Here is a 137,466-nt window from a genome sequence, read left to right on the forward strand (position 1 = left end):
AGCGGGATAGAGCCAGAGAGCCCAAGGGGGGGGAACGGCAGAGGGAGAGGGCAGCAGGGAGCCCGATGCGGGGCTGGATCCCAGGACCTGGGACTGTGACCCGGGCCAGAGGCAGACACCTACCTGACTGAGGCACCCAGGTGTCCCATCTTTCACAGTTTCCAAAGAAGACAAAGTAAGAGGAAGGGCCTGGGAATAGTGTTTAGACAGCAGTTCTAAGTGTCTGCCTTCCCCGGGCTTGGGCGATACACCAATTATCACTAACTTGGACCATTGGTGAGAAAGGGGGAAGAGGACACACAAGATGGTTTCGAGACTCGCGGCCTAAGTTCCACACACAGTTTGTCCCTTTCATACCTTCTAGTGATTCATCGTCCTGTGTCAAGCTCGTGCCCAAGCCCAAGTAGCTTTCTTGTGGGGTTTACAGTTTTCCAGGTTCACCCTGGGAGGCTACAGAACTGTACGAAGAAGAACGAGTGTTCCTAACATGACCTAGTGTGGACTCTGGGGCACTGAGGAAACGGACCAGCTGGTTAGACTGAGAGATTGGAAGAAAGATAAGAACAGTGACCTCTGCCTTGGAAAGTCCTAAATTATTGGCAATGGCCCAGTCTTTCATCCCTCTCGCGGCACTCCTACATCGGGCTAGTAGGTTCTCCTAAGAGTTATACAACCTATGACTTAGTTAATAGGGGCACTATGTGCCTGGGAGGACTCCTAATGGAAAATTCATCCGTATGGAAATGCAATCCCAAAGCATCAAGGAGCACAGACCACGCATTTGGATAACCTTACTTCATTCAGTGAATCAGCAAAAGCGTGTGTCACAGTAAATTAAAAATGACTAAACACTAGCCTTTTCCTGCCCATTTTAAGTAATATTCCTTAATGACCTTAAATGAAACAGAAAATTAAAAATCTGTGAGATGAAGAAAAGGGCAAATTGAAATACTCAGATATGGTATGAAGGCAGCAAGAAGTTAATAATCATTTCTATGTGTAGTGCACTGATGGAAAAAATGAGTCGTTATACCTTTACACTGTCAGAATGGGAATGCTATTTTTAAGGTTATTTTTCATTCAAAGGCAGAACCCAATAAGAAAGGTCATATATAGAAAAGAAATGACTCAGTTTGTGGGCCGGGTCAGAACTTGATACATCAGCAGGGTACGTAAGTTCTCCCAAATTCGACAACTCCAATGATGCCTCACGCATGTACGGTCGCCTTAAATGCCGGCGCATAAGTGAATGGGAAGCTGTAAGCTGCCCACCGTCAACAAAAGAGATCGTATTTAGATCTCAGAATAAATTTACCCTTATCAAAACTGACCTACTAAAATGAAAACACTGCAACACCAGAACGCTGTTCTTTAGGCGTCTTTAGGCTAGGACACCACTTTTGTAGCGTAAATGAAAGCAGCATGACTCTGGGGTGAGAAAATGTGGTTCGGTGCTCGCCTCCACCACTTCTTAGGACACACTGGGCAGGCTTTTAGAGCTCTCTGAGCCTCAGTTTCCTCCAAAATCCATATAAGTTAGCTGTTGCTTCAGAGCAACTTACCCCGAACCTTAGTAGCTTGAAACCGCAACAAATGTGAATTATCTCAACAGTTAATGCGGGTCGGGATTGAGGAGCAGCTGACTTGGTGGTTCTGGCTCCAAGGCTTCTGCGAGCCCCTGGATGTTGGCCGTGGCAGCGTTCATTGCTAGGCCTCATAGGCCCTGGAGAAATCCATTCCAATATGCTCTATGTACCTGGCTTGCAAATTAGTTACTGGCCATGGACCACCCACCACGGGGACTCTCCACAAGACTGCTGACACTTTCTCACAACAGAAGCTGGCTTCCTCCAGAGCAATACACCTGAGATGGCCTTTTAAATAACATTCTAAAATTATTAAGAACGGGTCAGTCAAGTTTCATTATACGACTAGGAATGTAGACTTGGCGACGGGCTGATTAACCAATCCGTAAGTGTAGGTGTCTGTACTTACATGTTTTTAAATTAACTTTCATTTTTTTTCAAGAGTATACATGTCCATGGTCTCAAATACCAGATAGGACCGTCGGATTTGTAGGAAAAAGTGTCAGTAACATAGCCTGATCCCGTACTTCTCAGAAACAACCACAATCAACTCTTTTAGCATTTCAACTGGACTTTTTATATAAATAACATACGTGAACTTCTATCTCTTTTTTTAAAGGGTTTCTTTGTTTGAGAGAGAGAGAGACAAAGAGAGAGCACAAGCAGCGGGAGCAGCAGAGGGAGAGGGAGAAGCAGACTTCCCGCTGAGTTGGGAGCCCAGTGCAGGGGCTCCATCCCAGGACCCGAGATCATTACCCGAGCCGAAGGCAGACACTTAATCAACACTTCTATTTCTTAAATTTACAATCTTGGACGTAATTTATTGGCTCCCTAAAATTAACGGTCAAGTTTTAGTTCTGTTATACCATATCTACCCCTTCCCCAATTCCCAAAAGAATATATTATAATTTAAGGTAAAATCAATATTTAATAGGCATATAATAATAGTAATGTAAGTCTGGGTCTCAGTTAAGCTATTATGTAATTTTTAATGACATTAGGCGTATTATCTGAGAAGCAGACTAAAAGCTACAAAGATTTCTCAATATTATGTGATTATAGAGAAATTAATCAGTTTGTCCAATGATCTGTATGAAATCAGGTTGAAATGTCTCCTTATTCTACACTCGGCAAAGTAGTTTGCTTATTTTTAACTGCAGTAAAATATACGTAACAAAATTTATCATCTTAACCGTTTTTAAGTGAATAATTCAAGGACATCAAGTACATTTACACTGATGTGCAGCCATCACCACCATCCATCTCTGAATTTTTTTCATCTTTCCCAACTGAAACTCTGTACCCATTAAACAGTAACGTCCATTATGTCTTCCCTCCAGCCCCTAGAAATCACCGTTCTACTTTCCGTCTCTAAGAAATTTGACTATTTTAGGTACTTCATACAAATAGAATCATAGTATTTGTCTTTTTGTGACTAGCTTATGTCATCTAACATGTCTTCAGGGTTCACCCATGGTATAGGATGTATCTGCATCTTCTTCCTTTTTAAGGATGAATGACATTAAGTTGTATATATAGATACACACACAAACACACACACACACACAACATTATATAAACGTGTATGTGTATGTATAACAACAATGGATATTGCGTACCCGTTCATCTGTAGCAAACACTTGGGTTGCTTCCACCATTGGGCTCTTGTGGATATGCTACTATAAATATAAGTGGACAAATATCTCTTTTGAGTTCCTGCTCTCCATTCTTTTGGGCATATATGCAAAAGCATAACTGATGGATCTTATGGTCAGTCGTCGTTTACTTTTTTGAGGAACTGCCATATTGTTTTCCAACATGGTCATACTATTTTACATTTCCACCAACGATATACAAGGGTTCCAATTTCTCCATATTGTCACCAACACTTGTTCCTTTGTTTTGTTTTCTTTTGTCTTTCATAATAGCCATCCTAACACATGTGAACGGATAGCTCTTTGTAGTTTTGATTTGCATTTTCCTAATGATTTGTGATGCTGCGCATCTTTTCATGTGCTTATTGGCCATTTACATATCTTCTTTTGGAGAAATGTCTATTCAAGCCTTTTGCTTATTTTTTTTTTTAAGATTTTATTCATTTATTCGTGAGAGAACAGAGAGAGAAGCAGGCTACCTGGGGGGAGTCTGATGTGGGACTCGATCCCAGGACCCCGGGATCACGCCCTGAGCCAAAGGAAGACATTCAACCACTGAGCCACCCAGGTGCCCTCTTTTGCCTATTTTTTAATCAGGTTGCTTTTTGTTTCTTGTTGAGTTGTAGCAGTTCTTTAGATATTCTGAATATTAATCCCTTTCCAGATCTAGTATTTTCAAATATTTCCTCCCACTCTGTAGGTTGCCTTTCACTCTATTGGTGGTGTCTTTTTTTGCACAAAAGCTTCTCATTTTGATGTAGTTCCATCTATCTATTTTTGTTGTGTTTTTAGGATGTGATCAAATTGAAGAAATCATTACCAAATTTAATGTCATGAAGTTTTTTCCCAATGTTTTCATCTAAGACTTTAATAATTTTAGGTCTTTATTTAGATCATCAATCCATTTTGAATTAATATTTTTTATGGTCCAAGGTAAGAGTCTAACTTCATTTTTTTGGATGTGAATATACAGTTTTTCCACCACCATTTGTTGGAAAGACTGTCCTCTTTCCATTGAATAGTCTTGACATCCTTATCAAAAATCATATGGTCACATATATATAAAGTTTATTTCTGAGCATGTATTATGTAATTTTTGTACAATTTCTTCCCTTGGATTTAATAATGACCTCACTCTCATTTGCTTTATTATCTCTGTAATTATCATTAATTCACACCCAATTGTCCCAAGACATAAAATTACTCTCCTTATAGTTTTTAAAAATCTGGCAATATATCAGTTTCATACACTTTCTTGATTGTTTTTTGGGAGTCATTGCTTTTAGAGCCCTCTACCTTCCTTCTCCTCTCTGTGGGCTGGAAATTTCCCCTTACTATCATTCTAGAAATCCTCATTGCTCCTTCTTGTGATAGGTTCCTCATTCCCATGATTCCACAGACTCCTCTTTAGTTTACTTGCTTGCAGTAGCAAAACACATCATTCATTAGCTTTCTGAAAAATATGTATTTTGTCTTCATGCTATAGTTTTAATATAACTAAGTAAATATATTACCTTGGAATTTTGAAAGCTTGGCTCCATTGTCTTCTAGCCTTCAATGTAACTGTTGCAAAGTCTCCTTTTAAGAAAATAGGACACACTGGGATCCCTGGGTGGCACAGCGGTTTGGCGCCTGCCTTTGGCCCGGGGCACGATCCTGGAGACCCAGGATCGAATCCCACGTCAGGCTCTCTGCATGGAGCCTGCTTCTCCCTCTGTCTGTGTCTCTGCCTCTCTGTCTCTCTCTCTGTGACTATCATGAATAAATAAATAAAATCTTTAAAAAAAAAAAAAAAAGAAAGAAAATAGGACACCACTAAGGAATTTTAGATGGGGAATTTCATGGCCATATCTTTTTTTTTTTTTTTTTCAAAGAGAGAGAGCATTCATGAGAGTGGGATGGAGGGGTGGATGGGGGAGAGGGAGAGGGAGAATCTTAAACATGCTCCACAGCCAGTGTGGAGCCCAACATGGGGCTTGAACTCACAACCCTGAGATAATGACCTGAGCTGAAGCCAAGAGTCAGACGCTTAATTGACTGAGCCACCCAGGTATCCTACATTCCCATATCTGTTTAAAAGAGATCATGTTGACTGCTGTGCAAAGAATGAATTTTTGGTACAGAAATCAGTAGGGAAACTAGGAGAAGTCCAAAGAAGAGATAACAAAATCTGAACTAAGGCAGAAACCATAGAAATGAGAAAAAAAAGAGAATCCAAGAAATATTTAGGAGGCAATATGAGCAGGATTCTTGGTAGGGTCTAGGATGATTCTCAATGTCTTGGCAAAAACAAATAAAGCTCCTAAATTTTGAATATTTATATATATATATATATATGAAACTTGTATATATATTTGAATTTGTTTATTGAATACATACATAATATAAACTATTAATATATTTGAATGTATATATGTTGAAGATATATATACTGAATTTATATATATTCAAAAATAGTCTTAGCTCCCTGTGAGATGATAAATGCCTCATCTCTGGAAATATTCAAGTAAAGATCACAGGAGAATTTTTTATCTCTTTAGATTATGAATTGTTTGAGAATTAGGTGGAAGCAAAGCTACACGCATGTATACACATGCACAAGCACATACTTTCATGTATATTTTAACCTTTAAGTCAACCAGGTCAAGGGACACCCGGGTGGCTCAGCCATACAGCCCATACAGCGTCTGCCTTTGCCCCAGGGCATGATTCCGGAGTCCCTTGATAGAGTCTCACATTGGGTTCCCTGCAGGGAGCCTGTTTCTCCTTCTGCCTGTGTCTCTGCCTCTCTCTCTCTCTCTCTCTCTCTCTCTCTGTGTTTCTCATGAATAAATAAATACATCTTTAAAAAGAAAAAAAAAAATGTCAACCCATTCAAGACAAGATGAATTCATTGATCTTTTGCAGGGTGTAAAGAGGATTCCTACATGGACTACGAGGTAAGATCAATGACCTCTAATTATCTTCTAACTTTTTTCCCATCATCCTAATTCTATAAATAATAGAGTACTATCTATCTATTAGCTGTGTTGTGTCCCAGCACCAAAAAAATGCATTGCCAATCTCATCTCACCATGTTGCCATTAATTACTTACATAGATTGACCTGCTTGAGGTTAAGGTGTGCTTTCACTCATCTTGAAACCCCTGCCACAGAGCATAGGTTTACTACAAATATTGTGAAATCGTGGCATAGGGAAACCACAGTAGTATAACCTATGTGCCTCCAGCAACACCGTTTGTTCTTTCTCTTCCCTTCACTGACCACCACCACAGCTGTTACTCACTAGGATTGTTATGTACCCAAGCTCTAAAACTGAATCTGTGTCCTAAATGATTCAGTGTGCCTAGGGACTCCAGGACAGACCACTGAGGAGTCATGTGGAATCCGTTTTAGATTTTGAAAGAACTTTTGACGCCTCCAGTATATTTTCCCCAACAATAGCAACCAAAAAGAAAGAGAGAGAGATATTTTAATTCTCTGCATGCTGCTGAGAACGAGACATTGTGGTGAATAGAAAGGCACTAGACTGGAATTTGGGGATTAACATCCAGCTATTAACCTATTCTGAGTCCTATGATTAACTCCCTTTCTCTCCCTGGGCTTCAGTTTTTTTCATCTGTAAATAAAAAGATTTGACTGAACTCTAGTAGTGAATAGGCTTTATTTGGGGTCAGATCTGATTGGTTGGTCATAACCGTGTGACACACTGTTGGCAGAGGATTATACATCTGGGTCTGCACTCAGGGCTGAACAGCACCCTGTCTGAGCAGCAATGTCTGCTATGGAAGGGGAAGCACATGTGCTAGTAAGATGCCAGCCCTAGATGGATGATCACTAAAGGTCCCGTCAGCTTTCAGGCACAGTGACTAACATGCCCTATTTTTCAGACCATTTGCCTTTTTTGTTGCTCTAAAATGTCTCTAAATTGTCCATCTAAATGTCCATGTCCCCCTTTTAATAGAAGAGACTAAAGTTGGATAAAGATCTCTTGAAAAATTATCAGATTATCCTAAATTCTACTTACACACCATAATACTTGCTTCTTTAATTATGAAGATGAAGTGCCAACACATGATACAGGGAATAAATGATACTGGTAACAGCAAATTTCCAGTGATAAGGAAATATGCAAAATAAAATAACTCAACATATTGTATTAGTTTCTTAGGACTGCTGTGACAAATTACCACAAACTGGGTGGCAAAACAACAGAAATTTATTCTCCCTCAGTTCTGGAGGCTAGAAGTCTGAAATCCAGAATCATGTTCTGAGGGCTATAGGGAAGGGAGGATCCCTCCTTACCTCGCTGGCAATCCTTGACGTTCATTGGCTTACAGGTGTTATCACTCCAACCTCTGCTTCCCGAATCACATGGCCTTCATCTCTGTGTCCCCAATCTCTCTTACAAGAAAACCAGTCATCGGATTTAGGGCCCATCTTGATCCAATGTGACAACTTCAAAGACCCTATTTCCAAATAAGATCACCTTTACGTGTGCCAAGCGTTAGGACTTCAACCTACCTTTTTGAAGGACACAATTCAATCCACAACTATAGCAACATCTACTCTTGCCAAAAATAATAAAGTTACTAAATCGTGACAAACATTCACCTATTTTGCATATTTTTTAAATTTTATTTACTTATTCATGAGAGACAGACAGAGAGAGAGAGAGAGAGGCAGAGACTCAGGCAGAGGGAGAAGCAGGCTCCATGCAGGGAACCTGATGTGGGATTCAATCCCGGGACTCCGGGATCATGCCCTGGGCCAAAGGCAGATGCTCAGCCACTGAGCCCCCCTGGCATCCCAGTATGTTGCATATCTTAATGATGAAGATTTACCATTATGTACTTGCAATAGTATTCATAATTCATTATTGAATAAAAATATCAAACTATAGTATAGTAGGATCATATTTATAGGCTATACATAAAAGGTCTTTATACATATATTCTTTGAAAGACATTTGGATATAGCCAATGTCATTTTTACAAGAAAAATAAAGCTTTAAATGTATAAGCTGGCCATAACTAATAATAACACCAACAATAAAAATCTTACATTGTGTACAATGCTTTTACACTTTTCCAAATAATAAAAACTAAAGTAAAATTAAGAACACCATCTTAAAAGACATGTCTTTTTAAATATTGGTAACAAATAAAGGTGTTCTTTTTATATATAGTTTTTACCCTTCTAAAATGTTTGGCTTATCAATGATCAAAGATGAAAAGAGTATTACCTTCTTCCTCACAAAGGAAGAAATTCCTTCAGTGAAATCAAAAGTAACATTATTCAATAGGTCCCTTTGTGTCTCTTAATATTATGTGAAAGACTGTCCCTATTATGTTATTGCTAACTAGATTGTGATGAGAACAGAGATGACTTCAGGTATTCAGCCTTAAATGAACCTACCATAGTGAAATCAGAAAAGCAGTGCAAAGAAAAAAGCTAAGCCAAACATGAGCCTGGGGGCTGAACAGAGACCCAAGCATGCCCTATTGGGCAAATCTGCAGGGACATCCTTGGCTGAGAACTGAAACCCGTGGCCAGTGGGGCATGCAGCTTCACTACTTCCACCTGTCTTTCAGTGTGTCATTATTGCAAATTAAATAATTCAGGAAAGCTAAAACATTTGCTGCACTGACTGCAGGACCTCTTGACTCCAACATGTGACATACTTAATTGAGTTCTCTTCCACTAAAAGTCAGAATGTCGTGGAGTTCAAACCTAACTTTCTCAGACTTTCTCTGCCCCATTTAAGAAGGATGAGTGTATAGAATCTGACATAGTTGACTTTTTAACTGCAAAGGAAGGAAGTTCCTTTAAGCCTAAGAAAGCAAAACCACCTAACCATCTGGTATTGCACAGCTGTGGAAATACCGCACGTCTAATTATTTATGGAGGTACCTATGATTTGATCCTGGCATATCCCAAAAGACTTTGAAAAAGCAGAGTTTCATGAGGGCTTCAGATCAATAGCTTCTAAACTGTTATTTTGGTCCAAGATTTTTCTCATCAGAATGAAGAACGGGAAAATCCTGTTTTCATTAAAGAAACACAGAAATGTCATCCCAGTTAATGTAGAGGCATGAGGGAGGGCATGCCGAGACAGTGCCGTACAAAAAGTAATTGTCAGTCAAATCTTGGCCTTTCAATTCCACCAATCGGAACAAATGAGAGAAATATATTTAACAACAAACGGAGCATCAAACACCCAGCTATTTATCACCTTATGCTCTCTACAGGTTGACTACTAAGAAATAATCCAGCCTTTTAAATAAAATCATAAAAATACACAATTCTAGAGTTTAATACTTGGAAGAGATTTCTCGCCTCCTGAAAGGGCAGATTAGAGTTTTCTTTTTGTTTATCCTTGTTTTTCTTTTTTTTTTTGCCAGAAAAAAATCTTCCTTCAGAAAACAAATGGAAAGCTAGAAAGATATATTTTAAATATAATGTTTAAAGCATCAGAGGGTCTCAAAAACAGTGGTATTTTGAAAAGCTGATTCCATAGAGAAAAGGAATACGGAGAAAATAAGCTCCACAGTGGATATGTTGCTTTTGACCTGAAAGCTTTTGTCAACTTAACAGTGGCAGCTTAACGGCTAAAAGGCTGAGCAGAAGCCTGTGTCTGAGAGGATGAGAAGGTGAATAGGACTTTCCACCACCTTAAGTGGCCAAGGAAGACATAAACTGGAGTTCTGAATATACTAAGGAAAAGGAGTCTTGATAATTCATGAAGACTTTCAGTTAGGACCCTGAAACGCTGGTGTGAATCTGAAGACACAGGGGCCAGTCAGACAGACAGTGAACAGTCAGCCCTCACTAATACTGCAGTCCAGCTTTGAACCAGCAGGTCCTGGCTAGATTAAGGCGGCATTCCCCTACCCTAACTGTTTTGAAACATGCGTGACTCTTCTCTAAAAAAACAATAGTAAAAATAATAAAAAGATCAAAATCATTCAGAACCAAATCTTTCATATCTGACATCTGGCATTAAATCCAAATTTACTGCGAAACAAAATCTTGACCAAAATCAAGGGAATAACAGACAATATAAACAGAACCTCAGAAAATTTACTGGGGTTATTAGACATGAATTTCTTAAAACTATGATTAATACCGTCAAGAGATTAGATGGCAAGTTGGATAATTTCAGCAGAGAAATGGAAATTATATTTTAAAAAAACACCAAATGACACTTTTAGGACTATCATATAGTAAGTAAAATTAAAAGCACAATCGATGGGCCTAACAGCAGATTAAATAAAGCTGATGAAATATTCGTGAACTGTAAGGTAGGTCAGGAAAAAATACAGACTAATGCATAAAGAAATAAATGGATAGAAAATACAGAAATGAGTATAAGAGACATATGGTACACATATGTGTATTTGGATCCCCAGAAGGAAAAGGAGAAGAAAAATGGAGCAGAAGCAGGACTTGGTGAAATGATTTTCCAAAACTGATGAAAGAAACCAACCCACAGATCTGAGATGCTCCACAAACTCTAACAGAATAAATGTAAATAAAAGAATACATTGACACATCATCCTAAAACTACTAAAATATCAAAGACAAAAAATAATTATAAGCAGCTAGCGAGTAAAAAATGATGCTCTATTCAAAACAAGCAAACAGATTGACAGATGACTCCACAAAAGAAACAATGTAATCCAAACAAGTTGGAATTACACATTCAAAGTGTAGAAATACCCCTACTACATATTTAGTCCCACTCTGCCTCACTCATACCTAGTAAGAAAAATCACATACAGGGATACCTGGGGGGCTCAGTGGTTGAGCATCTGCCTTTGGCCCAGGGCGTGATCCCCGGAGCCCCAGGATCGAGTCCTCCATTGGGCTCCCCGTGGGAGCCTCCTTCTCCCTCTGCCTACATCTGTGTGTGTGTGTGTGTGTGTGTGTGTGTATGTGTCATGCATAAATAAATTAAAATCTTTAAAAAAATTTTAAAAAGAAAAAATCATATCCAGAGGGGTTAAGTATCTAGACCAAGGTAACAAGGCACAGCCAGCCTAGAATTTCAGGTTGCCCACCAGACTCCTAATTCACTTGCATCCTTCCCCATTGTTCTACTCAAAGAAAATAAAACATCCTACAAACATTCAACAAAGAAATTACTGCTTCTTGTATATAATTATTTTCAAATACGTACTCATGGATCCCTCTGAAGAAGTTGCCCTTTACAATACTCAACTGCTAAATTTGGACCAAGCAATATTAACTCATGTGAAAACATACAGATTCCATTCTTGCTCTTATCAAAGAATTCTTACTGGTAAAAAAAGATACATCCTAGACTCTAAGTTTCATTAGTTTATTTCAATTACTACATTCCCAACTTGTCTGGAAATTAGGTGGGGGGGAGCATCATTATTTTGTGCATGTGACCCTTCATTCAACTGAATACCTTTCATTCCAATATTTCAAACAGGACACAGCTGCATTTTTAGATAGTCTCAATAGACCGTTTTGTTTTGTTTTTTAAGAAAAAGTTTTGAATATATAACAAAGATCTTTTGGTGCATAAGAACCTTCACTTCTAAGTCACCTATTCCACAGCTCCAGCAGAAGAATGTCAGTCTTGGGCAGCCCAGGTGGCTGAGTGGTTTAGCGCTGCCTTCAGCCCAGGGTGTGATTCTGGAGTCCCGGGATCGAGTCCCACATTGGGCCACTGCATGGAGCCTGCTTCTCCCTCTGCCTGTGTCTCTGCCTCTCTCTCTCTCTCTCTCTCTTTCATGAATAAATAAATAAAATCTTTTAAAAAAAAAAAAACTTCTTTAGAAATGTCATTCTTTCTAAATGCCACATCAGAAAACATGGCCTTTCAACCCGTACATGTGTGCAATTCAGAACAATGGGGGGTCTCCTTAAATGCCTTTCCTCCCGAATATCTTCAGAGATACAAATGGCTTTGTGTGATGAGAGAGATCAGTAATATTTCTCATTTTTCTGAAACATTATTTCCCTTTTTTACATAATTGGAACACTTAAAGAGGCTCCAGCAAATAAAATGGAGGTGGCTCATGTTTGGAAATATAAAGGCAATCACACCTACTAGGAATTTTCTGTCGGTTTATGGGAAAGAATCAAGAGATTGTAAAGCCTAAGGATTTAATTCAGGGAATGTGAGACCATTTTCTGTGTCACTGATTTAGCAGTGCCCTCTGATTTTCTCATGAAATGCTGCAGAGCATTCGGGGCACCAAATGAGTAGGAAAAAAGTGTATTCATTCTACTGCTACTAAATATAGAACTTTATATCTCTGACTAAGGTTTTAAAACTAGTCATTACCTAAAAATAGTCTCATTATTTTTATTAATTGCAGCTCAAAGTCTGCCCTTTAAGTAAGGTCCATGAGCGGGCAAAGTCTATTTTTGCCACTGTAAGTCCTGTACCTTTGCAGTAGCATCTGCTTTACCATGATCTTCCTGCGCTAAATTTACCCGTGTGTGTGCCAGATGGAGGTGACTCTCTAACTCTACGTGGTACCTGTCAGCATTCCAACAATCTAAAGGAGCTAAATTACTCCATCTGTTCTTCCAAATTGCCCGGAGACTGCCCCTCAAATGTTCATGTTTTTGTTTGTTAATAAATAATAAAAGGACACTTTGTCAATTATGTGACTTGATGGATTCATAATTTGTGCTAACAAATTTCTGTCAATAATGAGTGAATCAGCCAAGAATCATTTATTAAGTATCTACTATATTTTTTATTGTACTAGATACCAGAAGATGCTTGGAGAAAATAACTACACCATTTAGAGGAACATGCCTAGAGAATAATTCCTGGCTCAAGCATCATTAGGCATCATAGCTAATAAAATATTATAAATTATAGGATACTGACAAGGGAAAGACCAACATATAAGGAAAATGAAATTTTTAAAAACAGGAAAATGAAGAGCTCAAAATAAGGAGTGAACATGATATATGTTTGCTTGGAAGTATGGGTGCCTGGGGCAGTCCACATTTATTTAATCAACAAATACTAAATGTGGGCTGCAGGCATGGGGTGCTTGGGTGGTGCAGTCTGTTTAGCACCCGACTGTTGGCTTTGGCTCAGGTAATGATCCCAGGATTCTGGGACCAAGCCCTGTATCAGGCTCTGTGCTCAGCGCAGAGACTACTTGAGATTCTCTCTGCCCCTCCTGCTCGTGCTCTCTCTCTCTCTATCTCCCTAAAACAAATAAATAAATCTTTTTAATTAATAAATAAATAAATAAATAAATAAATAAATATGGACTGCACACTTCAAATTATGCTGAAGGCAGTAGTGTAAAAAAGAGAAATAGGACACAGATCCTGCCTTCCAAGAGCTTTCACGCTAGTAGATATAGTAAGGCATAATAATAAAGATCGCTGGGGATCCCTGGGTGGCGCAGCGGTTTGGCGCCTGCCTTTGGCCCAGGGCGCGATCCTGGAGACCCGGGATCGAATCCCACGTCAGGCTCCGGGTGCATGGAGCCTGCTTCTCTCCTTCTGCCTATGTCTCTGCCTCTCTCTCTCTCTGTGACTATAATAAATAAATAAATAAATAATTAAAAAAAAAAAAAGATCGCTAATAAAACAAGGGCTAAAAATTTCCTCATTATGTGTTTGTGTTAAAAACTACCTTAAAAAGTTCAAGGTATAGATGCTCGGGTGGCTCAGCAGTTGAGCATTACATCAGGTCTGGGGATCGAGTCCCGCATAGGGCTCCCCGCAGGGCGCCTGCTTCTCCTTCTGCCTGTGTCTCTGCCTCTCTCTGCGTCTCTCATGAATAAACGAATAAAATCTTAAAAAAAGAAAAAGTTCAAGGTAAGCTATGAAATAACGTGGCCATAGCCAGACTGGTTCCTTTTGCTTAACGTGATAGGACATGCTGAGTAAAAATAATTTAGTGGCCTTGACGTCTCCTCCAACATCTTACTTTAAGGCACTTCATATTCTCTACATTTCTTTTCCATTTTCTTAATGATGATTAAATGCCACAAAGACAAAGACAGCTCAGAAATTGTTCTGGTGAAGGTACCTTTAATGTGCTAGAAACAAAAGCCTTTTTTAGACATGGTGTCTGATAATCCACTGATGGCCAATAACTGAAGGTGTATCCCTGCAACAGAAGACGGAGGCAGAGGAAGCGCCCACTGAAGCCATTGTTAAGAAAAGTGAACACAAACCAGATGTCTACTGGAGTCTACATGTCTTTTGAGACCTAAATACAAGCAGTCAAACGCTTAATTTATGCCCTGTGAAGATACAAAGCCCTCTCGAAATCTTTAGAGAATGTCTTAGGAATGCACATTCTCTTGGTTGTCACCTCCAGTTTAAACTCCTAAAATTTTTGAATTAGTTCTATTAGGGAACATCTCACCATCCTGTTCATGCATCCTGTTTAATTTCACACTACATTTGATCTAATTACAAAACTGTTTTCCTTAATTTCCCACAAACCAATCATTCCTGTGTGTATCTATCTACGGAAAAGCTTGACTGCAATTTTGGGAGGTCAGGGAATTTGTTAAGGCCACAACACAAGCAAACCAAATACACAAGTTTAGTTATTGTTGCAAAAGTCACTCAGGCATTCACACAGCTAGGATTTCAACCCCCTGCCATGTTATATTCAACTCTCACCTCCCTCCCTCTTCCCTTCCTTCTTGTACAACATTTCCACGTTGTAGTATTTAGTAACATATGACAAGACGATAATAAAGTTCATGCCTTTCACCCTGAAATTCCACTCCACCAAACTGTGCCTAGTTCACAGTAAAAGCCCAGTACGTGATAGCTATTTCATCACTTATTATTCTAAGGAAATTAAATTTATAATCATTGAGTGCACAAAATGCATTTTTAGCGTCATATATAATGGAACAATTTGGAAACAGTGGGTCTAATAACTAGTAGAGAGCTAAATATAATACTAATATTCGATACAATATAATGAACCCATTAAACACTTCCATGTTGTTACCAGGCTCTATCTCTATCATATTAGGATTTTTTTGTGTGAAAAACATCAGAAAACAAGGTAATATTTAAACTGATTGAAATGATGCAACTAATATGTACCTGGATAAAAACGGGAAGAAAACATGAACCAAAGAAGAATCAAATATTCTACAATAGTGTCTATAGATGTTTTAAAATTCCTCTTTGTCATTTCCCTTGTTTCAAAGCCTTCTGTGCAATAAATAAAAATCATAATAGCTTACTATAACTAGCAAGGTCTTCCTCCAAAATTATCCTGCAAGTCAATATAAAGTTTTGGTGAAAATTTTGGTTAACTTTCCACGGAGTCTTTTTCCTTGAAAGACAGTTGACAAATCTTGTCCATACAGAGATGGGTATACCATAGTCCTTAGGTAGCCCAGCAGAATAGAAAGGTGGGCTTCAGAAATAGATGAGAATTAGAATCACTGGGAACCTGCTTTTATTATTTATAGAATGAGGATAGTGATATCTCCTCCACAGTGTTGGATTTGGATTGAATACACATTGTCCTTTTAATGCCAATCACAATGAGCAATACTAGGCACTCAATTAGCAAACCTATATAGTTTGCTTCATAATTTAGAAGTTCCTAGAAATGTTCTCAGATGATCTGCTTCATTTCAATGCTACTATAATCTTTATCTTAAATGCTGAGTGGAGAAGTCAGCTATAAGGCCTAGGAGAGGGTCTGAAAGGCTTCTTCCTGGATTCCGGTGAAATGAAAGGCTTGCCTCTCTTCAGCCCTTCCTCCCAGGCTTTCGTCTCTAAGGTAGAGTGTGCACACGCCAGGTGGTACACAAATATTAAGATTTCTACTTCCATTTATTTACATCTTATCCTTTTGAAATCTATTTCATGCTTTACAATTTACATATTATCTAATACTTAATCCCTCAAAATAACATAATAAATATGTATAATGAGGACACTCACTCAAAACCCTTTATTGACAGGAGTTTGAACAAAATAGTTTAGAGAACACGACTCTGGGGGTAAATTAGAAAAATCATCACTAAACTTAGTTTCAACAAAAACATATCCTTTTTTTTTTTTAATTTTATCTATTTATTCATGAGAGACACACAGAGAGAGGGGCAGAGCACAGGCAGAGGGAGAAGCAGGCTCCATGCAGGGAGCCTGATGTGGGACTCGATCCTAGGACTCCAGGATCATGCCCAAGGCTGAAGGCAGGCGTTAAACCACTGAACCACCCAGGGATCACCTCAACAAAAACATATCCTATCACCTGTATGATAAGGTGTCCTAACCATCATCTCAACTCGACCATCTGTACTTGTTCAGTCCTGCCCTCTTAGAACCTCTCAACATGTGTACATGCTGAGACTTGCTTCTCCACCATCGCCCTGCCAAGTCCCCAGGCCTTCTCCCCATCCCTACACTTGGGCCTATGCACCCCCAGGAGTCCTGTGAAATGTATCCACAGAAGAGAGCTAGAGGAGGTAGGGAGCTCACCCAGAGTTCTGTGGTATGAATGCGTGGCTTTCCTATCAAGCAAATACCGAGGAGAAATGAAACAACATGCTCTCTGCTTCTGGAGGTAGCATTTCCTGGCAGAAACTGCAGAAGTCGGTGAGAGGATCTCACCTCAGTGAAGGCTGTGTGACAGGCCAGCGGAGGAAACATATCTTTCCTGAATGTATGATCCAGGTCCCCTCACCTAACAGCTCAGGGCCTTCCCCTTTTTCCCAACATCAGCTTCCAGGCTTCTTCCCGCCTCTCACACTTGCTCTTCTTCTTTCACTGCCCATTTTGAAACTAGCAGTTCCCAGCTGCTATGGCTTCTACCACCGTCCCTGCTAGATCTGCAGTAAATAAGAACAATAAAAACAATAATGATAACAGATCCATGGAGCACTTACCAAATGCCAGACATTATGCTAACTACTTATTGAATGAAAGATGCTAATAGATTTTTTTTTAAGATTTTATTTATTTATTCAGGAGAGAGAGAGAGAGAAAGAGGCAGAGACACAGGCAGAGGGAGAAGCAGGCTCCATGCAGGGAGCCCGAGACGGGATTCCATCCCAGGACCTCAGGATCACGACCTGAGCTGAAGACAGACACTCAACCACTGAGCCACCTAGGTCCCCCAGATCAGATACTAATAGATTTAAAGATACTCTTAAGAAAACTGTAATTTATGGAACCAATCCAGGAACAATTTAGTATCTTTCTCTACCTGACGTGAGCTCTGTATTGTGAGCTCTTCACAGGAGTTGTTACTGGCAACAAACAGACTAAATAAGGTTTGCATAAGTTTTTTATCTGACCTGGTTTTGTCGTGTTGTGCTTTAAGTGTAAATGCCTTTGGCCATAATGACACTCTCAAGGTTGCCAAAGTTCCTACTTCTCCATTTTGTATATATTGTCCTATAGTCAGCATCATATGGTTATATTACCTCTTCAGCTCTTTAAAACAATTGTATCCTGCTATCCTATTATATGTGAGTGAAAATACCTTTATAATGGATGTTTGAAACTTTTGGCCAATTGAACATTTATATCTATGATTAGACTGATGAGCCCAAGGGATTGAGAAAAATGAATGGAACAAGAACCTTTTGTGATTTAGTGGTCATTTTTCACTATTAGAGAATCTGTGAAATTCAGCCTGAGTAGCTTTAGAGACAATTTTCCTCTTGGCAGGGCCACTTACACATTTTGTAAATCCTAATACAAATGACGAGGTGGGGCTCTATGTTTCAGGAGAATGGAAAAAACAGGAGATGGGAAAAAAACATTTGAACAAAAAATGGTCAAGATTTTTTTTTATTTTGATAAAAACTGTAAGCTCACATATGTTTAAGATCAATGAACATCAAAGAAAAATAATGAAAAGTATAACATGGCACATTATAATTAAATTACTTAAAACTGAGATAAAGACAAAATCTTAAAATCGGCCAGAGGAGGGGTGCCTGAGTGGCTCAATCAGTTAAGCATTCAACTCTTAATTTTGGCTCAGGTCATATCTTAGGGTCGTGGGATGGAGCCCCGCAAGAGGCTCCATGCTCAGCTCTGAGTCGGCTTATCCCTCTCCCTCTGCTCCACTTCCATCCACTTGCTCTCTCTCTCTCTCTCTCTCTCTCTCTTAAATAAATTTTTTTAAAAATTTAAAAATAAAAATTGTTTTAAAAAATCAGCCAGAGAAAATAAATACGTTGCACACAGAGGAAAAAATAGAAGAATGGTAGCAGATTTCTCATCAAAACACAAAAGCAAAGACAGTGAAGCAACATTTTAAAGTAATTAAAGATATTAACTGTCAACCTAGAATTCTATATCCAGTGAAAATATATTTTCAAGAATGATATCAAAAAGACAGGCAGCCTGGGTGGCTCAGCAGTTTAGCACTGCCTTCAGCCCAGGGCCTGATCCTAGAGACCCAGGATTGAGTCCCACATCAGGTTCCCTGCATGGAGCCTGCTTCTCCCTCTGCCTATGTCCCTGCCTCTGTGTGTGTGTGTGTGTGTGTGTGTGTGTGTGTGTGTGATGAATAAATAAATAAAATCTTTTAAAAAAAAAGAATAAGAAGACAAAATAGAGGGACAAATACAAAACAAGTAACAGATGACAGATTAAAATCAACCAACTCAACAATCATATTAGATGTTAATGGTCTAAACACTGCTTTTAAAGGCAGAGATCATCAAATTGAATTAAAAAATAAAGATCCAACCACATGCTATCTATAAGAAATGCACTTCAATAGGTTAAAAGTAAAATGATGAATAAAGACCGACCATACTAACACTAATCAAAATAATGTCAAAACAACTATATTAATATCAAACAAAAAAGCTCCAGAGAATATTACCAAGGATAAGAGGATCATTTTATAATGATAAAAAGGCCAATTCACCACAAAGGGAAAGGATTTCAAAGGTTTAAGCACCAAATAATATATCTTCAAATGCATGAAGCAAAAACTAATAAAACTGCAAAAAAATAGTTTAATCCACAACTTTATTAGGGACGTTACCATCCCCTCAATTACTTTCTAGGGTACACAGATTATGTACCAAAATAGACTACTTTCTGGGCCATGAAACAAATTCTCAATAAATTTAAGAGGTTTCAAAATTTACAAAGTATGTTCTCTAACCACAATGGAATTCAATAAGAAATAAGTAAAAGAATATATATGGACAATCTCCACATATTTGGAAATTCAAACACAGACATATATAAACCACAGGTCAAAGAAAAAATCGAAATGGAATTTAGTATTTGGAACTAAATGTAAGATGCAGCTAAAGCAATATTTGGAAGGATGTCCATAGTTCAAAATGCCTATATTAGCAAAGAAAAATATCCTCAAATCAATGACCTCTAGTTCTACCTTAGAAACTAGAAAATAAATTAAACCCAGATTAGGTAGGAAAAAAAGGAAGTAATAGGAGATAAAAATCAATAATATCAAAATGGAAAAATAATAGAGAAAATCTATGAGACCAAAAGCTTATTATTTGAGAAGATCAATAAAACTGATAAAACCAAAAGCTAGACTAATTAGAAAAAAAGAAGAGGAGACACATTACTAATATTAAGAGTGAGAGTGGGATGGGACACCTGGGTGGCTCAGTGGTTGAGCATCTGCCTTTGGCTCAGGGCCTGATCCTGGGGTTCTGAGATCGAGTCCCACATAGGGCTCCCTGCATGGAGCCTGCTTCTCCCTCTGCCTTTGTCTCTACCTCTTTCTGTGTGTCTCTCATGAATAAATAAATACAATCTTTTTTTAAAGAGGGTGAGAATGGGGGTATCACTACAAATTCTATATATAATAAAAGGGAAATAAGAGGAAAAATATTTAAGGAAAATAAAGGAATATTATGAGAACCCTTAGGCCAATAACTTTGACAAACTTAGGTGAAATGGACAAATTTCTTGAAAGTCTCAAACAATCAAAGCTTACTCAAGTAGAAGCTAGATAGTCCTTTATCTATGGAAGAAATTAAATTCACACTTGAAACCTTTTTCACAAAAAAATCCTGGCCCAGATAGCTTCAACAAAGAATTGTATCAAACATTAAAGGAAGAAATAATACCAATTCTATACAATCTCTTCCAGAAAATTTTGCAAAGTTGGTTTAATGTTCAAAAATTAATCAATATAGTAAACCATATCAATCAACTAAAAAAGGAAAACCATATGACCATCTCAGTAGATACATAAAAAAGCACCGACAAAATCCAATAACCATTTCTGATTAAAACTCTCAGCAAACTGGGAATAGAAGGGAACTTCCTCAAACTAACAAAAGGTGTCTGAAAAATCTGCCACTAAAATGCTAGTTAACATTAGGAACCAGAATATCCATTTCAAGACACTTGCATTTAGCATTGTAGTGAAGTTTCCAGCAAGTGTTGCAAGGAAAAAATACATACATACGTACATATATACAATAAATGGCACCTATAAATGGCATCCATATTGGAAAAAAGCAGTATGTATTTGTAGATAATGTGACTGATGATGTAGAAAATCCTACAAAATTCACCAAACGTCTACTAAAAGTAATAAGTGAGTTTAGCAAAGCTGAAGATAGAAGATGTATATAAAAATGAATTGCATATCTACATCCTCTCAGGAAAGAGAAATTAAAATTTTTAAATACCTCATACAGTAGCACAAAAATGGAAGTTATTTAAGGATAATTTTGAAAAGAGATTTTTAAGATCAGTCAACTAAAAACTACAAAACAATACTTTTTTTTTTTTTTTTTTTGGCTAGGTATCTCTCGTCCATGCACTACTTCTTGCCCACACTTCATGTTTGTATCTGCAGTCACATGGGAAATGGAAACAGGAAAGGTTGTCACCTGGTCCCCAATAGAACATTCTGACCTGCCTGGTTAGCACTCTCTGTGATGGATGGAACTAACCTGCTCCAGAAATGGTCTCACTTAGCATGAAGTAATAATACTGTTGAACACCAGAGGCAAACACATACCCCCAATTTTTTTAAAACTCTCCTCTCTGGGTTTGCAGATTTCCTATTTCTTAAAAAAAAAAAAAAAAAAAAAAAAAAAATCATAGAGTAGGTGGGAGCATCAGTCCTGCCCCAAGACAAGCACAGGAATATTGTATTTATTTTCCAAACATAGGGTTAAAGAAGGAATATTTGAACTATACAGCTTTTTTCTTTTTTTTAATTCCACTGGCCAACATAAAGAACATCATTAGTTTAAGACGTAAAGTTCAGTAATTCATCAGCTGCATATAACACCCAGTGCTCGTCACATCACATGCCCTCCTTAATGCCCGTCATCCAGTGACCCCGTCCTCCACTCCCCTCCCCTCCAGCAACTCTCAGTTTGTTTCCTAGAGTTAAGAGTCTCTCATGGTTTGTCTCCCTCTCTACACAGCTCTTTTCAAATTCTGTTTTGTTTATTTAAAAGATCTATTGGGAAGAAAACATTTATATAATTTTGGAATTCCAGACTCCAGGGCTTTTCTCATAACTGGGCCATAGTCCCGATGCCTTCAGGCTGTAGACCTGGAGCCTTGTTAACTGTTCCCTTAAGACTGGCCTCATGCAAGCTTTTCTCAGATGTATTCTCATCTCCTGCATTCACTTTAACAGACATAAAGTAGGAAAATACTCAAGGAAAACATTTCAAATGCATTATTAATAAGTAATGACCACAGGTTTTTCTCTTAATAAATTATCATAAAGCTTTCTAAGGCAAATTGAAAAGCCACATGTGAACAACTTTACATTTTTCTACCTATGGATATTTTATAATCAATTATAATAGCATTATATACCTCATTTCTGCCATAGTATATTCAATTATATATTTAACATTTCCTGCTAACCTTTTCAAATACAGGAAAGCAAATCCCACCTACCTGATTGCTATGTTTGTCTAATGCATGTGCTATTCTCATTATCTTTAACTCAAGTGGACATTTGCTTTCTTTGGTTACATTGCTGGGTAACCAGTTATGTACCTGATTTGTAGATGCATTTAAACTCCTATGCCTCAGGGGTTTCATTCATACATATTGTTGTCATTATACTTTATCTTAACAATTTATCTCTCCCAATGGTCTCATAAAGAAGGTTGGTATAACTAGCCCCTTTTATAGGAACCCAGAGACATTACCACATTTCTGGGTGAATTTGTGCCAGTCAGTCAAAAATGTCATAGCCCATGTGGTCCTAACCTATTGCATATCCCAGATCTACCCCATCTCCCAGGAGAGCTACAATTTTGCGGGCTGTTATAGCAAAGAATTAAAAAAGATAGATGCCATTTTGAAAAGTACTTATTTATAATACAGGTCGTTAAATAATTAGCAGTACTAAGTAATTAGAAACCACCAAGCATAAGATACCTTCTCCAAATATATGGTTCCTTCATGATTCGCTTGTGTGATCGTAGAATTGGAGAGACTTAAAGAACATAGACTATTTAGTATAAGGTTTGTAGTTTCAAGGGTGTTTTGTTTGGCGTAAGCAATGGACTTGAAGAGTGAATCATAACTTGAAGTGAAAATGTGCATCTGTGTCTAATTAAGAACATTTTGAAGAATGCATATTAAACAATGTGATTTTAAGGCTCAGTCATTGTAATACAACCAAGAGCTGAGTGAAGAGTGACTTGGTCAGCTTATTGTTTTGTCTACAGACCCCAACTTTTGTTTTCACTAATTTTTTTTTAAATCTGAACAGGCTGGTAGCATTAGTTTTAATGAATCCTTATCCTCAGAAACAAGAAAATTTTCTACAACTACAGATGCCCTGAAATCCACATTGGTTTTGTTTACTGAAACTAGAAAAATTGACCAACTCTGTGTAAAAGGTATCTTAAATGTTTTCAGACATAGTCAATTCTCTCTGTCCTATTAATTCTGCCTCTATTCTTTTTATTTTTCCTGGAGTTAAAAAAAAAAGTTGATGACCTTTTTATAGGACTGTTCCATTTTAAACAAAATCCTAAAAGTATTACAAAGACAGCACAGAGGCCCAGAGGCACCAAGTTTGGTCTTTTGTGGCCCTAACACAAGCATAGGAGCATAATCAACCCAGGAGCCCAGGCCAGATTCTCCACTGTCCAATGGTAGAAATTTTGGTCCAACACCTGGAGCTAAATATTGTCTCACAAAGTACTTCAAGATCTTTAATATTCATCTACAACAGGTGTGGCTGCAACCAAGGCTAATGTTTAAGCTGTAGCCTAGGACACACCCACACAAACCAGCCTTGTACAACCAACATTGAGCCCAAGGAGTTTCAGTTAGTTCAAAGAGCAGTCAATCCTCCTTTTGACAAGTAGGTCAAAATATATCTACAAAATGTAAAATACTTTATATAAATATATCTACAAAATTTACCAATTAAAATAATTTCAGCCTTGCCATTTGTTTACCTGATGAAGAGTAAGAAATTCTACTGAAGGAGAACGAGAGAGATACTATGACAGAAATTCCCTGGCCCTAAGGGTGAGAATTTTCTCATCAATTTTTATTGAAATACATATAGTAAGAAAAGTACACATAGTGCCCACTTTGATGAATTTTCACAAGCTGAATATGCCTGCTTCATCAGCTCTCAAACTAAGAAAATGTCCACTACCTCCAAAGTCCCTCTCATGTTCATTGCCAATGTGTCTTAATTAAAAAACAAAAAACCAAAAAGCACCCTATGAGGTAGACATTATCACCATTCCCATTTTACAGATAAGGAAACTGAAATATAAGAGAATATGCTACTTGCTTAAGGCCGCATTACTGGAGTTTTGGCATTTGAAACCAGGCCATAGAACCCCAGAGCCCAGGCTTTTCACCTCTACACCACGATTTTCCATTCATGAATCCATTAAAAACCAATACAAAATCTTAACTTTTTTTTTAAACCAGGATAGAAGTTTCTGTTAAAATGAACCAATTTCTCCCCATTGTCCCCTTTTGCTCCCCCAGTGTCTATGCCACCTCCAAACAGAACAATAAGAAGTCGACCCTTGCCGGCCGTTGGGCGTTGGAACTTGAGAGTCTCAGCACATTTGTTTGCGAGTTTTACCACTAGACAGTCAACTAGCCACTGGGAAAAATTAGGCTCCCTAACAATTCCCGGATCTACCAACCACTGCGGCCTCAGGGTGGGAGTGAGATGAGTAGAAGGGGCACTGCAGGCTCCAGACTCCATGTCATCCAGTCACAGCGGCAGTACCTGGTAGCACTTGCCGTGTAAACACACCAGCCCTACCGAGGGATTACCTGCCGAGGGACAAGTGGGCCTCATAAAGGGCGCTGAGCAGCTGCAACGTCATTGAATAACCAGGGTGAGGAATCTGAAGGTCACACCTCCTTTAAATGTACAGATGGCCCTTGTTTTAAAAGTACACCTCATTATTTCATGGACACATCATCTCGTGATGCTAAGGGTCCACACTGATGGAAACATAAATGAGAAAATACTTACCTCTCATTACTAGGAAGAGCACCTAAGGCTAAGCGTCACCTGGAAGACTTGGCTCTGAGCTCCAGAAGACCTACCACTCTTTCCCACAGCAAATATTCATTAAGCACCTACTGTGTGCCAAGTACTATTCTGGATGTTTGAGATGGAATGGTTTAAAAAAAAAAAAAAAGACAAGGTCTATTCCATCAAACTATTATCCTGCTAGTTGCATGGACAAGCCATCAGCACATCTACTCCCAAAACCAATTGTTAGCTTCTGCATATGAGGCTTCTAAATCTTCTTTGGCAAGAAATGATTTTGTGTCTCACCTAAAATTTGGCATTAACCAGTCGTTGGCAGAAACAAGGGTTGAGAGAAAGATACTGACCGTTTGTAAGTGGTAGGAATGGGTAAGAAATATCTGCACGGTAAGAGCTGAGCAGGGCTATATAACAAAAAGCACCAACACCCTAATTCCATGGCCTGAGTTCACTGTTGAAAATGCCACCACGCCTCTTGGAGGGGCAGAGTCGAGGCAGGATGGCCGGGACCCACGCAGTCAGACCTCTGAAAACAGGTCCCCACGTTCTAGCTTGACGTGGCTTCCTGGCATGAAACGTACAACTTAGAAAGTTCTCATTCATTTGTGGAATCAAACAGCACTTTGACCTACGAATGATCACATGATAGTAATGGCTATATTTAAGACCAAGTCCCTCAATCAAATGAACCCTTGGTTGGAGAGTCAGATACATAAATAAAACCAAGATGCACAAAATGTGCTAATATTTTTTCTTGCCAAAGGTATTATTCTAGCAATGCTTCTACACAGTTAGGTATCTGGATCAGTAACAAATCAAGTATAAATAGATTCATTTACGTGATACTTTTTTTCCTGCCATAATCACCTCACTTAACATTTTGCTTACATATGATTGGAAATGCTACGATAAAATGTCAAGTGTATTTTGGAAATTAGAATGTAAAATAAGCAGCTGGTGGTATTACAGTCTTCAGTGTGGCAAGAGGGTCTTTTTGTTTCCTTTCATTCCCTTTTTGCCTTACCTTTTCACTCCTTCCTGGGTGGGAGGTGAAGGTGACTTAGGTAAAAAGAAAAAACGGATGGAAATGATTTTAGCATAATAATCGTATAGACAAGATCATGCTGTGGTGATAAATGCCCCCAAGATCTGAGAGTCTCTGAACTACAAAGGTTGACTCTTTGCTCATGCTATGTGTCCATGGGCATTTGGAGGAGGCTCTGCTCCTTGTCATCTTCACTCTGGCACCCAGGCTTCTGGAATGATGTTGCAGAGAAAAAAAAAGAAAATAGCTGAAGCGCAAACTGGCTCCTAAAGCTTTTGCCAAAGTGAAACATGTTAACTCCACATTGTATTGCGTGAAGCAGGTCGCATGGCCAATCCATGAGGTGGGGGACATAATGCTTCCCTGGGGGGAGGGAAACTAGTAAAAAAAAGCATGATCCAGTTCAATGATACATCAACGTTTTCTATGAAAGGCAGCTTATTAAGTAAAATTAAGTTTTCTTATCTCTTAGGTGGTTCATCCTGATGAACCTAAAGGACCTGTGGCAGTGAACAATATAGAAGGATCTGGTAATCTACTTATGGAGCTGAGTCCTGGGGGAGAACAAAATAATTTAAAAATATATAGATCGAAGGCATTAGGGAAGGGAAAAGAGATAGGTATCTGGGAAAGAAAGCATTCTGGGATGCTCAACTCTTTCAAGCACCCAAGTTTGCCTCTGATATGCATGTTCCCTTTTATAAAACTGAATTTTCAGGGACGCCCAGGTGGCTCAGCAGTTTGGCGCCTGCCTTCGGCCCAGGGCATGATCCTGGGGTCTCGGGATTGAGTCTCACGTCGGGCTCCCTGCATGGAGCCTGCTTCTCCCTCTGCCTGTGTCTCTGCCTCTCTTTCTGTGTCTCTCATGAATAAATAAAATAATTTTTTTTTTAAATTTTGAATTTTCAGCAGGGCATATGATCTTTCATAATAAAGATCACTCCCAGCCTCCTTGCAGCTGGTGTGGCCACGTAACTAACTTCTGGCCAAGGGCATGTAAACGGAAATAAAATAGAGCAATTTCCAGGATATTCCTTTAAGAGAAAGTAGATTGTTATCCTTTGCCTGATTCTCTGCCCTATCCTTTGTCCTGCTACCTTTCAACAACGCTGCTACTTGAATTTTGAGCATGAGCAGCTCACCTGGGAGTCACGGGACAGAGGGATGGAACTAAGTAGGTAGTGTTCTTGCTTCTGTCATCAGCCCTCTGTGCTATTGAGTATTGCCTATTTCAATTCAATTTTTAAATATTTAAATGAAGACGATTTTATTTTTTTTTAAAGATTTATTTATTTATTTATTTATTTATTTATTTATTTATTTATGATAGACATAGAGAGAGAGAGAGAGAGAGGCAGAGACACAGGCAGAGGGAGAAGCAGGCTCCATGCAGGGAGCCTGATGTGGGACTAGATCCCGGGACTCTAGGATCACGCCCTGGGCCAAAGGCAGGCGCTAAACCGCTGAGCCACCCAGGGATCCCCAATGAAGAGGATTTTAAAAATTTGTCAAGTATCCATAAAGGAGACTAAATTTAAACTAGGTCTTGGAAAAATAAACTGGGTCTTGGACGCCTGGGTGGCTCAGTCAGTTAAGCATTCGACTCTTGATTTTGGTTCAGGTCAGGATCTCAGGGTCCTGAATAGACCCCAAGTGGCTCTGCGCTCAGCGGGGAGTCTGCTTCTCCCCCCACCCCTGCCCTTCCCCTAGCTCATAGGCATGCACACACTCTAAAATAAATATATAAGTATCTTTTATTTAAATTCAAGTTGCCAACATAGAGTATAACACCCAGTGCTCACCCATCAGGTGCCCTCCCCAGTGCCCGTCACCCAGTCACCCCATCCCCTCACCGACCTACCCTTCCTCAACCCTTTGTTTGTTCCCCAGAGTCAGGAGTCTCTCATGGTTTGTCTCCCTAATTTTTGCCTACTCGGTTTCCCCTCCTTCCCTTACAGTCCCTCTCACTATTTTTTTATATTCCACATATGAGTGAGACCATATGATAACTGCTTTTCTCCAATTGACTTATTTCAGTCAACATCATACCCTCCAGTTCCATTTACATCGAAGTAAATGGCAGGTATTTGTCCTTTCGGATGGCTGAGTAATATTCCATTGTGTATATATTTTAAAAAGATTATTTAGTCTTTTAAAAATCCAAATAATTTAGATAAGCAGTGTTAAAGAGAGGAAGGGAAGTAAGGACAGTAAACTGACACTTGTCAAGCATCTCTTAACAATAACTTGTGATTTCTGAGCACTGTCTCTGTACCACACATTTGTGCTAAGCACATTATTTTATTCAATTCTTGCAGCAACTCAGAAACGTCAGCATTATTATCACCATTTTCAGGTGAAGAAACTGGAATTGTGTAAATGCATTTAAGAACTTGCTCAGACTTGGGGCACCTGGGGGGGCTCAGTGGTTGAGCCTCTGCCTTGGGCTCAGGGCGTCACCCCAGGGTCCTGGGATCGAGTCTCGCATCGGGCTCCCTGCATGGAGCCTGCTTCTCCCTTTGCCTGTGTCTCTGCCTCTCTCTCTGTTTCTCATGAATAAATACATAAAACCTTAAAAAAAAAAGAACTTGCTCAGACTTATACTGCTAGTAATTGGTAGGGCTACCATTCAAACCCAGGTTTATCTGTTATATAAGCTCAGCTCTGTACATAAGGTAAAAATAAACACAGGCACTCGGAAGAAATATGCCTGATGTTTTCTGAAAAGGTGACCTACTGGAACCAAGTTCACTTTTGGGAAACACTAAAACATTCTCCTATTAACAGGCGAATGAATGCTCTTTGAATTAAATTTAATATTACTGATTTTTAAAGAACACAATTATGAGGATGTACCTGCAATGAAAATAAAAATTATATACCTTCCAAAGTCAAGTAAAAATATTTTAGATCATGTGTATTTAAAAATTATTTATGCTAATATTCCTCTCCATCTATGTAGAAAATTAAATCTGCTATATTCTAAGTGAAGCATGCCTTGAGATTTAGGAGAATTATACTATGCTTACCTTTCAAATACATACTTTATATCATACTCATTTAACCATCTCAGTTATCTTGTTGAACGCTGGACTAGTACCTATATTTGCAATATGCTTTGCAAACAACCTATTACTCCAGTCTACGTTCATTTAGCAACACAACATAAATAGAAAAACACTTGGGAAAACAATCTAGGTCTAATAGAATGTTTTGCTGTAGTTACTAACTTTTGTTTTCAATATTTTCATCAGTGGTAGGAATGACTGCTGAATTTTAGTGTTCAAACTTTCATTTGAATAAGCAAATGTAATTCTGTGTAATATTCCAAATACAATATACACTATATGCTTCTTTAGAGAGCTATAATTACAGTGTCTCTGCCTATAATAAGTAAACCTGCAATTGTCTGGCATTGAGATGCTTCAGTGAATAAAACAGCTGTTTGAAATTAGGAAATTTCCTCATTTTCCCACTTTAAAGCCATGCATTTTCAATAATAATAGGACTTCTCCAGATACATCAGGCTGCAAAGAACACTGGTGTTTTATCTGAATATGAACTTGGAACCTACAATTTTTAAAACTGGAAGAAAATACTGAAAATGATTCATGTTTGACAAAAGGTTTTAACACAAAACTAACACCAAGTTCTGTAGTGGGGGAAGTGATAGAGATTGAAAATGCAGTTTTTGTACTAATAGGTATTTACCCCAAGGATACAAAAATACTGATTCAAAGGGACACATGCACCCCGCTCTTTATAGCAGCATCATAAACAAACAACAGCCAAATTATGGAAAGAGCCCAAATGTCCATCGACTGATGAGTGGATAAAGAAGTTGTGTGTGTAGTGTGTTTGTGTGAGAGAGAATGAGAGAGAGAGAGAGGGAGAGATGGAATATTACTCAGCCATAAAAAAGAATAAAACCTTGCCATTTGCAACAACATGGATGAACCTAGAGTATGTTATGTTAAGCAAAAACACATCAGCCAGTGAAAGACAAAATAGGATAAAATTTCACTCATGTGCAATTTAAGGAACAAAACAAATGAACATTGGGGAAAATTAAAAAAAAGCATCAGCAAATCAGAAAATAGACTCTTAACTATAGAAAACAAACTGAAATGTGCAAAAGGGGAGGGGGTGGGGTAACTGGGTGATGGGTATTAAGGAGGGCACTTGTTGGGATGAGCGCTGGGTGCTATATGTAAGTGATGAATCACTAAATCCTACACCTGAAACTATATTATACTGGACGTTAACTAAATGGAATTTAATAAAAACTTGGAAGGAGGAAAAAAAAAGAAAATGCAATGCTTTTTCATTAAATTTCACAAAGGAAGTTTTCAGAGTCCTTTAATGTCTATGCCTAAACTGATAATGTTTCCATAAATACGAAGATTGGGGTGCCTGGGTGGCTCAGTCAGTTAAGTGTCTGCCTTCGTGTCAAGTCCTGGGCAGCCCCACATCAGGCCCTGCACTCAGCAAGAAATCTGCTTCTTCCTCTCCCTCTGCCCGTCCCCCCGACTTGTGCTTTCTCTCCCTCAAATAAATAAATAAAATCTTTAAAAATAAATACAAAGAGCTTTTCAATCTAGTTTCAATAGTGTTGATTCTCGGAATTTATCTTTTTCTTTATATAAATCCATGGAAGTACAAGTTTTGTTCAAACTCACTTCAACCACCATTATTGGAGACTCTTATTAGAAGACACATAAAAAGGTCAAGGTCACACTTGTATATTTCTCTTTTTTTAAGATTTTATTCACTTATTCATGAGAGACACAGAGAGAGAGGCAGAGACACAGGCCAAGGGAGAAGCAGGCTCCCTGCGGGGAGCCCGACGCAGGACTCGATCCCAGGATCCGGGGTCATGCCCTGAGACAAAGGCAGATGCTCAGCCATGAGCCACCAGGTGTTCCTGCATATTTCTTGATTTGGAAACAGCAAAGAGCCCTTTTCAATATATGTATTCTATTGACCAATTATTCTGAGAAAATAGATTTCTCCTTGTTGTATCTTTTGTCTTTCCTTACTCTGCCCAGCTCTCCCAGAGACACCTACCGAGTAGGCTAGCGTAAAATCAAGACTCTGCTTTTGGTTTCATGCAAACACATACATGTTCCTACTTTAGGGGCTTCCCCATTCCCCCGCTGCGAAGCCACGAACTAACCCTCATGAGAACACAGATAGAGCTGTGCTGGGTACTGCATGAACCCACCCTGTTAAGTAGGCATCATCCATGATTTCAAAAAGCTGTTTGAATTATTTTCACGCCATGTAAACCAATGACAAAATCCGACCCAAACTGCCTTTGAAAGGATGACAATTCTGTTACTAATGTACTTGTTTACTTCCTCTTCTCAAGTTGTGGCAATTTAGACATTAAGATTGTTGCCACGGACAATTCTTCATGGAGCCAAGTGTTTTCAGCCTGCACAGTGTATTCATGCCATCCTTCAAAGCTTGTAAGACATTCAGTTTGAGAGAAGGGTTAGATTCCCACAATCATCAAACTTTTATCTGCTTCTCTAAGCACAATGTGGATTGAGTCCCTCCATTTTTTTTTTTTATTTTTGCATTCTATTTGCCCCTGACCTGCTTTGTAATCTTTAAAATAAACAATTGGGAGAAAGAAGAGTAGAGAAATGTCATCAATAAAGAACCCAGGTCATGCTAGCTACAAGGTCCAAGTGATGCAGAAGGTCTGCAGCAGAGCTAAAGAACAGGTGTGCTGTGGAAAAAATAAGTCCAAGGCCACTAAGTCTAAAATGCAAAACTGATAGATAGGTGGGGGAGGGATGCCTGTGGGGCTCAGCGGTTGAGTGTCTGCCTTCAGCCCAGGGCATAATCCTGGGGACCCGGGATTGAGTCCAGTCAGGCTCCCTGCATGGAGCCTGCTTCTCCCTCTGCCTGGGTCTCAGCCTCTCTCTCTGTGTGTCTCTCGTGAATAAATAAATAAAATCTTTAAAAAAAAAAAAAAGATAGGTGGGAGCTGAGAGTGGGAAAGAGTCAGGAAAGCAAAATTCAAAACAAGGTGAACAAATATGGTGTCTTTGTTCCATCTTCTCCTCTGTCCCAAACCATGGGCAGATCTAAGTCCACCTTTCAGGGAATGCTCTCTCATATTGCTGATGAGAGCACAAATTGGTACAATATTTCTGGAAAATCATGGTCATCAAGAATCTTAGAAATGTCAAAAAAAAGTAATTAACTAAAAAAAAAAAAATTGATACCCACTGGGTCAGTTCTTTAAAAACTCTATTCATTCCCTAAAAATATATCTTAAGCAAATATCTTTAAATAAGGGAAACAAAATCATGTACAAAGATGTCACTTAAGGATTGATTGCTTACAATAAACAAATGAAAAGAATAGCACACTAATAGCGGAACCATTAAATAAATTACTTTTCCCAAAAGAATAGAGCCATTTTAAGTAAAAGTCTTGCCAAAAAAAAAGGGGGGAGGGGGGGCTAGGAGGGGAGGGGGGTTGTTTATGTTGAGTGAAAATGCAGTCAGGTCAACTATGTCAAATAAGCCAAAACTCAGCTTAGGCAAAATGTGAAATGTGGGCATGTTGGCTTTTCTTCCAGTGGTAGACTAACACTTCTCCTTTCCTGTATTTACTTAATTATCTAGAGATATATTACTATTTACAATGAAGAAAATCTGAGGGGCGCCCGGGTGGCTCAGTCCGTTAAGCATCTGACTTAGACTCAGGTGGTGACCCCAGGTCCTGGGAGGAGCCCCCCGTCGGGCTCCCGGCATGGAGCCTGCTGCAGCCTCTGCCTCCGTCCTTCCCCCACCTCATGCGTGCTCTCTCTTCATCTCTCTTTCAAATAAATAAGTAAAATCTTTTTATTTTATTTTTAAGATTTTATTAATTTACTCATGAGAGACACAGAGAGAGAGAGACAGGCAGGCTCCATGCAGGGAGCCTGACGTGGGACTCGATCCCAGGACCCAGGGTCATGCCCTGGGCCCTCAGGCAGCAGCCAAACCACTGAGCCACCTGGGGATGCTACAAACATCTTTTAAAGACCTATTTTGAAGTCTCTTTCTGGGAATTTGCTCCAAAACACACCCACTAGAAGTCAGAATTCCCCCAAGTGAACTTCAATGGCTTTCCTATCTTAATCGAGGTCACGAAGCCATCCCGGCAGGAGGCCAGACGGCCCAGGACACCATGCTTGGAAAGGAGGACCCCGATCACAGCCGTCGGAGGCAGTGAAGGGATGCCCGCCCACCCCCGGCAGGGGTGAAAGCAGGTAAAAGCACTGTGCACACCTGCACCTGCCTACCCGAGGACAATAGGCCTGATTACAGACCCAGCTGTGGCGAGGCCCATCCCCCTCCTCCTGGCTCCTCTCTCCAAAATACAGTCAATCCACAACTCCAGGAATAGCTAAAATCCTTTAAAAATAATGAGGACTTTTTGGATTAAAAAAACTTCTTGGAATGCTAAAATAGTCCCAAAGCAAATAAAAGTCAGTGCTGGGCTTTTTACATCTCTCTTTAGATGTCTGCAACCTTCAAAGTTCAAAAGACACTTGGTTCTAGATGAGAAATTGTGTCTGTCGTACAGCACGGCGATCACCGAAACCCTGTTGATGTGCTCTTTAAATTTATCTGGCCTTTCAAGTGTTTTTCAGGGTGTGGGGGAGGTTCTGGCCTCATGGTCCTCGAAAGACATATCTTCTAAAGCAGCTCGAAGAATATGCTGTGGCTCTCTCCTCTGTGAGGATCATCCACTGAATTTGATGGAAACATTAGAGTGTAATGATTTTACGCCGACCTCCCTCCCGTCCCTGGGCTGCTGTAACTCGCCAGTTCACTGAGGCCCAAGCTTGAGGAAAGATGGAACAGAGTCCTTGGGCTCATTTCACCCCAATTCCTTGGCTGAGCTATTACATCACAGATAACCAACATGAAATCTGCAAAAGGAAACTATCTAAAACTAGAGGTTTTAGAGACTGGTGACTAGGGGCGCCCGCATGCTTGTCCGGTAAGTGCCTGACACATGAGGTCAGCTCAGGTCATGGGTCATGAGCTCGAGTCCAACGCCAGTCTCCACAGTCGGTGCGGAGTGTGCTTGAGACTCTCTCCCTCTGCCTCTGCCCCTCTCCCCTTGCACAGTGTGCATGCACACGTTCTCACTCTCTCAAATAAATAAATAAATATTTTTGAAAAATTAATAGGAAATAAAGACTGGTGACTGGCAACAGTGTAATAAGTTTGGCTGTGTCTGTTGTCCACCTTACGGATTTATTATAAACAACTGCAGAAAAGTAATTTTATTTTTTTATTTTTATTTTTTTAAAGATTTTATTTATTTATTCATGAGAGACACACAGAGAGAGAGGCAGAGATACAGGCAGAGGAGTGGGAGAAGCAGGCCCCATGCAGGGAGCCCGACGTGGGACTCCATCCCGGGTCCCCAGGATCACGCCCTGGGCTGAAGGCGGCGCTAAACTGCTGAGCCCCTCAGGCTGCCCAGAAAAGTAATTTTAAATGCAAGACATTAGTTCAGTAAGAAGGCTTTTGCCACCACCTAACACCCGTTAGGATGCCCACTATCTAAGAAGCAAAAAACAGCAAGTGTTGGTGACACCATGAAGGAACAGGACTCCCTGCACGCTCCTGGTGAGAAGGCAAAATGATACAGCCGCTGTGGAACCAGGATGGTGCTTCTCCAAAAAACTAAGGCACAACTGCCACACAGTTGCTGGGTCCCATGTTATATGCCCAAAGGAAGGGAAAGCCTGGCCTTGAGTATCTGTCAGCACGTTCGTGGCAGCAGGGGTCACGAGAGCCCGGGGGCAGAAGCAACCCAAGGGCCTGCCAACAGTGGCGGGGTAAGCCAGCTGCAGTGCCTACATACACACACACACACACACACACACACACACACGAGCATTTCAACACCGCCCAACAGGGGTGCCCCCCAAAGACGCCATTCTCCGTGACACCCGCCAGTCACAGAGACGACCCCACACCAGACACTGCTGCATGACATCGCTCACAGACTTGCCTGGAGCGGCCAAGTTTGTAGAGACACAAAGTAGAATGTGCCGCCAGAAGCAGGGAGGAGGGGACAAGGGGAGCTGTTGCTCAGTGGGAGCAGAGTTCCAGGTTTACAAGGTGTAAGCGGTTTTAGAGATTAGTGCACAAAAATGCCAAATATTGACACTACTGAACTGTACGCTAAGTGACTAAGATGAGGGGCAGCGGGGTGGCTCAGTCGCTTAGGCCGCGGACTCTTGGTTTCAGCGCAGGTCACAACCTCAAGGTTCTGGGATTGGGCCCCAACTCGGGCTCTGTGCTGAGCACAGAATCTGCTCATACCTCACCCTCTGCTCGTCCCCCACTTGCACTTGCTCTCTATCTCTCTAATAAATAAATAAATGTAAAAAAATTAAAATTAAAAATAAAACGGCTAAAAGAACATTATTATACATTGTGTTGTATGTATTTTACCACAATTATTTAAAAAGTCAGGAAGGGGGATCCCTAGGTGGCTCAGCAGTTTAGTGCCTGCCTTTGGCCCAGGGTGCAATCCTGGAGTCCCAGGTTCAAGTCCCGCATTGGGATCCCAGCATAGAGCCTGCTTCTCCCTCCTCCCGTGTCTCTGCCTCTCTTTCTCTCTATATATCTATCATAAATAAATACATCTTAAAAAAAAAAAAAGAATGGTGAATCTTTTTAAAAAAATAATTAAAAAAATAAAAAGTCAGGAAGAAAAAGCTTTTGTCTGTCTGGTCAACAAAGTCTTTCCCCTTACATTCCCTGGAGTCTCTGGAAACCATTCCTGATGCTGGCGACACAGGTAGCCAAGCTCCTGACACGGCACCCCGATGAACTGCACCGCGGATCGGGGGTAAATCAATGGGAAGCAACTGAGCTCAGCTGCAGATAGCAGGGAAAACGGTGGCGGTGGAGCTTGATGAGGTGCCACTTCGAGGGATGGGGACTTGGGGTTTGACTGTGTCCAACACCACAGAAGGCAGCAAATTGAAAAAGTCTGAATCAGAGCTTTCAGCCAACTTGACAACTAACACATATTGCAGCAAGGTCCATCTCGTCGAATGTATCACCCGGGGCAGAAAAAGGTGCATGTAGAGACATGATTTTAAGTCAAACAAACGCATCGATAACTGTAATTGGACCACCCCTGCCTGCCGTTGCCCATCCCTCAAGCTCCTTACCCATAGATGTCCTAACAGCAACTGGAAGCCAACTATGAGATATAACTGTAGAAATCTGGAGCCAGAACTATGTCTGAGATCACCTGTCTCAAGGATAGAAAAGAACTTTTCACTTCCATGGCAGCCCTGACCATTTGGTATTAGCTGCCTTGACTTGAATGTGATGCTGAGAAACGTTCCGACGCTACATCTGGCCTCCGTGGGAAACCATGACCTGATCGATGGCCTGGCTATGCCTGTCCCAGATCTTCCAGAAAGACTGAGACAGAGGTAGGAATAAAACTACCAGTCCACACTCCACTCTGTTCACGAGCACACTTCCCAAAGATGAAGAAGCAAGTTCACAAGCTAACAAAATAGAATTTGCTTTACGTATCCCTGCCAAGTTCCAGCCCACAGAATAGGAAGTGACTTGAGGGTTGGGGAAAGAGAAGGGGGCACGTCTGGGACTATCTTCTTCAATATAGCTAGAATTTTCATCAGCGAGGTGGGCCTCTGGATGCAGGTGAGCTCAGAATCAAAGAGGCATGAAGCCTCCGCCAGGAAAACAAAAAAGCAAGCAAGTAAGAGGCAAAAAAAAACATCCATAACCACCTATGCTTCTTAAAAACCTAAGGAGACCTTGGAAAGCTCCAGTCCAACACACTGGTTTTGCTTTTTCATATGATTCTTCTTTAGGATTTGTCTATCTTGTCACCTCCATGCTTAATTAAGCACATAAATCATGTCATTTTAGAGCTTGTGTCTAATAGCTCTAAAATCAGGTCACCCATGGATGTGTTACCTGTTTTCCTTTGGTTTTGTCTTGTGGTTTTGTCGCTAGCATCCCATTTAACCCTTAATCACCACAGATTGCGTGTGAAAAATTATGGAGACAACGCTAGCTTCCTCCAGAGAGCATTTCATTTCCCTCCCACAAGCAGTTAGTCCACTGGCAGATCCAGTCAGGAGCAGAGATTTCAACCTTGAGAGGGCTGGTCTCTTTCTGGAATATCGCAGTGTCCATAGTCATTCAACAGTCTGAACTCAGGCATCCACCACGGCCACTCCTCCTTGATGGGTTCTGAACTCCAGTGGATTTTTTTTGTTGTTGTTTGGTTGGTTGGTTAGTTGGGTTTGTTTTTGCTTTGAGGTTGGGTGCTTTTGGTTTGGGTTTTCATGGGGGTTTTTTTGCCTCCCTAGCTCCAAAAGAAAGCCAAAAACCCAGAGCCTTCACGTTTTACCCAGCCTCTCATCCTTCCTCACAATCAGAAAAAAAACTAGAGGGGGAAGAGGCACAGAATTTCAGGGCCACCTCAGTGCGTTTCTCTTTTCTGTCTTGGCCTGTCAAGTCCTTGTTGCCTGGGCTGCTTGGTTGTTTTCTGATGACTTCAACAGCTGTATGTGTGTGTGTCTGTCTCTTCTTGGTGAGAGGATGGAGCTGATACTAACTTTCTATTATAACCAGAAGCAGAAGTATATTTTATTTTATTATTTTTTATGATTTTACTTATTTATTTTTTGACAGAGACAGAGAGCTTGAGCACAAGCAAGAGGAGTGGCAGAGGGAGAGGGAGAAGCAGGCTCCCCACTGAGCAGGGAGCCCGATGCTGGGCTCAATCCCAGGACCCTGGGATCATGACCTGAGCCAAAGGCAGACACTTAACCAACTGAGCCTCCCGGGTACCCCAGAAGTATATTGTATTTTTAGTAGATGAATTTTTCCACTACTGGATGATACAAAAAATCTAAAAATTGAAAAAGACCAAAGAAAAGGCCTCCCTGTAATTCTATAACCTTGATATGTTCAAATTAGTATTTTGGCATTTTCGTACATTTTTTTTCTCCTATGCATTTGTGTTAACCTTTCTACATCGCCATAGTAACAGTTTAAATATGTTCTTGCTGGCAAGAACTCTAAGGACAAGCGGACAAAATGCTAAGGTGTAAATCCCTTTAAAACTCTCCAGTAGGGTGGAATGAGGATTCAAACAGGCAAATGCAATCTGTAGCACCAAAGAGCTCATGATCTGGTTAAGGAGACCAAAACAATGCATAACATTAGTTTTCAACTCAATGATGAGGCCTGTTCTCTAACTGCTTGACTTAGAAACAAATCATGAAATTATTTTCAATTTTTTCATAAACAAATGGCCAAGGGGAACTTACTGAATAACTGGATCATTAGAATTAAAGGCAGGATTCCTTTTTAATTTTTTTTTATTTAATTATCTTAAAATAAGCTCTATGTAGGGTTTGAACACAAGACCCTGAGATCAAGAGTCACGTGCTCTACCCACTGAGTCAGCCAGGCACCCACTGAATAACTGGATCAAATTAACACTATAAAACAAAGCAAAAAAAGAAAAAAGAAAAAAGACTTTTTGGGACTTTTACTCAAGCTTCCTTTCTTTAAAATACACACACACATAAAAATTGCTTTCCTCTACCTTTCATTTCTTATATACTCCCAATAGTAAATACCCTACATGTGTCTTAGAGTCAGCCAGCCAGCTTTTTGCTGACCTACATATATCTAGTTAATTTAAGATCAAGCCACCAAGGTACTAAGCTGACCACAGTCCCTACTTCTGATGAGTTGTTATCCTGTTAAGTCAGTGTGATAAGAGTAGAATTTCATGGTAGTGATTTTCCACATCTATGCTGTAGAAGAAGTTTGTGGTGTAACAGACTTTTTGCTGGACCAACTGATTCAGCACTTCGTAGTGCCAATGCTTAACCCTCCTTCTCTCTTAGGTTTTAGATTTACACTTGTCCTGGCATCAAACCAGACCAGTACGATGTTCTAGAAATCATTCTTCGGGCCAGAGAGAGCCAGGAAAGGCTCACAACATTTCTCATTCTTTTGCAGCCAGAACTGACACGCAAGTGTCTTTAGAGAGGACTCCCCTCCAGGGTAGTTAAAATGCTTAACCAGCAAATCTGCGAAGCTCATCATGTACATTATAACCCAGCTCGTATGTATGAATCTAAGGATTTCTCAAAACCGAAGCGTAAGATTATGAAAAAGTATTATTCACTCTTCTGAATAAACCGACTCAGCCATTTCTATTTGCATACCCAAACTGAATATGAAGTTTATTTTTCAAAGAAAACATTAATAACATCTTGAGTTTTATAATATTTATTTTATCCAACATAAACAAAATGAACAAGCCTATTAAAATAATAAATAATTTAACATGAAGCTGGGAGATGTTTCAGGTAAGTCACACAGCACTAGGTTTGCAGAGAAGTAACACTTTTTATGCTTTTTTTTTGTACAATTCCTAGATTTCTTTAAGATGCATGTAAAGTTGGCGCAGCTGAGGCCACACAGGCTGCTTCCTGTGTTCTCCTCTAAGATTTTGAAGGATTCCTGTCTCACATTTAGGTCCTTCATCCATTTTGAGTCTATTTTTGTGTGTGGTGCAAGGAAATGGTCCAGTTTCATTCTGGATGTGGCTGTCACATTTTTCCCCAGCACCATTTGCTGAAGAGACATGTCTCCGAAAGCAAAGGAAACAAAGACAAAAATGAACCACTGGGACTTCATCAAGATAAAAAGCTTTTGCACAGCAAAGGAAACAGTTGACAAAACCAAAAGACAACTGGCAGACTGGGAAAAGGAATTAGCAAATGACCTATCAGATAAAGGGCTAGTATCCAAGAGCTATAAAGAACTTATCAGATTCAACACCCATAGAACAAAAAATCCAGTCAAGAAAGGGGCAGAAGACATGAACAGACATTTCTCCACAAAGAAGACAAACGACCAACAGACACATGAAAAAATGCTCCGCCTCACTTGCCATCAGGGAAATACAAATCAAAATGAGATCCCACCTCACACCAGTGAGAATGATGAAAATTAATAAGTCAGGAGACGATAGATGTTGCCGAGGATGCAGAGAACTGGAACCCCTATACGGTGCCGGTGGGAATGCAAAGTAGTGCAGCCACTCTGGAAAACAGTGTGGAGGTTCCTCAGAAAGTTCCTCTGGCCCCTATTGCCCAGCAATTAAACTACTGGGTATTTACTCCAAAAATACAAATGCAGCAATCTGAAGAGGCACCTGCACCCCAATGCTCACAGCAGCAATGTCCACGGTAGCCAAACTATGGAGAGATCCCAGATGTCCATTGACAGATGAATGGATAAAGAAGATGTGGTCTCTATATACACAGTGACATACTACTTGGCCGTCAAAAGAATGAAATCTTGCCATGTGCAACCACGTGGCTGGAACTAGAGGATATTATGCTATGTGAAATAAGTCAATCAGAGAAAGACGACTCTATGATCTCAGTCATGTGTGGAATTTAAGAAACAAGATAGAAGATCATAGAGAAAGGGAGGAAAAAATAAAACAAGATGAAATCAGAGAGGGAGACAAACCATAAGAGAGTCTCAATCATAGAAAATAAACTGGGTTGCTGGAGGGGAGGCGGGAGGCGGGGACGGGGTAACTGGGTGATGGGCATTGAGGGGGGCATGTGATGTAATGAGCACAGGGTGCTATATAAGGCTCATGAATCACTGACTTCTACCTCTGAAACCAATAATACATTATACATTACTTAAATAAATTTAAATTTCAAAATTTAAGAAATAAAATGCATGTAAAATAACCCTTTGATACAAGTACACATTTCCAGACATTAATAAATTCCCAAATTTTTATTTTATTTTTTTAATATTTTTAATTTAGTTATTCCTGAGAGACACAGAGAGAGAAAGGCAGAAACAAAGGCAGAGGAAGAAGCAGGCTCCATGCAGGGAGCCCCATGTGGGATTCGATCCCGGGACTCCAGGATCACGCCCTGGATCGAAGGCAGGCGCTAAACTGCTGAGCCACCCAGGCATCCCTAAATTCCCAAATTTTTAATCAGAATCATTTCTGATACCTCTGTTCTCTTCCAAATCATATTTTCATCAAGAGTCACATGTTTCCTGGGCACATCTTCATGTCACTCAGGTTTCACCCTCTCACTCAATAATCACTTTCAAACACACATACACGTACAGCCATTGTGTGTGAAAATGAGTGGAGAGTAAAGCATTCAAACTAGCCTAAAATACAGGTGCTAGGCCGCTATCTAAGCTCCCCGAGAAGCAAACACCGAGCTACCACCTACTATCCCTCACCCCACCTCAATCCACACCATTTCAAAATTGCAGCAGGTACATGTCGCGGACCTTGAGATCCAAGGGCAGTCACTGCAAACTGCAGATGTCAAGTCCTTGAAGGACAACGATCAATTCCCACTGACGAGCTGGTAATGATGCAAAGCTCACAGAGTGGTATATAAATATTCTTGGGAAGCTTTTAGACATCAAAAGACTCTGATGGCTTATAACGCAAAGATTTAACATTCAGAAAACAGCAGCGTGGAATCATCAAAAGGTCTGCTTTTTAGAAACGGCCGGTACAAGTACAGGATCGAGGAAACAAGCCTTAGGGAGCCAAATCTAACTGAGCCTTCCCTGCATGGCTTGCACCTTTGCAAGGCTGCGGGGAGGTGGTCAATTCAACATCATTATACTGACACACAAGAGCGGGTGTCCCTTTTACTCTACCCAGATTTATACCAAACTTATTCCCAGAAGTAAATACTTTTATAAATAATGACATCTTATGTGCCTTTAAGATCAGTCTACTGCTACCACACCCAAGAAAACATCTTCCAATTTCTTTTATAAGGTCATAAAGGAAATCCCGATAGAAAAGCACAGAAACGTGACAACAATTGTCATTTATTCCACTGATAAATAGACTTTGGTTTCCACGGCCAAAATCAGAGTTTAAGACCGGGGAAAGCTTGAGCACCAAAGAAGATGCTTTAAAAAAAAAAAAAATGATATTCTAAACATAATAATGACGATGATGATAATGATCATTTTCTATTTGTTTAAGATTGTCAAAGGGTCACTAAAGTAAGCCAGGTAAACCACAGAAAGAAATGGGTGGTGAATAACAGTGAGAGGACTGTAGACAGCGACGCCAGGACCGCGTGGGGCGCAGGGGACCCCTGGGTGCGCGGAAGCTGCTAACGGCGGCCCGGGCTTGGCTTGTGGCCCAAGGGCTTGGTCACCTGCCCGAGCCTGATGTTTCACACCCAGAACGTATTACACCTTTAAGACTCCAAAGACGCACAGAGGAGGACCAAAGGCCTCAGCGTGGAGTGAGAAAAGTCTGACGGGTGATAGTGCCGGGATGCTGCTCTCTGCTGCGCCGGCCACCCGGGGCACCCCGATGGGGCAGCCGCCCTGAGCTCCCGCCTCCACAGCCGTCGGAGCCGGGCCGCAGGCCAAGGACAAAGGGCAAGATGCTCGGGCCTCGCCTCCCGGGCCACATGGCCGGGCCTGGGTCACGGCCTCTTCCCGCTCGGCAGGCCCCGAGGACACGGTGGGCACGAGAGGGGTGGACCCTGTACTTACCAAGGAGACTTCTCAGGTTTTCCTAGGCCCGGGCCAGCTCTGTGATGGTCGTGCAGCAGCCACAGAGGAGGACTGTGATGGTGGCACCCGGGTCGCAGCTCGTCTCAGGCAGGCCATTGCGGACAGGCCATCGTGGGCACCCATCCTGTCATGGGCAGCCCGTCGTGGGCACCCAGCCCATCGTGGGCAGGCCATCGCGGGCAGGCCATTGTGGCCTCCCTAGGCTTCAGGCTCGGTCGGTGGCCCTGCGCTGACAGGTGGGGTCCCAGCGGGAGGCCACCCATCCGGGTGGGCAGATGGGCTTCACGGGGCATCTGCGGGAAGCCAGAGCCCCCCTGAGCCCCAGCCAAGGGGGCACGCCACCCCAGGGATTGATCCCGCCACCTGCCCTGCCGCGCCGGCCTCCACGACCACAGGCCGCTGGCCCCGCTCCCCCCAAGCACGGCCACTCAGGCTCCGGGGCCTGCACCCCCACGCCAGGAACCGCCCCAAACCCCCAAACGCTACGGCCACAGCTGCATAGCCCAGCAGCGTCCATTCTCTGTCTACATGGATGGCAGGGTCCCAGGCCCTCCAGCTCCATCCCCCGGCTGGCCCTCTGACAGGGTGCGACTGTGCGCCAGGGACGGGGTGCTGGGCGCTGGGGCAACGGGCGGGCCTCTCTTGGCTCCAGCCCCGAGGCCAGGTCCCAGCACGGAGCCCTGCTCATGGGGTTCCTGCTCATGGGGTTCCTGCTCAGCGGGGTCCCTGCCCATCAGGGGTCCCTGCTTATCAGGGTCCCTGCTCATCAAGGTACCTATTTATCAGAGTCCTTATTCACCGGAGTCCCTGCTCATCTAGGTACCGATTTGGGGTCCCTGTTCACCAGGGTCCCTGCTCATTTAGGTACTGCTCAGCAGGATCCCTGCTCAGCGGGGTCCCTGCTCATCAAGGTACCCGTTTATCGGGGTCCTTGTTCACCGGGGTCCCTGCTCATGGGGTCCCTGCTCATTGAGGTACCAGTTTATCGGGGTCTGTGTTCACCGGGGTCCCTGCTCATTTTGGTACTGCTCAGTGGGGGTCCCTGCCCATCAGGGTCCTGCTCATTGGGGTCCTGCTCACCAGGTTCCCTGCTCCTCCCTCCCCCTCTGCCCACCTGCCCCCCGCTCTTGCTCTCGTTCTCGCTCTGCTTTCTCTAATAAATAAAATCTTTTAAGAAAAGGACTCAGGCCCTGCACTGAACAGACAGCCATGAGCATCGTCCGCAAACGCACACCGGGGGCAACGAGGGGCCGCGCCAACGCCCAGCCCAACCTATTCCCAAGGGGTGCTGCCGCAGTGCAGACGCTTAACCGGCAAGGAGCCCCCCAAGCACCTGCCATGCCCAGGGCTTGTTTCGGGTCTTGGAGGATAATAAATAGATAAATAAAATATGGTGCAGCCCTCAAGGGAGTTATAGTTCTGGAATAAGAGAAATATTTGGGGATTAAATTTAATACGGCTCAAGAAACGCTGTGCAAAGCAAAAACAGGTGGAATGTGTCAGAGAAAGAGGGGCGAGGATTTCATTTGCCCTGGAATCAGAAACCTTGGGGATGGCGTGTAAGGACATTTGACCCCTGGCCTAAGAGTTTACTGAGGAGGAGAAAGGGCATCTCAGGCAGAGACACTGGTGAAACCTGAAGCTCCTCAGCACGTAGCAACCAGATGGCCCCCCAGGATTTTACTGCAGGTAACTCATTTACCCCACACGCAAGCCTGGGACTGAGCTCCTACTAGTATCCCCGTGACACCCAGGGCTGAACAGAACCCTACCCTCGGGGCTCCCACTCACCACCCCAGCACCCTGCTAGGTTCTCGCCCACCACCCCAGCACCACCCTGGGCCCTCACCCACCCACCCCCAGCACCACCCTGGGCCCTCACCCACCCCCCAGCACCACCCTGGGCCCTCACCCACCATCCCAGCACCACCCTGGGCTCTCACCCACCACCCCAGCACCACCCTGGGCTCTCACCCACCACCCCAGCACCACCCTGGGCTCTCACCCACCACCCCAGCACCACCCTGGGCCCTCACCCACCACCCCAGCACCACCCTGGGCCCTCACCCACCATCCCAGTACCACCCTGGGCTCTCACCCACCACCCCAGCACCACCCTGGGCTCTCACCCACCACCCCAGCACCACCCTGGGCTCTCACCCACCATCCCAGCACCACCTTGGGCTCTCACCCACGAGCTCAGGGCCCTGCAACAGTCCGAGTACAAGTGCGGGGAGGCCCAGCTAAGTACAGTAAACTCAGCGAAGAACAGTTTAAGTATCATCGCTCTACAGAATGGCTTGAGGTAAAGAAAAAGCTGAAAGATAAAATCATCTTTTAGTGCCTTAAACTTAAATAGCAATCTTCATCCGCAAGAGTTAAGACCGACATCTTATCTTTGCCAGGAAGACTGGTGAGGGGAAGGAGTAACTCTTATTATTTTCAAAATTGGCAACAGAAACAGTGGGAACTGCTTAAAGGCAGTGAGTCTAGCTCTGAGCTGCAGGGCTTCCCAGCTGAACCCTGGGGCCTGAGCGTGCCCCGTGGTGGGGGCCGCCCTCTGGCTCCGACAGTGTTTATGCCCAAGGTGGTGGGGGCAGCACCTCCATCCCCCCTCATCTGCTACCCCCCCACACACATCCTGGGACCATGATCACTTCAGAGGGAAGCACAGCAGGTATTCCATGGAAGGCAAGTTCAGAAACCTTGTCCCTTGAGGCACAGAGAGTTGAACCCAACTACTTTTTGAAAACCTCCTAAACTGAATATTCCCCACCAGAAAAGAAGGATCAGCTGGTTTACTTCTGAGACTCATCCGTCCCTGGTCTGTGATCCTGTGATAGGATTCCAGTGTGCCCCGGGGAGGGCCATCTGCTTTGTGCTGCCTCTTATGTTGATTTCATTACAATATTTACAAAAGGACTTGAGGAATAAGTCACTATGCAAATGGGAGGATGAATACACGATTCAGAGGAATATTAAAATTCATTAACCCTATTTACATTTAAACTATTATCATGTATATTGGAGCTTGGAGCACCTGCCAGGATGGATGGGAAGCCCCTTCAGCAGTGCACTGAATCATCTATTCACTGTCTTTATTTCCTTGTCAAGTAAAGTAAAAACTTCCTCATCTTGGACACATTCAAAATCACTACAGAGGTGATTTATTCATTAACAGTTCTTATTTCTAGAGAAGTCTAATAGAAATTTCAACTTGTCCTTTGGCATTGAGAGGATCTATTCCCTGAAAGAATTTTCCTATCTTTGTTAATTCTAAAGCACTGCGTTTCCCTTATCACCCACTTGGAAATGAAGTAGACCAGACTCATCACCTTGAAGACTGACAATCACAGGCTCTATCTGCATTGCACCATCCCTCACCCACCCCCAAAAACTCAGTTCTAGAGGAAAAAAATATGCCAGATTGGTGGCTTGGTATTAGGCAAAGCAATCAACGGATTGGAATTTTTATGTTTCGGTCATGTATTTGGGCACCATCCTGATTCTTTTCGGTGTAGAGGATCAAGTGACAAGTCACAACAGGAAGGAGAGCCACCATGATGGTATTTGATACGCTCTATGGCAGTGGGAACTGACAGTGGACGCTGGCCCACTTAGCTTCGGGTTATACAGCAGAAAATAAACAGGAAAAAACATGTGTGCCCTATAACTGCTGTCCGACAGGGTAAATCCAATTAAAGGGCAGAAGGGTTTTGTTCTCCCTCTGAAGAATTAGAACTAGGTCTATGCTCCTTATGGGCTTGTGAATGCACATTAACAAGTGGAAACTGAGAGAGAGCAACACAATAAGAAGATTATAGTTTGAAGACCCAAAGGAGCTAATGGGAAGGGAAGAAGCTAAGCTCTATATGGTGCAGGGGTCAAAAGAACAGCCCCAAGGACAGCACAGCTGGAAAGAAGCAACAGAAATTTCTCATAGGCCACTGTTACTCATTTCTTGTGGGGAATGTGAATATAAAGACCTCCTTGGTAACCTCCTACTTAACTTCAGTAAACTCTGCCTGTGACCTCGGGGTCCTGGGATCGAGTCCCACGTCGGGCTCCCTGCAGGGAGCCTGCTTCTCCCTCGGCCTGTGTCTCTGCCTCTCTCTGTGTGTCTCTCATGGGTAAATAAATAAAATCTTTAAAAAATATATGCCTTGAAAATAATCAGGCCATGAAAATGGTGGGTTCAAGCACTGGTTCTCTAACTTGCATCAGAATCACCCAGAGGCCTTGTTAAAACACTTTCCTGGATTCCACCCTCAAAGCCGTCATTCAGTAGGTCTGGGATGGGCCCAGGGAATTTGTATTTCTAACAAGTTGCCAGGTAGTGCCGGTACTGCTGGGATGGGAACCACACCTGGAGTACTATCGTGTCTATCCTGTGGAGCTCTAGAGACCTAGGGAGGCCTCAGCTGGCCCTATTTGGATGATCATCACCTGAAAGTCCTACTAACCATAGGGCTGTGACTCACAGTTCTGGATGAACATTAGAATCACATGGTAAGCTTCTTAAAAACACTAATGCCTGGGCCCACCCTCCTGTTTAAATCAGAATACCCAGGAGTGGAAAACTAGGCCTTGATTTTTTTTTAAAAAAACTCTCTAGACAGTTGCCCAGAACGTCAGGATCAAAAGGCACCACCGCAAAGTAACAATCAAAGACTAATTCCTAGACCACAGAAGTTATACTTTAAAAAAAAAAAAAAAAAAAAAAAAAAGATTTTATTTATTTAGAGACACACAGAGAGAGAGGCAGAGACACAGGCGGAGGGAGAAGTAGGCTCCGTGCAGGGATCCCGACGTGGGACTCGATCCTGGGTCTACAGGATCACGCCCTGAGCCGAAGGCAGTGCTAAACCACTGAGCTACCTGGGCTGCCCAAAGTTGTACTCTTTGGCACACAGAACTCTGATGTGGAGAAGGGACAACAGGACACCCTGGCTTAAGTGGACAAATGGCCCAAAGAAAGAGGCAGCATTTAAGAGCCACACGACAGCTGCCAACTACAGGGACACTTAGGGCCAAAGGCCTACACATGAACACGGGTGGAATAAGCCTACACAGCAATACAACGCTCTGGAAACGGCATCTACAATATCAACTATAAGCAGAGTGGTTTATAAGTCTTTGCATTACAGTGATGACAAAAAGAAGCTTACCAACCTCCTTAGCTAAATCTAGGCATGGAGAGACAATCAGCATCCTGACATCGTGCACACAAATTGGAAAGTGGAGCTGGAGAGAGAGAAACACAATAGGGAGAAGATATTTTGAAGTTTCAAGAGAGCTGATAATTTGTGTGTGTGTGTGTGTGTGTGTGTGTTCCAGAAGAATTAGAACTAGGTCTACGGCCATCTGACTTGAAGAATTTCATGACATTCTCCACCTTCCATCTAGTCACATCCTTTGATGTGCATGGAGCTCACAGACCTAGAAGGAACATAAAGTGGGCGCACACTCAGAGGTCCAAACTCACAGACTTGTGCGCCCACCTCAAAGAGAGGATCCAAGTTGCTAAATGATGTGCATCTTTACACAGAAGAGCCCTTAAGGAAAAAAAAAAAAAATAGTGGAGGGTGTTGAGAAGAGATGCGTGGCCACCAAAGAGACTCCACCAAATAATCCAAGCGTCTGGGAAAAGAAGTGGTTCCAGCTCCTTGATGATACGTGAGCCTTTACTGGAATCACTCTACTTGCAGTAGAAATCCTTTAGTAAATCGAATACTCACTGCGTCAAGATTCTCACACTTGAATTTTAGCACAGGAACAGTCATCAAACGAAGTCAAATGGGGAACCAAGTTGTCAGCCAGAAACCGACACAACGGCTCCAAAAGGAAGAGTAGTTAGCCCCCCGCCTCTCCAAACCGGGGTTCGCTTTACTCCCGATTGCAGTCCCCGATAGGGTAATTCTTCAGCACTGCGAATCTCAATTTTCCACTCAGAAAGTTGATCTTTCTCTACACATGTCAAAAACAGACCCGACATGTTTCCACTGAGTGCTGGCAAAGAAGAAGCTGGCCTGCCTTTTGGTTTCTTAGTTGTGGGAGCTGCTGGAGGAAGAGGGATCGGCAGAGGTCAACACAGCCCAGAGAGCAGGCTGGGGTTCATGTCTAGTAGAACTGCCTTGGTCAGCAAACCAATTAATGCCTTTTGGTTCTGTACACAAGCCTACAGAGGCTGAGTGAATCCCCAACCCAGACTTTTCTTCTCTGTGTATTTATTTTCTTAAGGTCAAAAGAAGGTAAACTCAGAAGTACCTTTATGACCAAGCGCCAAAGTCAGCCTGTCTGGAACTGGGTCCTATGGCATGAACACTTTTAACAGCTGGGTGGTTTGATTATTAGATTTAAAACCTTCTATCACCAACCAACAGAAGGTCTCTATAAAACATGAGACAAAGCAATAAAGACAGACGACTGAGAATAGGGATAGTGCAGGTGGCACATCTGGCCCAGCAGATGGGTAACTAGGAACTGGAGATGCCCACTTGGGAGTATCCTATTTCCCTTGACTCTGCCCTAGTATTTTCATATTCAATCTTTAGTCTACCTCTACCCACTTTCTTCACTTAATGATCTTCTCTCCTCCCTACTCGAAATATCGTTCTCTATTACCAGGACTTCTGGCATGGACTTAGAATGTTGTATCCTTATCTGGACACATCGAAGACAGAAAATATTTCCAGATCCCTGGACAAGCTAGAGCAATGTTTACTTAGCCATGCTGCCTCTACTCTGTGCTATTCAGGGTTGTGCTTTCTCAGAAGTGACACTCAACACATTTAATTATGGGGAGAGTACGGGCACCCGAGGCCTTACTGGTGCCTACCAACTGAACATCAGTCCATCCTTTATGACATACGCTACTACAGTCTTTGACATACACACTTTGAATCCTCAATAAAACAGGTAATAGCCTAAAGTGAAGGTGTATTAATACACTGGAAGCTATGCTCCGACTGGGACCAGATGGACTTGCACTCTTTTAAATACATTGTTATAGCAGATGCATAATAAGGATCCAGTGTATTTTTAGTTAGTCCTTACTGCTATGTTTAGCTGAGTTATATTATCTCCACATACCTTACCACATATAAAAAATGCCCATAAACATACACCAGAAAACATCCACATGATAAAATCAGAAATTCATTTTGTTCTTAAAAGTCAAACATCTTGGGGCCCCTGGGAGGCTCAGCAGCTGAGCATCTGCCTTCAGCTCAGGTCGTGACCCCGGGGTCCCGGGATCCAGTCCCCCGTCGGGTTCCCTGCATGGAGTCTGCTTCTCCCTCTGCCTGTGTCTCTGCCTCTCTCTTTATTTATTATGAATAATAAATAAAATCTCCTAAAAAAAAAAGATGACCAACTCCTACTGAACATGTGTCTCATTCATGCACTTGTTATTTTCGAACATAAGCTGTACTAGTATCGAATTCCTCTCCTGCATGTACCTGCTTTCATCTTCTGGGACGATGAATTATAATATAGCCATGAAATAAGAGAAGATTTAAGATATTAAATCAAAATCAAATAAATCCAGAATAAATCAAATCAAACTTAATTTAAAGCTAGGTACATTTCATTTTAAGGACTTTTATGAGGGAAGAAGTAAATCATTAACTCTAATAGCTTTTAGTATAAGCAAATATACAAACAAAGCTTCCCATACATTATTTACCTTCTTCGTGTCTGGTGAATTCAACTTACCTTTTATAAAATGTTTAAACCAGCAAATCCTCTTAGCTAGCCAGAAAGACCTATTTGCTGTTTTTCCTCTTGTCTACTTAGAGTCAATAGCCAACTAGCTAATGCTGGATTGTTGACATTCCAGATTATTGGTGGTAAATCCCATTTTTTAGCTTTCATACCTTTTAAATTTAAGAAAATAAACTCTAGTATGATTCAAGTGCTCTTAGTACAGATGAATAAAAAGAGGTGATTTGCTTCAGACTGATCTCCCATCAGTAAGATAGATTAATTCAGGTTTAGAACTGTGCTATTAGTGGTTCACCTAGGGTTCCGGGGATAAGAGGAGCACATTTTACATGACATTGATTTAGAAAGCAGAATGCCAACTTCTTAATTTACCATCACAGGATATTCCCTCTGGAGATGGTCACTAGGAGACGGAGTCACATCAGAAAGATGCTAATGACCCCAGAACCAGTGGGGGTAACAGTCCTGGTTAGCCTTATGCATGGAAATTAATCTAAGGTATGGAAAGTAATTTTAATTTCTCAGTCTGTAGCTTGCATCAGAATCACCTAGAGGGGGACGCCTGGGTGGCTCAGTAGTTGAGCATCTGCCTTCGGCTCAGTGCGTGACCCCGGAGTCCTGGAATCGAGTCCTACATCGGGCTTCCTGCATGGAGCCTGCTTCTCCCTCTGCCTGGGTCTCTGCCTCTCTCTCTCTCTCTCTCTCTCTCTCTCTCTCTCTTTCTCTGTGTCTTTCATGAATAAATAAACAAGATCTTAAAAAAAAAATCACCTAGAGGGCTTGTTACACCAGATTGCTGGACTCCACCCCTAGCATTTCCAAATCAGTGGGTCTGTAATAGGACCCAAGAATTTTCATTTTTACAACTTCCCAGGCCAATGCTGCTGGCCCCAAGCCCACAGTCAAGGGAACTGAGTGAATCACTGTTGTCTACTGACGGATACAGAAGTTTGATAACTAGTATTGGTGTTTAGAACCCAATCCTCTCCTCGACAATGGTGAATTCATGAATGTTTTACCCTCCAGGTTAAGAATTCTTCGTCAGTGAACTACGGGACAGCTATAGCTCGTGTAATAATTATCAAAAACTCAACGTATGCTACTTATACGTTAGAGTGAAGCCTTCCTGATGAAGTTATTTGGAAAAAATGTGTTATTCTCTCATCTAAAAAACATGTTTACAACATGCTCCTTCAGCAGGTCGTTGATTCCATGCGCTGGTCAATGCCTTCAGTCTTCAACATTGTACTGATTTCAAGGTCTGAAGATGCCACGTGGATCAAGCAGCATTACATTCCTCTAAAAGTAACTGGGGAGGGAAATACCTGATTTCTCAAACACTTGACCACAGGTTCATTTTTTTTTCACATAATTTGCATGGGGCAGCCTTTCAAGACGCCCCCCGACTGTGGCTTCCTGCTGTGCCACCCCTCACAGGCCACACTCGGTCTTCTTGCCCTGCTTCCTTGTAAAAGGACAGATGCTGCAGCCTTGGCCTCCTGTGGTTACTCCAGGTGGAAAGAATAACAGAGTAAGAGAAAAGAGAGAGCACCTGTCCCTGAAACCTAACACTTGCCATGAAGCCCAATTTAAATTTCATTGGCTGGCACCGTGAACAATGACCAGCTCTAATTGTTCAGGAAAGTGCTAATTTTTGGCTGGATCCCTAACTGTCCCTCCCCCCATGAAGGCGGCATTGCATTAGGAAAGATCAAGAGCTCATCTAGCGGAGCCTGCCCAGCGCTTTACTGGAATACAGCTCCACCTCCCAGAAGCCGGTGCTCCTACAAGGGACGGCAGGACAGTCCCGGGGGCTCCAGCTGGGCACAGGACCACCAGACCAGGCCCCGGAGCAATCAAGCAAGTACCTCCTTCCTTTGCAGGATCCGCAAATTCCACCAAACCGTTAACATGAAATACCAGTGTCACCAGTAACGCCCAAAATGCTGGAGAATTTGTGGACACATCTCTACGGATATGACTCCTCTCGTCACATATTCCGAGAGCAGCTCCAGCTAGGCCTGGCTCCAGGAAGGGAGTTCCAGGCACTTCCATGACATATGGCAGGCCAACGGACTGCTCTGGCTACTAAAGGGTTGCCAAGCTAAGGAAGACATCATCCCTGAGCTCGAGGAGCTCAGAGACTAACCTGAGAGTGACCAGAGTAGGAAGCAAAGGTCAATGACACCCTGGATCATGTTCCTTTTCCATCCGTCTCTTCAGCCACCACCTGGGCAGCCGATCTCTGTAATGGAACCAGAGGTGGTACAACCGGGTCATGACGGAACAGAAGTCTGGCCCACGGCAGCAGAGATCCACTGCCGCATACTTGGGTCTCCTCTATTCCCACGAAAAATGCTCCCCTGAGCCCGGCCTGGCCCAGGAGCTAAGGGTGTGAACACTGGATTCCTGCCCAGCTCTCGGGCTGACCCGCGTGACCTCTGCACCTGCGCTCAACGTCTCTGCACCTCAGTCCTTTCTGCACATGAGAGCGAGGGCAAGAGAACAGTGTCATGGAACCAGGCACGGTTTCCAAGTGCAGGGCCCGGCTAGACTGTGGTGGACAGAGAAGCACTGGAGGAGCATCTGCTCGAGCGCGTAAACCCCGTGGTGTGTAGGAAGCCAGGGCTTCCGTCCCGCACAGCACTCCCTACTCCTCCTTCTCCACCTCATGCAGTACCTGCACCTTTCCCATAGAAGCCCCCAAATACTTTAATGAAGATTTGTCACTGTTGAAGGATCCATTCCCATCCTGGACAGGATGTGTCTAGAATCACCGTCGATGGCATCACGTAGAAAGGCAGGGGGTGGACTTCCTCGTGTCACTACAAGAGTTGCCCGGGCCCAGGGCAAACGGCTCCTCTCTCTCTGGGAGAGTCTCGGACTGGACTTCACCAGAACTCCTGGATCACCCGCGCTCCTCTCGCCGTGTGCCCAAACAAGGCAAAAGAAGCCACGGGGCACGCAGGCCGGTGCGGCTGACACCGGCGGGTGTCATGTGAGCCTTGAACTGGCGACTACAGGCCCCGGGCAGAGGGGCATCGCCCCCGGGGCCTTGCCTGCCCACCACCCTGCGCTGGCAGCGCTTCCACGGTCCGGGGGGCCCCAGCGCAAGGGCCATCTGTCCGATGCCTCACTACAAGAGTCCTCTCCGGCTGCTCTGCTTCCCGAGGCCAGCGCCTGGCTCCCGGCCTGTGCGAACCCCACGGCCCCCCACAGGCCCTCTGGCTGCGGGAGCCCCCACCTTGGAAGCCCCACACAGGGCCCGGGCCCGAGGGGGCTGAGCCATGCTCCACGGAGGCCTCAGGGTATCAGGGGACCAAGCGCCGCTGGGCACAGCTGCTTGGCTCCCTTCAAACCATGCCCCCTCAGTTTGCCCGGTTGATCCCAGCTGCCCGAGTCCCACTAAAACTGGGAAACCACCGCCCCGCAGCACAGCTCCCTGACCCCGGTAGGGATGCATCCTCGTCCCGCTCCCTCTCCAGCAGGCACACGGGGGTCCTCAGTCATCGCGTGGGACGTGCCAGTGAAGGCCTGGACACCCACCTCAGTCCTCGTCAGCTCAAGAACGACGGCCAAACCGCATGTGCAAGCCATAGCCATCACCATCACCATCACCACCACCACCACCACCACCACCACCACCACCATCACCACCACCACCATCACCACCACCACCACCATCACCACCACCACCACCATCACCACCACCACCATCACCACCACCACCACCACCATCACCACCACCATCACCACCACCACCACCACCACCACCATCACCACCATCACCACCACCACCACCACCACCACCACCATCACCACTCCCTCCAGCTTCCCGGGCTCAGCGGCTTGCCTCCTCAAAGAACAACAGAAGTCCCTTTGACCCTCCTTCCTGGACACTTGCCACTCACTTAGGCCTGCATCTTTTGGGCCTCTCGCTCTAGATGGTGTCTCCAGCACAGCTCCTCTGTGCCCAGGTGGATGTGTGACCTTCACTTCCTCAGCTCAGAACCCAAGCTTTCTCTCTGTTGGATTCATTTGTATCTGAAGAGCTTGCTATGGACACTAAAAACACCAGGTACATGTTGCCTTTGTGTTATTTATGACTAGGCTCAAGCTAGTAACCAACCAAGAAGAAACCCATCCACACTGGACTGGACTCAGGATCTAGGGCTTAATAGGAAGAGACAGTCCTCGCTCACTCTCCCCAGCAGCCCCACTCTCTCCCATGCACGTGCGTGCGTGCACACCGACACGTGGCAGCAGGGAGCCGTGGCTGTGAGGGCGAGTCTTTGACGGCAGTGGTGTCAGCACTGGCTGTGGTTGATAGAAGCAATACCCTGGTTCAGAAGTCACAGACGTTTGCATCCATGTCTTGGTGGCAGCTGAAGACCTGTTCTGGTGCACAACTTCAGATGTTGATTTTGGTAGATTTGCCCATCTTGGCACTGCAGCCTTCCCAAGGATCCTGTATTTTGTCCCACATCCTTTTGTGATAAACTCTTTTTTGTGGCAGCCCAGGTGGCTCAGCAGTTTAGCGCCGCCTTCAGCCCAGGGCATGACCCCGGGTCCCCACCACCAGCACCATCCCCGGGTCACGTCAGGCTCCCCACATGAAGCCTGCTTCTCCCTCTGCCTGTGTGTCTCATGAACAAATAAATAATAATTTTTAAAAACCTGTTTTTCCATAAACTCTTTTTCTACTTTATCACTCAAGAGTCAATGTCTACTGTTAGTAAGGGAGAGCTCTGACCAAAGCGTCTTTATTCACGGGACAACTTTCAGATGTCCAGCTGAGCACACAGAGATGACCCAACTGCAGCCCATGCCGATCCAGCTATGAGTGACAGCTGAGACGTGGATATGGGTTTTCCAATTCCAAATCAGGAATCTTTATACTATTCTGTTTCTCTTGGCACAAATAAATCCCTCTTGAGCTGTCAAGCAAGCATAAGTGCCGTTTTTTATATTTTCTTGAAATTCCTTTAAAATTATATTAAAAGTATGAGCTACACATCTTCACTCAATAAAGACCTTGCATGCTGTTTCTTATCACCCAGTGTGGATAACTGCTAGTAACACAGTTTTGCAGGCCACTCAAATCTTGTGCTAAACCTACTAAACCTTTTTCCCACTAGCAGCTAACTGACTGCTTGGCAGAATGCATTTCTGCTACCACCCATGGAGTTGTAATTTTATCAGCAATCAGTTGAGTTTGTTCTGAAACTAGTTTGTGACAATTGTACTTGTTACTGCAATTCCATAATTTAATAAAATATTGAGAGACACCAGTGAAACACTAATATAAAATGAATTTGTTTTGAAAGGATTTAATAGAAGTATATTGGTGAGGAATTGGGAGCTTTATAAGCAAAACTGCAGAAAACCATAGAAGTATAGAAAGATTCTGTTCTCAGAATGCCTTCCAATTATATTTAAGTTCTCAATCTAAAGACACAGGAAATCATGGAAGATGCATTACAGACACGGTTTATTTAAGAAAGAAAAACGGTTATTTATCTCAGTCAGAACAGTACTTAGAGAATGCTCCAACTCCCCTATCAAAATATTGAAGAATGAATATGTGTATGCATGGTTTCTTGCGACTTTTTTTATTTATTTGAGAGAGAGAGAGTGTGCGGGGGGGAGGGTGCAGAGGGAGAAGCAGACCTCCTGCTGAGCAGGGAACCTGCCATGGGGCTCAATTCCAGGACCCTGAGATCATGACCTGAGCTGAAGGCAGACACTTAACTGCTGAGCCACCCCGGTGCCCCTTTGTACGCAGGTTTTAAAGTACGTTTAAATAAACTGTGTAAGTTATCATGCCTCTTTTTTTATGACTCTTTAGCTTATTTTCTTGATTAACCACCTCTTATTTGATTTTTAAGGTTTTGGGAGAAGCTTGGTTTTTGCAACCTGTCAGGTTACTATTGATCCAGAGTTTCTAGACCATTTTTGCTATATACTAGCTTCCATAAGGTGGACTCGTCTTCCTTTTCCTGAGACAAAGAACTGGGAATTCAGTGTTTGCAAAAGAATTCCCAGACACTTACCCATCTTAAAGAAATCACTAATTTATGCTTTGTCCCATACAGGAAGATGGCCTGAGACAACACTAGGTGATGTGAAGTTTACATCAGAATCAACACAAATATGCCAGGTTGTAATCTAGAATTTGAAAAGTATGGCACTGTTCGTGACCTTCTATAGATGACGATGAGGATCGGAAAGAAGTGCACCCAATTCTCCTACTGCTGACCATTTCTCATACAAGCACATAATAATCAGAATCTTCCTTCAACATAACCATGCATCCATTCTTTTATATTCAAAAGTTATTCATCAAGCACCTACTGTTAGGGATTGACTGCGTCCCCTCAAAATTCATACACTGAAGTCCTAACTTGGTATTTGGAGGTGGGGCCTTTGGAAGGAGATTGGGTTGAAATGATGTCATGAGGGTGGAGGCCCCATAAGAGCTCGCTTTCTCTCTTCAAGAGCACGCACCAAGGAAAGACCATGTGAGTACACAGAGAGAAGGCAGCTGTCTTCAAACCAGGAAGCGAGCCCTCACCAGACACTGAATCTGCTGGCATCTTGATCTTGGACTTTCCAGCCTCCAGAAATGTGAGAATCAATTTCTGTTGTTGAAGTGACCCAGTTTGTGCTATTTTTTTTATAGCAGCCTGAGCAGACTGATACCAACTATGTGCCAAAAGCTATTCTAGACACTAGGGATGCACAGATGAGTAGAACGAAATTCTGCTCTCGTAGAGGACAGATTCTAGTGGAAACACTTATCCTCCCACCAGTCTGTGAGCTACTGAAGGGTACAAATTGTACCTAAACCACTATCACTTAGCACAATGTCTGGTGCAAAGTTTAAAGCAATGTTTCATTAGTTGAATTAAATAAAATTGAATCAAACTGAATTTAATTTTCGGAGTGTCAGATCTCACCAAACTCGGGAGTTATTTTTCTATCACATTAGATGTTTGGACTGGTCTCTATTTCTCTAAATTTAATTTGATTGATATAACAACCTTGTCTGAATTATGCCTCAACTGTACATAGACAATCCTATTCTTTCTTTTTTGCCAAAAGCAGACTTCAGTTCAGAAAATTAAATTCTGAAAGATAATATCAAGGCTTCTAAAATAATTTTTAAATGGCATGTTTACATATAGGAAACTTAGATCCTGAGAGCCAGTTCCAAAGTAAACAATGGAAAGAGTCAAAGGTCAAAATATAGAACAAGGGAATTTTATCCAATCATAAAAGGATTAAATGTGAAATCTCCACAAACTATACAAAAACATTCCGAATGTAAGTGCATGCATTGACATTAATTATGTTGTCTTATTCCTACAATAACCATTATTGGGACCGAGTATCTCAAATGCTATTTTTCTTTTTCCAGATCACAGATATTTTTAACACAGAAATTTTAGTTCAGCAAATATTTGAATGCCAACTTTTTGCCACGCATTGTGCTAGGGATACCAAATGGCTTTAGGGTAGAGCATCATCCAATTTTCACACTGATTTCTTCCCTGAAGAAGCAAACAGTTTTTCTCTTTCAAATCTGCTCCCATAGACTGGACTTCTCAGAGCTGGTGAGAAGAAAGCTACCATATAGTCCTCAGCACCCATTGCCCTCTCACTGCTAAAAGGAAGTTATTTTCTTGAAACAGAAGAAAAGTACCTTGCCTCTATGAAATCTGATAGTCTGCTCTAGGGGTGTTGTTTTCTCCAGCTGGCCGCACTGTGTGATTCGCTTGTAGCACAGAGGCAGCAGAGTCCTGCAGGGCTGAGGAGGAGAAGGCCCAATCTACAGCCTCCCTGAGCTCGCGGGGAACTCCCCTGCAGGAATAAAAACAAACTCCTCCACATTCCCGAAGGCTTACATGGAAGCACTCATCGATGCTTTAGGAAGAAAAGCAGACTACAGTTCTAACAATATCATTAGTGCTATTATTCTTATTATTGGTCAAAAGAAAAAAAAAGCAGAACACCTGGGGCAGAGACAAAGATGGAAGATGCTGAAGCTTTCAAGAGGTGACACAACACCAACCAGCCAACTGAAAAACTATGATCTATAATAAGTCATCCAAATCTTCCAAATATGTACATAAATACGCAGGTCTTCAGCAACGTCTTCTTCAGCCAGGTAGCCGTAGAAGCATTAAGCCTAACGCTCTGAGGACACCCCACTCGGGTTTCCCTGAGCCATGAGGTGGCTCGGGCAGTTTGCACTCTTTCAGGAACACCGCAGAGAGCGAGTATCACTAATGTCCTGGGACAGCTGCTGGCTGCCTCTGAAGTCCCCCTCTACAGGAAGCGAAGCATACGGACAAAGAGAAAGCAAACGGTATAAATGGGATTTCGTTAAGTGATCTTTTTCTTTTTTCTTTTTTTTCAAGGTGGCTTTTCCCATTCTGTGGTTGCTTTTTTGTTTTGGGTTGTTTTTTTGTTTTTTGTTTTTTTTTGTTTTTTTGTTTTTTTGTTTTTCCCCTCTCTATATTCACAGCTCCTCCTGGATGGAGCTAAGTTATATAACTGTACTAGCAGAGAGAAGATAATTTGCTGGCCCCCAATGATTTCCCCAGGATACTGAGAGAATGCGTAACAAGACAGACCCTGAAAGAGGAGCATCTGGTTGCCCTAAAATATAATGCTTGTCGCAGAGAAATCACTGTAAATAGCTTTAACAGAGACCAAATGTGTCTGCTTTAATCCACTGTTTTATCACCCACCAAGGGAATTTACTGGGGGGGGGGGGGAATGGGGTCATTTTATCAGGGCATGATTCATAACTCTTTATTAGAACCAACAGGTCAAGGTCTTTAGCTATAAAATGGAAAGTTAGAGTCTTGTTATCCAACCATATGTAAAATATGAAAACAGAGAAAATTGACAGAGAAGAAAACTAGTCTTTCCATAGGTTGGGGGGAGAGAAGAGACTATATTCAAAACATGATTTAGAGAAAGGAAGTCTGCATGTTTTGTTTTGTTTTGCTTAATTGAAACATACTTTAGTTGGGGAAAAAAATCATAACTGAAATTTCTCAAGTTGTACAATATTCTGATCCTGATAAATTGGGGTTTTTTTTAGTTGTCTCCAGGGAAATGAGGGCTGTAGTCTTAGGAGAATTAGCATGTACTAAAAATGAAATAACAGGCCTATTCATAAGAGGAATATGACCATCAAACACACAATTTAAAAAAAAAAAACAACAAACAGTTGGTAATTCAAGTATGTGTTTGAAAAGTACATACATACTTAAGAAGTATTTATATCTTATTTAAAAAGTAATAAGCTGCCATGTGTTAAGGATAAAGGGTATTTCAGAACACGTAAAAGGAACAGCTCACTCCATTTCTGAGGACGATCAGAGGAACACCAAAAACCCCAACGGACTGACTTCTAGTGAAATCCAATCTCAAAGGGAAATTCAGGCATCGGTAGAGAGCCCATAGCATCAACACACCGCCAGCACTTTTCTTGTCAGGATGGCAAAAACACCAATGCGCCACTACTGCTGGGGACTCTGCACGATACGATACTCTGGCTTTCCTAGAATCCTCTAACTTTGGACAATTATTCTGAACTTGGACGCAAAATTCGGTCATAGCATCCACTGCACTCTCCTCCCCACTTTAACTGCTCTGAATCCACTCTCCAGAGAAGTCTTACTTGTTTGATGTCTTTGGACCAAGTTGCATGTCACTTCTATTTGAATAATGTTGCATAAATAGAAAAACAAATAAGGGCTGGCATTTGGGTAAAACTGAGACGTCTATCTTACTCCGTCTTCCAAGCTATTTTTTGTGACCCAATGGTATGCAGGCAGTTTAAATCCGAAATAGCTTTAGTGTTTCCCCCGCTGCAATCCCACCATTCTTACAGTGAAAGAACTCACTGCCGTCTTCACCAGCACACTGCAGCACGCAAACAACCTGAACCTTACTACAGATGATTGATTGAGTCACTAAAGGCATCAAAATCCTATAATTGAGCTGTCTGAACGGTATCAAACACCCACAGACATGTGGCGGGTGAAGAACTCAGACCTATCTCATCAAAGATAAGCTCTGTTTAATTGGGATCACCAGCCTCCTTGCCTTGGTCTCACCCCTCCCACCCACAATGTTAAACACTATGAAGTCCCTCCTTCGCCGTGCCCAGGCATAATTTTTTTGATTTAATAAAGAGCTAATCCTTTGGCCAGTGTACTCTATACATACCTTTAACATCTCTAGCCTCCCTGGCAGCTGCCTTTGGTCTCTGCACCAAACCTGCATTTGTTGAATAACAATTACCAATCTTGCACTTATTGAATAACAATTCAGCAAGGCTCTCTGACCTCTACTACATGTGACACTTTTCCTTTTAGATCATCTTGTCCTTCACTGCATCTTGTCCTTCCTTCTGCTAAAGCAGAAAGCCGAGGCCTGAGCATCCTTAGCTAACTGCAGTAGATACGCTGCGCCCTAACATCCACTCACTTCCACCCTTTCCTCCCCTCCTCTGAGCTGCCAGTCAAGAGAAGCAACTCCTTTAGTGCCTGCATGTTTCTACTTACAATAAAGTAATTATATTGAGTGTTGGTTTTGTTAAAGTCAGTCTTAGCCGCACAGTTACAACTGAGTTTTGATGATGTGTCTTCATTTAAGAATGACAGTCTGTGATGGGCTGTTCTTATCACCTTGAAAGGGGCATAAGGAAAAATCAGGCATAACAGAAATGTTCCATAACTTTGTTAGGGTGGTGGTTAAACCTGAATATATACATATGTCAATGAACTCTACCTGCCATTGATGCACTTCATTGTATAAAAAGTTATCACCTTCAAAAAAGTGATGGTAAAAAGACAGGTATAGACAGACACATAGATGATACATGGATGGATGGATAGAGAGATGATAGATAGATAGATAGATAGATAGATAGATAGATAGATAGATGATAGATAAATGATAGATAAATAGATGGATGATAGATGATAGATGATAGATAGGTGATAGATGATAGATGATTGATAGATGATAGATAGATGATAGATGATAGATAAAATGAAGCATCAGCTGACTGCAAAACTAAACTTATCCAACTAACAAACCATTCCCAATTTTCTAATTTTATGCCCAGGGTCAAGTTCCCGGGACTGAATATAATTTGCAGCCTTTATTTCATTCAGAAATTACCAATGCAAAATTCTAAAAGATTGGCCTGACAGCCAAGCCCTGCCAACTGTTTGATCAGACAACATGAATTATTACCTTGACACAACTGTATAAAAGGCAAGCAACCTAACGTCCCCCAAATATACCGCTGCTGGAGGCAAGACATCTGGCTTCAGCAGAGAATTTCCAAGAATCCACATTCTCCACAGCTCTCTCTTTCCATGGCGTGGGAGGGACCCAAAGCAAGGGGTAGGAAGTTCAAGAACATGCGAAGCAAATTCTCTATAGGCTGTTCATAGAGCAGAAAACATTCGTCTTCTTCCCTGTGCAAGGATATCCTGAAGGTGAGAGCCAAGCTAGACTGCCACTTATAAATCAAAATACCCCTTTTGTTTTTACCTAACAAAGAAGAGAAAGGAGAGAAAGCGAGGTTATAAGGTGTCATTCTTACCTAGTGGGACTATGAAAAGGAATGCCGCTGCTGACAAGTGCACAAGGTACATAAAGTGCATGGCTTAGAAGCAACAGGGCGCACAATTAAGTACAATACGGGGAGAGCATGATTCTCCTCTGACAAGGCTGAATTGTTCAAACGAAGTCCTGGGGAGCACTGATATGAACACAGGAAAAATAAAGGAGAGCTAGAAGGGGATTCGGTTTCTAAATATCAGGTGTTACAGAGCAGAGGAAAAATACCCTAAAATAACTGTGTCTGATCAGCCCTTGATCATCCAAAGTAGTGGGAGAGAGGAATGCACATTAATTCCGAAATAGCAGGTAATTAAGAAACAATTTATCTTTAATTTTAGAAGGCAGTTACACACAGGGACTCCCACACCCACCCACCCACCCCTTCATGTTCCCCCAGCCTTAACATTCCTCACACTTCATCGTATGGTTCACAGCGTGGGTTCCCGCTGAAGGCAGGGGTGGGAAGAGCTGGCAACAAAAGATGTGCATGCATGTTCTGTGAGAATGTTCGCTGTTTTCTGAGCATAGATGGTGACAAATGACTTTAAAGTAGCTTAAAGAGAGAAGCGTCATTCATTAAAAATTATGTTCCTTTGCTCCTGAGCTAATACACGATAACATTTATTTTGCTTTCACAAGGCAGCAGCTTCCTGGCTGCGCATGAGGAGGCATTTCTGTATCAGCTGCACCAAGTCTTCATCAAGGCACTTCTTGACCATCTAAGGGACCGTCGTTGCCTAACCCATCGAGTCAAGAGCATCAATCTCATCAGGGACACTACATCCTTTCAAAGGTCTAAAAAAAAGGAGGGGGAGGGTGCCTGGGTGGCTCAGTCAGTTAGGCATCCGACTCTTGATTTTGGTTCAGGTCTTCATTTCAGGGTGGTGAGATCGAGCCCCGCATCGAGCCCCACATGAAGCCGGTTTAAGATCCCCTCTGCCTCCTCCCAACTGCATGCACACGCTCCCTCTGTATTAAACACACGCACACTTCTGAATGTTAGCATGTAAATATTTAAATACTCCAGACATTTGGAAACATACACATGTCTTCCCAGGGATGTGAAGTGCCTGATATTACAGTGTGTACACACCCATGTGTGCCTGGCAGCACAAAGCACTCTACGTACGCCAACTCGCAACCACTTCTTGAGGTAGGTACTATTACACCATCACATTAATAGGCCAAATAACTCTCGTTCATAGAGGATACATAGGGGCACAAAGTCCAGAGATGGAGCCAGAATTCAAACTCCAGTCTGTCTGAAACCTAAATCAAGTCCATGCAACTGCAGAGAGCAAATCCAGATCTTCATGCCCAACAGGACACCCGTCTGAGACGTAAGAACACTGAAACCCAGGGATGCCCGGGTGGCTCAGGGGTTCGGCATCTGCCCTCGGCTCAGGGCATGACCCTGGGGTCCTGGGATTGAGTCCCTCATCAGGCTTCCCGCGGGGAGCCTGCTTCTCCCCCTGACTGTGTTTCTACCTCTCTTTCTGTGTCTCTCATGAATAAATAAATAAATAAAATTTAAAAAAAAAAAAAAAAAAAAAGGAAAACTTTGGCCAAAAGAGGTTAAGTAACTAAGACCTGTCATGTAAGACTGTGGTTGGTGCCATATTTTTCTTCCCCAAATATAACCGGCTCAAAAGTGAGGAGTTCCAAAGTCTTTACCAGGCTGACGAATAAATGACACATGCATCACCACTGCACCAGCCAGCTAACGCAGAGGCCAACATAGCCAGGCCTGCAGTCTGACTCCAGAGACTCACATTCGACCCTCTCACTACAGAAGACTGGGTTCAAGGCCTGACTCCACCTAAGCTTGTAATCTTGTATGCATCACCTAAAACACAGTCCTTCCTGAGGTATTTCCCATTGCACTGCCCATCCTGGGTCTTTCTGCCTGAACATAGAGACGGGACCCTTCTGCAGACATCAGCAGCTCTAGGTCTCCGCGGTCACCGTGGCAGGAAGACCTCCAGGAACACAGGCTCACCACATGGGGGATGTTAGATACCCCCACCGACTGCTCATCGACACAGGGCAGAAGCAGTAGCTGTCAACCCTGACTGCACATTAGATTCATCAAGGGAGCTGCTAAAAATCAGCAATGCCCAGCCCCACTTCCCGACCAATTAAATGAGAATCTCCAGAGATGGGGTCTTGGCATTGGGATTTTTTTCCCCAGATTATTTTATTGAATCCAGTGTTGAGAGGACCTGAGCTAAAACACATGTCAAATCCATAGTTGAGCACTGGGATTTCACAGAAACCAAATAATGAAGTAAACACTTTGAAATAATACTTCCCCGTGTACTATATTTCTGATTTTGAAAGTCCTAACTCCCAAATTAAATGCTAGCATGCTATTTATAGATTTACAAAGCGTACACATATATACACACCTATGTAGGCTGTAATATTACTATGTGAGAGCATTATTTTCACTTTGCTACAGTCCCATGCTCTATAAATCAGATTTTCTCATAAAATCAACATCAACGTGTCGGCTGTACTTCCATCCAACCACAACACTGATGCACGCACACGCTCTTACTTCACGCTGCTGCGCTATGAGGCCAGAATCTCACCTTTGTATCTTTCTAAGATTGAAGAACATAAGAAGCTTTTTGAGCTGCTGACAAACGAAAATGTCTAGACTCTAGTTACAGTCACATATTTGAACCAAGAAAAGAAATGCCTTAAACCCTGCTGGTTTCCTATTGTCATTTAAATTGGAACATTTTAATTTTTATAGCAACTTCTGCTGGATTTTTATATAAGCTTGTGTTTAATAATTTTTCACGTGTCACATGAAGAATTTAATGTGCACAACTGAAAGAAAAAAGGCAATGGTATTAAGATATTTAAAATAAGTTGAACATTCCTTCCACATTTTTCTGGATGACTTGCTACCATAAATTACACCTTTTTGCACTATGCCATTTGTTTCCCCCAACTGTTTCTATATGGTGCAATAATTACATGCTCTATTGAATTCAAAAGGGTTGTTGAAAGGTTAGGTGAACAGAGAAAATGAAAGGAAATGTAAAGGAAAGCTGCAGTTTGCTCTCTATTGGTACATAAATAAAGATAAGTGAACAGGGATTTCTTGGAAAGGAAGGAAGATACCATGATTCTGTTCAGATTATATTGTACACAGACTCTATGTTAGAAGACATGCATCTAAGCCACCTGAAAAGCAGTGTAATTTTGTCGTGTCCGTTTTTCCTTGCATAAGCAATAGAGTATCACAAAATGATATCAGAAAATGTGCTCAAATACCATCCTAATCGCATGTAAGAACAAATGAGCAGTATTATATACTATAAAAACCAAAGATAAAAATAAAGACGATTGGATGGTCTGTCTTGGTAGAACTCTTAGCAATTTTAATACAAGCACATCCTTTATAATACTTAGTATCTTAATGGTTTAAAGCTGAGAAGGCTGATAAAGCTTATCTAGTGCAAAAGCCAGTAGATGCCAACAAAACCTCAGGAACTGACACACACAGATTCAGCTTCTTTTTTATTTTTTTTATTTTTTTACAGATTCAGCGTCTAAATCACTCTCTGACCTCCACTGGTAAGGCAAAGGATGGATGTGCTTCCTTGCACTCTGCACATACTGTGCTTTGGGAACCACCTTCCAAGGTTGCCCTTGGTGCTTTTTTTCCCTGTATCTAAACCTGGCATATGGAAGGAGGTGCCGATGAGAACGGAGGAACACACCCACACATTATGATTTGCTCTGGACCTCAGCTCCCCTATGAAGAAGCTAGTATACTCCAAATGCATTTATGCTGAATTTCTAAATAGATTCCTGATAGAAAAAGAACTAAAATTATCTCATTGCCAAACAAAAGGTTTCTGCGTTGAAATGTGACAGCTCATTGCTCAAGCAGCTTGTTGCCAGAAGGATACACACCGTTTCCAGCAGAAAATTGGTTTCGGGAACTTGCCCAACAGCCCAGACACAAAATCGACTTCCCTGGCTCTTTCCAACAGACCAGCACCACTGGGACTCACCCCTGGTCCGTTCAACAGAGCCTTGAATCTCCTTCAAATTTAAAAGCCCAAACTAACTCAACCAGATTATTCCTCCAATGCCAAAGACTGGCATTGCTTTCTGGAGCGTTTCTATTTCTCCAGTGATTTTACTCCACAGAATCGCTCATGACTACAGACAGCACTCCTTAATTAAGCCCCAACAGAGCTGAATTTAAGCTATCACCTGAGAAAATATATTCCACCATTACTCAGGAATGCAGTTTGCCACTACTGGGCGTGAATCGCTTAGCTCTATTAAACATATAAGTTTCCCTACAGTTCTATGCCATTATTCGCCTTCATAAATGCACATGTGTCCTTCATAGTTAGCATTTGAATATAAATAGAGAAATTCATGATTTAGTAATGTTTTCAAAGATGGACACTCACATTTATTTTTGTTTTTAAAACTGCACCACTAGATGCAAATTAGCAACCATTAAGCAGACTCTTCTCGTTTTATTGATTTAAAAAAGGAGACTCAGAGAGGCCATCTGTTTTGTTCCAATCATGCAGCCATCTAGAGCAGAACCAGCCCCCAAATCCAGCTCTGCTACTTCCTTATGCCTCGGTTCAAGGAACAGAGGAAGCACATGACCAAACAGAAATGCAGATTCCCCCACGGAAAACACGATGTCTTTGCAGGTGACTCCTGGGCACCTGTCAGAAGCTGCCAAAGAAATGAGTCATCTTTCCATCTGAAGGGAAGGAGACAACCTAAAAAATGAAAGACTCATGAGAGATCCCTGCTCCAGCCCCAGCCCCCCATAAAACTGTTACTGTTTTTTTTTAGTTTTATAGACATATATTACTTTAAAGAAAATATGAAACGTAAACTCCATGTGTACAAGTTAAATAAATCAGGAGGCATGGTTTATTTGGAAAAAATGTTTTGTTTTGTTTTTTTTTGAAATCTTTGCTTTACTAAACTTTTCACTACAGTTTTCTCCGATATAATGACCTCCCTTATGATTAATAAATATTCTATTCAGGTGCAACTTTCTGGGCCATTTCTACTGCATTAGGCAAGGTATGCCTTTATACTATTGACTCCCCTGAATTTTGACTCCCTTTCTAATTGGAATTGGGAACACCACACAAAGTGTGAGATACCCATAAACAGTGGTGAGCTGGTGCCAGCTCACGCATCCCACAAGGAGCTATCGTGGGCATCTCTGCCAACCCTGCACTCACTGGTTAGGGAATCTGGTGATTGATCCTAATGGACAGGTGCAGGATGACACAGGGGAAGCGTGAAGACAAACTTGTTTAGTTGCTTAGAACAAAAAATAAAGGATCACACAGAAAGGGCCCAAGGCTTTTATGGGAGTCCACATAGCCCCGGACCCTGGGCCTGAGCAGCTTATTTCCCTACACAGAAAAAGAAAAGGAAAGGACACCCCACTCCAGAAGGGAAGTTTAGGGAAACCATTCTAATGCCTCAGGCTCTACGCCAGGCTCAGCGCCCATGCCCAGTCAATGCACCCGAACCAATAGAGCAGTGATGGAGCCCAGGGGGAGCCCAGGCCACAGAGGGCTGTGCATGCTGGTGCTCAGTGTCCACACACACACATCCAGAAAAGAGAAGTGACTTCGGCAGTCTCGCAACTACCATCTAGAAGCAAGAAAACCTGTGCAAATATATGCGAGAGGATAAATGGTCGTACCAACCAGAAAAAAAAATGGCACTTTACACCTCTGGGCTGGCCTCATGAGGAGTTGTATCTGTTAAGTGGAACTAAGAGATGGAAAACATGAATAAAACCAGCTGCTTTGGCCTAATCATCCCAGACCTGTCCTCTTAACAAGTAAATCCCATTCAGCCTGAATAAGTTCATCCAAAGCCGTCATGACAAAGCAAATAACCGAATCAGAAAACATGCATGTCCGCCGCCCACCTGGGGGTCGCGCTGAGGGTATCTGTGGATGGGAGCAAACACTGCACTCGCAGCATGTTAATGACGGTATTAAACGAGGTTCGTTATTTTACTCTAGCAAAGAGTGGAAAGGATTTGTAATTAGCAGAGTCCTGATAAATTCCATATTACAACCTCAATTGGTGCTTATGTGGGGAAGAGCACATTTAGGGTCCATTTAGCATCATCATATTCCTTAGGGGCTCCTTTGTGACCTTTATCCACCCAACCCGTGGGTAAGGGTGGCATGACTCTACCAAACATGACAATGGCCCATTTGCTATCCCTTGCTAAACACAACTGGCTTGCATTAATTAAAGACACAGCATGTGAGTCATCTAACATCCAAGGAATCTATGGCCAAGCCATCCAATTATTGTCCTAATGCTACTGTGCCTTTCCAAAATTCAGAGGACACACATGAACAAGAACAAGTTAAAATCATGACAGTTATTCAAACTGACTTTGCAACTGGACCAGAGAACTGTACTTAGTCACGTACATGTGTGTGTAATACACTTGAATAGTCGATTTCATTCATGTAACCAAATATTTATTTTCTTATAACCCAATTCCTGAGGTATGAATAAAAGCTCTGAGAAAGATTTGTTTATCTTCTCATTATTAATATCTTTGGCTCTACTTTTATCATTGGGGGTTAATGAAAGTATTTGGGACAGGAAACATTTTTAAATTTTACAAGATTTTTTAAAAAAAATTTTTACAAGGTTTATTGGTCCAGTGTTTTTTAGAAATTATTATCTAATACATTTTATGTTGGGTTAATGGTGAAATATTTTGGCATTAAGAACAAAAGGAATTTTGCCTAAGGCTTTTCTCATTTGCAAAATGAACTAAAAAACAAAGCCCAACATTCTTCTTATTCCATTATCCCATTATGGGCTCAATCGGCCAATAAAAAGTATCCAGCTGAGTACAGGGACTGGGGTCCAATCTTAATTTATTCAGTTTGAATCCTTCCAATTAATCACCTCAGTTCAATAATTTCCAAATCTTATTTCATCTTGTCCCAGACAGACCCAACCTAAATGACGGTTTTGGAAGAAAGTGGCTGTTCTATCAGTCCGTTGAGAAATTTCCACTAGAAGATAAAAGGCCCGCAGATTGGATATGGAAATTTACAATTCCAAGAGAATTTATTGTGTCCTGCAATAATTTAGTTTTGCATCTGTGCCCCTTCTAGGCAGGATCCATCACCAGTCACCGAACAAAATACCAAATCTCAAACTCTCTGCAAGTACCCTGCAATTCATTTGTGTCGATTGTTTTTCATTTTTTTTGTTTTGTTTTTCATTTTTATATTAATATTTTTTAAAATAACATTCACTGAAGACCTTTTAGAAAGCATACAGAAGCAAAAATAGAATGAAATTACTGATATTTTCCTTCTACATCTATGAGATTTTGTGGGCATTCTGTTCTTTACTCTATCAGTCCTCCCTGCGTCTGCGTGTGCGTGTAAAATATTCCAGAGAGCCGAGTGTTGGAATAGCTTGACCACATTACTCACTTTAGCCACATTAACCTATTTCTATCCGTCACACCAAGACTGTATCTGGTCTCTGTCTCAGAATATTTTGAGCTTGGAATCCTACCTTAAGCTCATGTTATTGGTTGCTTCCTATGCCCCGTAAGTGTCAATGAACTTCTTGCCTGGATCCTGACCACTTTACTTCTAATGTCTCCAGAGGCTTCTAGCTAACACTTTGTTTCCACCTGTGAGACCTGTCAGGCGTGCCTTCCCCACTGGACACCTGGCCCCTTTTTGGTATTATCTTCTGCTCTGTTCCACACTCCCCTCTGGTCTTCAATTTCCAACCCCGCCAGGGCTTCCTGCCTACATTCGCTTTCATTCCACTTGGATATCTTTGTCTCTTGCTAGGTTTCCTAACATTGCCATTTTCTTTACTGGATGTTCCCAAATGTGTCTTCCTAACATTCTGGTGTCAGCTCTGTTGGCCTGTCCTATGCTCCACTACAAGAAGCCCACTTCTGACTCCCGATACGTCTCCATAGTCTATGAAGAACTCTGTGCCTTCAGCCTCTGAAGCCTAAGGAGATTTCCTACCCCTTTCTTTCTGAGCTCAGAGTGGGATCCTTTTTATAGAACAGTATCTTCAAGCAGGTACCTGCATATTCAACTAGGTCAAGCTTTATGCAGTTATAAAACAAGCATAACTTTCATTCTTTTTTCATAAGGATTTTATTTATTCATGAGAGACACACAGAGAGAGGCAGAGACACAGGCAGAGGGAGAAGCAGGCTCCCTGCAGGGAGCCCGATGTGGGACTCGATCCCAGGACCCCGGGGTCACACCCTGAGCCAAAGGCAGACGGTCAACCGAGTCACCCAGGCGTCCCTTGTAACTTTCATTCTTGGAAAGCAAAGCACAGATGCACATGCTCATCCCAGACAGGAAAGACTGCTGTATGATTTACACGTTCAGGGAGTAGTGATGACATCCTTCAACGTGATGTTCTGAGGTTGACGCTCTGGTCCTCTATTCTTACCCTGAGGCCATGCCCCAACTGCTTTCCCAACTCCAACACTAACAATTACCATTATGGGAGAAGTTTGCGTTTTCTTTTAGGAAAACAAATCAACATACAAACATAACCACAATTATCCATAAGCTGTTATTGCTTCCTCCTGGTTGAATATAGCTACTTTAAACTCACAATCAAAGCTGTTGTGAAAAAATCTAAGTCCAAAACTTGGACCTTCTCTGATCCTTCATGAAGCACTCAGCTACATTATTCAGAACACTCAAAGCAACAATCAGGAAAGAGTAAACAAGGCAGGAAACTTTCACCTGAAAGGCAAGACGCAAAAGGTCCAGGCAGGCAGACCAACAGAGCACCGGCTACCATCCCCCTTCCTGTTTAAAGAATCACTCCAGCAACGCTCTCCCCTCTCCTACATCGAATCTCTTCTCTCTAATGAGTCATTTCTAGCAACTTGAAACAAAGAGTGATGATTTCTGCTTCCCTCCTCCCCTTAACAACTCTCTACTTTCAAAACAACACCCCCCCACACACACACACAGACTCAGATTACAAACTATTCAGTGCACATCTAGCTACTTGTAAGAATAAAAACAGTCAGGACTGGACATGAAGATTTATTCTATGTTCCTTTCCTTCTCTTCTAGAGGACAAAATACACAGCAAGTTGGAAAAATCATACTAAAGAAAAAAAGTAGAAACCATATTGGGGACACCCACTCCCCACTCCCTACTGTAACCCCAAGGGGAGAGTGGATGCCTCAGAGCATCTCCCCAGAAGTGTGAGGGTGATTCTGGATGGAGAGGATTGCCGACCACTTCTGTAGTGAGTAGCAGACCTAGAAGTATGCCGATGCGGGGCAAGCCTGGGAAAAGGGTCAGCAGAGAGGAGAAGGAACAAGTAAACATCACCTCTGGTTTCCTAAGCAGCAAGTCTGAGGGACAGGGGCTTTCTAGGTTTTTTGTGAACTTAGAATAGGCACTTGAAAGTATCTAGTAAGATGATTCAGCTTGCTTTCCCCAAAGGAGGCCCACCCAAAGAATGAAGAGGTCTCTACAGGCATCCTCGTGAGAGTGACATTGTCTTTAAACCCTATGTGGCCATCCCTGACATACCACCGTGATGCTCAGGGGTCAGGACAAGCTGGGAGTCCCACTACTTCCTTAAGATCATCCAACTTTTGGATGATTATTCAAAATGTTTCACTGTAGAGGCACACACTGTAGGTTTCAAGCAGATGCAGCATATTCATGTCCGTCCACAGGAAGGCTGTCATGCTGATGGGCAAGACCACCATGATGCACAAGGGCATCCAAGGGCATCTGGAGAACCTGCAGCCTTGCATTGGTGGAATGGGGGCTTTGTGCTCACCAAGGAAGACCTTGCTGAGTTCAGGGACATGCTGCTGGCCAATAACGTGCCAGCTGGTGCCATAGCCTTGTGTGAAGTCACTGTGCCAGCCTCGAACACCAGTCCAGGGCCCGAGAAGGCCTCCTTCTCCAGGCTTTACACCGCCACTAAAATCTCTAGGGGCACCACTGAAATCCTTAGTGAATTGTAGCTGATAAAGACTAGAGACAAAATGAGAGCCAGCAAAGCCACACTGCTGAACATGCTGAACATTTCCCCCCTCCTCCTTTGAGTCGATCATCCAGCATGTGGGTGACGGTGGCAGCACCTACAACCCTGAAGTGCTTGACATCACAGAGGAAACTGCATTCTCACTTCCTGGAGGGCATCCACAACGTTGTCAGCGTATGTCTACAGGTAGGTTACCCAACCGTTGCGTCAGTGCCCCTTTCCATCATTAATAGATACGAGCAGGTCTGGCTTTGTCGCAGAGGCTGATGACACCTTCCCACTCGCTAAAAAGGTCAAGGCCTTCCTGACCCATCTGCCTTTTTGGCTGCTGTCACCGTGGCCACTACCTCCACTGTCACACCTGCTGCTGCCGCAGTCGCAGCCAAGGCTGAAACAAAGGAAGAGTCGTAGGAGTTGGAGGATGATGCAGGATTGGTCTCTTTGGCTAATCATGGAAAAGTAATCAACTCAGCCAACTTTATTTGTGAAACAAGAAAACAAAGGCTTACTTCTCTTAAAAAAAAAAAAAAAGAATGAAGAGGACCACATTAGCAAAAACTTGAAAAAAGGGGAGGGAAAGCAATGCTGCCTCTATAGGACCCCCTGCATTATGCTACAAAAGGTACCAGTTGGACACAGAATGTGTCATCCACCATGACACACAAAAGAGCCAATGTTCCATGTCCTCCAGTCTAGAGAGTCAGCTATGGACAACAATAGGTGGGCGGCACTGGCATCTGGGCAAAACCGATACTGAGGGAGTGGACCAGCCTTTCTGCAGCCACACCGTATGCTGTATAAATACTGCAACTCCCTCCCTTCCCTCCTCTGCCAGGAATGGAATCTCAAGCCCAGTGAAACAGAAGCAGGACCATGAGTAGGGAAAAGAGAAGACTGGGAGACAGAGCTGGAACAGCTGAGATAATAATACGCAAATCTGACTGTGTATTTAGACAAAAGAAACATTTAAAATGCAGTTGACTAGAATACATAAAGGTTGAGAAGACTGTTTACTACTGCCATGTGAGAATACTGGTTTAGGAAGGTGGTTCTATTAAAGCCTGCATGGGGCAGCCTGGGTGGCTCAGCGGTTTAGCCCCGCCTTCGGCCCAGGGCTTGACCCTGGAGACCCAGGATCGAATCCCACATTGAGCTCCCTGAGTGGAGCCTGCTTCTCCCTCTGCCTGTGTCTCTGCCTCTCTCTCTCTGTGTCTCTCATGAATAAATTAAATAAATAAATACATAAATAAATAAAAATGAAGCCCACATCAGGGTCCGTGCTCAGCGTGGAGTCTACTCAGGACTCTCTCTCCCTCTCCCTGCTTACACAGGTGCTCTCCCCTTCCCCATCTAAAATAAATGAATGAATAAAATATTTCAAATAAATAAAAATGCAGGACTAAAAGTCTGTCATACAATCTGGCTTCAAAAATCAAAGAGAATATTCTTAAATGGCTTGTACCAGCCAACTTTACATTTAAGGTATGAGTTTCTCTTACAATGTAGAGGATGGTCTGTAAGTTACAAAACAAAACAAAGCAAAAGCAAAAACAAAAACACCTCAGTTCTCAACAGAGCTTGCTTAAAAGGGCATCAGGCCCACAGAGGCTCATCTGCTTAGACCAAGACTCCTCGCACTGTCTGCCCAATTACTAACACTTCCCTACTGTTTATTACAAAACCCTACCATAGTATCAAGGTTCTGTTGACAACATCAGGCTTTTTGTGCCCACAGATGTTTACATGCAGAAATGAAACATCTTAAAATTTCTTCTAATTTATTTATAAAGATATTTCTGCCACTAACAAAATCCAGTGTATATATCAAAATGCAAATGATAACATTTAGCCAAGTATGTAATCTGAACAAAGAAAAAGAAGCTCTAGAGACACTGACAAGCCAAACTAACACCGGCATAAGGAATCTTAATATTTGTGCTTTTTGTATGACTCCCCAGTACAATTACAAAAGGGTTGAAAGATAACAAATTACTGAATCCCATTTTAAAATGAATTAGAATCTTAATCTCCGTTGTAACTTGCCAAGATTTCCAAGAAGATATTTAACTACACTCCCACTTGGCCTCATTAAATTTCATATAAATGTGTTTACCATCACAATTGTACAACTTCGAGAATATTGCCTTATAAATATTTTATCAACAAGAAGTACTAGAACTCCCCCACCCACTGACTATGAGAAAACAAAACTGTCTTTCTCAAGTTGGAGAGAAGAAAAATTTCCTTATATATCCATAAGTTTTGACAAATGTGGGGAATTTATCTTGAGTCATTATGAAGGGAAGCTTCTAGATTTCAACTGGAGAAACCTGTGAAGGACATTAGTTCCTCTTGAGCTTTGAGGATTGAAACCCGGCCTGTTATTTTCTGACCCCAATCTTCATAACCTCTAGATGATTCAGCTATTGTAAATTAAGAAGCTACAGTGATTCTGGATGTACAGAGATGTTAGAAACTGGACATATTTTATTCCTGTAGTTAAGAGCTTTAAAAAATAATGGTACCATCCTACTTTCCAACACACATGTACGTCAGTAGCTGTCTTTATCTCAGTTTGCATTTCAGGATTTGAAAGTACTTGAGGGGCCCCTGGGTGGCCCAGGCGGTGAAGCGCCTGCCTTCGGCTCAGGTCATGATCTCAGGGTACTAGGATCCAGCCCCCCCATGGGCTCCCTGCTCAGCGGGGAGTCCGCTTCTCCCTCTGCCCCTGCTGCACCCCATTCTCACACTCATTCTTTCGCTCTCAAATAAGTAAAATCTTAAAAAAAAAAAAAAAAGCTATTGAGCTCATCATGGTGTTAACTTAGAGGAAAATGAGAAAGGGGCATTATTAATTCTTTTAAAAGATAATACTTGTCAGGACGCTTGAGCGGCTCAGTTGGTTAAGTGGCTGACTCTTGGTTTCAGCTCAGGTCATGATCTCAGGATTGTGAGATTGAGCCCAGCATCAGGCTCCAAGCCCCTCTCCCTCTGCCCCTCCTGCTCTCTCTCTCTCCTCTCTCTTTCTAAAATAAATAAATAAATCTCTTTTAAAAATAAAATAAAAAAATACTACCCATCTCTGCCCTACACTGAATTCTTTGAACCCTATTTCAAAGACTAAGTAAATGGTTCATAAGCAAATGGATAACCTGATGGCTACAAATCACTTTCTACCTCTAGAATCTTAAAAAAAAAAAAAAAAGATAATGTTAATGGTTCAGAAAAAAATAAAATAAAAATTGATGCCTGTTGAAGTGTGTTTTAAATCATTTTCAGAAATAACCGGCAGAATAATGGATCTAAATGTTTAAGCCAAATTAAATTGCCTACAAATGATCAGAAATCATGGTTGCCATGGTTTCAGGTGCCCAGAATATGGTGTATGGACTAAACAGTGCCTAGCAGCAAAAAATGCCTGTGTATTAAGTGCAAACCACAAAAAAATAATAATAATAATAATTATAGTGTTCTCAGGCATCTGAAATCTTTCAAAAATAACAATAATAATGATTAATAATAATTTTTTGAACTGTCAGCTGATCTTACCCACTAGTGCGACAACAATCACTTCTCTCCATCCTGGGTTCTCAGGCTTATCGCTGCACCATAACCCCAACTCTCTGGCTGTTTAGCAGAGAAGGAAATGGCCTGTGATCATGATGAAGAAAGTCACATGTAGCCTCTGGTGTGACAGGTATTCTTTTTTTTTTTAAGATTTTATTTTGAAGCAATCTCTGCCCCCAACATGGAGCTCGAACCCACAATCCTGAGGTCAAGACTCATATGCTCCACTAACCAGCCAGACACTGCCTTACAGGTATGCTTAATGCTCAAAAATAAGCTCTTGACTTGTTACAAGTTGCTTAAAGTTACTTTCCCCAAAAATCTAAAACTCTATGGTGCCTTTAATTTTTGTTTTAGTTTCTGTTTTCACTAAACCAGATCTGTGTTTTCCTTTATGTCCTCCATCCGACTCCAATATGGAGTTTTTATGGATTTCAAATCAGTCGGTGAATCAGTCAATGCTTATCAAGCAACACTATGTCAGACACTATTCAGACACTGAGGTTACAAAATAAATTAGACAGTCTCTTGCCTTATAAGAGGTTGGTTTGTCAGTCCCATGATTAAACTGAGTTATTTCTAATATTTCTAATATTATTTCTAATAAGTGTAGTAAAGCTATGGTAAAAATATGGACACCATATTCTGCACAGAATCAAAGAAAGCCAGGAATATTCCTTGAGTTATGTGTCAGTCAGTAGTGGGAATCAGCCAAGTGCCAGGGGAGCAGGAAAGAATTCCACTTAGAAGGACAGCAGAAATCTTGGCTTTATGTGTCCAAGGAATTGTAACACTAAAAGCCACTAGAGAGCACAATATGTCAGGTGAGGAATGGCAAGGAAGCAATTTGCAGCAATATGGGCAGAGCAAGATCCTAGATCTCTGTGTATTAGCTGAGGTTAGCAGTATGGACTTTATTCTGGAGGTAATATGGAATCACTGAACAATTTTAAGTAGAAGAGCCATGTGGTCTGATTTGTCTTTCGGATAGATGCCTTTAGAGGACAAATCTGAAAGGAACAAAAGCGAAAACAGACCATTTGGGAGGCTATTTGTGATGGTTGATTTTTTGGGTCAACTTGACTGGGCCATAAGGTGCCCAGATAGTTGGTCAAACAGTATTCTAGGTGTTTCTATGATGGTGTTTTGGGGTAAAATCAACATTTAAATGTGTGGACTTGGGTAAAACAGATGACTTCCAAATTGTGTGTGGGCTACATCCAGTCAGTTGAAGGCCTGAATGGAATAAAAAGGCCAATCCTATAAGGGAAGGGAGAAGAAATGTGTGGGAAATATCAGAAAGGGAGAAAGAACATAAAGACTCCTAACTCTGGGAAACGAACTAGGGGTGGTGGAAGGGGAGGAGGGCGGGGGGTGGGGATGACTGGGTGACGGGCACTGAGGGGGGCACTTGACAGGATGAGCACTGGGTGTTATTCTGTATGTTGGTAAATTGAACACCAATAAAACATAAATTTATTAAAATAAATAAATAAATAAAATAAAAAGGCCAATCCTTCCTCAAGCAGGAGAGAATTCCCCAATCAACTGCCTGTGGTCTTCCATCTGCAACATTGCTTCGTCCTACCTGATGGCCTCAGAACTAAAATACTAGCTATTCCTAGGTCTCCTGCACCACCAGATATTGGGCTTACCAGCCTCTGTAATGACATAATCCAACCCTTTCTAATAAGTCTAGCTAGCTAGCTAGCTATCCAAATATCTATCTTCTATTGGAGATCTATAGATACAGATGTACTTTCTGCACATACAATTCTATTTCTCTGGAGAACACTGACTAATACACTATTGTAGCCAAGAACCACATAGGAGGGGCTCAACTGGGAGTAGTGATAATAAAGCTGGAAATGAAAATGATTTAAGAAGGAAAATCAGTGGCTCTAATGACTAAAATGTGGGGTTTTTCAGAGGAGGATAGGAGTCAAGGGCCATCACTTAGCTTATGTGCCCAGGTACATGACTGTACCACCAACTGAGGTAAAGATCCTAAAGGAGGTGAGGACCCAGGCAGGTACAAGTAGTTAGTACAAGACATGTTAAGTTTGAGGTGCCCTGAGCATCAGAGTTGGGTATATGAGTCCAGAGCTCCAATGAGAGTTTGAGTCTAGAAATGCAGATTTGCAAGGCATCTTCTATCATTTAGAACCACATATAAGACTAAATAAGATCACCCAAGGAAAGGATGAGCAAGGAGAAAAGTAGTAAGCCAGCAGCAGAACTTTGGGAAACACCCATATTTAATGGGTGGGCAAAGAAATTAGGCCACAGGGAGTCTTATACAAGAAATGTCAAGAACCATAAAGAGTCAAGAGTTTACCCAACTTGCAAAGTAACAATTTAGCTGGCCATAGTTTCAGGGGTTCTGGCAGGAGACATAAACTGGGTAGGTCAAGATCAAGGACTTTATCACTGACAATGGTAGAAGTAGGTCTTCTACTGTCATGTTCTTGCTCCGGTCTCCCCAGTACCAATTCCCGCAGGGTGGTGCTATACTACATCTCTTCTTTCTCCCCTAAGAAAAGGGTTGAAGAAAGAGCCGTTAAGAGTTGTGAGAAAAAGTCATTATAGGCAGTAAAGCTAGAAAAGCTGACCAAAGGGAATAGGCCCACTCCAAGAAGACCAGAGTCACTTCCTGCCGCAGACCAGAGCCATGACATGCACCAAGCAAAGCGGTCACCTGTTGATTCTCTACACAAACTACCGGTGGGTCTAGATCATTGAGAACCAACCAAAATCTAACCATCACAGGAAGACAGCCTACATTTAGGTACAGTGGTATCAAGGGATGGTGATGAATCTTAACTAGGAAAATTAAAACTCTCACTTCCTTCCTTTACTAACTCACCGCATCCCCGAGCCACAGTTCAACAACATACTCCCATGGAGGGCAAACAAGCAAAAGATCAAATCTCTGTTGAGGAAAGCTCGTCATCAGATATTCTGAGTTCAGTGGTGCAGGTTATTGCTGTGCGGAGGACCGACGTAAGCTTTCTTGGGCAAGGGGTTCTCTGGAAAAGTACTTACAAACTTGTTCGGGAGTTTCAAGCATGCTTTAACCCCACAAGTACCTTTAATTACTTAAGCATATGTGTTTTACGGTTCGCTAAGGAAGTTATGATCTCTGGATACAGCTTTATAAATTTGGGGTGCCTCAAAAACCTTACTGTGTTGCAAAATATGGCACCTCTATGGAGATCCAAACAGTTCAAAAAAAAAAGGAAAAAATTAAAAAATTTTAAAAATTTAAAAAAAAGGATGCCTCAAAGAGGAGAATCTAATTGTGGGTATACACCCCCCAAAATATATATTTTATATATCTGTACAAACATATTTTTAATTACGTGAATTACATTTGTCTTTTTAAAACAATGTTAGTTATTAAGACAGCAAAGTCACTCACATACCCCTTGGACCAGTTTTCATACAAACATGTGGTAAATAAAGAGATCACTCGTAGTTTCAAGGTTCCTGTGAAAGAACATAACCAGCCACACAAATCAATTTTAACAGTAGTTCCAACACCCGACACTTCAATTATGGGATTTTTACACTCACACAAGTCCTTCATGATCCCTTTATGCCTATGCTTCATAATGGATTTGCCCATCTCTCGAAACCCAGATCAGGATCTGCCTGCCCTGACATCACATCCCATCCACCACTCCCACCCTCACAGAGCTCGGCCCTCTCTACAAGAACGTTCCTAAGTCTGTCTATCGTTGTTCTTACAGTGCTGTGTGGTCATTCATTTGCTCAAGCACTTGTCTCCCCAACATTCTTTCTAGCAGGCTGAGACTATTATACAGCTCTGAAGGGGATGGGAGAGCAAGTACAGGATCATTTTCAAACTTAATAAGGCAAATCAAGACATTCCAGTGAAAAGGAGCCCTGCCATGAAAAAAAAAAAAGGTTTTAATTAGTTTTTTTTTCCCTCCAATAGTCAGCATTGTTCCCTTTTATCCTACCCCACTTTAAATCTGTTTTTTGGGGATGCCTGGGTGGCTCAGAGGTTGAGCATCTGCCTTCGGCCCAGGGTGTGACCCCGGCGTCCCAGGATCGAGTCCCCCATCGGGCTCCCTGCATGGAGCCTACTTCTCCCTCTCCCTGGGTCTCTCTGCCTCTCTCTCTCTGTGTGTGTCTCTCATGAATAGATAAAATCTTTAAAATAAATAAATAAATCTGTTTTTTGTTGTTGTTGTTAATTTGTTTGAGATGGAATGCAAAGCAAACAAGCATTAAACACTATAACTTTATCCCAAGAGAAATGGAGTAGAAGCTCAGGAATAGGACCATCCACTTTGAAAATATGGTGAGACCACTATCAATTCAGTGGTACAGGCTGCCGGACATTCTGGGCCCCAGAATTAGTTGCCAATCCAGACCTCCCAGAATCAGGTAGAGAGGCCTCCTGTGTCTCAATGCAATTTCAGAGGCTTTGAGCAAAAACCGACAAACCCAACAACCACAGAATCACAAGTAAGAGGCTGATAGTCTGGAGGCAGAGGCAGAAAAATCTTAGAAGTTATTAAGGTCTTTGTTAATCAATCAAGAAAGAAAAAAAAAAACACATTGAATTCTTACTAATCATTCAATTCCTATCAATACATATCAATTTTTTACTGGTCATTTGGGTTGGACGCTTATTAGTCTACTTAAAATGTAAAATTAAAATTAGTTAAAATGTAGAACAAGACTGCACTTGTGGAGCAGGTAACAGTGTGAAGCAGCACATAATCGATACTGAAACCAGAAAGACTGAATATACGTGGGATGGCCTCGTGTGCTGGCTCATCCAGGACTGTTCTGGTTTATGCCTTTTGTCCATTTGTATGATAAATGATATGGTCCAGTGTCATTCATGAGCCAGGATCTCCCCCCTTTAGGGTAATAATACGCACCGTTAATTCTTTACTGGGATAGGAAGAGAAGTAAGCCACCATTTTTTGCCTTTGCAAATGACACCTCGTAATTCGACATTACAGGAATTTTCCTGGTTTTTATTTTGTTTTGTTTTGGGTTTTTTTTGCCTTTGTTCTCCCATTAGAATCTAGATGCCAAGCCTGATTACTTTGGTTTTGTAGATATAGTCCAACCTTTTGAAGTAATCGGTGACACTCTTGGACAATACTCATGTCTCACACTTAAAAAACAACAAACCAGTATCTTGGAGCAAAAGCAGAGATGAAAACAAGGGAATTTTACCTTTCAGTTTAGTCTTTTCCACAATGTTTTAATTTTTTTCCGTGTGAATGTACCGTCTTTGTGTTAAAAGTAATAGTATTTGGGTTTTTTTTTTTTAATTGTGTGACTGTGTTATCCTTGTAATAGAAATATTTAAGCAGCAAAGACAGAATGAGGACTGCCATCCCTACAATCGCCGGCTTGCTGGGAACACCCCGCTCGCAGAGAGCCAGAATGCAGGCAGGCCTGGCCTAAACTGGCCGACGGGCCCGCGACCGGGACAAGTTCTTAGGGACACTGATGAGACTGCCGGCCGAGCACACACAAGGCAACATGTGCGGCGGGGGTGGAAACGCTTTTATAGACTCTGTTTGTTGTTGTTTTATATTCACTTTAAAACCCTCAGGAAAGCAGGGGGAGGGATTAAAGGTTCATAATAAATTTTACAAGCCTGGGCAGTGAAGAAAAACTCCAGAGTGTTATGAGGTGTTAAATAAATCGAGTTGGCTCAACTTTCTGCCCCATTGTCGTGATGGCCTTTACACTTCTCACAATGTGGAGACAATTAGGTGTTAGCCTGGCTTGGAAAGATAAATGTCCAGCTTCCAGACAAGAGTGCTGATTTAGCAAGTGTTCTGTGGGCCACAAAATTATTGTTCTAATCAATCCTGGCTTTCATGTTTGCACAAATGCGTATCAGTAAGAATAAAGATAGAAAGTGATGGAAAACTTAATTCCAAATGCGAATATTTCTATTTTCTCCCTCAATATTGAAGTTTTTCGGCAGGGATGGTCATAAAAGGACCCCAGAGGCAGTAAAGGACTGATACAGCTATTTTCAAGTGTCACTAAGAGGGGGCTAGTGTTCTGTGTGTTTCAGGTGCAGACTCAATAATGGATACAAAATCGTAGTGTAAAATCATTTACCTATTTTGCTATATAAGTTGGTTTACCCACATGGACTTCTCCACTACCCATTATAACTCTCCTCATTACCTTAGAATTTTATGCATTACAGAGAAGTTGACAGTAGTAACTAAAGCAGCAGTCATCTTCTGCGCGTGGGATCTTTGCAGTTCCAGCAAAGCCAGGTTGTTAAAGACAAAACACCACTGGCAGCCTCATGGGACATATCCTTAGACCTTTGAAAGTCTGCAAATCTGTGAATACCACTATCCAATACAGTTTCTCTCCAATGAAAAAGGAAAATAGAGCAATTTAAGCAACCCGAGACTTTTATTTTTTGTCAAGGAGAGGGGCAGCAGGGCTGGTCTGGATGTTTTCTCCATCACCAATGCAATTCCCGTCAAAATCTTTCCCACAAAGGACTAAGTTATTTAAATGGTTATTTGTTGTGTTATCTTATTTATTTTTTAAAAAAGTGGAAATCAATAAATCAAGTAAATTCAAAACTGGCTATTGGAGAAGACCAATAAAATAGACAAACTTTGGTAAGTTTAAATAAAATAAGAAAAACACACAAATAACAACATTTAGACAGGATCAAGAAAGATAAGATATATATAAGGAATATTATTTTTATTTCAGGATAATATAGTACAACTTTGTACCAATAAATTTGAAAATCTGGATATAGGAAGTGATCACCTAGGAAAATATTAACAAAATTAACTCAAGAAGACTTATTAAACTACATAGACCAATAAATGTGGAAGAAATCTTTTTAAGTAGTAAAAGATATGTCCAATGGTAAGGATGCTGGCCCAAGATGCTTTTTATAAGAAAGCATTACCAACTCCTCAAGGAACAAATAATTTGTATTTTATATGAACCATGTAACATTTTTCCCCAGGAATATAAGAATGGCCAGCATAGAAAATTCAGGCAGAAAATCTCCTGATGCAAATTACTACATTAACAAATTAAAGGAGAAAAGAAAAATGACCCTTTCTTTAAAAGTGCTTGATTAATTCAACATTAATTCTCAAATTTTAAGATACCTTATTGAGCAAGGAATAGAAGGAAATTTCTTAAATTTGATAAATGACTTATAGGAGCAATTGATAGAAATCCTCACATTGAATGATGAAATTGAAGAAACATTCACATTAAAGTTGTTCTTCTGCAACTCTACAGTGTTCTGTGCAACCTTTCCAAGGTTAATGACTTGTCATGAGTCTTTGTTTTGAACAATTATCGTACTTTATATGATTGAAGGTGTACAGCCTAAGTCCATGAGGACCACAGATAGAGAAATTCCTTGGGAGAATGAAAACAACAAATATATTTCCAAAAGAAATATTCAGAGTATCTAAATCTTGTGAAGATTGTTTTTTTATAAACCTACTGAAGAAGCTCTAAATGTAATTCTCTGCTATAAAGTCATTGAAAAATTAAAGAAAACACATTTCCCTACATATATTGCTTGACAGGGGTATGAGTCAAATGATAATCAGTACAGTAAGAGGCATTTTAATGTCTCAAGTTCTATAGCAGCTCAGGTTAACTACAACATAAATTTATCTCAACAGACCTAATTCAGGGGAAATGGCATTACAGTAAGTGAATGGATCGTAAGCTCCACAGGCACTGTGCTTTCCATGGAATGGTTTTCATTGCTAACAGAGAACGCTGACTGCATTTGTTTTAATAAAAGTCTGTGACTTGTATACAAGTAGAAGGGCATTTTTTCAGTACATCAATTTTATCTGCTTTGGGATCTAGACTAAAGGCTATAGACTCAAAGAAAGACTACTGGGACTTTCTGGGTCTTTGTGACACTGCATCTCTGAAATAAGTGCTACAAAAAGAAATACACAACAAAATAAATATAAATATTGGATTATAATCCAGAGTATAAAATAAATACCCAGGGGTCAATACTGATATAAATAAATTATTGAATAAATAAATGAGAAGGGAAAAGACAAATCTACCATGCAGAAGAATTTCAAATAATTTTTATAGATACTCTACCCTCAGATGTGGAGCCTAACTCCCGTCTGCTATGTGTGGGCTACAGAAGTGACTTCCTTGGAATGAGTACAGTAAGAAAAAGAGAGACTGGGTTACCCAGGTGATCAAGGTCAACATTACCATTGATTAGGTTTGCTGATACTACATACCCTTCCTACAAGGTGATGAGAATGGCACCTTACTCTGAGGTCTTCCTTCCAAGAACTTATAACCCCAGTCTGATCATAAGAAAAACATCAGATAAATCCCAATTCAGAGATATCTAAAAAATACCTGACCACTACCCCTCAAAACTATCAAGGTCATCAAAAATACAGGAAGTCTATGAAACCATCATAGTCAAGAGAAGCCTAAGGACATGTGATGTCTAAATGCAATGTAGTTCCTGGACAGGATCTTTTTCGACAGAAAAAGAACACAAGGTAAAAATGAAGAAAATCTGACAAAGAACATATCAACAATGGTTCCAAAATTATGACAAACGTACCATACTAATGTAGGACATTAGTAGGGCAAACTAGGTATGGGGTTATGCGGTTATGGGAACACTGTACTATCTTTATAGTTTTTCTATAAATCTAAAATAACTAAAATCAAAGTTTATTTTAAAGCAACACAAAAAGAAAATACAGAGAATTGACCTATCTTCTTTTATATTCATTTCTGTAACAGCACCCAGGATATGAAATGATAAAGTAGAGCCATGGCATTCACAAGTTTAATACTAATTAGATACATGGTTAATAAGTTAGCTGGGTACAGAATTTTAAATTGGATATCATTTTCTATCAGTTTTGAAGATGTTTCTCCATTGTCTTCTAGCTTCCGTCACTGCTGCTGTGATATTGACATCATTCTAATCTCTCATTTTCTAAACACTCTATAAATTTGTAGAGTGCTCTTACTGTTCTGCTGTCCTGAGATTTCATGATGGTGAACCATTTTGCAAGGAACTATATGAATCGAATTCTTCATGAAAAATTCATGCCCTTCCATTCTGGGTAATTTTTGTATATTAGTTTGTTGATTATCTCCCCTCCATTTCCTCTATTGTCTCAACTAGAATTCCTATTATTTTAGACTTTAGGTTTTCTGACCTGTTGACCTAATTTTATCTTATTTCTCTTATTTTCCATGTTTCTTTTCCTTTTCCTCCACTTTTGAAAAATTTCCTCAGCTTGATATTTCCACCACTGAGGTTTGGAGGGAATTTTGGGGGTTTGGGGGAATTTTTGGTTTGAGGGATTTTTCTCGTGTTTAGTGTTCTTTTTTTCTTTTCTAATGGTTATTCCATTATTGCTTCCTATGTGATATCTTCTATTCTCTGACATTTTAATTGATAGTTTTTAAAACGTGATCTTATTTCTGAATGATCTGGTGTTTTACGTTTATTTGTGTCTCTCAATTTGTCATGTAAGAGGCTTTCTTCTGATGCCTGGTAACTCTACCTTGTCTCACACATCTATGAGTGGCATGTTAAAAGCTGATTAGAAACTGGAATATTATTCAGACTTTTAAAAGGAGTAAATTGGGACACTTGGGGGGCTCAGCGGTTGAGCATCTGCCTTCGGCTCAGGGCATGATCCCGGGGTCCTGGGATCAAGTCCCACATCGGGCTCCCTACAGGGGAGAACAATCACCTGAATGCCTCACCTACAGGATATGGGCCGGCTGCCAGCTTGTGAGGTGTGCAGGTAAAGACAATCAGTGGCTTCACAATTGAGTATCAAACTTTAACTCTTTCCCCTGCTTTCAGGATGGCCTCTGTCCTCAAATGTACATGAAATCCTCCAGTGACTTTCTATGTCACCTTCTCCAGAGAGCGTAACCTCAGTCTTCAGGATGTGAAAGAAGCAAGCCATCAGACAGCTCTGCGGAGGTGGATGTAGACCTGGGGAGCCTACTGCTTCAAAATCAGACCATTCTCCTTTCACTTGCTCAGGTATCAGCTCTTGTTGATTCAACAGTGTAAATCAATCTATTATTACTCCACTTCTTCCATTGCCAGCTTGGGATTCGGTTATCTTAAGTCTGCTCAGTCAATCACCATGTTTCCGTCTGCTTATCAGTTTCCCAAATTCCGTTGTTCCTCTCTTGCTCTCTTGTCCTCGCATGCTTACGACTTTAAAAAAATTACTGTTGTAGAAAGGTTTGGGTTTTGACAAAGGAGTGGTAGCTGTTGTACATCTTCAATCCACCATCTTTACCCACAGAAAGTGGTTTGTTTCCTATAGTTTTGGATTCAATTACTTGTGTCAGAGATGAGGTAGTAGGAAGAGCAGATTTAGGTTGACCTGAGATTTAGATTTACACTTTGGGCCCAGCACTTTCTTGTTGTGTGACTATAAGTTAACTAACTAAGAGCAGGAGATTTAGGTTGACCTGAGATTTAGATTTACACTTTGGGCCCAGCACTTTCTTGTTGTGTGACTATAAGTTAACTAACTTTTCTTATTTCTTATTCACTAACTTTCTAACTTTTCTTAAGTTTTTTCTGTTTATAAAATGAAAGTGCTAAGACATGGACTTATTTGAGGATAATGTGAAAAAAAATATGAAAGGCATATGTAAAATAATATATGCAAAGCTTATGTGAAACAAGACTTGTCTAATAAATATTAAGTCTTTTTTCTTGTGCAAGATAAGTTGTTCAATTTACCCTCTGCTAGCAATTGTAACATTCGGATAATAACCTCATTCTGAGCTTACTCTCTATAATGATGCCTCAAATCACCTACTAGCTATCCTCTCCTGGCTGACCTTGTCAATCCAAGGCCCTCGCCCTGATTATGACTTTCAGTCTCAGCTAGGTGCTATGTCATTTCGTTGGAATAAGTGCAATTTTTTTGTATTTTTTATAAAAATGAATGTTTTATCGGGGCACCTGGGTGGCTCAGTGGTTGAGCATCTGCCTTTAGCTCACGTGGTGATCCCATGGTCCTAGGATTGAGTCCTGCATTGGGCTCCCCCCATGGAGCCTGCTTCTTCCTCTGCCTATGTCTCTGCCTCTGTGTGTGTGTGTGTGTGTGTGTGTCTTTCATGAATAAATAAATAAAATATTTTTTAAAAAATGAATGATTTATTTTTGAGTCCTTTGTCAAGTATACCTTTACCTTATTATGACACTAATATTTCCAAAATTTCCCTTAAGTAAAACGGGTTTATGTTAGATATCAAGATTTCAACTAAATACATTTGAGCCCTCAGTTTTGTTTTTTATTTTTTCATTTCCTTGGAGGTGGAGAGCCACTGGTTATTCTCCTCCACTGTAATTACATTTTCTCCCAACCTACACAGGGATAACATGCCAAAACCACCTGCAGCAAAAACATGCCGACATTTTACAGTGAACTGAGACAAAGCATTGCTCCATACAGAGGCAATCAAGAGACTTAAAACACAGTGGCTTAGAAGCTTTATTAAACTTACTAATATTTCTGGAGTACCTATTATGTTCCAGGAATCTCCCTAGGTACTTAGGATACACAATGCAAAGAAACAGATTTACCTAAAGAATGCTTGCCCTCATAAAGCATATATTCTAAAGGAGGAGACAGACAATAAACATAACTAATAAGCAAATTTTAAAGTATATTTTTCAACAGAGCAGTGAAATAAGGATAGAAGAACTGTTGGAAGAAGAAATACAATTTGAATAGATTGAACATTTCTAATGTACTTGAGGGATCACCGATGAATCAGATACAGTTGTTTGCTGTTAGAGAAACCAGCTCTAAACAGAAGATAAATATATTAAGTGGTTATTAAAGAACTCACAAAATTGACAGTAACACTGGACAAACTAGCTGTAAAAAAGATAAAGAATCAGGGCAGCTCCAAGGCACGGGGAATTAATCAGCATTCTCATCACAATACCACCACTGGAATGAATAATTCCCTACCATCTTGAACCTTTCTGTATCATTCCCATCAGTAACGGAAATTCCGTAAGAGTCTGATTAATTTAGCTGGAGTCACATGCCTACTCTTAGTTGGAGATAATCCCCTAAAGGTAGAAAATTTCTAGAGGGAGAGATAATTCTTCAAAAGGAAATTAACTACATACTGTAAGATTCCAACTTTATGACATTCTGGAAAAGGCAAAACTATGGAAACAATAAAAAGACTTGTGGTTGCCAGGGGTTGAGGGAAGAATAAATAGATGGAGCACAAATCTTTAGGGCAGTGAAAATCCTCTGTCTATAGGATACCGTATGATGGATGCATGTCTAAAACCACAGGATGTACAACATCAAGAGTAAACCATATTGTAAACTCTGTACTTTGGGTGACCAGAGTGTGTCAGTGTAGGCTCCCCAACTGTAACAGCTATACCACGCTGGTGGGGATGCTGATGAGGGCGGCTCTGCATGTGTGCAGGCTGTGTGTATGGTATATGAGAAATCGCTATACCTTCCCTTCAATTCTGCTGTGAATCTAAAACTGCTCTAAAATTTTGACTTTATTTTAAATGAATTAAACAATAAGAAAAAAAGAAATGAGTGTGCTTACGCTAAAGTAGGGGAAATGAGAGACAGGCAACCAAAACATAATACATGTATGTCTACTACCTCAAGCGCTGCTCCAGGGTTTCTGCATAGAAATAGCAATCTGGTTGAGAGGAAGCAACAGGTCATTTTTCTCAATGCTGCATTTAGATGGCAATCACCCTGCTTTGACTTACAGTGTATCATTATTTGGGTAGTTCTGAAGGGTAGCTGAAAAGTATTGACTACATTAAACCTTTCCAGGCCACATGTTGGTCCCTCTACTCATTACAATCCCAAAGACTCTCCCCGATTGCTATTATAGTTTGCTTGACCTTCTTCTGGGATCCTCAGTAGGATTAGTCTGGAAAGGCCCACCACACAGACTCATGGTACTATCACGGCCTTTAGAAATAGATCATAAAGTACATCCTAGACTGAACAATAATTAGCCAAATGGATGACTCTTTACATATGTTTAATTATCCAAGCAAATTTCAGAACTTTCAAAAGGCAATTCTGAGCTAACATGTACTGCTATATAAGCAGCAACACGGATCTGAATCCCCCCAAACCTCCATATGAAGGCAGACAATACAACTACATAACAAAACCCAAAAAGCAAAGACAATATTTACAAGAAAACTAAGTGTTTTCTGTAACCTGCCAGCCATGGTTGTATTAGAATTATCATTTTAAGATGATTCTGCATGTAGATAAATCTAGATGATTCTGTATGGAGGATAAAGCAAACATGTGATGATAGGATATTGTGATTGCCCCATCCCTTGTGTCCTTGACAACCATGATTCCCAATCTCAAAGGAGATATAGTTTTAATATATAAAAACATAAGCAAAAATATTGCATTCCTGAATTTCAGTTGAAAGTATCATTATAGGGGGGCACTTGGGTGATGCAGTCAATTAAGCCTCTAACTCCTGGTTTTCGGGTCAGGTTGTGATCTCAGGGTTGTGAGATCAAGCCCCAGGTCAGGCTCTATGCTCAGTGTGGAGTCTGCTTAGGACTCTCTCTTCCTCTCTCTACCCCTCCCCTCAGCTCATACACACTCTCTCTCTCAAATAAATAAATCTTTTTTTTACAATTTTTTAAAAAATAAAGTATCATTATAGGAGTGCCTGGATAGTACAGTCAAGTGACCAACTCTTGGTTTTGGCTCAGATGTGATCTTATGGTCATGATACTGAGCCCCAAGTGGGACTCTGTACTCAGCACAGAGTCTGCTCGGGATTCTCTCTCCCTCTCCCTCTGCCCCTACCCCTGCCCCCACACACTCCTGCACTCTCTCTCTGTCTCAAATTAAATAAATAATTTTTTTAAGTATCTGTGAATTCACACTGAGGCTTCTATCTTTAAATACATATAATATTCTATAATATATAATATAGTAATATATTGAATACATGCATACATATGTCTCATAAGTGTTTGTATAAATATATGTGTATATAAAATACACATTTAATTTTTTAGCTGTGTTAACTGAAAAGGCCTAGGAACATGTACCAACCCAACAGCAATGAGCACCCCTCACATTTGGATGTGGTCTTGCAATTCTACTTCCCATAAGAGAAATCAGGACTTCTTGGAGAAATGGCTGATTCCAGGTTAGGAGCAGGAAACGTACTGGGTGAGTCTGGAAAATGTTGTCAGTAGTAAGGAAGTTATCAATGACCAGTAGGATAACGTCAAAGGAACCTGGAAGACAACCTGAAGAAGCCCCCACTAGCACAAAGGAGAGTGCTTAATAAGTATTAAGTAAATAAATGCACCAACTTTATATTAATGTATTTCTGGGCTTTTGTTTTGTTCCAAAGCTCTATCTCCATCAAGAACTTATTTAGGGGGATCCCTGGGTGGCTCGGTGGTTTAGCACCTGCCTTTGGCCCAGGGCATGATCCTGGGGTCCCAGGATTAAGTCCCACATCGGGCTCCCTGCATGGAGCCTGCTTCTCCCTCTGCCTGTGTCTCTGCCTCTCTCTCTCTCTCTCATGAATAAATAAATTTTTTTTTAAAAATTAATTAAATAAATAAATAAATAAAAATACTATGATGTCATTCAAATTCCATTGTTTATAAATTAATTTAGGGGCAGCTGTCATATGGTACTGGGTAACCTCATCCATCAACAGAGACTGCTTCTCAGTTATTTAGATTTTCTTTCATATTTTAATAAAGTTTTATAATTTTAGATTTTATAAAATTTATCATTTTAGAAATAATATCTTAAGTACCTTTTGTTAAAGGTACTCCTAGATTCCTTATCATTTTTCTTGCCATTGTCTGTGGGATCTCTATTCTAATTACATTTTCTAATTGCTTTTTGTCTCTGAATAAAGTACCATTAGCTGTTTTATAATTGCATTGTATCTAGTAAAAGTTATTGAATTTTCTTATTGGTTCTAATTCTCTTGGATTGACAATCATACAATCTAGGAATGCCAACCACCTGTTCCCCCTTTTCAATCCTTACACCTGCTATAGCTCTTTCTTGTGGCATGCGATAGCAAAAGATTCAGTATAACATTATACAACAATCATTATCTTGTTACATAAGTTAAAGCAATACCTCTGTTATGGATTTTCCCAATGTATTATATGGATAAACTCTTGTATGAAATGTATATATAATCAGATTAGAAGATGAATTTAAGTTGGAATCCTCTAAAATACAAGCAGCCTGTCTTTGTTTAAATGTCAAAACCAAATTCCCAGCACTGAAATCTGAAAGTGCTTGAATGAACTGTTTGACACCTAAAAATAAACTATCTGTAGATCACAGCTCTTCTGACATGAACCGCAGTTTATCACTTAGAAGTCTTCAAATATATAGTTGAGATACAAAAGAGGATATTCTTCAATCATCCTAAATAGACCCCAGACAAGCAACACTTTTGCCAAGCAGAGTGTAGTCTGTTTTCTTCTCAGATGTATCACCACTAAGCATGATACTTGCTGCGAGTTTGATAGATTTTTTTTTTTTTAGCTTATGGAGAGTTTCTGGTTTAAAATTACATTTTTTTTTAAAGATTCTGTTTATTTATTCATGAGAGACAGAGAGAGAGAGAGAGAGAGAGGCAGAGACACAGGCAGAGGGAGAAGCAGGCTCCATGCAGGGAGCCCGACATGGAACTTGATCCTGGGACTCCAGGATCACACCATGAGCTGAAGGCAGATGCTCAATCACTGAACCACCCCAACATCCCAAAATTACATTTTATCTAATGTTAACGTCTTTTATTCTTGGAGTAAAATCAACTTAGATGGGATACATTTCATCATGATAAGCACTTGCAAATTTTGTTTAATGGCATTTTTAGTAATTTTATATCTATGTTCATAATTTTCTTTCCTTGTATTGTCCCAATATATCTTGTTTTATAATCAAAGTTATACAAATATCATAAAATAACTATGATCAGAAAATTCCTTTTTATTTATTGCAATAATTTGTATACAGGTAATCTGTTTCTGGAGAGTTGTTAGAATTCATACTTAAACTATCTGGGCCTTTATTTTGACTTTTTTATATGGAATGATTTAATTTTACTCAATGTTATTAATGAATCTTGGCTTGTTCCAGCATCCAATTTGAAAACTTTTTTTTTAGAAAATTGTTCCTTTAAAGTAAGTTTTCGGGTAGCCCTGAGTGGCTCAGCAGTTTAGCACCACCACCTTCAGCCCAGGGTGTGACCCTGGAGACCCAGGATCAAGTCCCACGTCAGGCTCCCTGCATGGAGCCTACTTCTCCCTCTGCCTGTGTCTCTGCCTCTCTCTCTCTCTCTCTCTCTCTCTATGTGTGTGTGTGTGTGTGTGTGTGTGTGTGTGTGTGATGAATAAATAATTAAAATCTTAAAAAAATATAAAAAATAAAGTTTTCAAATGTACAGGAAGACTATTATTGCTCATGGTAATCTCCAAACACTTGTTTAAATCTATCATGTAGTTACATCTTCTCCCCATCCCCCTAATATTGTTTTATTCTGCAATCTCTCTTCCTAGTGACATATACATATAAGTATTTCTTAATAATGTTACTGGAGAATTAAATTAACTGAGTCTTCCACTGAAAATGTCTTTACTTCACACTTTCTTGAAAGAAATTTTAGTCTGATAAAGAATTGTAGGGGACGCCTGGGTGGCTCAGTGGTTGAGCTTCTGCCTTCAGCTCAGAACGTGACCCTGGGATCCCAGGATCGAGTCCTACGTCGGGCTCTCCACAGGGAGCCTGCTTCTCCCTCTGCCTGTGTCTCTGCCTCTCTCTGTGTCTCTCATGAATGAATAAATAAATAAACAATCTTAAAGAAAAAAAAGAATTCTAGGTTAATAGCTCCTCTTAGCTATCCTTTCGGATAGCTGTCCTTCGGTTTCTTTTTCTGGTAACATGAAATCTGTTGTCAATCTAACTACTGTTCCTTTATGAGTAATCTTTTTCTTTCAGGTTGCTTTGAAGATTCTTTGGTGTCTTTGATGATGTGAAGTCTTACAATAATATCTCTGATTGAGAGAAAGAAATTTAAAAACTAGAAAAATGAAGGAGCTATATTCGACTAAAACAAAGGCAGGAAATTTTCCAGAAGTGATGAAAGGCATGTTTCCTTAGATTAAAAGATATATAACAATGTCATGAACATAGGCACCTGGGTGGCTTGATCAGTTAAAGCTTCTGCCTTCAGCTCAGGTCATGATCCCAGGGTCCTAGGATGGAGCCCTGCATCAGGCTCCCTGCTCAACGGGGAGCCTGCTTCCTTCTCCTTCTCCCTCTGCTGCTCCCCCTGCTTGTGTGCATGCTCTTGCTCTCTCTCTCTCTCTCTCTCTCTCTGTCAAAATAAATTTTTTAAAATGATTTTAAAAAGATAGTGTCATGAACAGAATAATTATAAATAAATCTATACAGAATATCTAAAAATACATGAATATCTAAAAATACATGGATCTAAAGGTAAGTATGAATGACAAAAGAATTTAGTAAGGTCACAAGATACAAGATCAATATTTTAAAATCAACTGTATTCTATATGAGAAATAAACTGTAGAAAAATGTAATTTATACTAGCATCAAAAAATATCAAACACCTAAAAATAAATCTAACAAAAGTTGAGCAAGACCTCCATGCAGAAGTACCATGTGCATGATTTAGAAGACGTGGTCTTATTAAAAACATCAATTCTCTCCGAATTTAAGGTAGCACCAATCAAAATGCTAGCAATTAAGGATAAGGTAGGGAGAAACTAACAACCTGATTACAAAATAGCCAATATCTTCAAGAAAAGAAACAAAGTAGAAGGTTTCTCCACTACCAGTTATCAATACATGAGACAAAGCTACAGAAATCAATTAAATTACAGGTACAAGAACAGACAAATGGACCAATGGAAAAATTAAGTCTAGAAATATTCCTAGACACTTAGAGTAAGCCAATTTACAATAAAGGTGTCAACCATAATACTGTAGAGAGAGTGATCTTACCAATAAATGGTGCTAGATCAACTGGGGGGGAAATGTTATCTCTACCTCATACCACATACATATAAACTTCTCCAAGTGAATCACAGACCTAAACGTGAAAGGCACTGCGCTAAACCTCCCGTAAGATTACAAAGGAAGGGGCGCCTGGGTGGTTCACTTACTTAAATCCCCGACTCTTCCTTTCAGCTCAGGTCATGATCTTGGAGTCTTGGTCCTGAGACCAAGCCCCAGGTCAGGAGCTATGCTCAGCAAGGAGTCTACTTGGGATTCTCGCACTCCTTCTCCCTGTGCCCCTACCAACCTTACCCCTTAAAATCAATCAATCAATCTAAAAAAAAAAAAAGACTACACAGGAAAATGTGTTCTTGATCTAGCTCAAAGATTTTTTTTCAAAGGAACACAAAATTCACTAAGTATAAAGGAAAAGATGAATAAACTAGACTTCGTTAACTTTGTAGTTTCTATTCATTAAAAGACACCATTAATAAGAAAGTGAAAAGACCAGCAAACTTGGGGATTATTGCCATTACTATTATTATTACTGATGCTTTGTCTTTTGATACCAGTCTCTCTTTCTCATTTTCCACTTTATATAAATAATTAAATTTCCTCCGGTTGTCTGTTACCATGTCAAGTAAAAAATACCTAATCAGACTATTAACCAAGTTTGGACTTATGTTTGGAATCACCTGGACATTAAAAAAAAATACGCTATATGATACTGTTCATTAAATGTGTTTCGGAAGAACCTGGAGAGCCCAGCAAAAATACAGACCATAATTCTTAAAAACAGTTGAAACTGAGGCATAAGATACTAAGTTGCCTAATGGTGTGAAAAAACATCTCATTCATATTAAAATTCTTTGAAAAGAGAAAATAACCTGCAGTTTCAAACATGAACTATAAATTAAAAGTCATAAAGGCAAACAGTATAAATTATATAAGCATTGGTTTGTGATGGGGCTGCTTGTCATGGGGGCAAACCCTATGAATTGTGCTCCAAGATGAGTAGCTGCAGGGATTTATTCATTTGATGATGATTAAAGGTATTCCCTGACTGAAATTGAGTTTACCAGCTAGAAAGGAAAATTTAAAAGACAATTGCATTGTTGTTATTTTTCTAAAATGTAGTTTTCTTGCTATTCTAATTTTCCATAATCTATAGTGATACCATTCCCTGTATCACATTTTGCTCACAGTGCATAAATCAGACATCATAGTCACCCCTAGGAGTCAGATTCTTTATTTTGACTACATAGGTGTTTCATAAATTTTACTGAAAAGGATACTTCAATGTAAGTGACTTTGGTTAAAATTAATTATCACTTAATATCCACAATAATGTAAAAGCAACACATTATAGTTATATAACTATATAACTATATAGAGTTATATTCCATTATAGTCAATTCCGTTATAGTCAATATTGATATTCTTTGAAGGTTTAGTATTTCTGGCTAAAATATATATGGAACAGTCTTATAAGTTGAGACTTCAAGACAGAGAAAAATGAATTATGTGAAATGAACCAAAACACCTTTATGGAACATAAATATACACACACACACCATATACAGTCCTCTATATATACGATTTGTATATTTAGAATCAATTACTATGTATATAACTGCACTGTCTACACAGGCCAACAGCCCTTTACACCATCTTGGGAGATGTGGGCAATAAATTCCTTCCAGGTAAGGTGCTACTAGTAAGTTTACCTTGAAGCCAATCAGTAAGTTCCTTCCTACTTCTCTTCCACAGCAATGGAGGCAAGAAACTAAATAGACCTACTTAATATACAAAAGATGTACCCTGCTTTTGAATGTTACTAGTGGAGAAAAGAAGCCATACTTTCAAGTCTTTAAACATTTTCTTCAGATACCTGGATGGCTCAGTCAGTTAAGCATCCGACTTGATTTTGGTCCTGAGATCAAGCCCCATGTGGGCTCTGTGCTCACCAGACAGTCTGCTTAAAATCCTCTTCCTCTCCCTCTGCCCCTCCCCCTGCTCACACTTGCTCTCAAAAAATAAATTTTTAGAATTTTTTTTCCTTTCACTACTCTACACAGCAGTCTCTAGTCTTCATATGTCATGTCTGCCAATTGCCCCAAGTGAATATAAACCTATACCAATTGTTTCGCATAAAGATAAATGCAAATACCTTCAACTCATACTGCCTAGATTTAAATCCTAACCTATCAGTGTTCAGTCACCTGATTTAACATCCCTTAGTATACTCATCTATAAAATGAAGGCAATAATAATAATATCTGGGACCCCTGGATGGCTCAGTGGTTTAGTGCCTGCCTTCGGCCCAGGGCATGGTCCTGGAGTCCTAAGATCGAGTCCCACATCTGACTCCCTGCATGGAGCCTGCTTCTCTCTCTGCCTGTGTCTCTGTTTCTGTCTCTGACTCTCTCTCTGTGTCTCTCATGAATAAATAAATAAAATCTTTAAAATAATAATAATAATAATATCTTTTTCCTAAGTTCATTATTGCAAACTGACCTAAGCCAAATTGGCCATTCAACAATCATCAGTTTCTTTTGGTAAATAACAAAAGCATCTTTGATAAACTCCACAAAAAAAAGTAAGGGGGACTATTTTCCCTTTATCCATAATTTCCTTCTGGGTGGAGTGTTATAATGAAATTACACCTTAAGTAAAATTCAATCAAATGTATCAATAATTACCAGCAAGTAAACACAAAAAGGCCACATGGTCTATTGTTTTAAGTTTGAGAAAGGTCCACTGTGTCCAAGCCCTCCAAATGAGGAAAAATGGTTTTACAGTGGGTTATGGAATGGATCCATACAGAAGCCTCTATTGTTTACTCGGTAGATACCAAGTTGAGATCTATTTTATTACCTTCTAAGTGGAAGTTTTTAAAAGTCATGAACCAACAAAAGAAAACTCCAAATGGGACACCCTGGTGGCTCAGCGGTTGAGCGTCAGCCTTTGGCTCAGGGTGTGATCCCAGGATTCAGGATCGAGCCCCGCATCAGGCTCCTTGCGGGGAGCCTGTTTCTCCCTCTGCCTGTGTCTCTGCCTCTGTCTCTCATGAATAAATAAATAAAATCTTTTTAAAAAATAATAAATAAATAAATATGGATTTGATGTGAGAAGAAATAGGAAGCCATTGAAGAGGTCTAGCTGGAGCCATTTTGGTTGGAAAGCTCAACATGAATGAGTATATCCTAAGTTGAATAACTGCGCACCAAAAAGTCCATGTCCAAATCCCTGGAACCTATGCATATGATACCATACACTGCAAAGGGAACTTTGAGTATGTGATTATGTTAAGGAAATTACCCTGAATTATTCAGCAGGACCTAATGTAATCAGAGGTGTCCTTTTTAAGAGGGAGGCAAGAGGGTCTGAGCCAGATAACTGTTTATCTGCATTAACAGAAGAATAATAGTCAGATTGAAACGACTCTGTTGGCCAAGGGATGCAGGCAGTCCCTAGAACCCGGAAATGGCAAAGAATTGGGTTTTTGCCCAGTGAGACACATTTTGAGCTTCTTATGACCTCCAGAGCTATAGTACATCATTTTAAGCCACTAAATTGCTGGAAATTTGTTATACCAGCAATACAAAACTAATACAGGGCAAACAGTGAAAGCCTCAACTTAGGAAAGCTAGTTGCAAGGCTTTTCCTGTGTATTGTAGAGGAGACCCACTAACAGAATTGTCAAGGTCTTGTCCCATCAAACATACATGTAATCATTTGTGCCCCCCTTTTCTCTCAAGGACTGCATTCATGACATAGCCAGAGAATTCTGTTTCTGTAAGAAAGCTATTATCTCAAGTTTACTTGTTGCCAGAAAGCTCAAAATCGTGATAGAAACCAACTAGGCATCGCCATCAGAAAGGATGAAATTATTGAACACTGCATCTGAAACGAATGATGTACTATATGTTGGCTAATTGAATTTAAATTAAAAATAAATAAATAAAAGTATATATACTTTTAGAACTCAAGATCTTGTTCACATGAATATGCTTGGGAAGTTACAGATTATTTTAGAGAATTCAAAAGTGTCTAGCACTGAAGAGAAATTATACATGCAGACTATAATCATGCAAGAGACTTCAAACATGTGACTTTAAATTTTAAGTACAAAATTACAACTGAGAGGATTTAAGCTGTCTTTGATAGCTCTCTCTCATAGTTTAAAAAGAGTCTAAATTTTAGTTACATGAGTCTACAAGAGTGGAACAGATTTTCATAGCTGAGCCCAGAACTTCAAAAAGACACCATATCACACAGAAAATGTAAGCATGTTTGCAAATATCTTTATATATGACATGACTTGTTTTTCTGATCATCATAAATACTGAGCATAGGAAAAAACACACCAAAACATTCAATGTCAGAGAAAATTAGCAGGGTTGCTTTGGCTATAGCTTCTAGACTAACGGTCTTACCTGTCACTTTCACTGGGTAATCAGAATTTAATGATACAAATAGCGTGACAAATCTCTCCTCCCATTTGGCCTCAAACCCCACCAAAAATGAAGCCTGAATCTAAATTTTAAAAGAATGAAAAACCATTCAGCACCTTCTAGAGAACAGTGGAACTTATTAGGACAGAGTCAATGTTGGAATGGCAAAGTAGTGCAGTGTTCTAGAACTCGAACAATTGATCTCAGTGACCCCCCATTCCATGTTTTAAACATACTGTAGTTATGTGTCAAGACTTGGACAAAAGAAGATGGTGACCAGAGGTCTACTGTTGCTGAGCTGTGATATAACAATCCCAAGAAGGATCACTGGGCCTAGAATTGAAATTTTTCATGTCCTTTTACTTAACCCACATCTGGTTCCTGACCTGTTCCCAGCCATATTGAAATGATTAAGTGAGATGCTACATGTAAAATACTTATCACAGTGCTTGGTACAGAGTAAGGGTTCAATAAATAATAGCAATATGAAATTAGGTGATGACAATAATTATTGGCATGGAGACAGAAGACTGTATCTGGGTGTTGAATAAACTAGACTTTCCCCAACAACCTCCAGAAGGAATGCTCTAAGTATAGAGGGAAACTTCCATTACGGCCATTGGTTCCTGGACCCCAAATGAGTTCTTTCCTAAGCTAAATGGCTACCCTAAATACTATAATAATTGAACCACTACTATCCCAGGACTTGAGAGCTGGTCCAGGAGAAGCTTCCAACTCAAAGGTTGCAGGAACTACACACCTACCTTCTAATCTCTTTCACATTCACGATGACCCAATACACGTGATAAACACGAAGATGCATGATCCAGGGTACCCTTCAAGGAAGAACTTCCCCTAGTGACCAGCAGACAGTCTCCAAGGGTTGGCTCTTTCAGAGTCTGCCTCAGCTGCAGAAAGCTCCTTCACTGTAGACAATGTCTATTCAGTGATCGAACAAGGTGGGGGTAACATTCTGGCTCAATACAGGACAACTTTGATAGCAACTGGCCTTGAGTTGGGCAAGGTTTTATCAGACCCACATCAAAATCCAACTTTTTCTTTGCCCATTCTTGCTTCCTTCCTCAGGTGTTAATCCCTAAAATCTTTGCATCTCAACCGGACTCTCAGTCCCTGATTCCAGAGGATGCAACCTGAGACAGTTAAGATGCTATGATGAGCAAAATAATAGTCCCCCCAGAGAAGCCCACATTCTAGTCCTCAGTACTTGTGAATATGTTACCTTACTTGTCAAAAGGGACTCTGCAGATGTGATTAATTTAAGCATTTAAGGTAGAGAGACTGTCCTAAATTATATAGGTGAGATCAGTGTAATCATAAGGATCGTTATAAGTGAAAGAAGAGAGTCAAAGAGTCAGAGTCACAGAAGAAGATGTGACAATGGAAGCTGAGGTTAGAGCAGTGTGGCTGCTGGAAGAGAGGCAAAAACTAAGGAATATGGGAAGCCTTTAGAAGCTGGAAAAATTAAGGAATAAATTATCTTCAAGAGTACAAAAGAAATGCAGCCCTGCTGATTCTTCACATTTTAGCCCATGAGATAGATTTCATATTTGCCTCCAGACTATAAGGTAACAAATTTGTGTTGTTTTAAGTCCCTAGGTTTTTTTTTTTTTATTTTTTTAATAAATTAATTTTTATTGGTGTTCAATTTACCAACATACAGAATAACACCCAGTGCTCATCCCGTCAAGTGTCCCCCTCAGTGCCCATCACCCATTCCCCCCCACCCCCCGTCCTCCTCCCCTTCCACCACCCCTAGTTCGTTTCCCAGAGTTAGGAGTCTCTCCTGCTCTGTCTCCCTTTCTGATATTTCCCACACATTTCTTCTCCCTTCCCTTATATTCCCTTTCACTATTATTCATATTCCCCAAATGAATGAGAACATACACTGTTTGTCCTTCTCCGATTGACTTACTGCACTAAGCATAATACCCTCCAGTTCCATCCACGTTGAAGCAAATGGTGGGTATTTGTCATTTCTAATGGCTGAGTAATATTCCATTGTATACATACACTACATCTTCTTTATCCATTCATCTTTCGATGGACACCGAGGCTCCTTCCACAGTTTGGCTATTGTGAAGTCCCTAGGTTTTTGATGATTTGTTACCCCAGGAAATGGATGAAAATTCTGGTACCTAGAAATAAAGTGCAGCTGGAAAAAACAAAAAACAAAACTCTGAAAATGTGGGAGTGCCTTTGGAACTGGGCAATGGACAGAGGCTTGACAACTTTTGAGGATCGTGGTAAAAAGCCTAGATTGCCTACAGACTGTCTGTAGAAATACGGATGTTGATTCTGTTACTGAAGTCTCAGAAGGAGGAGGGCAACCATGCACAGAAATATATATATATAGTCTCAGAGAATACCTAAGCTGTCATAAAGAGACTGTTGGTAGAAATATGGACATCAAAAGTACCACTAAGGAAATAGGAACATATCACTGAGAACTAGAGGAAAGCAGATCCTTGTAAAGATATAGTGACAAAAAGCGTAAACGAACTGTATCCTGCAGTTATCTACAAAGCAAACTGATAAATGATGAGCTTGGATATAAGGCTGAGATTTCCAAGCAAAGTGCTGAAGGTGAGGCCGGGTTTCTTCTGGGTGCTTATAGTAAAGTGCTAGAGGAAAGAGGTTAAAGGAAGAATCATTCAGCCAGAGAAACCAGGACTAGATGATTTGAAAAACTCTGAACCTATCCAGATATCAAAAGACAGTAAAATCAGGAGATTCACTTATTAGGAAATCATGCTCTGGAGAGAAAGCAGAGGGTGTGGCTGAACAACCTTCACAGTGCTCAGAAAGTCCAAGCATTCAGTCCCAGGGAGTTCTCTGAATAGATTAGGTACATAATTAATGGGTCCTCTCAATAATCTCAGCAGAAGTCAGGAATGAGGACCAGAGGTTGAGTTATCCAAGAAATATCTGCAAAGAAGCTTCCTATCTAATGGAGTAAATCCCCATGACATACATGGGAGATCCACAAGGTTTTTGAGAATATTAAGCAGTAGAAACACTGGCAGCTTGAATTAAAGGGGATGCAGAGAAGATGAAATGAAAGACAGCTGCCAGATTCCTAAAATTCTCCAAGCAGGAAACAGACTGATAAAACTTCACATCTGCAAACACCTGCTCTCCTTCATAGAGACAGAAGGATGACCAAGGCCATAGCCTCCAGCCCAGGGGGTAAAGCTATGAACCACAGAAGTTTGTTCACAGGCCTTGAAATTTAATGTGTGCCCTGCTGGGTCTTGAAGGAAGGGCGACTTCTTCACTCTTTCTATTTTCTCACCTTTTGAATTAGAACATCTATGTCTGTTATCTCGTGTTTATCCTATCGTTGTACTTAGGGAGCTGGCAACTTGTTTCTTGAGTTCACAGATGGAGATAAATTGAGCCTCGGAATCACCCAGAGCCTCACCTATACCTGATGAGTTGTGGGACTTTAGAGCTGATGAGATCTGTGAATTTCATTTAATACAAAACTGGGCTGATACTTTTTGAGGTGTTGGAATGGGAATGAACGTATTTTACATCTGGACAAAAGTAAATCTTCATGAAACAGAGGGTAGGATATGTTAGAGTAACGGACCCCAAAGACATCCATATCCTAATCCCCAAAACTCGTGAATATGCTGTTTTATATGGCAAAAGTGATTTTGCAGATCTTATGGTGTTCAAGGTCTTCAGATGTAGGGCTTATATGGATTATTTGGATGGACCCATAAGGCTTACACCCACAACAGAAATGAATGCAAGGATACTTTTTTAAAAACACTCTGAATCGGAGAGCTTTGTGTTAAATACTGCTGTGAGAATAACTGATTGTGGAATACAAGTCACATTTTTTTTCACAGAACTGACTTCACACAGTAAAGCACTAAAACCTAATAGACGCATACGATTAATTAATAGATCATACCTAGACAGAGAGCCTGTGTGTATGGGAGACTGCAGTTTCTTACCCCAAGTCAATTCTTGCCACCTCATCACCAGCAAGCACCATATTACCTCAGGAAGGAAGCTAATCACAAAGCTGAACATCTCTCTGGAGGGGTTGAACTCCAACGTCTAAGAGTAAAGAGGAATCAGAGGCCAGCTCAACATGGAATCACTGTCAAAACTCCCAGGAAAATCGAGCAGCAATTTATCTTCCTCTCCTACCCAGAACACCAAAGCCATAGTGGAGGGTAGAAAAGGAAAATATTTTTTTTAAAGCTGAGTAAAGTAACTTTGCTTTTTCTTACAGTGCAGGACAGAGACATGGCATTTGTTTGCATTTTTTTTTTTACTCTAAGCAGGTCTTGGCAATAAACATCTGGAAGCTTGTCCACTATAAATTGTTTGGTTTCTTTCCCCCGTTTCATGAGGCCATGGTGATATCATACCCTTGGAATTCCTCCTTTCATCTGCTTCCTTTCCACTGACAGTTCATAAAGGATGGGCCACACTGGCAACGAAAGCTAAGCAGTCGTTTCTTAAAAATACCACAAGACTTGAGGCTCTACGTAGCTAAGAGTGAGTACCAGAGAGAGAACCTGTTCTCGGCTGCAGTGACTTCAGCTTCCCGGAGCTGCACTCAAATGCCCATGAAGTCCTATGAGACCCGACCTAATACTTGGGACATTCGAGGGGAAAGGTCTAATAACCAGTTGGAAAAATTGCAAATGGGCCTTTTTCCCGCTTTTGTTATTCTTCCTGAAAATGGCTGCCATTTATTGCTTCTATATGGCGGGCCCAACTCTCTTTGTGCACTTTCACATACACAGATGCACAGATACTTTAGACGTTACCGCCTCCGCTTTATACATAAGAAAATTGAGGCTGAGGGCAGCCCGCGTTGGCTCAGCGGTGGAGCATCTGCCTTCAGCCCAGGGCCTGATCCTAGAGACCCGGGATCGAGTCCCATTTTGGGCTCCCTGCATGGAGCCTGCTTCTCCCTCTGCCTGGGTCTCTGCCTCTGTGTGTGTGTGTGTGTGTGTGTGTGTGTGTGTGTCTCATGAATAAATAAAATCTTTTTTTAAAAAAAAAGAAAATTGAGATTTAAAAACCTTAACAAATAGGTACCTGATCCCCACTTAAAGAACCCAGAGGCTGGGGATCCCTGGGTGGCTCAGTGGTTTAGTGCCTGCCTTTGACCCAGGTTGCCATTCTGCAGTCCCGGGATCAAGTCCCGCGTCGGGGTCCCACCGTGGAGCCTGCTTCTTTTTCTGCCTCTCTCTCTATGTCTATCATGAATAAATAAATAAAATCTTAAAAAAAAGAAAAGAAAGAAAGGAAGAAAGAAAGAAAGAAAGAAAGAAAGAAAGAAAGAAAGAAAGAAAGAAGAAAGAGAAAGAAAGAAAGAAAGAAAGAAGAAAGAAAGAAAGAAAGAAAGAAAGAAAGAAAGAAAGAAAAAAAGAAAGAACCCAGAGGCAAAAATACAACACACTGGTCTGTCTACTCTCAGAACCCACACTCTTGATCCCCACTTACCTACTGTTTCCCTAGTTCATTTCAGTATGAAAACCAAGTGGGTGGCTGAGTCCGTTGTGCCTCTAACTCTTAATTTCTGCTCAGGTCATAATCTCAGGGTCGTAGGATCGAGCTCTGAGCTCAGGGGGGAATCTGCTTGAAATATTCTCCCTCTCTCTCTCTCTCCCTCTACCCTTCTCCCCACTCGCCTCAAGTGTACCCTCTCTCTCTCTCTAATAAATAAATCTTTAAAAAACAAAAATAAATTATTCAACAGGATAACATTTTATTATATTAATTATTGAAAATGTTCCTTCCAACTTCCCATTGACCCTGACCCTTCTCTGCATCCAGAGTTCTGCAGGACTTTGGGCACGGTCATGCTATAAGCAATCAGAGAAGAGTCCCTACTGTGCCTACCTGCCCACCCACCAGTTCAGTTGTAGACACAACAGGCTTCAGGAAGGGATGCTGGATATCGTGGTATTTCCTTAAGAAGGTGGCCTGTGTCATGTCCCTCTCTTCTGAGTATATCCCAAAGCGCCCAGATTTGTAAAGGAACTTGAAAGCAGAAGGCACCTGTGCCTTTGTCACCAAACATAGCCGAGGGAAGTGGCAAGTGTTCTAGAGAAGCCCTCCAGGGCCTTCCATGATAAATGTGGCACAAGAGTAGAGCAGCAATGGCTACATAGGCAGGGCTGAGAAAGCCAGAGTAGGATAGGAAAACCTCTGGATGTTTCCCCCACTGCAGGAGAGGGATAGCAACACAGAAGAGAAGGCTTGCCGCCGAGCATCAGGCAACGTGGCTGTCATTTGTGGGACAAACTGACCGGAAAGAAGATCAACGTCATCCTCCTAGGCATCCAACCACAGAGACGACAACCATGGACCAGTTCCCACCTCACCACCACTACTTCTCACTCACGGGCTTTCACTACTTGCACTGCTGTGCCAATGCCGGTGCTGAAACCCAGAACTGACTAAGAGTATCTTGAATTAAGTTTCCGACTTACGGCAACGTGAGATTACTCTAAATTAAATGATATTTAGTTTCAGATATCTAGTGTAATAGAAACGCAAATAGAGATTATATTACGGGGCAGGGGCATAGGTGAGGGAAATTAATTTTCCATCTACCCTTCTGAGTTCTTAGCTGAGACCCTTGTAATAAAAGACAGATTAACAAGGGAAAAACAAACAGAAGTTTATTAACGTGGAATCCATGCCCAACACCAGGAAAAAAAAAAAGTAATTCCTCAAGATGGCTCAGAAACGAGGATTAAATACCATATTAATCGGGAATGGGGAGGAGGCATGTAGCCCTTTTAGGGGAAAGTAAATCATTTTTAGGAAAGATAAATGAGTCCTTAGCAGAACACATAGGAGGTATGATGATAGTTTGTGACAAAGTCCATCTGAATATGATAACTTCTAATTCCTCTCCTGTGACAAGAGTCAATAGTCCTTGGCTGACGAAACTCAGCGAGATTTATCACAACTGGGTTCCTTTTGGAAAATGTGTCTTTAGGCAGATAGGAGAGTCTAGAGAAAGCCTCTGCCTGCATTTGGTGTTTTTCAAGTGCCTTCAGCTCAAAATAATCAATACACCGTAGCAGCACATTTGGGGTGGAATGTCCTGGACTCCAACTGTCACATTTTGGACTAGCATAATCTGCTACCCTTCGAGGGAAAAGATGACATTTTCTTGGATACCTGACTTTGTAACCTAAGAAATACACATAAACAGTAGATGATCAAAAATTAAACCATAAGTATAAATTGTAAGAAAATACTGTGTGTGTGTGTGTGTGTTTTACTTTTGATGGGAAATTTCCAATACTCACAAAAGTAGAACAAATAGTATAATGAACCCCAGACCCAGCAATTATCAAGATGTCATCACTCTTGTTACATCTACACATACATATACACACATTTTCTTTCTCATATTTTATAGTGAATTATAGGCATCATATCATGTCATGCAAAATTCTTCCATATGTATCTTTAATGGCATTTAAAAAGGGCTTTTTAACATCACCAAGATACCATTATCACACCTAATAAAATTAACAACAATTCCATGATATAATACTTAGTCCCTGTTCAAATTTCCCTAGCTGTCCCACAAAGATCTTTTTAAAGCTGGTTTGTTTCTTGAATCAAGATCCAAACAAGGTCCATAGGTTGTATTTAGATAATAGGTCCCTTAAGTCCCTTTGAATGTGTAACAGTCGACTCTCTAAATTCTGTAGTTTTTAAATTTCAGGTACACATGTAACCACGTCTGTGGACTAAAATGAGCACTAAATTCAAAAGTTTGTGGGCGAGGATCCTGCTCCATCCAGCAAGGACCAAGAATTCATCCACAGGGGTCTGGCTCCCTCTAGTGCCTGTTCACAGAGCAGCTGTCTCCCAACTCAAACTGACTAAAACAGGAAAAAAATCCGGATATAAATAGTTCCATGCTATGACCTGTGGCTGTGTGTTTCCTACATGGCACTACTCAAGGGCAGAAGGGGAATTAGTTTCGTCCTCTTCATAATGGAAGGTGACAGGTAATGCCAAGTCGAGAGTCAGTTCCTCACGATATTTCCTATCATGGAAGGTGTCATCATCCATCATTCAAAGTAGCATCACCATCATTTCCTCCAGAACATCTGGCTGCCCTATCCATGACACCCCTGTTTTAATAGCTCCTTTATTTCAAACTACTGTTACATATCATTTATTACTGTATTTCTGGGGGTGCGCGGGGATTTCTCTAAAAGTAAGTCGATGTCGTAGAGTTGCTTTTGTCATTGCACAGGATGATGAACGACCGAACGGAAGAGAGAGATAAAGTGAAAGAAAAACACATACACAGGTCACAAAAACTCAAGGCTAGGCCACAGCACCAGGTAGTAAGAAAAGAGGGGGCATAGACACTATTACATATAATTCACATACATTAAATTAATCTGTTTAAAAATAATGATTGATTATACAAAATGTTATGATTGGCGTCTTAAAAAAGAAAGCAAAGGCAAGTAAAGACATACCTAATTAAGCAAGCCTTGGTTGCCCTGAATGATTTTCCCATGTATGAGTATATGGATATGCCTGCATTTCCTGCCAAAATGCTTTAAAGATATCTTCGTTATTTATGTTCAAAAAGTCTTATGTCTCTGTCACAGATCATTTTTTAAAATGCACTCCTGAAAGAAGTAAAGGTGAATAAAAGTGAAAGGGAGGCAGAGTATCAACTGAACCCCATCTCCTAGATGCTGGGTGAACCTCCCAAGGTCCCTCGTAAGAAACTTCTCAGGGTAGCAGTACCTTGGTTATTCCAGACTGGTCTACACGCCTGAGAAATCCTCTCAAGTGTGTCAGAACACGAACTCCGGAAAACACTACCCCCTCGAATTCTTCACTAAAAGCCAAGCTCAACAGCAAAGCCCCTACAGTCCTGATTAAACACTCAATCTGCAGGCTGGCTTGAGCCCGGCCTGGACTGGCCAGACCTGACCTGGCCTGATCTGACCTGACCCAGCCTGACCTGACCTGACCCGACCTGGCCTGACCCGGCCTGGCCTGGCCTGACCAGACCCAACCTGGCCTGACCTGACCTGACCTGGCGTGACCTGACCTGACCTGACCTGGCCTGACCTAACCTGACCTGGCCTGGCTTGACCTGACCTGACCTGGCCTGGCCTGACCTGGCATGACCTGACCTGACCTGGCCTGGCCTGGCCTGACCTGACCTGACCCGACCTGACCTGAGGTGACCTGGCCTGGCCTGGCCTGACCTGACCTGGGGGGGCCATGTTGACCTGCCCCTCCCCCCAGGGCACCTGGGATGTAACAGGGCCCAGAGAGGCTGTTGGCAGGTTACCGGGTCGGGTCAAGGGCCCACCGGCGGGGCAGCTCAGGTCTCGGGACAGCGTGGGTTGCTGCACCTGGCAGGGGCCCCGGGGTGGGCTCCGGGGAGGGATGAGCTAGGGCCGGGCACTCCGAGGCCACCTGGAGCCGCCCCGCCCCGGGGTCACTGCACCGCGCCCTGCGCCCCCCGACTCCCCCAGGCCCGTGCCCCCCCTCCCCCGCCCACCTACTCCCCTCAGGCACCTGGGCCCCCAGGGAGCCGTGTCTCTGCAGCCCGTGCTCCACCCAGCGGCGCTCCGGATCCAGGCCCAGTGACGGCCCAGGGGGCACGGGGAACCGGGAAGTTAGCACCCAGGGCCCCTGCAAGGGCGCCTTCACCGCCAAGGTGCCAGGCCCCCGCGAAGCGCTGCTGCAGCACGGGGGGGTGGGGCATGCTCCTCGGGGAGGGCGCCCCAGGGGGGAGGGAGGGCGTGGGGGGAGGGCAGAGGAAGGGGGAAAGAGGGAGGGGGGGGGCGATGGGGTGAGGGATGCGCACCCCGGGGGCGGGGGGCTACCCCAGCTCCGCTGCCGCTGGGCTCCACGCCCGCACCCACACGCGTACACCCGCACCCGCGCGCCCGGACCCACACCTGCACGCAGGCCCACGCCGGGCAGTCATCTTTCTTCACCTGCAGACTCCCCGTCCACTGCCCCCCCCCCCCCCGACCCCATGCACACCCCCACAGCGGCGAGCAGCCTCGGGAGAAGGGCAACCACCTAGAACGGGGTCGGGCCACGAGGAGCCCTCGGGAGGCAGCGCCGACCTGCCCGGGTTCTGCCCACGCCGCTTCCGGAGCAGAGGCCCGGCCGCCCCCCCTCCTCGGCCTGTCCCCCCTCCAGGCCCCCCCGAAGCCCGTCTGCTCCCCCAGGCCCGTGCCCCCCCTGCCAACCTAACCCCCCAGGCCCATAGCACCCCCTGCCCACCTGCCCCTCCCAGGCCCATAGCACCCCCCTGCCCACCTGCCCCTCCCAGGCCCATAGCACCCCCCCCCGCCCACCTGCACCCCCAGGCCCATAGCACCCCCCCTGCCCACCTGTCCCTCCCAGGCCCATAGCACGCCCCTGCCCACCTGCCCCTCCCAGGCCCATAGCACCTCCCTGCCCACCTGCACCCCCAGGCCCATAGCACCCCCCCTGCCCACCTGCCCCCCCCACCCATCCGCCTCCCCCCCACCTGTCCACCCCCCCAAGCCCGTGTCCCCCACTGCCCACCTGCACCCCCCAGGCCCATCTGCCCCCCAAAGTGCATCCCCCCAGGCCCATAGCCCCCCCTCCAAGTCCAGGTGCTGCGGGCCGCCGGCTGCCTCGCGGCCCCTCGGGCGGGCACCGTGCTTCCCAACCCGCCGGGCGCCCCGCTGCTCCCAGATAGGCTCCGTTTCTGGAGATCTGAGCCTGCCTCAGTTTACACGGTTCCCTGGAGCGGCGCAGCAGGATGGCTCCTGGGGCAAACAGGGGGCTCGCCAGGCTTCTCTCCTTTGCCCCGACCTTTCTGCTGGGTGTGCATCCCTGGGGCTTCTAGAACTGGAAAGAGGGAGGACCCCAGGGACTAAAGGCCTCACGGTGGCTAAAAATAACGATGGGAGTCGTTCATTTAGATATTGAAATAGAATGTAATTTCACCTTACACTGCATCGTGATAGAACCTAGGAGAGGACCTACAAGGGCCGAGAGCAGTGCCTGACATACAGCGAACTGCACAGATGCCCCACTGCCCAGCCCTGCCCTGCTCGCAGCCAAACAATCGGGTGGAAGCTAAAAACTCCAAGAATCTACTCTAACCTGAGCCAAGTCATCCTGGGGAGGAAAGCTAGAGTCAAGTATGCCTTTAACACAAAGGCGTACTCGGCCTTTAGGGGATCAACAGGTAGAGTCACCTATTGTCACAAAAATCACCCCAAAAAAATCACTCTCTCTTCCCCCAGAGATGAAAAACATGAAGACACGATTCTGATATCCTGTGTCGCAGGATTATGCAGTGAAACCGTGAACCCTGCTTCAGCTCTACCTCTGTACATCCAGGGAGACCACTTCTCTTTCCCATCTTGTAACAAGAGAACAAGTAGCACCTTCCTTACCGCACTCCTCTTATTATTTATAAAGGCCCGAAGCAAAAGCAAAGGCGGTGGCATAAAGAATGGAGGAGAGGAAACAAATGCAAGGGCTTGTATGGAGATAGACCTCAAGATGCTTGGTCATTGAGAGAGAAAGAGCAGGAAATTGCAGAATTTTTCACTCAAAGAGGCACCTTGCCAAGTAGAAAGAAGGAGGGTAAGCTGTCTACTTTGGCTGATACTTGTTATATACTTTAAACAGTTAACCTATAAAAATCCACCTTCTTCAGGAGCCAGTTATTCTTCCCAACATTCACACATACCCCTCAAAAATGCTACCCTTTTTAAATTTTATTTTTTTTATTCCTTCCCTGAAATTGCATACTATTTTAGACAGATTTCTCAAAAATAAAAAATAAAAATAAAAAAAAACAGATTTCTCCCATCACAACAAAAAAAGCCTTTTTTATATTCTATATCCATCTTCCTATCCACCCCCTGAAAGACCCTACTCTTTATGTTAATACTCTTGTAATATCTGAATCTGTAAAATATTTGTTAGATTAATTTCCTCCAACATTAAATTTCATAGGAAATCAAAAGGGGGCTCTACTCCTATTAGTTTTCTCAGTACTGCAGGACGTTCTTGACACACGTATATATGCCATGTGGTATCTTCTACTGGTTAAATGTTTGACTATCTCGAGCATTAGTGGACAAACTGCTTATAAACATTGGGAAACCCCCTCCCCCCGACCTCCTGGTTATCTCCAATAACCAGATGCAAGAGTAGACAACTAGCAAATCTTCATAACCATCTCATTAAATCACCAGGGACTTCTTGGCTCACTAGTGAAACCCAGTCAGGAACTGGACAAATGGGAAGAACCATCCCGGGCCCTCTCAGGGAACGTGCTCAGGGCCTTCCTGCCCCGAGCCATTACCGACCAACCCGCATGAGAATATAAAAGAGAGGGATTTCTCATTGCTTGAGGTTCTCTCGCCAGAGTTCCCTACATTGAAGGAGATCCTGTAAGTAGGAACTGAGGGCTTGCTCTAAAGGGGTAAGAGATGAGTATCAGTATTATGATGCCCGCAAGTGGGAAGACTGTATAGACAAATGCCTGGACCAATGAGCACACATTTAGGGGACGCTCATTTCAGTACAAAGCCCTGTATAGATTCTGTGGGGAGCTCAAACATTGTTCATATACCTCGTAAGTATTTGTGGAATGTCTACTATGTGCCAGGCTCACAGCGCTATAAACAGAGAATGAATCAAGTAGAAATAGACGAAATTCCTGGCCTGGAGGAGACCACATAGTAGGAAAAGGATACGGGAAACCCACGAACAAAATGTACCGTGAAACGCAGTCACGAGAGGGGGTACAGAGCATACAACAGGGTCCCACACACAAAACCAACTGCAAGGATCGGAGGCTCTCGGCAGCTGTTTCGAAAAGAACTTTTTTGAAAGAAAGCCACGTGTATCGGTTTCCTAGAACTGCTGTCAAAACACCACAAAGTTGGTGGCTTAAAACGACAGAAACTTCTTTCAGGGTTCCGGAGGCCGGAAGTGTAAGGCCACAGCTTGGCCAGACCCTGCTCCATCTGGACTCCAGAGAAGAATCTTCCTCTTTCAGCTCCAGGCGGTTGCCAGTCACCCTGGGCATTCCTTGGCTCACAGCCCATCAGCCCACCCCCTGCCTCTGTTGTCACATGAACTTTAACCCTTTCTCCTCTGAGGCTCAGTGTCCTCTCCCTTTCTTATAAGGACACCAGCTCCTGGGTTAAGGCCTCACTCCAACCTAGCATGACATCATCTTAGCAAATCACGTCTGCAAAGACCCTGTTTCCAAATAAGCTCCAGGTAGACCTGAATTTGGAGGGGACACTCTTCAACCCACCAAACCAGGCAAGAAATGACATGAGCCTCATCTAAGGTAATAGAGAGAAGAGGAAGAGATGGAAAAGAACTCTCGGTTTTCTAGCTGGAGTAACGTGTTGGTACCGCCCCTGAGATGAGGCGCTCCGAGCAGAGGGAGCTCTCCTTGGGGGCGTTGGAATGGCTAAGTTCTTAAGAATAATGACTACTAGCTCTGAACACTTCCTACCTTTTACGATTTCTAAAACTCACAATAACCCTGTGAAAATAGATGCAGTTTTCCGGTAACAGTGATGCACATGGAAGCTAAAAGGGTTAGGAACTCTCCCAGAATCACTCAGTTTGGAAGAAGTGAAAGATGAAAAAGAGGGATTGGTGGAGAACGTGGAAGAGAGCCTCCCGGAGTTGAGTTTGTATTTTCCTAGACCAGCATTTACACCAGCAAACGGTCCTACAGTAAGGACATCTAGGCAGGATAGGTTAAGTTTCTTAAATCACTGTCTTTGGAAAAATCTATACAGTGTCACCAACATGGTGGTGAATATGGAGAGATTCACAAAGGAAATTAGATGTTTTCTTCCCTCTACACCCTTGTATGGGTGGCTTTCTTATTGATGAATCAAGGAATCCTGCCCGTCAAATAAAAATTATAAAAACTAAGCTGTCAAAATTCATCCATCCCTAAAAAAATTCTTTAAAAAATTCATCCATCCCTAAACTTGGCATTCATCTACCAAACCAAGTGCTGTTCTACGCTCCCTCCCCATCCCTTCACCAGGCTAACACCCCCCCATCAGCTCATAACCTCTGGGAAGCTGCTTCTGATACTGGTTAAAGAGAATTACTCAAAACACAGTAATAAGGCAAAAAAGAATTCTGGGACCTTCTAATGCCTTGTTAGACATGCTCCAGTAAGCCCCACTAGTGGGTCATCTCCTTTGAGGTATGTAACTTCATTTCACTTAATATCACAATTGTTTGGGGCCCTGACATTTTACAACTCAGTACAGTTAGAATTTTAACTCCTAAAAAACATGATAAAGCAGGATTATTTTTTTCTGTCTAGCAGAGAAAACGACCCCCCAAACCACGGTGTTAAAGCTCTATTGGACACTGATCAGCTTTGTTTCTATTTTAGCAGTCTTTATTAACAATGCTTTTGCCTACTGATTTTTAAATCCCGTTTCTCATGTTCTTTTACAGCCAGGATTGTGATTCTGCTAGTTTACTCCTCAATAAGGCAAATAAAACTGTGACACATGCTCACTATCTTTTTCTATGAAAACTATGCTAATAATTTGAAAATGATGAACATGCCCTAGGTAAACACTGACAGTCCCTTCACGGGACCCCAGCTACTTCTGCAGCAAGCACTGAGGTAGGGGCTTGCTTGCCTTCTCTAGCAGACTAAGCAGGGACTTCTAGAAAATCCGTGACCGCTTCCGTCCTTTGTCCCACCATTGTCTCCAGAACCCTGCAGGACAGTTGTCCCAGAGGACGAGCTCAACGAGAATTTCTGGATGCACTTCTTACCCAAATGCCTTGGCACCCTTTCTTCCACTCTACTTCTTTGTCTGTCTTGATCTGAAGCTCGTTCCTCCGTCTTTTTTTTTTTTTTTCACCTGGATGATGGCCCCCTTCACTTCGGTGCAGCCTCTCTGAAAAGTACCAACTTATTATCTGATTAAATGGTAGGTTTTTCTCCAAGTGGCAGACTCATACAATAGGGTTCAGTCCTGACAACAGGATGGAATGGGCATCATCAGCCTGGGTATCAGCAACCCTCAAAAATAAATTCTAATTTAAGTCACTTTTTTAAAAAGTGTCAGTTGTTACTAAAGAAAGAGATGGATTATACAATGAACATATTATAAGGGAAATCTTGTTAGACAAACTCTAGAATGCACAGCAATAGGTAAAAAAAAAAAAAAAAAAATCTGAAATCCATAACCTCCAGCAGAAGATGCTGTATCTATACTTGTGAATCAGCGTCTATCGGATCATGGAATGAGCGTCATTTTTCTGGTCTAGCTCTTTGTTTAAAGACTCTTCTGTTAGTGTCAAATCTCTGATAATAATTAAAGGCTCAGTAGGTATCAAATCAAACTCTGTCAGTTATCGGTTTATCCGCTGTTGCTAATCTAAGCCCATCATCCTACGTGCCTACTCTGTGCAAACGGATCTGGGATGTTAAGTCCTCTCAGGAGAGGGCACTGGGGGGACACCGCCGGAGGAGAGTCCTGTCCCTGCCTTGAGCGAGCTATGGAGCTGGCTATTAGGCTATTAGGGATCCAGGTTTCCCACAGAGGAAGCTTCTCCGGGGACCCAGTTTCTGCAGCATGAGCAGCCTCCCCAACGTTAGGCTCACGCAGCATGGGCAGCTGCTCCAGGGTCCAGCCCCAGCACCCAGGCCCCGGGAGAGCAAGGGGCCAGCAGCACGCAGCACCCAGCCCCTGGCAGCTCCCCCAGCGACGCCCCATGCATTTTGTGGTGGAATGCCTCTGCTAAGACGCTTCCTTCCTCTGAAGAGTTCCCTCCAGCAACCTCAAGGATGGATTTCCAGCAAGATCCCCTGGCATAAACCCTCCAGAAAGGGCTCCATCCTGGGATGGGAGGTGGGGGACTCTTCCACGGGTGCTTTATCTAAACCGCAATTCCTGTTATTTTTTAGAGGTCTCTTTATTTCATACTAGCCAGTCCCTCATCATCCCAACCCCTTATTATGGTTAACAATTCTTTGAACTTTCCTTGTTCAAATTACCGTGTGCCTTCTCCCTCCTGACCGGACCCAGACTGAGACAAACTCCTAGGAGCAAAACAAAAATGAAGCACCTTTTTAATTGAAAGACATCTTACTGGGCACTTGATACAAACAGCAGATTCTCGTGATAAAAAGTGTAATTCAGGGACACCTGAATGGTCCCTGAATTGGTGGGGGGCTGACCTGAAGCCCCCCAGGGTCCCTGAATGGTGGCTCAGTGGTTGAGCATCTGCCTTCGGCTCAGGGCGTGACCCCGGGGTCCCGGAATCGAGTCCTGCGTCGGGCTCCCTGCATGAAACCCGCTTCTCTCTCTGCCTGTGTCTCTGCTTCTCTCTCTCTCTCATGAATAAATAAATAAAATCTTTAAAAAAAAAGTGTAATTCAAACGACAATGAATACCGTATTTTAAAAGACGGAAATATTTGGGTTTCAGAAAAATAAAAGCATATAGTGTTACGCTTTTTCTTTTGATATAAACAGTTCCCATCATTATGACCACATTTATTTACTGAGATGAACAAGATGAATGCATTTCATTATCCTAGGACAATATGCACCAGGTACTTAAAACTATCCTAGAGCTAAATTCAGGGGAGTCCTAGACAACCAGACGACTTACAAACTCTCATTTCCCTTTTCCAGTAATGAATTTTCAAATCCTTCTGTCATCTTTAAGGAAACGTTCATGATTTTATTCCTCAAATGCCATTACTTTAACCACACAATTATAACATAAAGGGGGGAATAAAGAAAAAAGAAACCCTACTTTGTAATTCTTCATAATTCTAACAGAACCAACAATTTCCGTATGTTACATAGACTAAATAAGCAACAATAAAAATGTCCCGTATTGTCCAGTAGCCTCATATCAATCAGATTTAAGTAATGATTACCTGCTTCAGAAGTACTTTCAATCCGGGGGTCCCCCGGGGGCCTCAGCGGTTGAGCGTCTGCCTTCGGCCCGGGGCACGACCCCGGGGTCCCGGGATCGAGTCCCACGTCAGGCTCCCTGTATGGAGCCTGCTTCTCCCTCTGCCCATGTCTCTGCCTCTCTCTGTGTGTCTCTCATGAATAAATAAAGAAAATCCTGAAAAAAAAAAAAAAAGTACGTTCAATCTAAGTAGCTTCCCGAGTGAGCTTTGCCAGCCTCCTGGTTGTATTCGGCGTAAACATGAACCGTGAATGCTGCGAACCTGCCACAGGCATAGCCATCATCCAGACGTCTTCTACATTGGAATTAAAGCTACTTCTCTTTCTAAGAATTTGGGGGTGCAGAGAAAGTGAGGTTCTTCAAAGTTTAATGAGATTTTTTTCCAAAGTGTCGAGCCGTAAGTGTTCCCTCTGGAGTCGGATGGGCTGAGCGTCCCGGCAGCCTCCTCCCTGGCCGCGGGACGCAGAGCCGAGCGTGGGGCCCGGTGCTGACTGTCCCCTGCAGCGCGGCCGGATGAGGACGGTGGCCGCCTCGCCACCTCGTCAGCCTCAAGTCCACGACCTCTTTTTGGAACAAGCGTGTGTCAGAAGGCGATGCAATGAGGTCAAGGTGCGTCTCATAAAACGTGACCAGAACCTGAGGGAACCTGGAACTTAGGGGTTGGCGGGCCGCGCGAGGACCCCTGGCACCCGGCCTCCTTCCTCCAGAGTCCGTGTCCCCTTCCTAGGCTGATGTGAGGAGCAGGGAACATTCCTCAGTCCTTTGACAACCATGTCCTTGCCGGGCTGCAGCCTCCTGGAGCGTCCTGTCCGGGGGCTCACCTGGCCCTCGGCTCTCCTCCCAGGACACTCAGCACTGTCAGGGCGCTTCGTAGGGAGGGCCCAGGCCTGTTGCAGTAAAGGAAAGACGCGTGTGGAGAGCAGGCGGCCTCGGGTCTGCTGCCTGCGGCCCCCCCCCCCCCCCGCCCCCCGTGGCCTTGTTTGTTGCAGGCGCCCTCCTGCCCCTTCTTCCTAGCCATGGAATTCCTGGTTTTTGCTAAAAGAGAACTTGCTTCCAAGAGCACAGGTTCTTTGAAACCTCCGGAGAGCCTGAAACAGTCCTGGCCCGACAGCGTCCATGGGGCCCAGGGGTGCAGGTGACATGGGGATCCTCCTCTTCAGGGCCCCTCGGGGCACCTGGACCCTGCACCCGGGAGGCCGAGCTCGGCTCCACAGGGGGGCGACCTGAAGGCACAGAGAGAGAGAGAGAGAGAGACGGCCTGGGCACTGGGCACCAGCCAGTGGGGTGGCTGCAGCACTGCCTCGGGGTTCAGGGTCCCCCCCTCCCCACAGTCCCCAAGGCACAGGCAGCCGAACACTTTTGGAGACGCTGTGGTATTCGGGGCAAAGCCGTCAGCACTGCGCACTGCTGGGCCGGTCAGGCCACGGTGCCCTGGCCCCCAGAGGCGGCCTGGTCCCCGCTGTGCCCCAGCTCCCGGCTGCACTCTGGCCCCCAGCTGTACCCTGCCCCCCACCCCCTGCTGCACCCTGGCCTCCCCGCTGCGCCCTGGCCCCCCAGCTGCACCCTGCCTCCCCGGTGCACCCTGCCTCCCAGCTGCATCCTGCCTCCCTGCTGCACCCTGGCCCCCCCGCTGCACCGGGCTCTAGAGCCTCACAGCCCAGGCCCAAGCCCGAGGGAGGCTGAGCCTGCTCTCACCTCTGCCTCTCCTGCCCCCCATGCGCCCTCTGGGCATTGCCTTGGCTGGCTCTTTGTCCCCAAGTGTCGTTCCCCCCCCCAACACCTGACAGCCTGGGTCAAGCACGCGGGCCCCCTGCCACCTGAGAGCGTCCCGAGGAGCAGGGCAACAGAGAGGAGAGCCCGCCGCCAGTGGGCCGTGCCAGGGCCTGGACTCCCAGCTGGACATCGGCCTCTCCCTCCAGGGGGTCGCAGAGCAGGGGCCTGGTGTCCCCATGTAGGGCGCCCTCGGAGGCCACGGCCCAGCCAGCACGCTTCACCCTCACACCAGGATGACAGTCTGTGCCCTGAGCGGACCCCAGGCGCCGGCGACAGCCATCCTGTTTCCTGCCGACAGGCCCAGCGCCCAGGTGGCTGCACCCACAGCAGCCTCAACTGTGGGGCCAGGAACCTCCAAGCCCGTTATTCAGCCTGCCCGGCCGCTCCTCTCTGCTCTTCCTTGACAGCCAACCTTGAAACAGTTCTCTCTTCTACTTCACAGCTCATTTTATGTGTGCCTATGATCCTATTCCTAATTTTTAAGACACACAAATGTGTGTGTGTGTATATATATATGAATAGAAACCAAAAACCTCAAAGTACATTCTCCATACGGTGATTATGGCCATGAGGAGACTCCGCTTCCAGGATACCACACCCTCCTGCTTTTCCTCTAATTCACCACCTCCTTTGCTAATTCTTTTCCTCCTCCCCTTCTCTAGGTGTTGGCATGTCTCAGGCCTCAGGCCTTGGACCTCTTTGCAAACGCACACCCAGCCAAGAGGTGACCTCTGCAGTCTCACGCCTTTAGCTGCTCTCTCTAGATGCATCACTGGCAAATTCTATCCTTGGCCTTGACCTCCCTGAGCTTGTAGAAATCTCTATTTCATTATCCTAATAAACATCCCAGGGACCAGAATTCAACTCTTGAGATAACTATCCCCCTTCCAAAAGTACTCTTAAAAAAAAAAAAAAAAAAAAGATTTTATTTATTTATTCATGAGAGACCCAGGGAGAGGCCGAGCACAGACAGAGGAGAAGCAGGCATGCAGGGAGCCCGATGCGGGACTCGATCCTGAGACCCCAGGATCACGCCCTGGGCTGAAGGCAGCACCCAACCGCCAAGCCACGTGGGCTGCCCCCAAAAGTGCTCTTCCTCCAGTGTTCAACATCCCAGAAAGCGATACCCAGTCTGAAAGCAAATCCCGAATGGCCACCAGTTCCCAACGACCAGCCCTGTTACCACCCCAGAGAAAACCAGCGAGGACTAGTAGCTCCTGCTCTCCTGCCGCTGCTAGAGCAACCACCTAAGACAAGGCAGTCACACTTTGTCAGTCATCTGTCCAAAACCTTCTGATGGCTTTCCGTCTCGCCCAGAATAAAATCCAGACGCCTTGCCTTGACCTCTAGGCTCCTTAACATCAACTCGCCCCCAGCTGCCCATCTGGCCACATCTCCCTTTACCCTCCGCCTTGCTCACTCTGCTCCAGTCTCTCGGGCCACCTTACTATCTTCAAAATGCCCAGCATGCTACCCTCTCAGTGAAGTTTTCCTGGTCCTTCCCTTGGCCTAAAACATTCTTATTCCTTCTCTGCATGAGTCATTTCCTTACCTCATTCAGGTCTCTGCTCAAATGTCATCTAAAGAGGCTATTTCCCTACCCACTCTATCTAATAAAATGGCACTCTCCATCACGCTCCATCCCTTTATTCTCTCTTATATTTTTCCCCAGCACTCCCCCTGTATGTTAACATACAAAAATAAATACATAAACATAAATACGAATATATAAATATGTATAAGTATACAAATGAGTGAAACACCCAATATAACATATATTCATTTATTTGTTTCTTTCTCATCTGCTCACCTGCCCGGATGTATGCTCCAGGAAAGAAAACATTTTGCCTCCTTCACTCACTGCTGTATCCTGAAGGCCTGAAGTGGTCCCCTGCAAATAATAGGCACTCACAAATCTTTGTGGACAAATGAATGAGTGAACCTTCTCTTTCTCTCTCTGAGTTACCAATGCAATGTTGGAAAAGTTGACTTCTAAAAACACGACAGGCCTGGGGATCCCCGGGTGGCTCAGCAGTTTAGCGCCTGCCTTTGGCCCAGGGCATGATCCTGGGGTCCCAGGACTGAGTCCCATGTCGGGCTCCCAGCATGAAGCCTGCTTCTCCCTCTGCCTGTGTCTCTGCCTCGCTCTCTCTCTCTCTGTATCATGAATAAATAAATAATCTTTAAAAAATAAAAATAAAAACACTACAGTCCTGTTAGAGAAATAATAAGGAGCCCTTCCCACCATCTCTACCTAATCACCCCCATTGAGAAGGAATGACTTAACTAAGGGTGACAATCCTTAGTCTCCTAGGTCTCTCTCTCTCTCGAGATCCTATCTTTGCCTCACGCAAAGCGAGGCTTTTCTTCTGCTTCCAATACCAAGTGGTATTTTACGTCCAAGGTGCTGGCACAAGACATCTTTCTCTGGCAACCTATTTTGCCAGTCATTGAACCATCAAGCCCCACCCCCCCACCTCCAGGTCTGCACACCCAATGTCCTCACCTATGTCAAGGATGGGGTGTGGAAAAAAAAATTAAAAAAAAAAAAAAAGGATGGGGTGTGGAATAGAATGGCTCAACCTGAGCTCAGATCCAAGCCACATGTCTCTGATCCAACTTCGCCAGCGATAAAGCCAATGCTACACTAAAATATCCTTTTGCTGGTTTGAACAAAGAGAAGCATACAGTATGATTATTCTGCTGAAGCCACTTGAAAATTCCCAAAGCAGGGACTCCTGGGTGGCTCAGCGGGTGAGCATCTGCCTTGGGGTCAGGACGTGATCGTGGGGTCCAGGATCGAGTCCCGCATCGGACTCCTTGTGGGGAGGCTGCTTTTCCCTCTGCCTGGGTCGCTGCCTCTCTGTCTGTGTCTCTCATGAATAAATAAATAAAATCTTTAAAGAAAGAAAATTCCAAAGCAGTTAACTCATTGGTGAGATTATACATTATCTTTGTGGATTTTTTTTCTGTATTTTACAAGTTTTTTACAATAAAATGTATTACTTTTTTTCCCCCAAAAGCTAGACAGATTTCAAATATAGAAAAAAAGAAGTCTTCAAGAATTAGGCAGTTACTAGCAACTTTATCATGAGCTATTTTCACATACATTCATGTTAGTGTAATATTGTTCCACTTTTATATTCAGAATAGGATAATATTTTCAAAAAAGCTACTTTGAGGGCAGCCCCAGGGGAGCTCAGCGGTTTAGCACCGCCTTTGGCCTAGGGCATGACCCCAGGGTCCCGGGATCAAGTCCCACATCCGGCTCCCTGCACGGAGCCTGCTTCTCCCTCTGCCTGTGTCTCTGCCTCTCTCCCTCTGTGTTTCTCATGAATAAATAAATAAAATCTTAAAAAAAAAAAAAAAGCTACTTTGAACTTTATCAATCCCATGAATCATTTTTAATGAAATCAGTTTTTTATTTCATTACAGAAGTATTTCTAAGATGACAAAATTTGACTTGGAAATACCTTTTTTATTCTTTGAATGTCACATTTGCAACTCTCCTGGGTCTTGTGGGATATATCACATTTTCATCAACTCCGCCTTCACTCTTAATAACTTGGAAGTGAGTCTTCACTACTGTGGTCTGGAATTGATCATTAAAAAGGCCAACTGATGGGATCCCTGGGTCGTGTAGTGGTTTGGCACCTGCCTTTGGCCCAGGGCGCGATCCTGGAGACCCGGGATCGAATCCCACATCGGGCTCCTGGTGCATGGAGCCTGCTTCTCCCTCTGCCTGTGTTTCTGCCTCTCTCTCTGTGACTATCATAAATAATAAGTAAAAATTTTTAAAAATTTTTTAAGAAAAGGCCAACCGAATGACCAGCAACCACAACCGTTCTTTCAGAAACTTTGGAATCCTTGCCTTTCAAAACTGATGCCTATAAGAGAAACAGTAGGATACTTTTTAAACATAAAAATAAGATTTTATTTAATACAGGCATCACCACACACCAGTGGAGGGGAGAGCTATTTTTTTTTCAATAAAGGTGATAGTATAGCTGATAAGATACTTGAAAAAAAAGTAGGGATAGAGCTTTGCCTCACATCATCTACTAACATAAACCCCACATGAATCTGAGTTAAATGTAAACAGTGAACTCTACATTTTTTTTTATAAATGGAAAACATTGGTTAATATTTGATTTTAGAAAGGCCTAAGAGTAATGGCAGTCACAAAGGAAGAGACTGGAGATACAAATTCTAAAAATTTCAGTTTAAAAACAAGTTAAGCTGGGACACCCAGGTGACTCAGTGGTTTGGCACCTGCCTTCAGCCCAGGGCGTGATCCTGGAGACCTGGGATCAAGTCCCACGTCAGGCTCCTGGTGCAGGGAGCCTGCTTCTATCTCTCTGCCTCTCTCTCTGCCCGTGTCTCTGTATCTCTCATGAATAAATAAATAAAATCTTAAAAAAAAAAAAGAAAAAAGCAAGTTAAGCTAACCATGAAATATAGTAGTTTGGAGATGACTGTATGTTCTCTTGATTATAGAGTCCAAAGTACAAAAGCCAATATGAAACACATTCCTTACTTTTGTGGTCAGAATAAGAAAAAAATCACCATTTAAAAAAAAAATTAAAACCCTGGCAATAACACTGGGGCCGCGACAGAGTGAGTCCTGCCTTCCCACATACACCTGAGCTGGTATTCAACTCCTAGGAGCATATGCTATTACTGCACGGCACAGAGCACCAACTGCAATAGATCCTTTCCCGAGCCCGCTCTTTGACCTTCTTATATTATCCAGGTAAGGAGCTTCTAGTTCAGGGTTTCAATTTGCTCCCCAAGCCATTTAGGGAAGTGGACCCATAATCCCTTCCCGGTGCTTGCCCAGGCAGACCCACCTGAATCATAGCTCAGGCTTCACCTATCCCAAATTACCCCCAGGGAGGACGAAACAGCTCATGGGCTGAGTAAGGGTGAACAGATCCCAGAACTCAGAACAGGGTGTCCCTGGGGATAAGCAAGCTACTTCTGATGTCCCGGGTCAAGAAGACAGTCTAAGGACACAGCATCCTGTCCATCACCACGGCACCTTAGGATGAAAGTAAGAGAATAACCCCGGTTAACAAAAGTAGGGAAGATGGAAAATATATAGAAATGTGCAAAAAGGATAAGAGAGGGTAAGGAAAGGGGGGGGGGTGGCAGTGGAAAGGTGACAACAGAAATGAAAAAACAAGGACCAAAGCCAGGAAGATTAGTTGAAACACTAATGGCAAAACAACTGCTCCAGTTGTCTCTCCACATCCCGCCCCCCGCCCCCCGCCCCAGTACGTACTGAATCCCACGACAGTGAAGGCAGCTGAACAACTGCCTGGCCCAGGTCCAGGGCTGGGGGGCAGATTAAGGATGATTTTATCTTAAAAAAAATAACTGGGGATCCCTGGGTGGCGCAGCTGTTTAGCGCCTGCCTTTGGCCCAGGGCACGATCCTGGAGACCTGGGATCGAATCCCACGTCAGGCTCCTGGTGCATGGAGCCTGCTTCTCCCTCTGCCTGTGTCTCTGCCTGTCTCTCTCTCTCTGTGTGTGACTATCATAAATAAAAAAATAATAAAAATTAAAAATTAAAAAAAACTGAATGGACATCTGTTAATATGGGTGGCACCCTAGGGCAAGTCCCCCCTTCTTTCTGGCATTTGAAGGGACCCCAACCTAAAGATCATAAGCAGACTAAAGTGTGGCATGACTTGAATTTTTGGAAATAAAAAAACAAAAAAACAAAACAAAAACATCCAATTGACATAGCTGCTAGGAGCATTTGCCTGTAAGTGGAAAATGGAAAAATAAGGAGGAGATTGGACTAAAAGGAGAAAAAGTAAGCATAGCACACTACTAAATGCTGCTGTGAACAGTATCTACTATTTGCACAACAATGTACAAACTCCCATTGGTCTTTAAACCAATTTTAGGCTAATTTTATTAAGTCTCTGAAATATTAAAGACTTCAGTATGATCACAGAATAAAATGGAAACATTCACCCCTGCCGGTGTGAGAATAAGCCTGAGCTAAGAGAAAAACAAGCCTTGAAGGCTGAGGTTAAATTTTAATTCATGGTCATATTTAACTGAAAATGCAAAAGAAGAGTTGATATGATGACAGCCAAGGGACAGGGACAGGGGATGAAAATGGCTCAGGTAGAGACCCATAAAGCAAAGGGAGTGTCTCTGGAGACCTAACTACAATACTGTCCTGAGTGTTTGTTACAGAGGATGCTGTTAGGGGGGAAAACAGGGCTGCCTAAGATCTTCCCAACTAGATTTTGTGGGAAACAGCAAAGGTCCACGTGCTCCTCCATCCGAGTCCCAACTGGCAGGACCGAGTAATCATCCCCCAGGAGCTCCTCCTGGCAGATGAGAAGAAATGACCGGAGATTTTTCAGATGTTTTAGGAATCCTGCTTTAAGGTGTGCCGACACGACAGCCGTCAGGGTCCCCCCAGTCTCAGGGTCACAGGGGCGATTAGCTTAACGTCAAAGAAGAACTTTGCAGGGATCTCGGTTGAGGGTGTCCTGCTGCACCTGCGGCCTCCTCGTCTGCCTGCAGGCCAGGCTGTGACCTCCGGGTCGAGGAGCGCCCCTGCCGGCCGCCTCCCCTTCCAGGCAGCCCTGGGGTCCCGGGACCGACTCTGCAGCGGCGGCAACGCGGCCCGAGGACCCGGGCGAAGGCCCCACATCCAGACCTGCTTCAAGGCGCGGTGGCCCCGGCGCAGAGCCACTCGCATGCCGCCTCCCCTGGAGCACCTGCGCCCCGGCACCTGCCGGGCCTCGCCGCCCGCCTCCGCCTGCACCGGCTCGGCTGCACTGTGGGGGGAGGTGGCGGGGGTAGGGAGCTGCGCCGCGGGCGGGGGGGGGGGGGGGGGGAGGAGGTGTGCCACGGGGGGGAGGGGCTGCACCGCGGGGGGGAGGGGGCTACACCGCGGGGGGGGAGGAGGTGCGCCACGGGGGGGAGGAGGTGCGCCACGGGGGGGAGGGGGCTACACCGCGGGGGGGAGGGGGCTGCACCGCGGAGGGGAGGAGCTGCACCGCGGGGGGGAGGGGGGCTGCGCCACGGGGGGGGGGGGAGGGGGTGTGCCACGCGGGAAAGGGGCTGCACGGCGGGGGGGGGGGGGGACAAGTTTCGCTTTCAGTTTCCTGAGGCGCCGAGGGAAGCGCCCCCACGGCCTCCGCCCTGCGCCCCGCGGCTTCGGGAGCCTCCGACCCGTGCGGCTGCGGCCTCCGCAGTTCACACGCTTGACACCCCGCGGGGAGCGGCCAGGGGCGTCCCCCCGCGGCAATGCGGGGCCGGGGTCTCGTCCTCCCGTGCCCCCTGCAAGGCCGCAGGCGCCCCCTGCCCTTCCTGGCGCCCCCTGCCCCTCAGTGCCCCCTGCCCCTTAGCCGCCCCCCCCCCCCGCCGCGGCCCCCTCTGCAGCATCTGTCCTGTCCATCACCAGCCTAGCGGGGGGTGGGGGCCGCGCTGGGGGCGGGGGTGCCGGGGTGCACAGGGCGGGGGGGCACAGGGCGCGGGGTGCACAGGGCGGGGGGGGCTGGGGTCACAGGGCTGGGGGGCACCGCCCGCGGCCCGGCCTGCAGGGAGCTCGGTCCTCCACTTCCGCGGGCCCCGAGTAGGGCCAGGCCCAGCGTCCAGGGCTCTGCGCCCGAAGGAGACAGGAGGCGGCGGGCGCCCCCCGGAAGCCGGGGGGGGGGGCAGTGGTTCCTCCTAAGGAAGCAGGACGCCTTGACACGCCTTGACACGCCTTGACACGCCTTGACACGCCTTGACACGCCTTGACAGCACCCAGAGACCCGGTTTCCACGACTGGGGGTGGGGGGTAGGAGTCGCGGAGCAGAGACGCCCGGGAAGCGCCCGTGTGGCCGCGGCACAGCGGGTGCCGAGGTGCAGAAGGACCTGGGCCCCTTTCGAAATGCAAAGTAGAAATGAGGTGTGACAAGGCGCAGACCTTGCAGCTGCCCTTGGAGAAGTGACCTGAGGGCACAGGTGCCATGAAGACCCTGCGCTCGGACTTCCGCTGTGCACTGCTTTAATATGTGTGATTTTTGAAGTGTTTTCACTCGGTCCGTTAATCCACGAATAGAGCTACTCAGTGTGCGGGGATGGCACACCTGTAAGGCCCAGACTATTAAGGTCTTCAGACAGAATGAGGTGAACCTACGGGTGATTTCCGACTTCGACTTTATCCACAGATTCCTACCCAAACACCTGCTTGAATATGTAATAAGCATGGGAGATTTAACAAGAGCAAGCAAATCCTTTCTTCTCCACCCTTCCTTCCCCATCAGTAAGTGATGGCGCTGCCTGGGAGCCCAAGCTCCTGACCCTTGTCCTGGGGCCTCTTCTCTTCCTCGGCCCTGTGAGTACAGCCGGTCTTCACCAGCCAGATCCCCTCTGCATCCAGCCTCCTTCTGCCTCAATTCCTTCTGGATGGCGCGCACTGAACGATTATTTTTGTAATGTAAATCAAGTTTGTTTCCTGTTTAAACACTTTTCTTGTTTTCCCATTGTACTTTTTTTTTAATCCTATAGGGTTGATTTGTGGTTTCGTTTTGTTTTATGTTCTCATTGCACTTTAAATAAAATTGACATTTCTCACTAGAAAACCAAAATGGCCTTGATCTGCTTTCTCTGGCAGGACCCCCTAACACTGTCCTTACTGGCGCTGTTGGGACCACACAATAAGGCTTGTGGCCTGGAGTCCTTTCCTGCCCCTTGCTTCTGTGTCTAGGCCTGGATAGCTCCGCCCTGACCTTCACTTACTGAGTCTTGGCAGAGACTGGAGCCTTAGTGCAAGTGACCCCTCTTCGGAGAGCCTGACACTGATTACCCAATCCAAATTTGTCCCTCCAGTTAATTGTTATACTATCACCCTGTAGTTCTGTCTTAGCAGCATCATCTTTTTTTTTTTTTAAGATGTATTTATTTATTCATGATGGACATAGAGAGAGCTAGGAAGAGAGAGGCAGAGACACAGGCAGAGGGAGAAGCAGGCTCCATGCCAGGAGCCCGACGCGGGACTCGATCCCAGGACTCCAGGGTCAGGCCCTGGGCCCAAGGCGGCCCTAAACCGCTGAGCCACCCAGGGATCTCCAGCATCACCTTTTCTAAAAAACATCTTCATATATTTGTTTCTTTGTTTGTTTTCCCCTTGTCTCCCCACACAAGGTAGACATTAGTACTGCTCACCAGTGTTGCTTGTCCTCAGTTCCGGCACCTAGACAGATCGCCCTTCCTCACCCTTTGATTTAGACAAAGCCAATGAAAGTGAGGACAACTGACATGTCTCATATTTGGGTGAAGGCATTTCAGTTGCCAGCCCAAGAGTCCCCAGTGCTTTCTTCTGGGCCTTGGTGCTCATGGAAGAATGCATGAAAGGAAATGTGCACCACTGAGCCAATACACAGAGCACATTTGCACTAGAGGGTTGCCTAGACCCGTAACAAAATATATGGGAGTGAAAAATAAAGCTCTGGTGCTTTAAGCTACTGAATTTTTTTTTTCAGCAATATCACCTAGCATACGATCACTAGTATATTCTACTAGAATACAAGAATGCCATGAAAATATTTGCAAATTATACATTTAATAAAAGACTTGTATCGACAATATACAAAGAACTCTTCTAATGGAAAAATAAGAAGACAACCCGATTAAAAATGGACAAAAAACTGAATAGATCTCTTTTCAAGGAAGATACATGAATGGATAATATGCACATAAAAATACACTCCGCATCATTAGTCATTAAAGAAATGCAAATTAAAACCACAATTGCATGCCACTCCACACTGACTAAAACGGCTATAATCGAAAAGACAGATAATAGCATGTTGTCAGGAACCTGGAGTAAGGAGAACTCTCATGCATTGCTGGTAGGAAAGTAAAATGTTACAGCCACCTCTTAAAATATTTTTAGCAGTTTCTCAAAAAGTTAAGCATACATTTACCACATACCCAAGAAGTTCCACTCCTAATCACTGCCCAAGAGAAATGAAAACACGTCCAAACTAAGACTGCCAGTGTTCATGACATTATATATAATAAATAGCCAAGAAGTAGAAATAACCCAATGAGCATGAATTGCTCAAAGGGTAAACAAAACGCAGTATATACGCACAATGTAAAGCTAGACAGCAATAAAAGAGAATGAAATACTAATGCATGATACAAAGATGAAGCTCAAAAGGAGAAAAAATGAGTGGGAAATATCAGGAAGGGAGACAGAACATGAAAGACTCCTAACTCTGGGAAAGGAACTAGGGGTGGTGGAAGGGGAGGTGGGCGGGGGATGGGGGTGACTGGGTGACGGGCACTGAGGCGGGCACTTGACAGGATGAGCCCTGGGTGTTATTCTATATGTTGGCAAATTGAATACCAATAAAAAATAAATTTATAAAAAAAAACCCACAAAGATGAAGCTCAAAAACACTGAAGTGAAAAAACCAGACACAAAAGGTCATCCATTATAGACTTCTGTGTAACCAGGAAAGACGAACCTATAAAGAGAGAAAGCAGTAAAGAGGTGCCTTGGGCTGGAGGTGGGAATCGAGGTGAACTGTAAGTGGACGTGAGCACCAGCATCCAAGCTGGGTCCCTCTCCCGGGGCTACGGAGAGATCTAGGAGCAGCGTCAGGGAGGCAGCTCTACCCATGTGTGTCCTGCACCCCGACTCAGAATGACCCTTACCCTCGTGTGTTCCAACTATTGCAGCTCATACGTGCTGACAGGGCGCAGGACAAGGCTGCCCACGGAATGCAGCCCCTCGGTGCACTGCATATGTCAGACTGAGGAAGAAGAGAAAGGACATGAGCAGGAAGGACTCTCTGACATTCCCCTGAAGCAGGTCAAAACCCGTCCTGTGTCTTAGGTAACCCTCGTTCCCCTCTGTATCCAGAAAAAAGGCGTAGCCTTTTTTTTTTTTTTTAATTAATGTCTTTCTTCCAATGGATAGCCTTTCCTCCTTTATCGAATATTAGTTGACCATACATTTCAGGGTCCACTTCTGGGTTCTCTATTCTATTCCATTGATCTATGTGTCTGTTTTTGTGCCAATACCACACTGTCTTGATGACCACAGCTTTGTAGTACAACCTGAAATCTGGCATTGTGATGCCCCCAGATAAGGTTTTCTTTTTTAAAATTCCCCTGGCTATTCGGGGTCTTTTCTGATTCCACACAAATCTTAAAATAATTTGTTCTAACTCTCTGAAGAAAGTCCATGGTAGTTTGATAGGGATTGCATTAAACGTGTAAATTGCCCTGGGTAACATTGACATTTTTACAATATTAATTCTGCCAATCCATGAGCATGGAATATTTTTCCATCTCTTTGTGTCTTCCTCAATTTCTTTCAGAAGCGTTCTATAGTTTTTAGGGTATAGATCTTTTACCTCTTTGGTTAGGTTTATTCCTAGGTATCTTATGCTTTTGGGTGCAATTGTAAATGGGATTGACTCCTTAATTTCTTTTTCTTCAGTCTCATTGTTAGTGTATAGAAATGCCATTGATTTCTGGGCATTGATTTTGTATCCTGCCACGCTACCAAGTTGCTGTATGAGTTCTAGCAATCTTGGGGTGGAGGCTTTTGGGTTTTCTATGTAGAGTATCATGTCATCGGCGAAGAGGGAGAGTTTGACTTCTTCTTTGCCAATTTGAATGCCTTTAATGTCTTTTTGTTGTCTGATTGCTGAGGCGAGGACTTCCAGTACTATGTTGAACAGCAGTGGTGAGAGTGGACATCCCTGTCTTGTTCCTGATCTTAGGGGAAAGGTTCCCAGTGCTTCCCCATTGAGAATGATATTTGCTGTGGGCTTTTTGTAGATGGCTTTTAAGATGTCGAGGAATGTTCCCTCTATCCCAACACTCTGAAGAGTTTTGATCAGGAATGGATGCTGTATTTTGTCAAATGCTTTCTCTGCATCTAATGAGAGGATCATATGGTTCTTGGTTTTTCTCTTGCTGATATGATGAATCACATTGATGGTTTTACGAGTGTTGAACCAGCCTTGTGTCCCGGGGATAAATCCTACTTGGTCATGGTGAATAATTTTCTTAATGTGTTGTTGGATCCTATTGGCTAGTATCTTGTTGAGAATTTTTGCATCCATGTTCATCAGGGATATTGGTCTGTAATTCTCCTTTTTGGTGGGGTCTTTGTCTGGTTTTGGAATTAAGGTGATGCTGGCCTCATAGAACGAATTTGGAAGTACTCCACCTCTTTCTATCTTTCCAAACAGCTTTAGTAGAAGAGGTATGATTTCTTCTTTAAACGTTTGATAGAATTCCCCTGGGAAGCCATCTGGCCCTGGACTCTTGTGTCTTGGGAGGTTTTTGATGACTGCTTCAATTTCCTCCCTGGTTATTGGCCTGTTCAGGTTTTCTATTTCTTCCTGCTCCAGTTTTGGTAGTTTGTGGCTTTCCAGGAATGTGTCCATTTCTTCTAGATTTCCTAATTTATTGGCGTATAGCTGTTCATAATATGTTTTTAAAATCGTTTGTATTTCCTTGGTGTTGGTAGTGATCTCTCCTTTCTCATTCATGATTTTATTAATTTGAGTCTTCTCTCTCTTCTTTTTAATAAGGTTGGCTAATGGTTTATCTATCTTATTAATTCTTTCAAAGAACCAACTCCTGGTTCTGTTGATCTGTTCCACAGTTCCTTTGGTCTCGATTTCATTTAGTTCTGCTCGAATTTTAATTAACTGTCTTCTTCTGCTGGGGGTGGTGTCCATTTGTTGCTTTTTCTCTAGTTCCTTTATGTGTAAGGTGAGCTTTTGAATTTGAGTTCTTTCCAGTTTTTGAATGGATGCTTGTATTGCGATGTATTTCCCCCTCAGTACTGCTTTTGCTGCATCCCAAAGATTTTGAACGGTTGTATCTTCATTCTCATTAGTTTCCATGAATCTTTTTAATTCTTCCTTAATTTCCTGGTTGACCTTTTCATCTTTTAGCAGGATGGTCCTTAACCTCCACGTGTTTGTGGTCCTTCCAAACTTCTTGTTGTGATTAAGTTCTAATTTCAAGGCATTATGGTCTGAGAATATACAGGGGACTATCCCGATCTTTTGGTATCGGTTCAGACCCGATTTGTGACCCAGTATGTGGTCTATTCTGGAGAGAGAAAGTTCCATGTGCACTTGAGAAGAATGTGTATTCAGTTGAGTTTGGATGTAAAGTTCTGTAGATATCTGTGAAATCCATCTGGTCCAGTGTATCATTTAAAGCTCTCGTTTCTTTGGAGATGTTGTGCTTAGAAGACCTATCTAGTATAGAAAGAGCTAGATTGAAGTCACCAAGTATAAGTGTATTATTATCAAAGTATTTCTTCAGCTTGGTTATTAATTGGTTTAAATATTTGGCAGCTCCCACATTTGGGGCATATATATTGAGGATTGTTAAGTCCTCTTGTTGGATAGATCCTTTGAGTATGAGATAGTGTCCCTCTTCATCTCTCACTATAGTCTTCGGGGTAAATTTTAATTTATCTGATATAAGGATGGCTACCCCTGCTTTCTTTTGAGGACCATTTGAATGGTAAATTGTTCTCCAACCTTTTATTTTCAGGTTGTAGGTGTCCTTCTGTCTAAAATGAGTCTCTTGTAGACAGCAAATAGATGGGTCCTGCTTTTTTATCCAGTCTGAAACCTTGCGCCAAAAGGCGTAGCCTTACCTCCCAAGACAAAGGGACACAGGGCGCTGAAGGAATAGACCGTGCTGTTTTCCTTTGCTTCCCACACTCTTTGTCCTATCACCTTCAACTTTTCGTGACTTTATACTCTTCACCAACGTTAACATAAAGCCACTCAAGTTTAATCATTTCTTTGGTTCTACATCTCCTTATGAAGGCTCCTGTATCACATAAAATTTATATTAAATACATTTCTATCCTTTTCTCCTGTTAATTTGGCTAGTCCCTAGTGGCCAGGGACACTTGGAGGGTGAAGGGAAAGCTTTTTCCTCCCCTAAAGTGCCAAACAATCCTCGAGGAAACCTGGCTCCTAATGTGGTCATAATAATTCCAGCAACTTATTACAGAAACTACATCCAAAACAATATTTTAATCTCTTGCAGCTCCAGCTATGAGGCCTCTGATTTCACTGTACTTTTCTCTGAATTATAGCTTAAGTATAATCAAATTTGTTGACATTTTCCTGGATGTTTTTAATTTGTGATGCCAAAAAACAAAAATAAAACCCATTACCAGATAGTTCACCTTATCTTGTTAATTATTTTGTTTCATAAGACATGCCGTACATTGTGAAGATTTCTAAAAATAACATGAAAAGAAAATTATTTTAAAAGGAATAGTACTCAATGCTGAAATGTAGCAATGAAATAGTCCTTACTGTTCCTCTGAATGTCCATGCTGAGCATTCTTTTTGTTGACCCATCATGGATACGTAGCATGACCAAGCAGTAAAATTTGGTCTCTGAAAATTAGAGATAATTTGCCATATCAGCAGTGTATAGTCTACCCTGACTGATACAGAATTGGTATTCTGGAGCATTGCTATCGTCAAAAGGAAAAAAAAAAAGACAATTCACAACATAATTTAAAATGCATGGCTTTGGTTTAGGGGCAGGTAATTAGAGGATAATTATCAGAGATTAGAAGGATGGTGACCCATATCACGCAATGGAAAAACATTTGGTAAAACTGTCACATGTGATAGCTTGGAAGGCAGATAACGTACCTAATTAGCTTGTAGTTGTTTTTTTTTTTTTAAAGGGTGTGAAAAACCAAATTAGTAGCATATGTCTGTTACTATTGAGCTCACTTGACAAAGTCATCTAAAAAAGAAATGAGCTTAGAAAAAAAACTGGTCAGTTGGAAAGCCAGAACGAATGGGAATAGAGAAATCCAGAAATATGGGAACTTACAGGATTGGAAGTAACAAGATTTCTCATTCTCAAATGGGAAGACCTTTGTGTGACAAAGGCTGATTAGAATTCTGCCTTATTGCAAGGATCAAATCAAGAATCAAATCAAGCTTTGGGTCTCTGAACAGATTAAGGTCCCTCAGAACAACAACAACAACAATTAAGGTTGCGGAATGCAATAAGCCCTTTCAACTAGACAAACTGGCTCAGGAAAAAGAAACGAAGTGGTCTGGTAAACCAAAGTACCTACAGTGAAGTAAAGAGAGGAAGGGAATAGGGCCAAGAAAGCAGAGAATTGCAGCTCTAAAAAGTAAATCTAGAAAAAAACTATGGGTGTGGCTATTAGCTGACCAAGATAAATGGATTAGAAGCCTATTAGGGTTTTGAACTATTAGGGTTTTATAACAGCCAACTAGTCAGTAGCCAGAGTAGAGACTGTAATTTTTCAAAACTTTAAAAATTTTGGTCCCAAGCATTGATCATAGTGTACTGAATGAATACACGTCTCAGCCTCCAAGAAGGATATAGTCTAGATTTGGAGAAGAAGGAGAGTGTCCAGGAGCTATGAGGACAACGAGCAAGAAATTTCCAGAGTGGAATCATGGCCTAATCAAAATTCCACACTCAAGGTGTATAAAGCGTGCATCTCCTCAGCAGGATTTCAGAATGGCTTCAGCCCAGAGACTGCTGCATGTCCCCCAATCATGCCCTTTTCCAAATTTGAGAGAATGTATTGCAGTCATCTTGTTCTAGTTCCACTACTATACCCCGTGGGGTGGGGGCACTGGATAAAAAGGATATAGAAACTACCATATATACCCTGGACTTCACGCACTTTAAGTTTGATGCCATGACTTAGTGCGACTTTTGGTTTTCCTCACTGGGATATGGGTGAGTGTGAGTGTGAATGTGCAAACAAGGGGTAGTGGAAGGCGAAGTGGGCAGGGGGATGGGATGACAGGGTGACGGGCACTGAGTGGGGCACGACTGGCTGAGCACTGGGTGTTATACTATATGTTGGCAAATCAAACTCCAATAAAAAAAAAATACCAAAAAAAGCCCTGCTGTTCTGGGCTGGTAAAGAAATAAAAACATTGTCTTTTCTTAAAAATAAATTAATTAATTAATTAATTAATTAATGGGAGAGCTATCCAAATATTGACAATCAGTAGGACAGGAAAGACTACACTCAATAATATTCCGGCTCACCTGTATCTGGTTCTCCTCATTTTTACAATACAGAATTTTCCAGTCCCTTTACGACTCAGGGAAGTCAGATGACTGCTTCTGGCCAATGAGATGTGAAACAAAATGACATCCTCACTTCTAAATTGCAGCATTTAATTCCTGGTGCAAGACACCACAGACTCCTTTTTCCCCACTTGCTTGTTTCTGGAAGTGTGTCTCCAGATGAGGCCTTCTTGATTCGGACAAAAAGACTCCCTTACCAACCTGTGTTGGACATTCAACACGAACAAGAGCTAAACTTCTGTTTTGTTAGGCCTCTGAGATCCGGAGTTGTTAGGACAGCATAACCGAGGCTATTTTGACTAATAAATCCACAAAGAGCAAGAGGGACTTGTGATTCCACATATCATCTTTCCTGATTCATGTTGACAGTGTCTTTTCACACATTAAGTGGGACGATCTCATCCTAGACACACAGTTTAAGGCTTCCTAACTTAATATGCAGTAGCCAATACAGTTTTCGGTAAATTTTCAAAGGCAATTTTCCTCCTATAAAATCTCTAAAACTCTAGAAATAAGCAGGAGAGCTGATGCTTGATTTCTGGGATCTAACCAGATCACCCCAGGATGCAATGGTGAAAGGAGCCCAGGGGAAAAGTCTAATTTTCCACAATAAGTAATACTTATTACAAAAAAATCATTGTGGATATATAGAATTGAATGAAATCATTTATTTTACTGTCTGAAGAAGGCCCCTCAAAAGAAACAGAAGTGACTATTGCAGACTTTGTCCTAAATACTAGGGAAAAAATTTATTTCTAATTGGCAGTCAGCCTCAGACTATAAAAATGACACCTTGTGTGCCAGTGAGATCGTACCAATCAAAATTAGATACGTCCTCTAAATTTTTCTTAATATTTTGAGGAGCCTGAAATAATTTTATACACTCGATTCCCAAAGAAGTAACATATGAGAGATTGTTTCCCCCTAAAACAGTGAAGATGAGAATTTATTATAACTTGCCCAGTGTTTAGACACAATCTCTAATTCCGAAGAGAAAAGTGAAAGCAGTGAGTACTTCTGACGGCAGCACAACAGCCTTCACACTTAAAACCAAGGCAGAGAGGCAAGATGCCAGCGGAGGAGGAGCCCTCATGGCATCTGGTCCCTTACATTTGGCTAGATGACCCTCAGGCCACCCTGCACACTCTAGAACCCAACCTGAGACATGAAGGAAGAACATTGGAACTCCACAAATAGGAGGGCAGAAAAGGTAGGCCGGGTGGGGGAGGGAGGCTTGGGGTGCTGCAGGACCAGGGCTCAGCCCTGGGGCTTGAGCCTGGGCCTTTAGAAGTGTGCTCCTGCCTGGACGGGGCCCCGGAGGCGGCAGGTGCAGGAGCGGCGGTGGCCCAGTATGTCTAAGACACAGGGAGGACAGGCCCTGCAGCCTACGCGGCCGCCCCAGCCCCACAGCGGGCCGCAGGTTTGGGCCGCAGGTCTGCGGGAGGCTCAGCTTGGTCTACACGACCTGCAGCAGCATCGTGCAGAGGCCAGGACAGCAGCAAGGGGCCCCGCTTCCCCTGGAGGAGGCTGTGCAGAGGTGCACCCTCTGGGTCAAGGTCTCCATGCCAGGGCCCTGCAAGGCACACAAGCCAAGTGGGCAGGGGGGGGCGGTCCACATGAGTGCAGAACCTTCCCCTGCATCCTGCAAATTTCACAAAGCAGCCCCCAGCAGGGTTTGGGTGGACAGGGGGGACAGCATCTGGAGGTGGGCACACGCTGGGACCTCCTGGCTCCTGGGCTTTCTTTTTTTTTCCCTTTTGCCCTCAAGAGATGCAGGGAAAGCTTTCAGGCAGTGAAGACCTCACACTGCCAACAGCTCACACCAAGCCGCCTGGAACGGGGCCCGCACAGCTCCACACAGGTGCACACACCTGAGGATCAGCACAGCAGGCCCTCCCCCAGAACAACAGCTGGAAGGACAGGGGAACAGCAAGTCTCCTGACCAAACAGCACTGAAAAACACCAGGACTGGGGGAAAATAGTATCTAGGACTCGAGGTTTCTCTCTTATCTTTCAGAATAAGTTTCCAGTATTTTTTCGTTTTTTCCTATCTCAACTAATTTATTATTTTATCAACTCTTTTTTAGGTCTTTTCTTTTTTAATTTTTGTATTTTACAATGACATGTTATAGATATATTCTTCACCTTTGGCTTCCTTTCACTGTATTCAATTTTCTTTTTGCATATATATAACTTTTGCTTTTTTTAAAATAGATTTTGAATTTAGTATCTTCAAACACAGAGACCAAAATACACTTAGAACCAAGTGGATCGCCCTGGTCCAGTCTGAGAGACTATGTTCTCTCTCCTTTCCAATCCAATCCTTTTTTTTTTTTTTTTTTTTGTTCTTTCTCTCTCTCAATCTCTCTCTCTCTCTCTTTCTGTTTTTTTGTTTTCTTTGTCTTTTTCCTTTTAATTTCTGGCTCCTAATGTCTTCAGAATTATCTAGTGTGTATTTTGCTTGGGTCATGGTTGATATTTTTTACTCTGCTGAATCACACAGCCATTCTTCACTGGACAAAATGACTAGAAGGAAGAATTCACCACGAAAGAAAGAATGGATTTAAGCAAGATGTCAGACATAGAGTCCAGGATTACAATTATAAAGTCACTAGTTGGGCTTGAAAAGAGCATAAAAGACTGTAGAGAATCTCTTAGAGCAGAGATGAGATCTTATCAGGTCAAAATTAAAAATGCTCTGAGATGCAGTCTAAACTGGATGCTCTAACAGCTCGGGCAAATGAGGCAAAAGAGAGAATAAATGACAGAGAAGACAAGTTGATGGAAAGGAAAGAAGCTGAGGAAAAGAGAAAAACAACTTAGAGCCCACAAGGAGAGACTCCAAGAATTAAGTGATAGTTTGAAAAAAAAAAGTCCATATTATTAGAATTCCAGAGGATGCAGAGACAGAGTAAAGGACCAGAAGGTATATTTGAGCAAATCATAGCTAGAACTTCCCTAATCTGGGGAAGGAAGCAGGTATTCATAATCAAGAGAGGACCCCTCACAAAATCAATAAAAACTGATCAACACCCTGATGTAATGGTGAAGCTTGCAAATTTCAGAGATAAAGAGAAAATCCTGAAAGAAGCTCAAGACAAGAGATTCCTAACATACAGTGGGAGAAATACTCGATTAACAGCAGACCCATCCACAGAGACCTGGCAGGCCAGAAAGGGCTGGCCTGATGTAATCAGGGTCCTAAATGAGAAGAACCTGTAGCCAAGAATGCTTTATCCAGCAAGGCTCTCATTCAGAATAGAAGGAGAGATAAAGAGCTTCCAGGACAGACGGAAACTGAGAGAATATGTGACCACCAAGCCAGCCCTGCAGGAAATAGTAAGGGGTATCTTGTAAGCAAAGAGGGAGCCCAAAGAAACAGACAATCTACAGAAACAAGGACTGTATAGGTAACACAGTGGCACTAAATTCATACCTTTCAGTAGTTACCCTGAACATGAATGGGCCATTCTCCAAAGAAGACATAAACACGGCCAACAAGCATGTGAGAAAATGCTCCGCGTCACCCGCCATCAGGGAAATGCACATCAAAACCACAATGAGATCCCACCTCACACCAGTGAGAATGGAGAAAATTAACAAGGCAGGAAACAACAAATGTCAGAGAGGATGCGGAGAAAGGGGATCCCTCTTGCACTGTTGGTGGGAATGTGACCTGGTGCAGCCACTCTGGAAAACTATGTGGAGGTTCCTCAAAGAGTTGAAAATAGATCTGCCCTATGACCCAGCAATTGCACTGCTGGGAATTTACCCCAAAGATACAGATGCAGGGAAACGCCAGGACACCTGCACCCCAATGTTTATAGCAGCAATGTCCACAATAGCCAGACTGTGGAAGGAGCCTTGGCGTCCTCTGACAGATGATGGATAGAGAAGCTGTGGTCTCTGTATGCAATGAAATATTCCTCAGCCATTAGAAATGATGAATACCCACCATGTGCTTCGACGTGGATGAACTGGAGGGCATGATGCTGAGTGAAGTAAGTCAATCGGAGAAGGACAAACATTATATGCTCTCATTCATTTGGGGAATATAAGAAATAGTGAAGGGGATTATAGGGGAAAGGAGGGGAACTGAGTGGGAAAAATTAGAGGAGACAAACCATGAGAGACTCCTGACTCTGGGTAACAAACGGAGGGTTGCAGAAGGGGAGGAGGGCGGGGGGACGGGGTGACTGAGTGACAGGCACTGAGGGGGGCACTTGATGGGATGAGCACTGGGTGATATGCTATATGTTGGCAGATTGAATTTATTTTTTAAAAGGTTTTATTTATTTATTTGCAAGACAGCAAGGGAGAGAGAGGGCAATTGAGAGAGAGCAGAAGGGGTGCGGGGGCAGAGAGAGAAGCAGGCTCCCTGTAGGACTCGATCCCAGGACCCTGAGATCATGACCTGAGCCAAAGGCAGATGCTCAACCAACTGAGCCACCCAAGTGTGCCCAGCAAATTGAATTTAAATTTTTAAAAACCGTTAAAATAAAATATCAGAAGCAAAGCAAGCGTCTTTCGGTTTTGGGGTTTTGTTT

General features: G+C 42.7%; 1 pseudogene; it reads left to right on the forward strand.

Moving 5' to 3' along the window:
- Positions 1-52,926: 52,926 nt before the first annotated feature.
- LOC112926893 (large ribosomal subunit protein uL10-like) lies at positions 52,927-104,469 on the forward strand (annotated as a pseudogene).
- The last annotated feature ends 32,997 nt before the right edge of the window (positions 104,470-137,466 follow it).

This window comes from Vulpes vulpes, chromosome 5, assembly GCF_048418805.1.
Source record: "Vulpes vulpes isolate BD-2025 chromosome 5, VulVul3, whole genome shotgun sequence".
Lineage (NCBI taxonomy): Eukaryota > Metazoa > Chordata > Mammalia > Carnivora > Canidae > Vulpes > Vulpes vulpes.